Source organism: Perognathus longimembris, chromosome 3 (assembly GCF_023159225.1).
Source record: "Perognathus longimembris pacificus isolate PPM17 chromosome 3, ASM2315922v1, whole genome shotgun sequence".
NCBI classification, from domain to species: Eukaryota; Metazoa; Chordata; class Mammalia; order Rodentia; family Heteromyidae; genus Perognathus; species Perognathus longimembris.
The window spans coordinates 81,439,281-81,582,829 of NC_063163.1; the positions used below are offsets into that span (position 1 = coordinate 81,439,281).

The window sequence follows — 143,549 nt, forward strand, 5'->3', positions numbered from 1 at the left end:
CAGTCGGGGCTAGACTGGAGCGCGGCTCCACGAGCTGCGACGGTGACGCTCGCAGGGACTCCGTCAGAGCGCGTGCGCGGGCCCGCGCGTGCGCGACGAGGGCGCGGCCGGCCGGGACTGCGGCTGCGCAGAGGCGGCGCCAGGCGCTGCGCCTGCGCAGTAGTGGGGCGGGGAGGGAAGAAGGGAGGCGGTGGCCCCGGCGGCGGCTGTGAGGAGGAGGAGGAGGGGGTGCGGAGGGAGGTGTTTCTGTCAGTTCCGGCTGTTTGTTCGGGAAGTGGATCCGCCGCTGCCCGAGCAGCCCGGAGGGAGCTGCGGATCGCGAGGCCAGCACCGACCCCGCCCGCCCGCCTGCCCGGCCGCCCGGCCGTCCGCGCATACCGCCCCCGCCCGCCATGGCCCGGGACTACGACCACCTCTTCAAGCTGCTCATCATCGGCGACAGCGGTGAGGGCCGCGGCGGCCGGAGGCGGCGCGGGCCCTGCCGGGCGCGGCCCGCGGGGGCCTCGGGGCGAGTGGGGAGGTGTCTGCTGCGCGGGGCAGGAGGCGGGAGGGCGGGCGGTCGGGTGCGCCTGGGGGCTCCGGGCGTTGCCCACGGGAGGTTTAGGCGCCGGGCGGTGGAACCCAGGGGCCGGGTGTGCGGGGTCCACTCCCCGTGCTTGCTCTTGCCTCACGTGTGACCTTGGTCAAGTCTCACGATCTCCAGAGTTGGAGAGAGACCCGGGTTCGAGTCCCGGGACCACCAGCTTGTTCAACTCAGTGACCTTGGGCAAGTTGCTTCACCTTTCCGAACCTCAGTTCCCAAATCTGGGAAATGGGGACCTTCCTCGTTGGGTAGTTGTGAGTATTTGCTGAGATAACGTGGGCAAAGTGCTTAGAGCATGACCCGGGGTAAAGTAAGCTCGGAGTAAGTGCTACTGTTGGTGTCAGAGTCCTTTGTAAGACCCACTCCAGTGTAAAAGTGTGTGTGTATGGGGGGGGGGGGGGACATCCCCCTTTCTGCCCTCCTGCCCTCGCCGGGTTGCTGTGAGGTGTAAATGAAGTAAGGCAGGCAAAAAACGCTTCCGCAGATTTCGTGTTGGATTATTATTAAATCTCTGCATGGTTCAGTTTGCACATCTGTAAAATGGAATGATGGTAGATCTGCCTCCTTCCAGGGCTGCTGTGAGTATTCATTGAGATAGTGCACACGTAGTGTTGGGAACACTGCCTGGCACACCCAGGCAGTGCGCAGTGGCAGCTCTTAGTCTCCTTATATCAGAGAGGTATTGCGGGCCACTCAGCCCAGTGAGTTTGGCTGAGAACTCCTGGTTCAGATCTCCTGTTCATAGAACAGTGCCTGGCACCCAGTAAGTGTTGAACACATAATTGTGGAATAAATGAATGAAGTGTTAGTATGTAGTTGTTGAATGAATGAATGAATGAACGAATAGCCAGTGTCCTTAGAAAAGACAGTCTGGTTTCTGACAAGGGGCAGGGAGGGTTTAGAGGTGTTTGGAATGTGACAGGTGTGCAGGTTTATTGGGTGACCAAGAGGTCAGGAAGGCAGGCCCCAGGAGGTTTATGGGAACATAGCTAAATTGCTGGGATTACACGGTGTCCAGGAAGGAGGCCTGGGAGCAGCTATGTTTATAGACCAGACTTGAGTTGAGTTGTGGGGATGAGGGTCATGTGACTGGAAGCAGAGGCCAGGTTGGTTGTAGGGCTCATGGACAGTTGAGGAAGTAAGGAGATCAAATCCCTTGTGAGACCCAGGATGTAGGAGTGTTGGGTGGCAGTGCCATAGAGGGATCATGGAAGTGCTCTCATCTGGGCAGCTGGTTTGGGATATGGTTGGTGGTTTGGATCTTGTTACCCATAAACCTGGGACAGCAGGCCTGGATACCAGAGCTGAAGAAATGAGAAAAGACAGAGAAAGCAGGGACCTGGAGTTTCAGTGCTCATGGGCTTCTGAACCTCAAGTCCTACCACCCCCCTCTGTTTCCCATTTCTACAGCTCCAGTGTCCTATTGTGCTGGCCCAAGTTGGGAGTAGCAACAAATGCTACCTATTTGTTGGTGTTCCAATGAGATGGAAGAGTAACTATGGTTGGAGAAGAAGTGAGGAAGGTGGAGGGCTGATTGGTTGTGGTTTGAATGAAGGGAAACCAAACAAGCAAGCTGCGGACTCTTTCACTTGGACAAGGCCTTTGGTCTGCCCCAGGGTCCTAAGGCTCTGCCTTTATAGCATTTGCCTTCTGCTCTGGCCTTGGTTAAAGTCAGCCTGCTCTGGCAGAGGTCTGTCTTTATCCCCCTGCAAGACATCTCTGGCCTCTGTGTTGATATAAAAAAAGAAAGGCCTAAACTCAGCAAGAAGATGCAGCTTGCTGGTGTTTCTCCTCCAAGAAACCCTGGGATGGTTTTGGCTACTTCCTTACAGTGCATTTTACATGGTTTATTGATCTGCGCCCCCCTCCCCCAGTCAGGTGTGGGAGAAGACTCATTGGGTCAAGATTTATGTGGTCTGGCTATAAGTTCAGCCTGAGCATGTAGGCCTGGGTTGTGCAGAAGAGTTAAGGTGCGTTGTTGTTTGATTTCTGCTGATATTCAAAGCCCAACACTTAGAAAACTGGGAGATGGTAGCCATGGAAGTTCAAACTAAGCTTTTTGTTAAAGCTGGTACTGGGGCTTGAACTTAGGGCTTGGGTGCTGTCTCAGCTTTTTTGCTTAAGGCTAGCTAGCATTCTTCACTTCCTGCTTTTTAGTGGTTAATTGGAGATAAGAATCTCACCAAGGGGCTGGGGATATAGCCTAGTGGCAAGAGTGCCTGCCTTGGTATACCCGAGGCCCTAGGTTCGATTCCCCAGCACCACATATACAGAAAACGGCCAGAAGCGGCGCTGTGGCTCAAGTGGCAGAGTGCTAGCCTTGAGCGGGAAGAAGCCAGGGACAGTGCTTAGGCCCTGAGTCCAAGGCCCAGGACTGGCCAAAAAAAAAAAAAAAAAAAAGAATCTCACCAAATTTCCAGTTAGGGCTGGATTTGAACCGTGATCCTCAGATCTCAGCCTCCTGGGCAGCTAGGATTACAGGTGTGAGCTACCAGTGCCTTCTCAAACTAAGCTGGACACTTTCCTGCATTTAGTGCGTGTGTGTGTGTGTGTGTCTGTCTGTCTGTCTGTCTGTCTGTGTGATACCACATGATTTCACAGACACTTTCTCATCTGATTCTTACCCATGGCCTATATGGTTGGCCATGCTCAGAGGAGGTAACTGACTTGTCCCAAATCACACAGCTTGTCAGAGGCAAAGTCAGGAGCTTATGCACATCTACGCTTGTACGTGTGAGAGCAGCCGGTGTTGGGCTGGCAAACAGCAGGCCCTCCATGAATGTTAGTTTCTTTATAAATCTAGAGTTATTCTTCCCACTCTGCCACATTGTACATGCTTCTGGAATGTGTTTCCTTGGCTTTTGCATCTCTCTGATATTCTGTCCTTTTTCTTATGCTCTTTAGTCACTGGCTCTTGATGTGTGTGTGTGTGCGTGTGTGTGCGCGCGTGTGTGCCCTCCCCCACCTGTGCTGGGGCTTGAACTCAGAGCCTCAAACTCTCACTTGGCTTTTTTACTCAAGGCTAGTGCTCCTCTACCACTTGAGTAACACTCCAATTCTGGCTTTTTGCTAGTTAATGGAAGATAAAAGTCTCATATTTGTGTGCATAGGCTGGCTTCAAAGCATGATCCTCAGATCTCAGCCTCCCGAGTAGGTGAGCCACTAGCCCCTGGCTTAGCTCTTGATTTGTAACAATATTCATTGGGCCAGTCATCTTTATTCTTCGAAGCTAGAGGCTGGTGTGACCCAGTTAGATTCCTCCACTTTACAGATGAGTAAAGTAAGGCTCCGGGGATGTGACTCGTCAGGTTACACAATGAGAATTGGGGTCACTTTGTTTGGGTCTGCAGCCAGCTGGAACTGATGGAGAGAGGAGTGAGGGGCATGTGGCCCAAGGAAGGGGCTGAGTTAGGGTGAAGATTTTTGTGTCCGGCACGAAGAGGATCCTTGCAGCATGCAGAGGAGTGTGATGGCTGAATGTGGCATCGCCCAGCCTACGAGGAGGCATTGGATGTGCTGGGGCCTTATGCTTTTTGTAGGGTAAATAAGGCTGGAGTAGCATTTTTTCCCCCTCAAGGCTAGTGCTCTACCACTTGAACCACAGCTCCACTTCTGGCTTTTTTGTGGTTAATTGGAGATAAGAGTCTCGCAGATTTTTCCTGTCCAGGCTGGTTTCGAACTGTGATCCTTAGATCTCAGCCTGCTGAGTAGCTAGGATTATGAGTAGGCATGAACCACCAGTGCCCCGCTTGAAGTAGCAGTGTTTTGTGTGAATGTGGCCATAGGAAGCTTTGGCTGTGGCAGAAGTGGGTGCCTTCTGCTGCCAGTGCTGTAGTTAAGTGGTTGCTGTAAGTGGCATGTGCAGTGGACGTCACAGTGTTGGTGGTTGGTGTTAGGGTTAGTACCATGTGCTGACTCACGGCCATTGTGCAGCCCAGTGGTTTTCATCTATGCTGACACAAGCATAGGGATAGTGGAGGGGACCCGGCTGTGGCACTGTGTGTCATAGTAGATTTGGATAAAATATCATTTAACTCTGCTGCTTCCCAAAAGTTTGAAAGCTACTGCTTTATGCATAGCTGTCAGGTTTGGATGGATGAAGATGGTTTCGTTGGTGCCTCCTGGGTGCCGGGCCAGCTCATGACACTGTGAGTGACAGGGTAAAGAGGTGAGGTTTGTGTCCTAGAGAGGCTCACAGCCTAGTGGCCCAGACAGGAGTTTTTAGCTGAGTAAGCTGGACCCGGGCACCAGGAGGAAGCAAAGCTGTGGGTGTTGGCATCGGGCAGAGTGCGGTGGAGACACAGCCCAGAACTTGGGCTTTCCTTGAGCTTAGCAGGAAGCCTTATGGTGAAGCGAGGAGGAAGTGGTGGTAGGCAAAAGTACAGGTGCCCTGGGCACGGCATCTCTCCGCTCAAGAGGGCCCTGTGCCTGGCCTGGCCTAGGGAAGGCGCAGGACCAGGGTATACTCAGGATGTCATCCTCTGGGCATCTGAGAAGAGATCCTGAGAGGACTGCCTGTAGAGGGTGTGGGGTTAGGTGAAGGACAGGCAGCTGGACTTGGTCTGCAGTGGTGGTTTGCTACTTGGGTACTTGGGGGCTGGGGTGGAGGTGATGTTTTTGAGAATCTGACTAAAGCCCTGGACTTCTCCCACAGTAGGGCACATGTGCCCCAAATCTGCATGTAGTCACATGGCATTTATTAGATCCTAGGTGATGATGTCATGTAGATGTTTGGTGTTTACAACTGGAGTGAGATGTAGCAGCCTTGTGGGGTCCCTTTATCAACTTCCAAGGTATATTACGACTCCGCAAGCCAGGTGCCAGTGGCTCATGCCTGTAATTCTAGCTACGCAGGAGGCTGAGATCTTAGGATCAAAGTTCGAAGCCAGCCCAGGTGGACAAATCTGCCAGGCTCCATCTCCAGTTAACAAAAAGCCAGAAGTGGAGATATGGCTCAAGTAGTAGAGCTGTGATTGAAAAAGCCGAGAAAAGGCTGGGCTCACACCTGTCATCCTAGCTAATCAGGAGGGAGGGAGGGAGGGAGGGAGAGAGAGAGAGAGGAGAGAGGAGAGAGGAGAGAGGAGAGAGAGCACTGAGCATGAGGCTGAGGCCTTGCGTTCAAGCCCAGTACTGGCACAAAAGGAAAACAGGGACTCCCCCAGCAGTGGGTATTGGGGATTCCTGTGTTTGGGTCTTCCTCCTTCATGCAGAGACTTAGGTGAGTTGCTCAGCCACTCTGAGCTGCTGCTTCATCCTCTGAGGAGATGGAGGAGGATTTCCGGAGCACCCAAGTGCCCACCACAGGCAGAACTCAATACATGTGTACATGTTAATCATTTCCTTCTGAGGCCAGTTGGCCTGGCTGGACTTGGGGGTGGGGCAGGAGGGCAGGGAAGCTGCAGTGTGTTGAGGTTCCCTCCCCCCCCCCCCCATTGTGCAGTAAACAGCCGGGAGCTGCTGTGGTAAGTGCAGTCATCTGAACAAAGTGGGCTGGTGGCCTGATAGGTGTCCTGGAGACTCTGCCACCCACCCCCCTGCCCACCCGCCCAGTCGGCGCTGACTCAGCTGGGAGGGGTGGGAATGACACAAGGGACAGTCGGTTCTAGTTGTGTGGCGCATCAGTGTCCTTACCTGCAGAAGGGCACTGATGAAATAAGGGTTTGTTCCAGCTCCCCAGTTCTTTGTTGAAGCTCCTTGCAGGCTAAAGCCCCATACCTGGAGTATGGGGCTGGGGATCCATGTTGTCGATGTCCTAAAGGGCATCAGTTGGTCTCACTTGGTTGACCTACCTCTTGTATGTCTCTGTTGTCTGCTATCTCCCTCCAGGCTGCCAGGGTAGCCCTTGGCACTGGGCTTGAGCACAAGTCTCTGTCACCTCCCCCAGGGGAGTTGTGAGCAGCTTGTCTTACACGAGCACAGAGGAAAAGGTCAGGGATTGACTGGAAGAGATGTTCTTGGTTGCTGGCTGCTTGGTGAGCACCTGCCACACCATGCTGCCTTTTTCTTGTGCCTGTACTGGGCTTAAACTCAGGGTTGGGCGCTGTCCCTTAGCTTCTTTCTCAAGGCTAGCACTCTACCACTTGAGCCACACCTCCACTCTGTTGTTGTTATTTAGAGGCAAGAGTCTCCTGGGCTTTCCTTCCTGCGCTAGATTCAAGCCATAATCCTCAGATCTCAGCTTCCTGAGTAGCTGGAATTACAGGCGTGAGCCACCGGTGCCCAGCTTTGAGCTTTTTAAGACTTGGCACTTAGAAGTTGCCTGGAAGGAGGCGCTCACTCCCTGCTCATCCCTGTGCTTTCTCTCTTGCAGGTGTGGGCAAGAGCAGCTTACTGTTACGATTCGCAGACAACACTTTCTCAGGTAAGTCTTCCCTGGCTGCTGAAGAGGCAATTCCATCTTGAAATCCCCTCCCCAGCTCCAAACACACAGTTTGTGCCTAGTTCATGGAACTTTCTCATTTTGGATGGCCAAGGAAGGTGGGAATTGTAGGTCAGAAGTTCTGTATTCTGCCCTAATCTACCTTGTTCAAAAAAGCCTGACTGTTCTCCTTTCCTGACCAGGATTTATCTCCTTGCACTTTCATTTACAAGAAGTCTTAAAATATTACCAGGTGGCACTTGCTTGGTTGAGATTTCCAACAGGAAGATATCATGGATATAAAGAATCACGCTTGTCCTTGTGCCTGTCCTCTGCTGCTCTAGGAAACCTCTGCTCGGCATGGAGTGTATCTTTCCTTTTTTTTTCCAAGTTGTAGGGCTTGAACTCAGGACCTGGTGCTGTCCCTGAGCTCTTGCACTTAAGGGCCACAGTGGGCCACAGTTTTCTGGTGGTCAATTAGAGATGATTTGCATGGACTTCCCTGCCAGGCTGGCTTTGAACTGCGATCCTCAGATCTCAGCCTCCCGAGTAGCTAGGATTACAGGTGTAAGGCACCAGTGCCTGCCACCTTTCCACTGTTTTTTTGTTTTGTTTTGTTTTTACTCCACCTGCTCTTCAGAAACTTGCCTCCTCTCTGTCAAGCCTCGTGCTTTCACCCTGCCGGCCATAGGCCTCCCTGGTGCCGCCATGGCCGTGCAGTGGCCGGGCACGCGTGTGAGACTCCGTCACAGGGCTCTTGCTAGTGTGTGGCCCCCATGGTGCCGCATTACTTGGCATGCTTACACTTGTGTACAGGGCTCCCCAGAAGTGAGGTTACTGGGCCACTGGGTCTGAGGCATTTCTACTTTTCCCTTGAGAAGATACTTGAGGTAATTTGAAGGGGTTGAAAGTGCTCCTTGTCAGCTCTTATCAGTGCTTCCCTTTTGCTAAACGGATAGGCAGACTGTGCCGTCCTGTCTGTATTTCCGTGTCCCGATCATCCCGGGACTTCAGGCCAGGTGGGCCTCTCTGCTTGAGGACTGAAGTGTGACTCCCACTGACATTGGTTGAGGGGGCCAGTGACACTTAGGAAGTGAATTTGTGGCTGATGTGTCCCCGCCATCTTGGGAGAAAAGTAGGTTTTGCCCTCTTCTGCCTCCAGCAATGTTTGTAGCCCCAGTGTCATTGGAAAGAGTTGGCTTTCTGTGACCTTGAGGGAATGACTCAGCCTCCCCAAGTCATTGCAAAAATGTCGCTGTCCCTCTGATGTGGGTTGGAGGAGCACCTGAGAGCACAGGTCCCAGTGCCTGGGACTCAACAGATCCCCACTGTGCGGTGAGGCTGCTACCTTTTGTGTGTTGGGCACCCCTGTGTAGGCCAGGCCACATCTCTGTCCTGTCAGCTACCCGCTGGAGGGAATGCCTTGCAGGCTCCGTGAGTGTCTTAGCTCACCGTGGGTTCTCACTGGGAGCATGCCCACGCTGCGGATCTGTGGCTCTGGCAGCCATGCTCTTCTTTGTCGGAATCTCTGGCCCTGTCTCACCTGAGCAGGTCTTTTCTACTTCTATACTCTCCACACTGGGCCCTGCAATTCTGGGGCAGAGTAGGGGGGAGGGGGTCCCTGTGTTTTAAAGAGTGTTGAACAGCATCCCTGGGTTAGGTTGACCTCTTAGATGTCAATGGCACCATGGTAACCAAAACTCTCCCCATACTGTGCCAGGCATCTGGAAACATGATCTTCTATTCTTTTCCCAGCTTTCCTTCTTAGTGAGTGCACGTGCTGGTCCTGGGCTTGAACTCATGGCCTGGCACTGGCACTGAACACTGAGCTTTTGTGCTCAAGGCTAATAATACCCTACCACTGAAGCCACAGCTCCACTTCCTGCTTTTTGTTGGCTAATTGGAGCTAAGAATCTCACAGGCTTTCCTGCCCAGATTGTGAGTTTCAACCGCAATCCTCATATCTCTGCTTCCTGAGTAGCTAGGATTACATGCCTAAGCCACGGGAGCTTGGCTTACTCCTTTTTTTCCTGGCTCTCTCGCATGTTTATTCATTCAACCATGGGAAACCATTGTTTACTGAGGACCTAGCCATGTGAGGCACTGGGTTTTCTAGCCCCTACACTGAACCAGGTGCTGGCTTGGTTTCTGGATGTGTTCTGGCTGAGTTTTGGCCTCATTGCTTGCTTCCGTGTGTGGCATCTCTGTCCCTCTTGAGAGCAACTTTGGTAGTCTTACCTATCCTTTCAAGCTGAGTCCATATGTGACCCTCTGTTCCTGACTGCCTTGATCTCTACCTCACCCTGAACTTTGATCTTTCCTACACAGTTGCCATACTTCCTATGATCGTGTGTGTGTGTGTGTGTGTGTGTGTGTGTGTGTGTGTGTGTGTGTACCTATCTATATGTCTGTCTTCTGCATAGTGTTATGTGGCAAGCTGTGAATGGAGCGAGACTGCTCAGAGTAGGTGAGCCTTTGTCAGCCAGGCTGTCAACTGGTTGTTCTCAAATCCACCTTCCACTGTGATGCCCCAAGCCTCATTTAAAAATGTAGCTCACAGGGCGGGGATATGGCCTAGTGGCAAGAGTGCTTGTCTTGTATACATGAGGCCCTAGGTTCAATTCCCCAGCACCACATATACAGAAAATGGCCAGAAGTGGCGCTGTGGCTCAAGTGGTAGGGTGCTAGCCTTGAGCAAGAAGCCAGGGACAGTGCTCAGGCCCTGAGTCCAAGCCCCAGGACTGGCCAAAAAAAAATGTAGCTCACAGGCTGGTAATGTGGCTTAGTGGTAGAATGCTCACCTAGCATGCATGAAGCCTTGGGTTCGATTCCTCAGCACCGTGTACACAGAAAAAGCCAGAAGTGGTGCTGTGGCTCAAGAAGTAGAGTGCTAGCCTTGAGCAAAGAGAAGCCAGAGGCAGTGCTCAGGCCCTGAGTCCCAAGCCCTCAGGACTGGACAAAAACCAAACCAAACCAAAACAACAACAAAAAACCAAAACTAAAAATGCAGCTCAGGGCATGAAATGTGGCTTAGTGGTGGAGTGCTTGCCTGGCATGCATGAAGCCCTGGGTTCGATTTCTCAATACCACATAAACAGAAAAAGGCAGAAGTGGCACTGTGGGTCAAGTGGTAGAGTGCTAGCCTTGAGTAAAAAGAAGCCAGGGACAATTCTCAGGCCCTGAGTCCAAGACCCAGGACTGGCAAAACAAAAATTTTTTAAATGCAGCTCATTGCGAGGGAAGGGGTGACATTGTCCAAAAAGAATTGTACTCTACCTCACTTGTATAACTATAACCCCTCTGTACATCATCTTTATAATAATAATAAAAATTAGGAAAAACAGAACAAAACCCACAGCTCATGTCTTTTTTTTTTTTTTTTTTTTTTGGCCAGTCCTGGGCCTTGGACTCAGGGCCTGAGCACTGTCCCTGGCTTCTTCCCGCTCAAGGCTAGCACTCTGCCACTTGAGCCACAGCGCCACTTCTGGCGGTTTTCTGTATATGTGGTGCTGGGGAATCGAACCTAGGGCCTCGTGTATCCGAGGCAGGCACTCTTGCCACTAGGCTATATCCCCAGCCCCAATGTCTTTTTTTTTTTTTTTGCCAGTCCTGGGGCTTGAACTCAGGGCCTGAGCACTGTCCTTAGCGTCTTCTTGCTCAAGACTAGCACTCTACCACTTGAGCCACAGCACCACTTCTGGTCTTTTCTATATATGTGGTGCTGAGGAATCAAACTCAGGGCTTCATGTATACGAGGTGAGCACTTTACTACTAGGCCATATTCTCAGCCCCACACAGCTCATGTCTTGATGGAAACTCACTGCCTCCCCATCCACACACGAGGCAGTCTAAGTTGTCAAAATGGTACTGAGAGGTCGGCCCTGGCTTTGCAGCCTGTCCTGCTGACTCCGCCTTGCAGAACGCGCACTCACCATCTCCTCTGCCCCAATGCTGTTTTAGGTTACGCCCTGTTAGTATGTTAGGAAGATAGTTTTCTGGGTCATTTAGCTTTTTAGACAAGATTTTATTATTAAAGTGTTGTACAGAGGGGTTAGCATTTCATAAGTCAGGTAATGAGTACATGTCTTCCTTTGTGTGTGTGCATATGTTTGTGCACATGCATGTGTGCCAGTTCTGAGGCTTGAACTCAGGGCCTGGGCACTGTCCTTGAGCTTTATTTGCTCAAGATTAGTGCTCTTGCACTTGAGCCACAGTCCTACTTGCAGCTTTTTGGGTGCTTATTGGAGAAAGCTTCTCACAGACTTTCCTGCCTGGGCTGGCTTTGAACTGTGATCCTCTGATCTCAGCCTCCTGAGTAGCGAGGATGACAGGTGTGAGCGCTGATGCCTAGCATGAGAGCATTTCTTTTTGGACAGTGTCACCCTTCCTTCCCTTTCTCCCAGATTTCCCCCGTCCTGTCCTTGCCCACAAGTTGCATAGTTCATTGTCCACATCATATTTACTGTGTTAGGAAGTCAGTTTTCTGATTTAAATTTTTGGTTTTGTTTGCAAAGAATGAAAAAGAAAATCCTGTAGTGGATTGTCGAGTCACCGCTGCCCTGTCCCCTCCAGTCTAGAGGAGCCTGGCCCTTTCCCCGGTCACATCCACTGCATTTCCTTTGTAGCATTTCCACTGTGAAGCGTCAGCTTTCTGAGTTCATAGCCTTGTATCCTGCCTCACTTCCATGGTGGACTTCATCAGGGCTCTTTGCACGGGAATCTCCTGGGGCCTTGGCTGTGGGGCATGGAGTGTGGGGGGGTGGGTCGTAGGTTCCCGAGGTCTGCCTTGTGCGGTTTTGGGGTGTGGAGGCCGGGGCTCCCCACTGGCCCTGGCTGACGGGCCACCTGTGTGCAGGCAGCTACATCACCACAATTGGAGTGGACTTCAAGATTCGGACTGTGGAGATTAACGGGGAGAAAGTGAAGCTGCAGATCTGGGACACGGCAGGGCAGGAGCGCTTCCGTACCATCACCTCCACGTGAGTCCTCCCCCCCCCCCCCCCACCGGAGCCCCTTCCCCTTCTTGAAGGTGCTGGGAGAGGTGGTGTCATGTTGGACTAGTGTGGGGTAGGCAGGCGGGGGCTGGGCAGCTCTGGGCCCCTCCCCTGGCACAGCTCTCCCCTGGCTGGCAGTAGCAGCGCTGTTACCCCAGTGGTTGTGAAGAGCTCTGCCCAAGTGCCCACTGGCCAGGCAGTTTCTCCTGGCAGGGCTCTGGGGACCCACCCTGACTCTTCAGAGATGAATCTTTGGGGACATGTGGCTATGGGAGACTCCTTCTACCCCCGTGCCCCCATACTCTTGACTGGGTGCTCTGTTCCCTGCATGTGGCCTCCTCTGCTGCCTTCGCTCCTGGGAGGCCCTTGGCCTCCTTGGGGCTCTTGGTTCTTGAGCTGTGAGTGGAGCAGATTCCAGAAAACAGCAGGGTTCCGAGGCCGGCCACTTGAAATGGAAATGTCTGCTTAGCTCTGGGTTCTTGGGCAAGTCGCCTAGATGTGCAGAGGGTTAGGTATCCCAGAGGGTTTGTTCAAATGCCGAGGCCAGAGTCCCGGTCCTGCTTTGTGCTTTTCCTGGGTCTTCTTGACTTCTCCCACCGTTTTACAGATGAGCAAGCCTCTGAGCAGCGGTCTGCCCTCAGTAATGGACACTGAGGTGCCTGTCCTGAGCCTTCAGGATCCCCAGGGTAGGGGTGGGGAGTTAGGGGGCACAGGGCTGGGCAGAGAGGAGGCACAGGCACCGTGTGGACTATACTGGCCAAGAGAGGCCGCCAGCGTCGGCCCTGCAATGGGCACATGAGCATCTTAGCCGGGGCTCCCAGATGGCGCTTTGTGATGACAGCACTGGTGTGCTGTCCGAGGGAGGGCTTCAGCCCCTATGTGTCCGGGAAGGTGTCAGTGCGGACCACAGGAGTCTGGGTCAGGCTTCTTGGTGTAGGATGACATCAAGAGCCTCAGGTGTGGCTCAAGCGGTAGAGACCTTGCTGAGTTCAAACCTCAGCACCACCACTCCCACTGAAACTAAAACCAAACCAATGGAGCAGCTTGGAACTTATGGACCCAAGCAAGAGCCCTTCATGAGGGCTTGGGTTTGGCAGGTCTTCACCCTGATTCATGCCTTCACTGTGGGCCAGGTGTGTCACTAGACACACTTTATCCCAGCAAGGCGGCTTGTGAACAGCCCGCGAGTCACATGAGCGACTCGCTTGATTCCTTAGTCAGGTTTGGAACTGAGGTCGATCTGATGCCAAAGCCTAGGCCTTTCCCTGGCTCTGGCTCTGAGGGTTAAAACCAGTTTGGGGGTTCAGGGCAGCATAGATGACAGGCCGGTGTCAGGCAGTGGTGTAGGGCATCGAAGCCTCTGTAGCTGCCTCTGCTGCTCCCCACTATTAAATCAGCGTCTTCTGGGGCTGGGTGAGATGAGAGGAGGCTGAACTGGCTGGTCCTTCTGTTAGGGAGATTTGGAGTGACTCAGCACCCCAAGGGCATGTGTTGGAGAAGGGTGGTCTCCATGCTGGAGCCTGTAGACTCACTGTGGTCCTGACTGTCTGAGGGGGCCTGCTGAGCCCACACACTTGTCACCCTATGGCAGTAGTCTTGGGGCTGGGCCAGTGAGGGTACAGGATGTGGCCTTGTGTAATCCTGAGCACTGACACAGAGCAAAACTACATCCTGCTGGCCTTCACAGGACTCACTCCCTCTCCTGGAGCAGCTGAAGTTTGCTTGTCTGAGGACGTGGCTGTGGGGAGGTGGTGGGGAAAAAAGAGGAAGTGCTAAGGGTGGGAGGCTTGGCACTGGGCTGGGGACTCAAACCTGAACCCAAGGACTTCTAGCCAGTCTCTCTCCTTAGCCTCACCATGTCCTCCGTCCTCCCTAGCAAACGGCCTCAGCGGCTTCTGTTGGACTGATTTGCTACAAAGATGAAGGAAGTAGTGGGTGTGAGGGGCTTGGCTCAGGTGCCTGGCTAGCCAGAGCTCTAAGCCTACCTGCTCCCCAGCCCCAGGCTTTGCTCAGATGAAGGCCTGTCCCTTGCCCAGTGCAGGCAGAGGTGCTGAGTGGCAGGGTGCTGTGCCCAGAGCCACACTGGGGCATTTCTTGGGTGCAGGGGCATTCTGCTAGCAGGGGATCGGGGCCGGCCCCAGAGGTGTCCCATCAAGCTGCTGTGTGTGATGAGCTGGTGCTTAGGGCAGCAGCTGCCTCAGGGCTGGGGCAGACTCTACAGGGCTGCAGCCCTGGGAGCAGGCTGCCGCCCTCTGGGGCTGCCCCACCACCTCTATCTGGGACCCCAGATTGCCCTGGCAGGAGTTTGAATAATGATAAAGAGCATTCTGCCAATTGCTTGTGTTATCTTCTTTACTCCTCACAACCACCCCAAGAGGTGAGTAGGAGCAGCCCTATTTTATAGTTGAGGAAATTGAAGCATGGTGAGGCAAAAGCAGTCACTTTAAAGTCCCAGCATTTAAGAGATGGAGCCAGGGTTGGCTTTTGTCCTCAGGCATCTTTTAATGTGAAGAGGTGGCCAGAGAGCTAGCAGGCAGGCAGATGAGAACCAAGCCTCCCCGCCCAGCCCCACCTACTCGGAGCTGGGGTTTGGGAGACGTAGTTCCCCAGTCCCGGCAATAGTGGAGCAACAGGTGGGGAGGAAGCAGCCTGTCCACAGGTTGTGTCCCCTGTGGGGTTGTCAGAAGCTGGTAGACACAGGGCCTGTGCTCGGGCCGCATGGTGAGGGGGACAGCACCAGGGCTTCTGTAGTTGTGCAGCCTCAGAGAAGTGAGGCCCTGCCTTCCTTTCCTTGGCTTCTTGGAACTAAGGCCCTCTACCTGTTCCTTGAGCCCCCCACAATGAGTAGGGGTACAGTCTGACATTCTGGGTACCAAGTGTCTGGAGAGGAACCACATTTTTCTTCCAGAACTTGTAGCATCTTTCTGCAAAGTTTGGATGGCCAGGCACTCGGCCTTCATGTTCTTGTAGTCCCTGCCCCCCCACCTCGCTCGCCCCCCCCCTCGCTCACCCCCCACACCAGGAACACAGAGGTGTAGGCAAGGAGGGGCCAGCTGCCCCGGGGGGCGGGACATCTTGCCAGGACTCCACTAATGATGAGCTTCTTGGAATGGCATTTTACTAAACCTCATTTGAGGAGAGAAAGTTCTGAATGTTGAACAAGGATTGTGACAGCCTGATGGCAAACACAAAATCTGCCTGAATTCTAAAGATAAAATGAGAACTTCACGGAAGCAAGCCTCTAGCTGGTAGTAGACCCTGAATCCCCTGGGGCGACTGTCACCTCTGGGCCAGCACCCCTTCTCTCTGGTGCCCTGGGGATAGGCATGAGGAACCAGAGCTGGGGAGCTGCCTGCCTGTCCTGGTAGCTAAAGTGGGGTGCTGGGCCTGGCTACTAGGGAAGCAGCTGCCCTTGTCTGGGCTGAAGCCTTGGCACACTCTTGGCCCTACAGGTATTATCGGGGGACCCACGGGGTCATTGTGGTTTATGACGTCACCAGCGCCGAGTCGTTTGTCAATGTCAAGCGGTGGCTTCATGAAATCAACCAGAACTGTGATGACGTGTGCCGAATATTAGGTGAGACTGGACTCTGGGGCTGGGGCGGGGGGAGGGGGGAGCCCTTGGTGCTCTGCACAGCTGACTGTGCTCTGCCTTGCAGTGGGCAATAAGAACGACGACCCAGAGAGGAAGGTGGTGGAGACGGAAGATGCCTACAAATTTGCTGGGCAGATGGGGATCCAGCTGTTTGAAACCAGCGCCAAGGAGAACGTCAACGTGGAAGAGGTGAGGCCCAGCTGAGACCCAGGTAGAGGGAGGGGAGGCTGCCTGGGGCTCTCGCACCCAGGCCTCCTTTGCCCACTCGCGTGGATCGGGGCAGCTGGGGACCAACCTTTGATGCCTGCTGTGCGCCACACGTCGTGCCAGGCCCATCTCTCATCTATCTGTGTTTCCTTCTGATAGTGAGCCTGCGGCTCCAGGCTTCAGTAACTTTAGCAATGTCACACTTGTAAGAAGTGGGATCACACTCTCCCTGGCTCACTGGCTGGCCCTCCTCTGCGCCACAATCAGCACTTCCTTCTCTGGCTTTTCCTGGTCCTGGTTGCTTTCCTCTGGCCTCCATAGCTCAGTTGACACCTGCTGTGAGCAGCTAGGGTGCCCAGCTTAGTGTGCTGGTCTAGCTGCCTCCTCACGCATGAAAACAGTGGTGATTCATGGGGAGGAAGGCCAGAGCTTTGCCACAAACCCCCTTACCGGCCTTGCCAGCCTTGCCGGCTCCAAGTGGAGTTGAGAGGCTCCAGAGATGCGGGGACTGAAATCCTGGACTTGCCCGCTCCGGGCTTCATTCACTCTTGTGTAGGAGCCTGGCCTAGTTTGTACTCATAGGAATTGGCTCCACCACCTTCTGCTTTCCTCTCCCACCACCACGGCTGCTGTTCCTCGCCTTTCTGGAGGAGTGGAGGTGAGGAAAGTGGCTTGGTGCGTGCAGCTTACTGAGTTCTGGTACTGGAAGGACATCAAGTAATTGAGGAGCAGTGCCAGGCAGGATGTGTAGGCTCATGAGCAGAGAGGTGGCATGGGGTGAGTGGACTGTGGGTTCCCTCTGGCTGTGACTAGAGCAAGGCACCTTTACCTGTCCTGTCAGAAGATTCTTTCTAGTAAAAAAAAAAAAAAAAAAAAGACTGGAAAATCCCTGGAAAAAGCTCATTTCTTTATTGCTATTGTTCTCGACCTTTAAAAGTAACTATCTCCTCCTAGAAAGGGTTTTGAGGGCTGATGTGGTAGTGCATGCCTATAATTCCAGGAAGGCTAAGGCAGGAGAATTCTGGGTTCAAGGCCATCGTGGACCACATAGTGAGACCCTGTCCCAGATAAACAAAAAGCAAAGGTGTCAAGGACCCAAGCACAGTTCACTAAGGAACTGGAAGCCGGGCTCCCTGGGGAGGCAGGGGCTTCCACACTGAGCCGGCCCTGCCGTGTCCTCTCCAGATGTTCAACTGCATCACAGAGCTGGTTCTCCGAGCCAAGAAAGACAACCTGGCCAAACAGCAGCAGCAGCAACAGAACGACGTGGTGAAGCTCACGAAGAACAGTAAACGAAAGAAACGCTGCTGCTAATGCCCCAGCCCACTGCAGAGACTGTGCTGCGGTCACTCCCCCGGCCCGAGGCCCAGAAGGCTCCTCGGGGACAGTCTCAGTTTCCTGCCGTTATTTAAAGAATTCTCCATGTTTTTTGTATCGGGAGGCGCCATCGGCACTTCCTCTCCTTCCCCCCTCGAGTGCCAAGAAGGTGTTGGAGGAGCCTGCCCTTCCCACCGGTGCCCTCCTGCCTGCTGGGGCACCTGGACTTGGCGAGGACGCTGCCAGCTGAACGGACTGATTAACCAGTTTGTACATAGTGTATATTGCTTTAACCAGCCGCACACCCTCGTTCTGCTCTGGCTTTGCCTCCTTAACGCCAACCTGCTGAACAGACCCTCCCATGTCCTCCCAGCCAGCAGCCGCCAGCAGCTTCCCAAGGAGACGGCCTCACCTTCTAGCTGTGTCTTTGGCTGACCTGGGCCCTTGGAGTGGGCTCCATGTTTCTCATTCTCTCCTACGGGCTGTCCCCGGCACGCAGGGTCTGATCCTCTCCCGAGCCCATGTGGCCCACCTTCCTCCCCCCCCACCTGCTCTGGCAGCTGGGACACCTGGCCTTGAGGCGTGGCCTGACCTCCGCTGGCCCCAGGGCTGTTGGTCCCGAGAGGAGGTCAGTACTGAGCTTTGGCCTACTCATTTCTTGTCCTGCCTTCTAGAACCTCTGCTGCATACCCAGGGAGCTGTGGCTTCCAACTAAGCCCACCATGTTTTGGTTCCAGCAGAAAGGTAGGGGTGTGACTGTGCAGAGACGGGGCTTGTAGGGTGAGCAGGGCAGTTTAGGAGCATTATTTTAACTGATAAAAGTGAAGCCAAATCAAATGAATCAAGCTCCTCACAATTTTCTTCCCAAGGTTTGGTTGGCCCCGCAGCAAAAGGTGTCGTCCCACTGTAGTCTAGTGTTTTAGAGCAGTGAATGGCTTCCTGTCATTTGGGGGCTAGGCTCTTACCATTTCTTGGGAAAAGAGAAGGGGCCCTACACCCTTGACCATGAGGGGTCAGGGCTCCGAGTCTGTGCTGTAGCACCTCTAGGTGGGAGTGGGTGCCAGGGCCTGTCAAATGATAGGGTGGCAGCATTGGATCACTGACAGAACTGCTTTAGTACGAAGGTGGTAGGATTTCTTAGCACGTGGGAAGAAATGGCAGTCGGTGGGGGCAGCCCATTTTGATGGAGGCCAGTTCCCTGGAGGAAAAGCCACGGTCCTCTGCATTCGATTACTGCTCCCTCCCCCGGACACTTCATTCCCTTCTCCCCTAAAAGGATCACGTACCTGGGAAGAATTGATCTCAACACCGTGATGTGTTTGACTAGATTTCCTGTCCTAGGCGATTTCCAGGCACAGCCCTGACTGGACAATCACAGATCTCACTGCAGAATTTCCATGTTAACACTGTGGATGGGTTTTTAATCAATAAAAACTGGGGGTTTCTTCTCACCTGTCTCTCCACTTGTCCAAAGTGTCCAAATCTGGGGTTCTGCGTGCCAAGGCTTTCACTCACCTTGGAGCTGCGGGCGTGGATGGGCGCTGCGCCGGAGGGCTGAGCGGCACAGCCTTGTCTAGGGAGCTGGGAGCAGCATCACAGTCCCTGTCCTTGGCACTGTCCTGGTGGATGAGGTGCCTGGGGGGATACGTGGGGCTCAGGGCTCCCTTGGTGAGGTGTCATACTTGCCCTAGTACTAAGCCAGGCTGGAGCACCGGCAGCCCAGGCCAGAATCCTTGAGAGCTCTGGCACGTGGACACCCAGGCTCAGGTGCTGGGTGATTCTGGCGATGACTGCCCGTCCCCGAGTGCTGCTCGCATGAATCAGGGTTCGCGAGTGATGGGGGGACTCAGGGCTAGATGGACTTGATGTGAAATTCCTGTCAAACTTTTAAATGGTTTACTAGGATTATTTCTGTATTGAAAGTTTCTAATTATGCTTTTTTAAAAAATACTAAAAATAAAGATTCAAGCTGCCAAACTTCCTTCCAGGATCTGTTTGCTCTCCCTCCTGCCCGTGTTCCGGGTGGGTCTGGCTTCTTCCCACCCTTGGGTCCAGCTCCTGCTTGTTTGCAGTGTGTGTCTGGCACAGGTGCCTGTCAAGGCCCTGGACAATTCCAGAAGTTCATTTCCCCAGGGCAGCTATCCCAGGGCGTCTCTTTCCTCAGGATCGGATAGGATCGGATTGGTGCCCTGGCTGGGAGCAGGGGTGGGAAGATGCTGGCAAGTGCCATGTTTGTCACATGCTGGAAGGACGCAGTGGAAGCCTCTGCTTAGAGTGGTTCTTTCTGGCTGGAAGTTTCTGCCAAGTTCAGGGCCAGGCCGAGCCTGAACGAGATGGAGAGGCACCTGGCCTCTCAGGTGCTGTGGCTGCAGCCAGTAGTGGTTCTGACTCAAAGCGCATTTCTACCAAACCCTCCCACTTGCCCAGGGACTGAGGCAGGAAGCTCTGTAGAAATTAATTTTATTCTTATTCAGACTATTTTCAAAAGAAGCAGTGGTGCGCTGTTTTTCTAAAAATATGCCTTTATAGATTTATATATGTATATTATAAAATCCATACATGTATTTACATGGTTGCTACATACAAAATTACAGCACTGTGTGTGTATGTACATATCTATAGGTACATTCTTTCCGCTCATCCCTGCTGTGCTTTTTGGGTGAGGGCAGGAGGCTGAAGCAGTGTACGTGGCTGCAGGCTGCCAGGGCCACGCAGCCTCTGAGTTGGGACCTCAGCAGAGATGGGGGGTGGCTGCAGGCCTGGTGGGCAGTATCTAAAGGCTCCCAGCAGCCTCACCCCATCTACCCTCGGGTACCTACACTGCCTCAATGTGAGGGTGGCTGCGCAGGCCCCTGTGAGGCCATCCTGTGGCCTGGGCTGGCTTGGCTGGGTCAAGAAGTTGCAGTGGAGGCAGGAGAGGCTGTGGGAGGAAGACGAGCCCCTCTCGGCCCCGGCCCCACAGAGGGGAAAGGCTGGGATGGCGAGAGCCCACAGGAGACCAGCAAGAACACGCTGCCTGACCCAGGCCTCGACAAGGTTAGGACTACTGGAAGAGGCTGAGGAAAGGCCTGGAAGCAGGGCCCTCCCTCTGCTCCTGGGGTGAGCCCCCAGGCCTTCACTCCACAGCCACAGGCTGGGCCTCCTGCCATGGAGGGGCTCCAGCAGAGGTACATGCATGTAGGCAAGGGGTGCCTCCCCTTACTCGCTGGTCCAGGGCTGGGCAGAAATGGAGGCCCAGGCCTTCTGAGGCATGCAGAGGAGAGCCTCCACTTCTGTTCCCGTCTTCTAAGACAGGCAGCAGCAGAGCCCGTGAAGGGGCTGCTTTAGGAGGTGGCCCGAGCCCTGCTTGGCGATGGGCTCTGGGGGAATCCCAGGCCTAGGCCTGATCGGGAGGTGGGGACAGAGTCCCTACCTGTCCTCTCTGTCTTGAGAGCAGCCTCCAGAGGCGAGGCTACAGCAGGCCGTGCCTCAGCCTCTGTGTGCACTGACAAAAGGGAGCAGGCTGTGGAGGCCGACTGGGCCCCTGGGGTGGGGGAGTAGTGCTCACACCGCCTTGGAGCTGCCCACCTCCTGTCCTTGGCATCCCATCTCTTCCCAGGTTAAATTTTCCTGAAGAATGAGAAGAGCCGTTTGCCTTCTGTGGTGCTGGGCTCGAGTCCCCGGCCGGGCCCGTGGTGGCTGGAGAAGGCAGCAGCAGGCCGGCTCCGCTCCTTCAGGTGCGTGTCCATCAGCTGCCGGTCAATGACCCTGTGCATGTCATCCTGCAGAGGGAGAGTGGGTGGGGGTGAGAGGCAGCTCGGGCCTGGCCTGCAGAGGGACAGGGAGGTGACAGATGGCAGAAGGACACGATGAGGAGGAGCGATGAGAGGTGCGAACAGCTATACCCAGGGCTGCCGGAGCCGGAGGAAGTGGTGAGGGTGCATGGTGCTGGGGCACACAGGAGGTGTTGGTGCTGTCTCCTCAGGGCTTGAGCTGGCTTCTCTGCTAGTGCCATCCCTCCTGATCTGGATGTGCTGTCCCTATGGGCAGCAGGCCCAGAGCTGACCTCGGCTTGCCAGCTCTCCAGCCCCGCAACTGGCCTAAGGGCCCTCCTGCTCTGTCTTCCCCTCTCCATCTTGCACCTGCCGGTGAGTATGCTAACCGCAGCCAGCTGGGCTCCTGCACCCACAGAGGCCGTGGGCATCGTCGTCTTCAGAGACTCTGCCTCATACCAGCTAGGCCCACTTTGGTCAGCTTCCCTAGGGTAAGGACCTTTCCCTGTGCCAATGTGCCTGTGGCCTAGAAAACATGTCCTTTGCCCTTTCTTACACAGCAGCAGCTTGTGCACAGAGGGGCCTCTGGCTCCTTCCATCTTAGCTGCTAGCCGCTGGCTCTGCGGAGGACTCACCTCACAGGGAGCTCTGCCACTAACCAAGTCTGCACATCAGTGGCCCTGCATAACAATCACCAAGCATTAAGGGCAAGTCCACCCGCTTGGTCAGAGCCGTGAATCCAGGACCAGGCTCTGAGCTATGCTGGTAAAATGACTGAGCTCTGGAGCAGCCCTAGCCTGGGACAGGAGAAGCCTGGTTTGGGGTGGGCCTTGGTTAAACACCATGGCCTTTGTGGCTCTGAGCAGCCTGTCCATCACTGCTCCTGACTCCCCAAGTCTCAGTGCAGGTCTCACCAGATGCTGGTGAATACGCACATCACCTTCCCTTGCTCTGACCCGGCGGCCTGCCTTCCTCAGCCTCCACCACACTTCCTCCCTGGCTCCTCTCCTCTCTTCCCTCCAGTCTGCTTTCTCAACTTGCCCCTCAGATCTGATGCTGCACTAGGTCTTGGTCAACAGCCTCTATTTCTGAGGTTCCCACGCACCACCCTGCACGGAGGATGGGCATGCTCTGTAGGAGCTACACTGTTAAAGACAGCGGGCAGAGGAACACCACAGGGTCCCTCAGAAAAAGCTGGTGTTTAGCACAGCTAATGCACCCTCCACCTTACTAAAAAAACCAAATTTACACACACATCATCACATGCTTGCCACTCTTCCAATGGGCAAAACAATGTGTTTATGAGAAGGTAGCACCAAGAAACCAAGTTAGCCAGAGATGGTTCAACCTGACAGAGCTGGGCACGTGCTGCCAGAGATGCACTAGACACGATGGCGACAGGAGGGAGCTCAGAGCTGGATGGCATGTCACTACGCAGATGATGCCGGGCTCCCGGCACACAACACGGTGGGCCACGAGGGGAGGCAGGACAACGATGGCAGTGAGGAGAGGGAGGGTGGGATGTAGGTTTAGTCTCACCTCAAAGGCAGGAGGGGTGTACGACTAAAGCTGTTGGTACGGGAGCTGAGAAAGGCCACTAGATCAGAAACCAAAGGAGCCAGATAGTGAAAAGCCCCGAGGAAGCAAACTGCAGCCAGGAGAGAAGAGAGAGCAGCGCAGTGAGCCCGGGCCTGGCCAGCTGGCTGCTTTGCAGGAGCCAGGGAACAGCCCTGGTGAGGCCAGGGCTCAGCCCCCAGCCCATCAGCCCTGGAGAATTGGCCACCACTCCTCTGCCCTCCTATGTGGGGCTCACCTCAGAGCCCCATGTGGCTTTCCATCAGTTAAGGCTTCTTGGGGAGACACAGTAATGGCTACCCACATCTCAACACTAGACTCCCTCAAGCTCCTCAATGAAGCTGTGCAGAATCCCGAAAATGGGGGTCCTAGTGACGGCCATGCTGGGCCTGCGCAACACAGCGCTCCCTGGAGAAAGGAAGCTGCTGGCCTTTGAGACAGGGAAGGGCAGCGGCTGCGGGGCTGCTGACAGCATCCAGCTGAGGTTGTTCTTTCATCACATGGGGCTTCCCAGCCCCACCACTGCTGATCTGTTTCTTTCCAGTTTTAAGCCATGCCAAGAGGAGCAGCTGAAGGAGGGCCTTGTTCAAGTCTGGGGGGTCACTGCAGCCCCAGCCAGCAAGGCGGGTAGAGAATGGGCCAACCTCCCCACCTCATGCTGCTGATGTCAGGGGCGACCCCTGCCCCGCATCCCAGTGCTCTTGCTTACCTGCCAAGCCTCAAGCTGCTGCGAGAGGTTCAGTTTCTGCTGAATAGCATCCAGCAGCTGGCTGTTGAGAGACATCATGTCCATCTTGCACTTGGCCAGTTCCAGCTCCACAGCATTCTTCCTGAAAAGGGAAGGCCGGGGTGAGTGGACGCCCTAAGCTGGGGCACCTGGAACTCTAGAAGGGGACCTGCAGTCCTCAGGCTCCGGCTGCAAATGCACAACAACCAACTGTAACGATGCTGTGCGACAAGCTTCCACAGGGTTCTCTCAACCTTCAGAACCAACCCATAGGTAAAGCGATTTTTGTCACCTCCCTCTCCACAGATGAAGGAACAGGTTGGCAGTGATTAGAAGAGGAGGGCACGTAAATGAGGAATGGAGCCAGGTACCTGTGGCTCAAGCCTATGATCCTAGCCTCTCAGGAGGCTGAGATCTTGAGGATCGTGGTTCAAAAACCAACTAGGGCAGGAAAGTCTGAGTGACTTCATCTCCAGTTAATCATCCAAAAGTAGGGCTGGAGGTGTAGCTCAAGTGGTAGAACACCAGCCACAGGTTCAAGCCCTAGTACCAGCAAGGAAAACAGCAACAACAACAACAACAAGAAAGATTTGAGCCCAGATGGGATGAAAGGCTTCACATGGCACAGAGGAACTCGCCTCTTGCAGGACACAGTCCTTGTCCTCATGGAAAGGGAAGGACAGGACCCACTGACTCGTAAAGGAGTCATCTATAAGATGGAGACGTGTGCAAAGAAAGCCACACAGGGTGATCATCATGTGAGGTTAGCCAGGAAGGAAACCCGCCACATGGTTCAAGCAGAAAGGAGTTTATTGAGGGGAGAGTAAACTGCTGGCCTGCATGCACAAGATGAAGGTTTGGGGAGACAGATGGGAAGGAAGAAGAGAAAAGGACTGAAAAAGAGCAAGAGAGAAAAGAAAAGAACACAGGGATCGTGTTGAGCTGGATTATATAGGAAAAGGTGCGAGATCTAGCCAGGTGGATTGGATGTGACCTCAGAGAAGCAGGAGGTAACTGCCTCCAGGTGTGCCAGTTACCTAGGTAACTCAGGTACTGGGTGCAGACTTAAACAGGTGAGGGGCATCTGCATGGGGCCCTCCCTGGGGTGGGACCTTACACATCACAGCTTAACTAATGCTAGTACTCAATAATTGAGGAACTGGTGGAATAGTGGGGAACACAATAGAATATGGGCATCAGTAAAGAAACCTGACATGGGTGTTTGCTGCTGCTCAGTGTAGAAGCAAGCCAGAAAACAAGGTGGAGACTTGTAAAAGACTACGTTGAAGGGCACACACAGAAATCTAGCGGGTCAGGCTAAAACTCTCCTCACATACTTTTTGTGTTTTCACGCTTTTGTATGATATATATTTATATATATATTTGATATGTATTTGTATGATATATATTTATATTTCACTTTTCCTGACAGTCCCTAAGCTACTAAAAACAAAAGAAAATTGGTGGGGGAGGAGGGGAAAGCAGGAGGAACGAACTGGGCCGCCCCTGCAGAGAAGCCGCTGGTTGCCCAGACGCCCCAAAGTGTATCGTTTAGTCCTTGCCACGCCCCCACCCCCTCCCCCTCGCACTGGAAACAGAAAAGGGCCCCCATACACATGCCAGCGACCACCCAAAGGTGACCAGGGGATCCACCTGCAGAGGCCACCCGCTTTGATCTGGGACCGCCGCCTGCACGAACAGAAGAGCAGTGGGTCCTCTTTACAAAATGCTCAGCCGCCGCCCTCCCCCGGCGGTGCCAGCACTTCCTCTCCAGCCCGGCCGGGTTCACAGAGCCATTAGTCACCTACCCCACACCCACCACAGGGACCCAGATACACCCGCCCAGAGGCTCTCAACTGCGGTGCCGCGCTAGCTCCGCCCACTGCGGCTGTGGGCCTTTGGGATAGGACCGGGCCTGCCCAATGAGCATGGGGCTCAGACACTGCAGACTATCTCTGTCACGCTAGACGCCATTGGCTGGTGTGGACCGGAGGAAACCCTCGGTGGGCGCTGGTTGCCATGGACGCCAGCCGGGCCACTCAGAAAACAAACCCCAGGACGCTACTCAGCCTTGGCCGACAGGTGGCGCTACACACAGCCTGGCTCTCCCAGGCCTGCGGGTCTGCTCGCGGGCCTCCACACCAGCAACCTGAGCACCCCTCAGTGGTCATTCGACAAACACCCCAGGCCCCGAAGGCACAGTAATCGCCATTAATTTAATAACTACATTTATAAAAGGTGGCACTTCCAAGGGCGAGGGCTAGAATTCCTTATTTCAATGTAGCCACTAGTACCTGATTCTGTTTTTCTAAGGCAGATTGCTAGTCCCAGATTTACCATTTTGTGTGTGCCTGCTTTTGTGTGTGCCAGTTCTGGGGCTTGAACTTGGGGCCTGGGCACTGTCCCTGGCTTCTTTTGCTCAAGGCTAGCACTCTACCACTTGAGCCACAGAGCCACTTCTGAATTTTTCTGTGTATGTGGTGCTGAGGAATCGAACCTAGATGCTAGGCAAGCTCTCTACCACTAAGCCATGTGCCTGCTTTCTTAAACTAGAGTTTGAACTCGTGCCTCATGCTATCCCACTCAGTTCCTCCCACCCCCACCCCCTTGGCTTTTTTAATAACAGTTGGTGCTCTCTAACTTGGGCCATAGCTCCAGCCCAGATTTTGCTAGTTATTTTGGAAATGTACTCTTTTGGACTTTTCTGCTTGGGTTGGCTTTGAATTTCAATCCTTTCCATCTCAGCCTCCTGAGTAGCTAGAATTGTAGACATGAACTCCTGACTCCAGACTTTTGTTTTAGTGAGGACCTTTCATCTTTAAGGTGATTTAGAAAAATTGTCATTTAGCTTTCCTGAAAGTCATCTACTTACACCTCCCCACCCACCCCCGCCTCTTTCTTACATTGTGGGGCCTGAGATCAGGACCTGGGCCCTGTCCCTGAGCCTCTTTGTGCTCAAGGCTAGTGCTCTACCACTTTGAGTCACAAGGTCACTTCCCCACTTCCTGTTTTCTGGTAGTTAATTGAAGGTAAGAGTCTCAGGGATTTTCCTGACTGAGCTGGCTTTAAACTTTGATCCTCAGATCTCAGCCTCCTGAGTAGCTAGGATTACAGGTGTGAGCCACTGGTGCCCAGTTAAGACAATGTACTTCTTTGTATTTTTTTCTGTTAAAACCCAAAGCAGTACTTTACAAAAGGAGTTGATCTATTGGAAACATAGGGGAAAAACTAAACTGCTAAACAGGATGCAATAAAATCTAGAATGCAGAAAAACTGTAAGACAAATGACTTTCTTTAATAAATGAAATACGAAAGGGAATGGGGGGAATGTTAGACTTTCAGGACATATCAAATGAATTAAATATGTAGGTTTTGGAGCTAGAATATAATCTGGTCAAATGACATTTCTGGGACAACTGAGAAAATCTGAACACACTGGATACTAGATGTTACTAGGAAACTATTTCTAGAGTGATTATTGTGGTTGTTTATTTTAGAGAAGAGGGGCTCTCTATAGGTGCATACTAAGATGTATGTTTAAGGCGAGGCACTCAGATGAAAGAATTTGGACTACATATCAATTAGTGCTGAAGCTGACAGATGGAATTGAAAATGTCGATGAAAACTAACTGAACAGTGGGGATGGGAGGGAAAAACTGGGAGACAGCAAGGGAAGGGGTAGTAACATTGTCCAAATGAAATGTTATTCTTTTTGTTATTGTTTGTGGGGCTTGAACTCGGGGCCTAGGGACTGTCCCTGAAACTCTTTGTGCTCTACCACTTCAGACACGGTGCCACTTTTGGTTTTTGAGTGGTTAACTGGAGATAAGAGTCTCATGGGGACTTTTCTGCCTGGGCTGGCCTTGAACCAAGATCCTCAGATCTCAGTCTCCTAAGTAGCTAGGATTACAGGGGTGAGCCACTGGCACCCAGCTGAAATGTCCTCTTTTCCTAACTGTAAACCCTTTGTACATCACCTTTATAATAACTATTTTAAAAATGGAACTAAAAAGATCTCTCTCTCTCTCTCTCACACACACACACACACACACACACACACACACACACACACACACACACACACACACGCTAAGGTTTTTGTTTTTGCCAGTCCTGGGACTTACTAAACTCAGGGCCTGAGTAGTGTCCCTGGCTTCTTTTTGCTTAAACTCAGGGCTTGAGCACTGTCCCTGGCTTCTTTTTGTTCAAGGCTAGCACTCTACCACTTGACCACAGTGCCACTTCTGGCTTTTTTTCTATATATGTGGTGCTGAGGAATTGAACCTAGGGCTTCACATATACCAGGCAAGCACTCTACCACTAGGCTATATTCCCAGCCCTGAAAGCTAAGATTTATAAGTGAAAAAAAAAAAAAAGCAAGACATGTATAGTGTCATCCCACTGTTGTTTAAAAAAAAATCCCACACAACTAATACATTACAAACCCACCTGCAGACACACAGAAAAAGAACTGCCAGAATACACACCCACCTTTCCACAGCAGCATCTACCCAGGAATGGGGGTGAGAGTGGAGAGCCCTGCCTTTGTATTCTTCTGTAAAATTCAGGTTTAAAAATTGGGCCTCTACTTCCATTTAAACAATAAAATGAACCGAGTGGTCTGGACTCACTTTGCAATGGCCTCATCCCGGTCCCTGATGGCCTTCTGAAGCTGCTCCCGTGGCTCCTTGTCCTCGGATGTCACTCTGAGCCGGTCCCGCTCCTCCTTTAGTGCAGTCATCTCCACACTCAGCAGAGTCACCTAACAGACCACAGAAGCAGCAATGGCACACCACTGTTGATGGCTTGGGTGGTTTACCCTCTTCCTCTTCTGAGGAAGGACACTTTGGAACAGCCTCCAGCGAGTGGCTCAGCCCTGGCCCAGCAGCAGGGGGAAATGGGGGGGGGGTTTTCGCAGATCCCTGCCTGTACTCTGTACCACCAGTCAGTTACCAGGTTTTCCCAGGGAGATATTGAAAGACCATGAGCTCATTCATCAGTGTTCAGGAGCCCATTTTACAGAGCAGGGTCTCAAGCCCTGTTCCAGCCATCTGTTATTAACAGGGGTCTGGCTACCATCTCCAGAGCACTTGGCACAACCCGACTCACCCATTCAGCTATCCAGGTCAAAGCCACCTAGCATCTGGACACCTAGTTGAAGTTACTACCTCTTACAATGAACCTGTCACCTTGCCTGTGGTCCATGTCTCTGAGAATGCCATCCTGAGAACCATCATTTGGCAGTGAGGGTCCTCAACGATCACAGCTTACCCCACTCCTCACTGCACATACACTGTGAACCCGGGGGTGGAGGGGGTGGGAGAACAGGGCTGCCTCCCTCTGTGCATACCTGACTGTGCATGGCGCTTAACCTCCTACACAGTTGACAACTGCCACTTTTGGGGAAGTCATCCCAAACCTTTTCCTATCTTGGGGGAGCTCCTGGTGGTATGAGTCTCAGTGGGAGGCATGGCATGACTGCCCCAAAGGAGCAGGTACTGATTTCTTTTCCTTTACAGCTGTGGCAGGGATATGTGAGCTGGACTTGCCAGTCACTCCCCATTCCTGGGCCAGCAGTTCTTGAGAACAGCAGAGCCACAGGCAAGTGGGGCAACTCCAGGCAGCAGGCCAGGCTCCACTGTCCCTTTCTTGTGGCTTCTCCTTCCTGTGTGGGAGCAGAGTTGTCCCACCTTTCTTTCACTTGGTTCTGTAACCAATCAGACTTAATGCTTTCTGCTTAAGTTATGCCAAGAAAATTTGTTGTTTGCAACTAGAAACCCTGCCAGCTAGAGCTTTTGGCAAACATCTGTTAAGGAAGGGGGGAGCCCCTTTGCTAAGTTGATAAGACTAGACATGAACTTAGATGCCTGATCTCACCCTCTTGTTAAATATTACACTGATATTTTTCCAAGGGAGGGCCCATCCATGCAGGCCTGCCTCCTCCCACAGGGGATCCATGTCACCTTTCTGCATACTTACTGGCTTCTCAAGTTTCAGGTTTAATCATCTTCAGGTAAGATTGAAACAGAGCGAAGGCCCCACGATGAAGCTGACAGAGCTATCAGACTGACAAAGCAGAGCTGCCAGCCAGAGGGGCAGCCACTGGAAGGACTCAGAGGACACCCCATGGCAAGGAGCAGAGGGACAGTTTACTACTAGGAGTCAGATAAGGACCTTCAAACCTGGTGCTCTGCTTGAGAGCAGAGAGCTGCAGCCTTCCAGGTGAGGAAGGCTCAGGAGAGGGGCCACACCTGGGAAGCACAGTTTGGGATATCTGAGGCAGTTGCTTGCACATACGGTGTGTCTTGAGAGACAAGGAGAGGTAGTAAAGAGACCCAGCCTCGTCCCAGGCACCAGCAGGTTCTACTGCTTGGTTGGTAGAAGTCAAGACTCAGAAAGCACCTGGCAGAAACAGACAGCCCTCATATCAAATGAGCCCGCCAGGGCCCTAGGCCAGCTGACTAAGGAACAGACAGGCAATAAACAGGGACAGACATGCCAGGCAGAAAAAGCCAATGTTTAATATGCTCCAGATAAAACTCTTGAGAACTTTCTGCTTGTGATCTGGAGAATGTGGACAAGTTAGAGACCAGCAGTCACCTGCCTCAGGAGAAGAGACAAAGGTCTTAAAAGAGACAACCTAAAAGCTGATTTTGCTGGTCCCATAAATTAACTAAAACAGGATGAAAGCTATATACTCAATGCCCCTACTTTGCATCTAGCTCACTGATCTGAGCCATTCCCTTCTGGGGTCACTTTACAATCACCTTGGGCTCCAAGAAGAACAAGATCTGCCGATAGGCTCTTGACAAAAGGCAGACTGCCTCTCATCAAGGCAATGTCATCTTCTTACCATCTTGAAGAGCCAAAAGATAAACAGGACACCTGTCAGGCCTCTGCAGAAAAGACTGAGCTAATGAATGGTCAACTAGGCTAGACCTGACTTGTTGATATGGGTTTAATAATGCATACCTTTCTCACCTTTCTGCCCCCAATTGTCCCTATTTAACCGGAAGCCAATATCTGTACCTGTGAAAATGGTTGAAAATGTCCCAAAGTGCCGTCTTCCCATGGCTGCCATGCAATAAACCTGCTTTCTCTGTCCTTTACTGTTTCTCTCTATTTGGCATATGGGGCAAGTGGCCAGACTTACTATGGGATTCCTAGACTTTGGGCCTGGGGTCTAAAAACTCAGTTTCAGTCTTACTCTCTGAACTGCAACAGAGGAAAAACAACTGTCCCTTGACTAAGTTGAAGTGAGATTGAAAACCCAGTGCAATTGTGTATTCCACTACCTTCTCTCCATCAAGGAGGGGCTTGAGGGCTGGCTACACATAGGATGTAGCTCACTCACTCCAAATCCACTTTTCCCAAGTAAGGTGGGTGTCCTCACACAAAAGCAGCATCAAAGAAAGCACCCCAAAGTCATGCATCTAGAGCTTTATTTGCTCTTTCAGTCAGCGATTACTTGGCTGCTTGTCCAGTCCTGGGCCTTGGACTCAGGGCCTGAGCACTGTCCCTGGCTTTTTTAAGCCACAGGGTTACTTCCAGCTTTTTCTGTTTCTGTGGTGCTGAGCACTGAAACCCAGGGCTTTGTGCATGCTAGGCAAGCACTCTACCACAAAGCCACATTCCCAGCCCCCCTAGTAACTTCTTTAAATTATGAAACAGGCACAAGTCTTTCATCTGTTTGGGCTGTTAGAACAAAAATACCCCCCCACATGGCACCAGAAGATATTAAAAGTTGAGGTCAAGCTGGGTGCCAGCGGTTCATGCCTGTAATCCTAGCTATTCAGAAGGCTGAGATTTGAGGATCAGGGTTCAAAGCTAGCCAGGGCAGGAAAGCCCGTGAGACTCTTATCTCCAATTAACCACTCAAAAACCAGGAGTGGTGCTGTGGCTCAAATGGTAGAGCACTAGCCTTGAGAACAAAGAGGCTAAGTTCAAGCCCCCCAAACAACAAGAAAAATAAAAGTTGAGGTCAGAGGACTCTTTGACTGCCCAACCTGTTTCCCAGAGTTTAGCAAGGAGAAAGCTGCAGCTTTGTGTAGCATCTCTCCGTCCGTGTTTTCCAGTTCTTCACAAGAAGAGCAGTGTCAGCTGTAGCTTCCTCATATCTTCCAAGAAGATAATATCAGGAAGACTACTAGATTATCCCAAAAAGTACTGACAGAAGCAAACACCATGCTAATGACCTGCAGGAAGGGATCCGGAGAGGGGTGGTAGGTAGGACAGGGTTTAAACAATGCTGGCTGGGGCTTCCCCAGATGCCACCCCGAGGACAGAATCTACACACAAACATGGCCAGCAGGGAGAGAGTGAGCCTCCACCTACTTCCAAGGACAGATTTTAGAGGCTCCTTCTTGGGTGGGGCTGTTCCTAAGCCCTTTAACATTTTTCAGATCAGAATTCAGATGTTCCACCACTGCCAAGGAGATAGAATCATGATCAAACAGGAAAGGAACAGTGAGGGAAGCAGCAATTTCACTAAAGCTGAAAAACAGGCCCACAGAAGTGATGGTGCTAACAGAGGAGTGGCCTACAAAGATGTACTGCTCTTAGCTCGCCAACTTCCCTGCCCAGAAGCTGCTGGGCAGAAACCTCAGAGTGGCTTGGGAGCTGTGGCTCTCAGCTGTCAGCATCCACTAGTCAGCCCAATTTGGCTCTGCAGACATGGCTCTGCAGGAATGGAGGATCAGCTATTCTCACTCCTGCCAATCTCACTTTGAGCAGAACAAGGGCTGTTTTCTTCTCTTGGAGACACTTAACTCACCGCAACTTCAGGTCACAGTCCCCTAAGGATCCAGTGGAGACAGCTGCATCTCATAGAGATGGGAGTGAACAGGGGGATACATACACACTCCCAGCACTGGACTGAAGATGGGGGTGCTCACCTGACTGTGGAGTCGCTGCAGCTCTTCTAGGCTTTGCCTCAGTTTACCCCTCTCTCCCTCCATGAGCTCTCTCAGGGCTCTTGAGTCCTCACTTGTTTGCCTTATCTGTTCTTCTAAGGAGTCATCATCAATTCTCCGAGAGCTCTGACAGCAAGAGGAGCGAGCCAACCAGACAGAGAAGGGTGGGAAATGGAGAGGAGATGGGGGAGTAAGTGGAGGGGTGTCAGGAAAAGAACAGCAGGGGAGATGAAGGGAGGGAAGGGAATGAAGGAGGGGGGGGGAGACAAAGGGGGTAACAAAGAAGGGGAGAGAGATTAAGGAGAGAGAATCTCAAGCTCAATTTCACCCTGCAAACTACAGCAAGATGTTCATTTTTGTTTGGGGCTGCAGAGGGAGAAAGCTGTGTAGGTGAATGCCACACCACGCTGATAGTCCCTTCTCCCACCAGGAATACAGCCCACAAAACAACACTTCCTTGTCAGATGCACACAAGGATCCTTCGCCTTACTTTACCCATAACAGGCAGAAAGACATAGCCATTCTGTAGGGGGATAAAACCTGAGGAGAAATAATTTCCCAGAGCTGGGCATGTGAGTGGAGAATAAGCCAGAAGAAATGTTTCAGAACTGTAAGGAGGGATGACAGTCTGTTCAGGACATCAGAGGAGCCACACCTGGAATTCTATGAGGCCCTAGTTCATCAGCTTCCTGTGCTCATCTTTTGGTGCTCACTCCACTACAAGGACCGAACAGAATAGCAACTTGCCTTTTTTTTTTTTAACCTAATACAAATTTCTCTTCCCACAGTTTCTAAGCAAAGCCTTTAAACTTTTTTTTTTTGGCCATTCCTGGGGCTTGGACTCAGGGCTTGAGCACTGTCCCTGGCTTCTTTTTGCTCAAGGCTAGCACTCTGCCACTTGAGCCACAGCGCCACTTCTGGCCATTTTCTGTATATGTGGTGCTGGGGAATCGAACCCAGGGCCTCATGTATACGAGGCAGGCACTCTTGCCACTAGGCCATATCCCCAGCCCCAGTTCAAAGTTTACTTCACTTTCTCCACTAGATTCCAACTGCCCAACCCTGCAGGCAGTGACCTTCTCTCCCACCGGCCCTTACCGTGGGCTCCATGCCATCCACAATGCTCTGTATCAGTCTCTTGAGCTCACTAAGAGCAGTGCGCAGGCTGCCGGCTGGTACATCCTTGGCGGAAGAGGTTTCTGAAGATTCGTCCATGGAGGAGTCTGTGGACACGGCTGAGTCGGCACTATCATTTCCGCGAAGGTGTGAGCAGAGATAGCGAACCTGGCAGTAGGCTTCCCAGAGCTGCAGTCTCAGCTGTGTCACAAGCAGCAATCGTCATTACGTACCTCAGAAAGGACTTGTCTATCTCTCATCTAGAAGTTAAACCCAAATACAGGTGCCAGAGACCTTGGTTCTGGGAGAGAGGGCTTTTGTTTTTAAAATTCATCTGCACCAAGAAACAGTACTTTTTCAAGCCTTGTTCATCTTCCCTAACTCCCGATTCTCACATGTCCTTCCCCACTAGCCCCTCCTGTTCGCTAAGCCAAGCCTTTCTTTAATATATTATTTAGATATGCTGGAGTCAGGAAATGGCTGGGGGAATGAGAAGTATAGAAAGAAGCTAAGGGGCTAGTTCATGAAGGCTCTAGTGCTCTGCCAATGCCTGAGGACTGAGGCAGGTTACTGGTCAACAAGTATCTCCTCAGTGCCACGTGGGCAAGACCCAGCAGGACACAGTCCTCTGCCAGCTCTGCTCAAGGCTTCCGTGGACAAGGCAGGTGGGTGACAAGAGGGTCAGGTCTGCTTCATAGGACTCTAGCCAGAGTGTGAAGGAGCTTCTGAAGGGCCAACAGCCCTTGCCAAGCAGTAGTGGAGCCCTGAAGAAGAGTGGATGGCCCAAGAGCCCTGGGACTATCTGCCCTGCTCGGCTGGCCAAGGACATCAGTACCTGCTCTCTTTCCTGCTCCAGCTCCTCGGCCTCCATGCTCTGCTCAATCTCTGATAGCAGGGATGTGCTGGTGGCAGAAGAGTTTTGCAGGCTCCTTTCCTCAGTGAGCTCTTCCACCTTCAGCTGCAGCTGCCGGTAGGACAGTCGTACCTCCTGGAGCTCCAGCTGGCTTTGGTGCAGCTGTGGGAAGAGCAAAGGCTAGGAGGCTTGCCCAAACCAGACAACAACAGTGCTGGAAGACCAGCTGTTAGACCAGCTGCCACCTCATGGGGAAAGAGGCAGGAGGGGAGATGTGGTTAGCAAGGCCCAGAGCAGGAAGATGCTCACTGTTTCTTTAACAAATAAGCTTCAAGAAAAACAATATAGGGAGGGCACAGAGTCAGCGGGAAACGAGTGAAAATGTGCAGCCATGGGGCCCGCCAGCTACACTGGACATTGATGAAAATGAACCAAACAACTCATGAGAGAAGGGAAGGAGAGAATGAGAGGGAATGAGGGAAGAAATGACACTAAGCAAAAGGAAAGTAATGTACTTACAACCTGATGTATGTAAAGGTAATCTCGCTGTATATCACCTCTAAAACAATGAAGTAATCTTTTAAAAAGGGGGGAGAAGCATTCAGAGACTTATAGAGGCACAGAAGAAAACTCAAGAAACAAACGCCAGGGGGGAGAATGGGGGAGAATGATGAAAGGGGTGACAATGATCAAGAAGCACTGTACTCATAACCTGACATGGAATTGTAACCTTTTTGTACAAATACATAATCATGATGATGATGATGATGATGATGATGATGATGATGATGATGATGATCCTACAACTGGGTAACTATTGCAAAACAAAAAAGGAAGAAAAACAATACAAAGGAGAAAGCTAAGAAATTAAGAAAAGACTCAAGAGTTTTATCAAATAACTGCAATGTGCAGGCCTGTAAACTTTTCAAGTTTATGCCATTTATACAAAAATTAAAATACTGAGCTGAGTTCAAGGACACATTACATTTTGTAATATAACAGTAACATGGTTATATACTTTGAACAGATCTTTCTCCCACCCTGGGCGTTTGGGACCAAATCCAGGGCCTTGCGCATGCAAGCCAAAAGCTCTACCACGGAGCTATATCTTCTTAAAGTTCTTTTTATTTTAGAAGTGTGTGTGTGTATGTGTGTGTGTGGTATGCACATACACACTAGCCCTAGAGCTTGAACTCAGGGCCTGCACACTGTCCTTGAGGTTTTTTGTTCAAGGTTAGCATTTTACCACCCAGCCACAGCTCCATTTCTGAGTTTTTGGTAGTTAACTGAAAATAAGAGTCTCAGGGACTTTCCTGCCCAGGTTGGCTTAGAACTACAATCCTCAGATCTCAGCCTCCTGAATAGAAAGGATTACAAATGTGAGCTACTGTGCCCAGCTCTTTCTTGATTTTTAAAAGCTCTCAGAGGTCATTTTTTCATGGCAGGATTGCAGGAATCAACAAGGTTGCAGGAATCTCCTGAGTTCCTCAGGAGAGAACTCAGGCTCAGAGAAGGGAGGGAGACAGTGTAGAGAAGAAACAGCAACATAAGGATCAGGCTTGGCAATTCCCCCCTCACTACCTCTACTTCACCATTCTGTTTTCTCTGTGGCCCCTTCTCTGAAGTCCACAACATGGCACCACTTTCTGGCAAGGCCACCACTGTGGAACATAAAGACCACTACCCACCACTGCTAAATGCTGCCCACTTCTCAGTGCCTTCCATCAATGACTTGCTTCAAATATAGCAGGGTCACCAGGAGCCTGCCAGTCACTGGGCATATAGCCACATGACACCTGGAGTTCCTACTCTTTGTTTTTGTGGATCACTCCCACCCACCTTAAAATATTTTTTCCCTTGAGACATATGATAATGGAGGAGCATCCTGAGATTTATCCTTTTATAAAATGGCATTTCTGGGGTCACTTCTGTTCCATGAATGAGAAGGAACACTGCATCTTTTTCCCCAGATTGTTTGGCCAGGCCAAGTCAGCTCGTGGTTCCTGCAGAGATGCAGAGATGGCAAGCTGGCAGCAATTCAGAACCCAGCTCTTGTGAAAGAAGCAAGCTGGTTGCAGATCCCTTTGCCAATTCTAGAATTTAGGTACTGTGAGCCTTCACTCACCCTTTACTGCCAGGAAACAATTGGCTAATGGCACCAGAGGCCTGGATGAGCTCTAACTAGGGAGGGATTGTAGCTGGCTACTCAGAGAATGCAAAAAGAACTGGCCAGCCAGCTCTGCATGGTTCCTTGGATTGGCAACACCTGCTGGTTCAGTGGGAACTCCTCCAGCCCATTCTGAGGAAACTCAGAGCCAAAAGAAAATCAGGGCTACCAGGGGTAAAAGCGGCATTCCTGGGAAGCATTTGGCCTGGTTACAAGCAACATATTAAACTGGCAAAATGCTTTACAATTATTTTCTAGACACTCCCGCATACATCTCAGCAGGAGAAGTTCCACAAAGACAAGTATGAGTTCTTATGCATGGGGCAAAATTAGTTCAATTACTCATGCACATTCAAAGGTGCTTAATTAATTATAACAGCAAGAGAACAAAAGGCCAGGAGGGGCCCCTCTGTGATTAGTGGTGGATTCATCACCTGGGCAGAAATGTGGAGAAACTAAACCAAACCAGGGAAGAGTAGGATAACACTCTAAAATAGAAACAGAAAATAGCATTCCTTAAAATAGAAAGTAGCATTCTCTGTGTACCAAAGACAACACTGAGTTTACTTAGTCTAGGCATGAGCAGGGATCCCACCAAATGCTCTGGGTTTATATGAAGTTTAAGCTCACAACACTTAGGTGAACAGGAATGGGAGTGTTCTCCTTACCTGACATCTGAGGGGCTGGGATGGTGTGATCTGCCTACTGGTACATGATCATCACCGAAGTCCAGACCCCAGGACATTTGCTTCTACAGTTACCTCACAGATAGTAGAGGCTGCGCTTTGATAATGAAACCTTCCCAGCCCACTGGGCCCAAGGACCTCTACACACTTGTAGAATGCCTGGCTAAGTATGAAACAGGGCAGCTCAGTGGTCCTTGGAAGGGACAATTTCTTTTACTGAATAAAGACTGTAGCACAATGTTTGATATAAAAAGTGGGTGTTCAATAAGTTGTAATTTCTAATCTCTGTTCTGAGGCCTGCAAACCAAACCAACCAACTTGGATTAGATCAGTGGTTTAAAAAATTCTGTCTTTGTGGAACTGGGAATGAGGCCTAGTGGTAGAGTGCTTGCCTTGTGTACCTGAAGGCCTGGATTCGATTCCTCAGCACCATATATATAGAAAAACCCAGTAGTGGCACTGTGGTTCAAGTGGCAGAGCGCTAGCCTTGAGCAAAAAGGAGCCAGGGACCGTGCTCAGATCCTGAGTTCAAGCCCCAGGGAAAAAAAATCTGTCTTTGCCAGCAGGACCCCAGTCGCACAGTGAAATCAACCAGTGGGCTTCCTGGAGGTAGCAACCTTTCCTTGCCGCCTCAGCTTTCTTCTCCCTGTCTGAAGGTTTCAAATCACAGAATTAAACACATTCCAAGGCCACTGTCTCGACAGCTTACAACTGTGATGTAGAACTGTACAATAACCACCTGAGTCAGCTTTGGTTTTTACTTACAAGCATGGACTGTACTGTCAAGGGGTGGAACTTTGTGGAGGACACTGGTAACCAATGGCAGCTTCCATGAGTAGAACAGAAGGTGCAGACAGAAACTGTTAGGCTGTTTAGGAGAGGCGAGAGAACCCAGCCATAAACTAGGCAAACAGAGTGGGAATTGCCTGGCTTGCAGGAGCCCTCTCATCCATGTAGGCCACTTGGAAGACTGAAAGTGCAGGGCCTGACCTGGGATTCTCACTACCACAGAACACAAGATCCATGGCACTGGTTGGTACATGGTGGTCCACACTTATCCTGACTCTTTCCTCCCAACTGCAGGTCCTCAGTTATGAATATGAAATAACTTTTCATTTGGGAATTCATCCTAGGCCAAAAGTTTCTTTTGGCAGGGGTCATTTGTTTTCCCTTTCCTTTCCATGTTCTATCAGTAACTAAGCTCCAGGAGTGTGCCTGATAGGGAACCAAATGTTGGTCAAACTGACTTGCAAGGGCAAGAGCAACAGGTAAATCAGGCAGGGGACTAGTCTCAATCCTACCCAGGACTCAGTACACGACCTGGGATAAGAAATTTGTCTTCTCTAAGACCTAGATTTATGAGCATTTCTGTCTCCTGTGGAGAAGCCTACAGTGTTCAGTATTATTACTGTCAACTTTGAAAAATGAATAAACTCCTTTTCCAGTACCATTTTCCTTCCTCCCTTTGTTCTTCTCCCCCTCTTCAGTGCTGGGGATGGAACGCAGGGGCTGTGCAAGCTAGGTGAGGCACTATCACCCAACTACACTCAAGCCCATATTCTATTCAACATTTACTGAGCCCCCACCACATGCAAAGTTAACAGCTGAAGGTAACCAAAAACAAGGCAGGAGAAAAGCTGTTAAATGTCCTCCAATGAGGAGCTCTCAGCAATGTTAGCTCCAAGCAGCCTCCCTACAAGCCCAGTGAGGCAAGCCTGGGCTTAGGGCAGGGACACCCCTGGCCAAACACTCTGTCCCAGATGACACTGTCCCGATCCAGTACATGCCTTGCTACACCTATAAGGAAGCAGTGCCTACCTAGTCCCTAGGCTCAGGCCAGCCCCTTGGTAGTAGACACTGTGCCCTCCTTTGGGGGAGACTAGGAGTGATTATGTTTTGGGCTTATTTCTTAACTGAGACCTAGGACTGGGGTGAGGGGAGCAGTTCCCAAATAAGAACAAATATAACTCAAAAAGCAATTTCCTTGGGGAGGAAAATACACGACTGATCAGGCTCACAAAGGGGTCGGCCTGTGCCTTTCCTGGCAATGAGCAGAAGGAGGATGTATTTTGCAGGGTTCAATGGGCAGCTTCTTGGTTTCTGCTCTGCACCAGCCAGCCACATCCCTCAAGCAGACAAGCAACAACAGAGAGCACCATGAACTGAGCAGAGAGAGCTACAGGCACTGTCTGAAATCTAGCATGTTTCAAATAAACCAGGCCAGAATGACACATGGTGTTCCAGCTAGGTTAGCAGCCTAGAGAGAACTGTGTGAAACTACCCCAGGGACCAGTAGCTCAGAACACACAGAAGGAATGGACTGTGGAGGAGCCAGGCATTTTCCTGGCTCTGGACATGTTGGTGGGTACCCAGGGGAAATGACAACAGCGACGTGGTGAGATCTTGACACAACCCTCTTCCCACCCACCCTGGGGTGGTGCTAGCCTCCTGTCCTACCATTCTGGCTAAGTGCTGCTATGGTCTGGCCCTAGTCCTGCAGGACAGCATCTCTGCCCCGTACCTGCAAGTCTTTGTCATGGCCCTGCCTCTCCAGGATCAGCACCCGGTCCTGCAGCTCCTCCACGGTGCCTTGCAGCAGGTCATTCTCCTCTAAGGTGGCACTGAGACGATGTTCCAGCTCCCGTTTCCGATCTGACAGCATCTTGATCTGAAAGGGTGGAGAGCCACAGGGGTGGTGTGGGGTCACACCCACGAATACATCAGAAGAGGGACCAGCCCCAAACAAGAAGGCATGTGTCTGAGTGTTGGGTTGTGAGACTCAGGGGCCCCCACCTCAGAGATAAGAGTTGTGCAATCCTGGGCTGAGGAGAAAGGCCCTCCCCACTAGATAGCTCTCTGGCAACAGGTGGGAGTTAGTGGTGGGGAAGCTGGAATGTGGGCTGCCAGGCAGAGGAAGGAATGGTTAGTGCTCTGGAAATTCCAGAGATAAGACAGACCCACCTTGCCTGCCCTCAGTTTTACCCTCGCTCCACCACTGGCAGGAGCAGAACCTGACCTGTACTCCTCTTCCTTCAAGTCACAAGCACCAGAAGTTACCCAAGGAATCCCTGGGGCTTCTATGTTTTCATACTCAGGTTCTCCTCTGTCCTCTCCCCACAGCTAGACCCTCTGGTGCTAGAGGGCACAGCTCAGATCTGGGGACTCAGCTAATAGAGACAAACAGGGTATAGAAGCCAATGTACTGTATCAGCCTGTGCTCTGAGAAGGAGCAGGACAGGAACCACGTGAATAACTAACTGGCTGTGCTCAAAAGGACTATACCCAAGCAAGTAGTCTATAAGTAGAAGCAAATGCTCTTTCACTGGTGAGGGCGGCCTGTTCACACCGAGCACCTAGCCAGTTTCACGATGCATGCCATCTCCTATGGGAAGGTCTGACTACTCAACTCAGTGCCAGGAAGGCAGTCGAGTAAAGAGATGCCCAATCTTCTCTGGCCTGCAGGTTTGCAAGGAACAAGCTAAGCCAGAACTCCCCATGGCCAAGGAGAGTGCCACCCTGTGAGCACCTCCATCAGTGGCTCCAGAAAGTCTTCCTAAGTGTTCCCAAGGGCGAACTTTTGGGGTCTTGCAGGTCCCTGGGGCACTTGCCATTTATTCGCTCCATATGGCATTGATTTTTTTACCCAGCTATGTGCTTGCAAATACTCTTATTGATCAAGATGTTCCCCCAGCTCTGATCTAGACTGGAGAAAAAAGCCTTCATACTCTTCCAGAGCTATATTCTGGAGACCAATGTCAGAACTTTTGCATGAAGACTTTGAAGTGGGTGTCTCATTGTAGATACTGAGATCCATCTTTCCCTCTGCCTCTTGTGCTCTCACGCTCTGTCTCTCCCCCCTCCCCACCCAAGTCTGCTCACAGGGCATAAAGGTGCCCTGGACACTAACCAATCAGATACAATGTCATCCTGGGGAAAAGAGGTATGTGGCCTCTGTCCAGAGAGATCAGGTGTCTCTCCAAATAAAGAAGTACTGTCTCTCAAGTGTGCACCTGGGCGAGAGACCAAAAGGAGCAGGCCCCTTTTGTGAATGGTCCCACTATTGCCCACACTAAAGCAGAGTCACCTACATGAAGGGAATTCTCACTCTGGTTCATTTTCATTTAAATAGCCTCTACCCTTTAAATCCTCCTTCCTAGGGATCACCTTGTTTCCTGAGTTTCACTCAGTGAAGTAATGAGGAACATGATTCTGATGCACAACCGACCCCTAAAAATACCTGAGTCCTGAGTTACATGAAGTAAGTTATTTGAAAAGAACAAGTTTACAGCTTAGCCTCTGAAAGTAGCAGTGTTTCTGGATCTCACATTAGGCTGTCAATTCCCTCACCCCACCTTCCACACCTGAAACCTTGTTGTGAAACCTGGCAATAAACATTCCTAAGATCAAACTTGGTAAGGATCGGAGAGGAAGTGGAAGATGGCAAAGAGGAAGAGGAAGACAGGCAATTCCAGTCAGAGCCTGGCAGGGGCAGTTGAATGGCAATTCATGCACACAAATGTCACAGACGGGCATGCTAAACCCCATGGGAACAAACTACTTACTTCAAGAACCTGCTGCTCAATACCAGTAGGAATTCCAAGGGAAAGGAGGAAGGAAGAAAATGGGAGGCAGAAGAGAAGAGAAGACATTGACAGACTTTAGGAAAAACATCCTCAGGTCATTTACAAAGCAGGGGAGCAGCCGTGGGGTTCTCTGGTCTGACCATAATGGTGATTCCTTAGCCATAGTGAGAAGCAGATCCTTTGAGAACAAAGTCTGGCCTGGCCAAAGGGGACAAGGAGCCCTTGGGAGTGGATTTGGTGGAAGCCTCCCAGGGAAGTAAGTCCCTGTTTGAGCCTGGCAATATAACCTTTGCCTTCTCCTCACCTTCCACAATTAAGTGCTCAGAGTATCACCATCGTCACTTGATTGATACTTTCTTCTCCCCCGGCTGTCACATGCTTCCAATAACATGTCTGTATACCATACTGAGTGCTTTCCATGTATTAACCCATCCCCAAACTCCCATTGCTCTCATTTGACAGATGAGAATAAAAGCGGTCCCTGTGAAAGTGAACTCGGCTTAAAGAAGTACCAAGAAAAGGGAAGATGCCCTTCCCAGCTCTTATGTGGATCGGAAAGTATCTTCTCTGCAGGGGCTAACAGTTAGTAAATGTAGGTCATTCATAATTTCCACACCCTGTGCTGTCATTCTGAGCATCTTTATTTTTCCAGATAACAGGCTACCCAGGAGCAAAGATCAAGTGTTCCTCATTTAGTTTCTCTTCAGAGGTTTTAATCTCTTTTATAGGGAGCAGGGATTTGTGTCCCAGCTCAGAGGACTCCTTCTCCAAAGACCCAGTGTTCACAGTCCAAGAACAGCCCTTCCACTCCTAAGCACAGCCGCACAGCATCCTCACCTCAGCCTGAAGGCTCTCAAGCCGGATGATGTGCTGGTTCGTAGACGAGTTTTTCTCCCGGAAGTCTTCTCTGAGGGCGTGGACCTGCATGGAAAGCTGTCTCTCGACTTCAGAGGCCTGCAACAAAGGAGACCTTTGGAGTTGATCCAGGGGCTGTGCAAATGGAAGTCAGTTAGATTTTTGTCTTTCATTTCTCAAGCATTCCTTTGCATTTCTAGCCTGTAAGAGTTCAAGGTAAGATGTAATTTCCCATATCCCTATCTTTATGTTAAAGACTCTCTAGGTCTGGGGCCACTTTACTGACAGGATTAGGAGGTAGTAAGCTGTCCACATGTTACCAATATTACTCAGAACATAGCAGAAGTGCAGCAATATCTACTAAACAGGGATGAACACATGATAAGATGGATCTACCTCCTGCCTTAAGGGTTCCTTTATTTCTCCTATTCAGACGAATCATCTGTCAGTATTTCTCACTTCTGCTCAGCATGGATACTATTTGAAATTCCTTCTTACAGCTGTTAAGATTTTCACCATTTGTTCCTCAAGGACACTTGTGCAAAATGTAGTTCTCTACAAGTACTGACTGAGGTGCTTCTTTCTTCCCTACCTGTTTATTCTCTGAAAGAAGGCCTACCTGGTAACCTGACGGCCAGCCTCATCCTGAGGGCCAAACAACTTGTTTTCCATTCCCCCCTCCCCCAAATAAGGTAGCTGGCCCCTCTTGCCTAAAATCATGTCATCATATTTACTGAAGGCCAATGTGGTATCTCAGACCTGTAATCCAAACTACTTAAGGCAGAGACAGAAGGACGGCAGTTCAAAATTAGTCTGGGAAAATAGTTGGTAAGATCCTTTCTTAACCACCAAGTTGGGTTCGGTATACAGGCTTGTGATCCAGATATGTGGGAGGCCACAGACAAGAGGAGTGGCTACCTAGCAAGTACAAGGCTCTGAGTTCAAATCCTGGTACTAAGGTTTCGTGTTTTTTTTTAATTCAGTGCTTGCCATGTGCCAAGAACTGTGCTAGAATATTCCCAGTATTTCAACTGTCACCACCAATTCAGGGACATGGAGGAGCTACCCAAGATCTCAGTAAGTAACCAGGTACTGTGGCTCACTCCTGTAATCCTAGCTACTCAGAAGGCTGAGATCTGAGGATTGCAGTTCAAAGCCAGCCCAGGCAGGAAAGTCTATGAGACTCCAATTATCCACCAATTATCTTATTTCCATTTAACCACCAGAAAGCCAGAAGTGTAGCTGTGGCTCCAAGTGGTAGAGCTCTAGCCTTGAGCAGAAGTGCTCAGAGACAGTACCTAGGCCAAGTTCAAGCCCATGACAAACTTCTTCCCCCAACCTCCTCCCCCCAAAAAAAATCTCAGTAACAACAGCATCAGTAAACTGTGGGCCTCTTAGATTGTGACTGCAATCCATCCTGCTTATATTTCTAAATAGCTTTTCCCATTTTCACTACTCACTACTAAAACCATGCTTTACAAGAATTCTTTCTTCCTTTTAAATATTATGCAATTTCATATAAGCCTTCAAACTTCTTTTTTTTTTTCCTTTTGCCAGTAAGTGTGAAGCCAAGGCCTTGCATTTTCTAGGCAAACACTCTGCCAGTGGATCATGCCCACTTAAGCAGCCCAGTTGGTCAAAGAAAACACTTGGGACACAAGCCTCCTCCTCTCACAGTGATCTTCCCAGAAACAGAGGCTTGGCTCTTCTTACCAGAAGTTTGACTCCAGTGTGAGCTCTTAACTGCTAAGCTAACTCTCTTCCTTTCAACAGGTGACTGCTCATATGCACCCAGGGAAACACGGCTTTCAAAAGCTTTGTACCTACATTTCCCATCTGACTCTCCAACAACCCTAAGAGGCAGCAATCACGGCCTCATTTTGTAGGTAAGAAGGTAGTGCCATCCTGCTCTTCAGTTACCACAACACAGCTACCTCCCAGGAAGGGAAGGAAGGGATGGACAATAAGTTACAAACCTACCATCCACAAGGAGTTAATGCATCTTACCAAGTCAACCATCTTCTACTTCAGAGATGGAATCTGGCTCAGTTTTTTTTTTTTTTTTTTTTTTTTTTTTTTTTTTTTTTTTGGCCAGTCCTGGGCCTTGGACTCGGCCTGAGCACTGTCCCTGGCTTCTTCCCGCTCAAGGCTAGCACTCCGCCACTTGAGCCACAGCGCCGCTTCTGGCCGTTTTTCTGTATATGTGGTGCTGGGGAATCGAACCTAGGGCCTCGTGTATCCGAGGCAGGCACTCGTGCCACTAGGCTATATCCCCAGCCCCGAATCTGGCTCAGTTTTGACCAGCAGAATGACTCTTAGCTATTTCTGCACATAAGTAATAATCTTTTAAGTGTATATATAACTCTAATATTCTAAGTGATTTCTGACCAAAGTTTCAGGAAATGTGAAGCCAGCCTTAGCTTCATAGTGAATTTTGAGCATCTTTGAAGTTCCCAAGTAAGAGTGAGCCAGGGGACATCAGTCTCTCTAAGTGGTCCACTCGAATACAAGATGAAGGATGGTGCCATGGTAAGAAAAAAGTGAAGTGGAAAATGATCTGAGTTAGGAATTCCTGTACTGCCCAAACATCTTTGGGTCTCTCCAAAATTATAAATAAATTTATTCCTCCTTCACCTGTTAGTACAAAAAGAGCAGTCCTGAGGGGCTCAATTTTTGATTGCTAAGGATACTTCAGGGTTGAGCTCAAAAACTGAAATTTAGGAAAACAAAGGAGAAAAAATACTACACTCTAGGAATTTAGGGTACATGAATTTGTAGGAAATGATAAAAGACTCCAAAATCAAATGTCTTTTTAAAAATAAAACAAATGAAAGAACAACAAAAAAACTGGCACATTATTTTAACATATTTTCATGTCAATATGTAGCTTAAGTTTTTTTCCCATTCATGTGGTATTTGGTTATACAATTATAACTTAGTCCCTACTGATGTTTACCAGCAAAACGATCTAATTCTGAGCCACACTTCCAGTCCTTTTTGCATTGTTTAAGATAGGGTCTTGGGGCTGGGAATATGGCCTAGTGGTAGAGTGCTTACCTCGTATACATGAAGACCTGGGTTCAATTCCTAAGCACCACATATACAGAAAAAGACAAATGGCGCTGTGGCTCAAGTGATAGAGTGCTAACCTTGAGTCCCCCCCCCCCAAAAAAAAAGATAGGGTCTTACTTTTTGCTAGGTCCACACCTAGACTAGTGCTCTTCCTATTTTACTCTTCCTGCTATAGCTGAGTTGACAGGTATACGCTACCATGATCAGTTTCTTCCATTGATGGGGGTGGGGAGGTTCCACAAACTTTTTTGCCCAGGCAAGCCTAGAACCCAATCCTATCTATCTCAGCTTCCTATGTAGCTAAGATTATGTGTGAGCCAACGTACCTGATGTGTATACGTGTGTGTGTGTTTGTGTGTGTGTGTGTGTGTGTGTGTGTGTGTGTGTGTTTTATCAGTCCTGGGGCTTGAACTCAGATCTCAGGTGCTGTTCCTGAACTTCTTTTGTTCAAGGCTAGTAGTGTTCATCCACTTGAGCTACACCAACACTTCTGGCTTTTTGGTTGTTTATTGGAGATTAAGAGTCTTACAGACTTTCCTTCTCAGGCTGGCTTTGAACTGCAATCCTCAGATCTCACCCTCCTGAGCAGCTAGGATTACAGGTGTGAGCCACCGCATCTAGATGAAAGTTTTAAATTACCTTCAAAAACTTATATCTCGGGGCTGGGAATATAGCCTAGTAGTAAAGTGCTCGCCTTGTATACATGAAGCCCTAGGTTCAGTTCCTCAGCACCACATATATAGAAAAAGCCGGAAGTGGCACTGTGGCTCAAGTGGTAGAGTGCTAGCTTTGAGCAAAAGAAGCCAGGGACAGTGCCCAGGCCCTGAGTTCAAGCTCCAGGACTGGCAAAAAAAGAAAAGAAAAGATTCCTTGGGTTACTGCTAATGTATCCTCAAGTTGATGAAACAACAGTGTATTCCTTCTCACTAATGCCCAATTCAGTCAGAAAAGTAACTATGACAGGTATTTCCTTTCCCCACTGAGTGCAGATGTTCCATAATTATTTTTTCTTATTGACATGATTAGCAACATATTACATGTTTCTCTAACCTGGAATGATAGGATTAAACTGGCCAAAGCAGACTGTTAACTATACATTTTCTTGCTAAATGGAGGAAAGGATGAATTAATACTATCTGACTGAGCATCCATCTACTTGTAATTTGTCAAAAGGAAAAAGATGAGCCAGTTAACTTAGAAATTATAGGAAAGGTTTATTAATTTTGAATATTATCTAATACTGCATGGTATTATTTTTGTGCTATGCCATAGTAACTGAGTTTTACTTCAGGAGAGAAATTCTGTCTTCTGCAAATTCAAGGTGGATGGAAGAGAAGGCCATTATGCAAAGTGAAATAAATCAGGCACAGAAAGATAATTAAATTACCACATGCTCTCAGTTACACATGGAAACTACAACAGTTGGTCTCAAAAAAGTAGGAAGTGAATAGTGATGGGTAAAAGAGATGGAGAATATGATTAATGAACACAGGAGTGCAGTAAGAGTTCCTTCCTTCCTCCCTCCCTCCCTCCTTTCCTTTTTCTCTTGCCAGTCCTGGGGCTTGACTCAGGGCCTGAGCACTGTCCCGGAGCTTCTTTTGCTCAAGGCTAGCACTCTACCACATGAGCCACCATGCCAATTCTGACCTTTTCTTTTTATGTGGTGCTGAGGATTCCAGGGCTTCATGCATGCTAGGCAAACACTCTACCGTTAAGCCACATTCTCAGCTCTCTCTCTCTCTCTCTCTCTCTCTCTCTCTCTCTCTCTCTCTCTCTCTCTCTCTCCTTTCTTTTCTTTGGTACTGAGGGTTGAACTCAAAGCCTCACGCAAAGCTGTAAGCATTCTACCATTTGAACCATAGCTCCAGCCTGGTATTTCTACTTCATTTCTGAGATCAAGTCTCCTGAATTTCACCTGGGCTGGCCTTGAACTTATCATCTTCATGCCTCAGGTAGTTGGAGTACAGGCATACACCATTACACCCAGGTATGGAGAATAACTTTTTTTTTTTTTTTTTTTTGCCAGTCCTGGGGCTTGGATTCAGGGCCTGAGCACTGTCCCTGGCTTCTTTTTGCTCAAGGATAGCACTCTACTTCTTGAGCCACAGCACCACTTCTGGCCTTTTCTGTTTATGTGATGCTGAGGAATGGAACCCAGGGCTTCATGCATGCAAGGCAAGCACTCTACCGCTAAGCCATATTCCCAGTCCTTGGGAGAATAACTTTTAACGTTCTATATCACAGTGAGATAATTACTGACAACAGTTACTTCATTTTAGCAAAGCTAATGGAGAACACTTTGAATGTTCTTAGTATAAAGAAATGATGTGCTTTTTTGTGTGCACTAATCCTGGGGCTTGAACACAGGGCCTGAGTGCTGTCTCTGAGCATTTTTGCTCAAGGCTAATAATGCTCTACCCCTTTAGCCGCAGCTCCACTTCCAACTTTTTGGATAGTTAGTAGATATAAGAGGCTCACAGACTTTCCTGCCTAGGCTGCCTTTGAATCATGATCCTCAGATTTCAACCTCCTATGTAACTAGGATTACAGGCATGACCCACCAGTGCCTAGCATGATGATTTAAGATGACAGATACTACACAATGAATATATGCATTAACTAACACACTGTACCCATATGTAATTATATTAACATAACAATACATAAATACTTTTGTAATGTTTATTTATTACATATTTACTATCTTTTGATGCAAAATATTTCTGTCTAGGCATAGTGTCTCATGACCTGGGATGACCTGCAATTCTAGTTATTCAGGAGGCAGCATTCAGTAGGCTTGTCATTTGAAGCTAGCTTGGGAAAAAAGTTAGCAAGATCTTCAACCAAGTCGGTGTGGTGATATGCAACCTTAATATCAGCTAAGTGGGAGGCTGTAGGCTGGAGGATCACACTCTGAAGCCAGCCCAGGGCAAAAAATGTTAAGACCTTACCAGAAAAGTAACCCAAGCAAAATGGCCTTAGGGGTGTAGCTTAAGTGATAATGCCTGCTTCCCAAGTAAAAAGTCCTCAGTTTGAACTCCTACTGACGTAGGAAATGTGCTTGTTTGTGTGTTTGTATGTGTGTATTCTGTAGGAGAAGCTGTGCTATCTTAACAGTAAAGAAAAGTAAATCTACTTTTTTTTTGCCAGTCCTGGGGCTTGGACTCAGGACCTGAGCACTGTCCCTGGCTTCTTTTTGCTCAAGGCTAGCACTCTACCACTTGAGCCACAGTGCTACTTCTGGCCTTTTCTATATATGTGGTGCTGAGGAATTGAAAAGAAAAAAAAAGGACAAAAGGTAATCTACTACTTTCCTTTCTGAAAGAAGACTGATTCAATGTCAGATCCCTTTTGCTAGTTAACAAAAATACTTCAGAAGTCAGGGCTGGGAATAAGGCCTAGTGGCAAGAATGCTTGCCTCCTATACATGAAGCCCTGGGTTCAATTCCCCAGGACTGGGGCTTGAACTCAGAGCCTGGGTGCCGTTCCTGACCTTTTGCTCTAGGCCAGCACTCTACTACTTGAGCCACAATTCCCCTTTTGGCTTTTTTTGTTTTTGTTTTTATTGGTGCTAAGAGTCTCACAGACTTTCTTGCCCAGGCTGGCTTTGAACCGTGATCCTCAATCTCAGCCTCCTGAGTAGCTAGGATTACAGGCTTTAGCCACCGTGCCCAGCTACACTTAGTTGTTGTTGTTGTTTAAATAACCAAAGCCCACAATCCTCTACGTTAAGTTGGTGGCCTGGTTCTTTGCATTAATCCCCACATGCATGGAATGCTTATTTACTACACTTTCATGTAAGGATAACAAATGAATTAAGACATCCTTCTTGTGGGAAAACTGTCTCCTGAACTTGAGCTCTAAAAAGATAATCTTTCTTCTCTATTATATTCTGTGTGACCCTAGGAAAACTGCCTCTTTGTAACTTACTTTCTTCACTTGTAAAACAAGGATAAAGTAATACCTGTATCTCATAGGTTTGTACAAAAGAGGTCCACATGTGGAGAGCACTCAGAATACTGACTGGCACAAGCAGGTGTGTCAGGTGCTGTTCTTGCTAGTACTGTCTTCACCATTATAGTAAGCCACAAACAAGCCTAATTAAATGCAATAAATGAAGGGTAGATGTTAAAAAGAACAACAACAAAGAAAGAGCTTAAGAAAACATGGCTGGGTGATAGTTGTTCTTGCCTGTAATCCTACTCAAGAAGCTGAGTTCTGAGGATCATGGTTCAAAGCTGGCCCCAGGAAGGGAAAAAGAGACTCGTCTTCAACTGACCACAAAAAAGCTGGATGTAGAGCTGTGGATGTAGAGTGCCAGCTCAGAGACAGCACCTGGGTCCTGAGTTCAAGCCCCAGGACTGGCACAAAAATAAAATAAAATAAAATGTGGCATAGAGAATGATAGAGGATGGCAAGAATGATAGCTGTAATTAAAGCAGGGATCAGGGAATTCACATTTCTTTTATCCATTATTAGTGGTACAGCCATTACAGAGGGACCCTGAAATGGCTAAGAGGCAAGGAGAATATTCCTCTTGGGGTACTGTATAGTCCCCAAGAACGTGTCCACCTCAGAGCAGCCTTTCCTGTCCCTTCTGAATGGAAAATACTATGTTCTAAGAGCTTCCTGGAATGTGAACTGTTTATGTTTCCAAAAGGAGATTGCAGAGAGACACTTGGGAAAGAAATGGAGAACCTTCTCAAACTAAACAGGAAGGCAGGGGGAAGGTTAGTTACATGGTGATTACATCTACCAAGCCAACTGTCGTGGAGGACAGTGACGCCGACAGTCTGGGCTACACACGCAGCGGTCCTCATTAAAGACCAGTGATGTCACAGAGAAACATTCATTGTGTGTTAGTATTTTTAATGCTTTATTTTGGTAACAGGATTTAGAAAAAAAACATAACTAGACCTAAAAAGACAACTGGGAAGTTAAAATATTCATGTTTGGAGCTGAGGTAGATTAAGGAAAAATTGTTCTCTAAATTGGCAGTTATTTTTTTTCTTTTTTAAAATTTAATTTTTAATTGTTATTATAAAGGTGATGTATAAAGGGGTTACAGTTACATAATTCAGCTAAAGAATATATGTCTTTTTGGACAATGTCACACCTTTTATTTCTCTCTCCCAGTTTTTCCCTCAATTACTTTATTTTCTAACTATTAAAAATACAAGACTTGCTGGGTACCAGTAGCTCATGTCTATAATCCTAGCTACTCAGGAGGCTGAGATCTGAAGATTATGGTTCAAAGCCAGCCCAGGCAGGAATGTCCATGAGGCTCTCATCTCTCATTAATCACCAAAAAGCTTTAAGGAGGCTGTGGCTCAAGTGGCTGAGCAGCAGCTTTGAACAAAAAAGCTAAGAGACAGTGCCTAGAACCTACATTCAAGCTTCACTACCTGAACAAAATCCCCCCAAACTATTAAATTATGACTTTTTCTCCAAAGTATCACTTCTCATTATTGTATTCACAGTATGGCCCCATGTGAAATGTTTTCACCAACATCATTTTCACCCAGTAAATTCTGTGTGTGTGTGTGTGTGTGTGTGCGCACGCGCGCGCACGCATGTGCATGTATGTGTAGGCACTGGGGACTGCATCAGGACCTCATATTCTAACTTGTTGGGTTTTTCTTTTCTTTTCTTTCTTTTTTTTGCTGGTCCTAGTGAACCTCTTTGTGCTCCCACTTGAGCCACAGTGCCACTTCCAGCTTTTTCTGAGTAGTTTATTAGAGATAAGAGTCTCATGGAGGGGCTGGCAATATGGCTTAGTGGCAAGAGTGCTTGCCTCCTATACATCAAGCCCTGGGTTTGATTCCCCAGCACCACATATATAGAAAATGGCCAGAAGTGGCGCTGTGGCTCAAGTGGAAGAGTGCTAGTAGCCTTGAGCAAAAAGAAGCCAGGGACAGTGCTCAGGCCCTGAGTCCAAGGCCCAGGACTGGCAAAAAAAAAAAAAAAAAAAAAAAGTCTCATGGATTTTCCTGCCCATGGTAGCTGCAAACCATGATCCTCAGATCTCAGCATCCTGAGTAGCTAGGCATGAGCCATCAGCACCCAGTTTGGCTTTTTTTGTATGTGTGTGTCAGTTGTGGGGCTTGAACCCAGGGCCTGGGTCCACTCTCTGAGCTTTTTGGCTCAAGGTTCTAGCACTTGGAGCCACAGTTCCACTTCTGGTTTTCTGTTGGCTAAATGACAGTAAGAGTCTCATGGACTTTCCTGCCCTGGATGGCTTCAAACCAAGATCCTCTATCTCAGCTTCCTGAGAGAGCAGGATTACAAGTGTGAGCTAGCAGCACCTAGCTTGGCTTTTTTTGTATGTGTGTATCAGTTGTGGGGTTTGAACTTAGGGTGTGGGTGCTGTCCCTGAGCTTTCTGGCTCAAGGCTGTTGCTTTAGTGCTTTGAGCCACAGCACCACTTCTTGTCTTCTGTTGGCTAATTGGTGATTAGCCTCATGGGCTTTCCTGTCTGGAATGGCATCAAACCATGACACTCAGATCTCAGCTTCCCTTAAGCAAAAGAACCTCAGAGACAGAGCCCAGGCCCAGAGTTCAGAAAAAAAAAAAAAGAAAAAAAAAAGGTCCTGGGCTGGGAATATGGCCTAGTGGTAGAGTGCTCGCCTCATATACATGAAGCTCTGGGTTCGATTCCTCAGCACCACATATACAGATAAAAGCCAGGAGTGGCACTGTGACTCAAGTGGTAGAGTGGTAGCCTTGAGCAAAAAGAAGCCAGGGACAGTGCTCAGGCCCTGAGTCTATGCCCCAGGACTGGCAACAAAAACAAAACAAATAAACAAATAAATGTTTTCTAACAGTACATTCATACCAAGACTTCATAGCAATCACAACATACAGATAGCTCATGTTAGAGCTTGAAGTTCAGACATTTGTTTGGGGCTCGGAATATGGCCTAGTGGCAAGAGCGCTTGCCTCCTACACTTGAAGCTCTCGGTTTGATTCCCCAGCACCACGTATATGGAAAACGGCCAGCAGGGGCGCTGTGGCTCAGGTGGCAGTGTGCTAGCCTTGAGCGGGAAGAAGCCAGGGAGAGTGCTCAGGCCCTGAGTCCAAGGCCCAGGACTGGCCAAAAAACAAAATAAATAAATAAAATAAAAAATAAAAATATGGTCCTGCTATGTAGCTCAGGCTGTGTTCAAACTCTAAGTCTTCCAGCCTCAGCTTCCCAAGTGCTGGGATTACAGCTGTGTACCCCCATGCCTCACATTTATTTTATTTAATTAATTATTTTTTATGATTGTGAGGTTTTAACTCAGGGCCTTGGCACTGCCCTTGAGCTCTTTTGCTCAATGCTAGTACTCTACCACTCTGAGCCACAGGTCTACTTCTGGTTTTTGAGTGGTTAATTGGAGATATGAGTCTCATAGGGATTTTTTTCTGCCTGGTCTGGCTTCGAACCACTATCCTCAGACCTCAGCCTCCTGAGTAGCTAGGATTACAATCATGAGCCACAGGCACCCAGCCACTGGCATTCATTTTATCTTAACTATGCTAAACCAAAAACAAGCTAGGTAGACACATAAACTAGATCACGTAACTAATAAATGAATTTCTGAGCTAAAGCTCATAATGCTACTAGTTGACCACAACCCATGGGAAAAGACGGCCCTCATGTCACTTCTTGTTAAGCTCAGTAGCTAAAACAGACATCAGATTGGCACTTCTTCCTGAATGCTTTGATATCCAGCCCAAAGTGTCACTTTGCATGACAGTCCTTCAGTATTCTCCATTCTGCAACATTTTCTCTCTAAATTTTCACTTGATAAATTCTTGACATTAAGAGCCCAGTGAGACCCAGGTTCCTGTATCCATCTGCCACCTCAACACATCTTCTTGGCAAGCTGATGTGCCTTCATTAACAGCCTGTCCAGAACCACAGCTTCTGACTCTGGAGCCTCCATACACACATATTCCTCAAGCCTTCCATTCTCAGAGCCATTCATTTTGTTTTGAAGACTTGGCTCCAAACAGAAACCATCCTTGATTCCCTTTTCTCCCATCACATCCCATATCTAAGCGAGCTACAAATCTTCTGGATTCGACCTTTGAAATTTACCTCAGAGGGCTGCTATGAGAATGAAATGAACTGGTATTTACAAAGCTGCTAGAACAGTGCCTGGCATATAAGTGATCTCTGTGTATTTAATGAATAAAATAAATACAGAGCATCCTACACCCTGCCCCCACTCACCTACCCTAGTTCTCAGCTAGTACTGTTGCCCACTATTGACTGCATAACTACCTGACTGCTCTCCTGGCTTCTATCCTCCCCCTGATAGGTAACCGCTACACTGCAAACCATCTTCAAAAAATCCAAGTCATATCACACCACTAGAAGCTTTCCATCTCAGAATAAAATATAAGAGTTCTTGGCTTGGCTTGTAACATGTTAAAAGATCCTCCTCCTACCTCAGTCCTGTCTCGGGGTGTGTGTATGTGTGTTTTAACATGTTAAAAGATCCTCCTCCTACCTCAGTCCTGTCTCGGTGTGTGTGTGTGTGTGTGTGTGTGTGTGTGTGTGTGTGTGTGTTACTAGTATTAGGGTGCCGTACTAGTACTCAGTGCTGTCCCTTAGCTTTTTTGCTCAAGGCTGGCACTCTTAATACTTAAGCTACTGCTCCAGTCCTAGTTTTTTGGTGGTTAATTGGAGATAAAAGTCTCCTAGTCCTTCTTGCCCTGCCTGGTTTTGAACCATAACTCTCAGATCTCAGCCTCAAGTAGCAAGGATTACAGGTGTGAGCCACAGATGTCTGACTTCTTGTCTCTGATCTCTTTCATGGAACATGTTCTCTCTGTTCCACTTATGCCAGTCACCTTCTCCCTGGAGCTCTCCTTGGAGCTCTCCTCTCACAAAGCCTGCTTCTGCCCTTCGCTTAGGACTCTTCTCCCATGTCATCTTAGAGCCTACAGTAGGCCAGGCTCTTAGGCTTCCCAGACTCCATGACTGTAAGCCAAACCAACTTCTCTTCTTTATACATCATCAGTACTATGGAACAGCAAATGGACAAAACAGAAAACGGACAGATGCCTTATCCTTTACTGGTTTCAATTTCTACTCCCTTCCACTCTTAGATTTTTCTCCATGCCTCTGCATTCTTGATATAAAGTTCTTTGCTAATTAAGTTAATGTCCATCTCTTTGCCCTTGATGTAAGTTCCAAGTGGTATGAGCCTTTATTTGCTGCAAAAAGTCTTTTTTTTCAAATTTTTATTATCAAACTGATGTACAGAGAGGTTACAGTTTCATACGTTAGGCATTGGATACATTTCTTGTACTGTTTGTTACCTTGTCCCTCATACCCCCCTCCCTCCTGCAAAAAGTCTTGTACTCACAACTGTGCCAGGGCCACAGTAGAAAAATGTGTTGAACACAGATATGCATGAACTCATACAAAGGGGAGCAAAACAGATCCATACCACAGAATGTTTTCAGTTTTCTGTAGGACATTTTTATTTTCAAATATTAAGATTTTTAGATCTTTTTTAGATCTTCTCTATAATTTGAGTAACATGCACCAAAAGATCATTTTTTAACCATTTCCCCTCTGACTATTTGTCAATAGCTACAAAACTACAAAAATTAGGTATGAACCCATTTTCTATCCACTTTGTACAAGACTCAAACAGAATTTAAGCATAGTGATATATATTCGTACAGGGAAAAAAAATCCATGTCAAAGGTTGTTATTGTTTAAAAAATATTTCCTACTAAGTATTTAAACATGGAAAAGCAGAGTTTGGATTTTGGATTCAGAGCTAAAAAGCTGGGTAATCTCTTAATGGGACGTTCTATCAGCAAAATTGGGCATCTGTGGGGTGAATACTTCTCACTTCAGACGGATTATGCATCATCTGATGGTTGCCATGGAAACACTAGGAATGCTAGCGAGGATTAGCCCCATAGGGTTTCACCACTGGTGCAGAATTATTTTCTGCAAAGTCACTGGGAAGGCAATACACACAGAATGTGGGGATAAAGAGCTGGTGAGGCTGCCTGAAAAATCGGGGAGAGTGGGGGTATAGCCCAGACCTCTCCAAATCATATTCTAGACATTCTGTATCTTTATGTTACTGATAGCTTAGCCACTTAGGTTGGAGTGTCTTTCCTTTAAATCCTACCATTTCCCATAAGATCTTGGTTAATAAATTCTAGCTCTCAACACATAAAAATGGTCTTCATGTAATTTAAACATCCAACGATGGCGTTTTTGCATGAATCTCTAGATGCATGCTGAATGATCAGTTACTGAAGTACCCTAGCTGTCATACAGAATTTCACTAAGTTTATGCAATAATAATTGTTAGATAAGTATTATTAATCCACTATTTAGATGAAGAAACTGAACTTCGAAGAGACTACCAATTTGGTAAAGTTAGTTCCCCAAGTAAGACTGCCAGCATTAACGTGTAGGCTCTTCAAAGGAAAGGTATGCTTGACTTATCCTGTGACCTTCATAAAGCTCACAGTAGTTGGTAAAACATGATTTAAAGAAAAAAATCTACTATACCGAATATGAGCAGGTAGGAAAGGGAGACTGCTGCTTTCTTTCTGAACTCAAACATACTAACAGACTTCTGACAATGTTTATGTACTATTTAAAAATTAAAATATGTATTATATTAATCTCTAACATATTGATGTTTGGTCATAATCATCTGCAATCATACGTTACAAGACATGCTACCATGTAACAAAATAAATCATTTACTTCAAAAAAATCACTAAGGACAAATTCAAAATGCTTACTCACTACGTTCTCCAGTGGAGTGATGGAAGATGTAGTTACAGCTAGCCCCTGCTGATACTCAGCACTGTGGGTATATGTCTTGATAGAAAACAAGTTAAACACTGACAGGGATCTTTTACCATTGGAATGTGTTCCTAATTGATGCTGGCTTACAGGATGGACATGAACAGAGCATATAAGCAAACTGGCCTTAGTTCCCTTAAGCCTTCAAACCCCCGGCCCAGATCACCCTCCGGGGCTTTATATTCTGAACTGGTATATTTTCTTGTCTTAAGGATAGTGAAGGAGCTAGAGTAGCTTGCTCCTTCTGAAAAGGACATAGCAAACTGGCTTTGTGGAAATGAAACTAGTAAACCAGGAAACTCAGCTGTTTTCTGAGAAAAATGGAAGGTCAAAGGATGGATCCATTAAAACAAATTCAGTTAAAAAGTAGAAATGCCTTAGGTAAACCAGGCTACAAAAAATGTCTTCATGATTTTAAACAAAGTTGTTTCTAAGTGAACATCAACTTTTCAGGTGGAATTAAAGAGATTCAAAGCGTATCTCATTTTCTCAGCTGTTAAATACTAAATGAAAACCTATTTTGGACTCTATCAAAGCAGAAGCAAATTGGTTAATGTCTGCAAAGGCTTTCAGGTATAAAGTGCTGTCTCACTGCTAAGCACTGTTCTACTTAATCCTATCTCAGCTTCTTTTCTGTCAGTCACCTTCCATGTCTATCAGAGATGCCATAATGGGGAATATTAATGAACTGCAATCTTACAAGCCTGAATGACCTCTGGAGCCTCGGGAGCAGCCAAGTTTTTTGTTTCTTTTTTTTTAAAGATAGAAATGAAAATGTGGAGCCTCCAGTCCCGGGCTCATTAAATGGCAGAATAATGTAGACAAATTATTCTGGATGGATTCATGGATGAATATGGTAGAAAGAAAATCCTAAGTGAAAGACAAGACACAAAAATAATTTGCACAGAATTAGTTCACAGGCAGCAGGCACCTCAAAACTCCTAGGTGAGAAAGAAGGTTCTCTATAAATAAAAATGTTCATTAATAAGAAGGACAAATACAACAATGGCAACAAGTAATATCACCTAACATAGAATTATTGAACCTATACCATAGGCAATACAATGGTATGCCAAGTGAGTGAACAAATTAGGAACCACACTGGCTAAAGATAACACAGAAGCCCATATACTGAAACATTCAACTGCTAGATCTTAAGTTCTGAAAAGCGAGTCCTCAAGTAAAGCCTATTAAATCACTTGCTTTATTATACACCTGATCACAGTGAACTTTGGTACATAATACTTCTGAGCAGAGATTCACTGACAGGCTTTTCTAGCCAATCAACAATCACTACATAAACCTAAAGGAATGGGCATTAGGCCCATACATTTCTACATGGAATTTCCAGAAAAATAAGGCCAATGCTTCCAATATATTACTTGCTGATTCTCTAGTTGGTTTCCACTAGTGAACACAGTATAGCTGGTTTATACTGCAGGAGAAAAGAGTTAAAATAAAAGCCATCTTACTAATGGAGTAAATTCAAAGTTGCCCTGATATCACCTCTATAGTTACACCTGGTCCATTAATTTTACTGCTAGGAATCCCAGGAAATAATTGGAGAAGCAGTCAAAGATTTATGTACCTAGTAATTCCCTGGGTATACATCCTTCAGAAATGTGTACTGAAGTGTTTATGAATCTATACCTATATATCTATATAGCAGCATTATTTGTTAATAACTAAAACCTATAAACTGTCAACAAAATAGATAAATTGCTAACATTCATACACTGGAATATAATGCACCAAAGAAAATGAATTGACTTTGCTACATGCACCAACCTGGATGAATTGTGCAAACAAAATGTTAAGCAAAAGACAAGACACAAAATACTTGGCACTATGTGATTTCATTCCTATATAAGTCAGAAGAGGGAAAAATAGCATTATTTATGGATACATACTTAGCAGGTAAGGCCCACTATTAAGTAAGGAAGGGAGTAGCTATGGTCAGCTCAGAACAGGGGTTCCTCTGGGGAAAGGAGACTAGCCTCATGGAGGGGCTTCTTTTTTTGGTGATGGGGCTTAAACTCAGGACCTGGGCACTGTCCTTGAGAGCTTTTACTCAAGGTTAGTGAGCCATAACTCCATTTAGTTTTCTGGTGTTAAGAGATGAGTCTTACAGAGTTTCCTGCCTTGGCTGACTTTGAACTGTGATTCTCAGATAGCTTCCTGAGTAAGGATTACAGGTGTGAGCCACCCGCACATAGACATGGAGGGGCTTTTTCAAGAATGATGACTGCTCAGCTGATCACTCCTGACTTGAGTGGTTACATAGGTTTTTACTTTTATTGTGAGATTTTGCTAATATGTATGTTTCTGTTTTATGTGCCTTCTTAGTGTTACACAGTTATAATAAGGCTTTATGAGAAATATTTCAGCACAAGAGAATTGCCCTGAACTTTATTTACAATAAGTAGTTTAGTCTGTGTTTCAGAGAGTAGGGTTTCAGGAGCAGCTGCCTTTGATGTAAATCCCAGCCTGGCTGCTACTCCCAGTGTGTGGTGACCTTTGGAAACTCTTTTAGCATCTCTGGGGTTACTTGAAGAAATAGGAGATGGCTGCATACCACAGAGAGCTAACAAGGGGGCAAAAGGGGAGAACACATCTAGTGGTGTGTGATACCACAGGAAGTATGCAATATTTTCTCACTATGGACCAACAGAAATACTTCCCATCAAACACATCTTATTTGTGCATAAAACACGTATGCAAAGAGCTACTGAGAAGATAAAAAAGTAAATCACACCTGCTAGTGCAGATGGAAAGACCATCATTCAAAGAAATATTAAATGAACCTGAGTTGCTGGCCTTGCAGCTGTGCTGTGGTGAATCCTCTAGGAGCCCAGGGCCTTAGTTCTACTTTGGCAAGGAAAGGAATTCCACAAACAACTGGAAGGAAGACCTAGAAGCCCAGCCAATCCCTTGACTGCAGTGTTGACTGCAGTGTAGCTGTGCTGACTACAGACCCTTTGCAAAGATAATTGATGTTTGCTGACCACTCTAACCGTTGACAGAAATGAACGTATGAAGCCAAATGCCAGTAAGGGAGCTTTTTGGATGATCTTATTATACACCAAACAGGATCATGAAATCACATGTCCCACCCTCTTCAGGCATCAACTGCCCAGGACTAGGTGCCCTGGCTCAATGCTCAGACTCAGTGCCAGATAGCAGGTCTTAGACTGCTTTGTGTTCAGTTGATTTTAGCATCACAGTTCAAGTTGATAATTCAGTGATGCCTTCTTGAGTACTAACTAGTAACTTTGATTGCATTTTGCATGATCCTAAATGTTTTTATTAATAAACAATAGTTTCTACCAATGGCAGATCTCACCTATTACATTTAAATCCTAATTTCATTCCCCCCTCCCTTTTTTTTTCTTGTGCCAGTCCTGGAGTGTGAAATTCAGGGCCTGGGAGCTATCCTTGAGCTTTTATGCTCAAGGTTAGTGCTCTGCCATTTCAGCCACAGCTCCATTTCTGGCTCTTTTTTTTTGGGGGGGGGGGTTACTTGGAGATAAAGAGTCTCATGGACTTTCCTGCCTAGGCTGGCTCCAAACTCACATCCTCAGAACTCAGCAATTACAGACATAAGTCACCAGAACCAGGCCCTAATTTTTATTCTTGTAGTTTCTTACTTGTCTATAACACTAAAGTCAGAGCTCTAAAGTCAGAGCAGTGAATTATGTGGACTAAAACCATGTAGTGAAGCTGTACATAAAAATTTTGTGGGATGTTAATTTTTAGAAGAATCATTGAAAAGCCAATAACTTAAAATCCGATAGAGGCTAATCCAAAGGAGAAAAATTAAAGCAAAGAACAGAGACGCCAATGTTATCGCCATAGTCTATGAGTTATCTCAGTATCAATAACAGAACTAGTCACATGCCCCCTGATGTAACGCATCAGAGTGCACATATTCTAGGGCAATATATGTGACCCAAATTCATCAAACTTAAGTTTTCTTGTTAACAGAAAGAACCAGGGAATAGAAGAATGAACTAAATGTCACTATAAAAAAGCAACCAGGCAAATTCAAAGGCTGGAACTCTGCAAAAAAAAACAAAACTGGCCCACTCTCTTCAACATGTTATTGGAATAAAAGAAGAGAAAGACAGTACTAGAATAACACTGAGAGCCTCAGATATCCTGAATGGTCCTGGATTGGAGCCTGAGGTGTAAACCAAAAATAAAGGGAATCTTTTGAGGTCAATCTAAGAGAAATCTGAACATGACTTGAAATTACAATGAAAGGTTACCAAAGCAGAAAGTTAGATATAGTCGATATTAAAAGCAGATTATTAAGTTGCACATATAACATTATGTAAAATTTATGTTTTAAACAAACTATAGACATACTTACATGTGCCTGTAGATCCCTAAACAATTATACTACGCTGATTCAGGGATAATTTCTAGATGGTGGAAATATAATGTTAATTTAAAAAAATTATTTGACATGTCTCTATTGCCTCTTTTTCTGAGTGCATTTATACTGTGGAAAGGTAAGGTATGCCAGGGGTGGTAGCACACACCTGTAATCCCAGCATTCAGGAGGCTGAGGCAGGAAAAGAGTTGAGTTCGAGGTCATCCTGGGTTACACAGTGAATCCCTGGCTCCAAAAAGATGTTAAATAAGATAGTTAAATGAAACAACATATCCCAAGGCAACGCATAGGAAGCTTTCTTGAGGGTGATGATTATTAGATAACCCTAGAAAGTGGGCAGAGTTTGGACAGGCAGAAATGGCTCACTGTTTAACCTAGTCATACAGTCTAAAAGTGACAGGGATGTGATGACAGAGTGACATTTTGGGAGGGAATGAGATACTTGGGTCCCAAACTCCTAGCCAGACACTGCTTATTTCTGTCATTTTCATGACCCTGAACTAACTAATTCATTACTATTGAGAATAGGAGCACCACATCCATTACTATTGAGAATAGGAACACCAACATATTCTGGCTCCCTTTTCCTAAAAGATTTCTTCTTCCTGGCTACTCCAAATGGAATGTTTTGCCTTTGAGAATGGAATGTTCTAACACAGGTATGTGCGGGATCCTGTGTACATGTAATGGTGTGAAGGGAGGATATAGTGGAAGAAATTTTGAGGCTGTCAAGACAGCAGACACAGAATCAAATTAGACAGAATCCCCCTACTTTCATACATGTATAGGTCCCAGTCTTCTTGCTCTCACATTCAGTAGACATTTGATAAGCATTTAATTTGTAACCAGCACATAAAAAGTGAAACTAGCTAGCTCTAGATAATGAAATACATTCTTAAGTATTTAGGAGTGAAGTGTAAGGATTTCTCCAACTTTGAGATATACTGAAGTGTAAGATGAGTTCATGGGTGAATATAGATGGATGTGTGATTGAGAAACAAAATGCCATGTTAGTTGTAAAATAGAGGAGATGGTAATTGTGTTTACCAAATAATTATTTTGAACTTAAAAAAAAAAAACACAACAAAACAGGGTCTTACTATGTGGCCCAGGCTGCCCTTGATCTCCTGATCCTCCTGCCTTAGCCTCCTTGCTGGCTGGGATTTACAGGCACACAACACCGCAAACAGCTTGTTAGAACATTTTTAGAATAAAATGTTGGAGAAAAATATGTTTTATATGATGCCTTGCCCAAACTCAATCCTCATGTAAACTCTGTGGAATTTGTAAGGACTAAAACCATCAAAGGTTAATCAAAGAAGGTTCTAAACCTATACCAGGAAGCCTATATCACCTATATCACGTTCTACAAAAGAAGTCTGAAATATGTTCACATACAAAGACTTTGATCCTCTGAGACAAGTCTACAGACATATGGGGTTTTTTGTTACATTCAGACTGTGTTCAGTGATCCCTTGTCTGGGAAGTAGCAGGGATAAAAACAAAATAAAACAAAACAAAGATGAGGAGAAATGCAACTAGAAATACTTACCAGAGAGAAGCCAGTAAATGTACACTTCTGTAAAAGAAGCCCTGGGTATAATTCCCATCCAAAGACCAAAGACCCATCCAAAGACCCAGCACCATCTTTATTACATACCAGTCATGCCACGTAATATAGGCAGGCCATTTTATTTGAGGTCCCCCTTTGGTAAAATGAGAATATTTACCTTTCTATCTCACAGGGCTCTAATCATAGAAATTCAAATTTTGTGAAGCTCTGTTAGCTCAGAGGGACATAGTTTGTTCCATTTTCTAAAACCCACCCATCTCTTCAGAAAAGAATAATAAATTGCCATTCTTGGTCCTTTTCTTGGGTTTATGAATTAACTTAGTACGGATTTAAACTTTACTGTAAATCATGGGGCTATCTTAGTGATAATCTATATCTTTCCTACTCATTTCAAACTCCAGTCCTCTTAGCCAAGAGTATGATCTGTTCCTAGAGTTGTTTAAGAAATGCATTAGTGCTGGGTGCTGGTAGCTCATGCCTATAACTCTAACTACTTGGGAGGCTAAGATTTGAGGATGGTAGTTTGAAGCCAGCTGGGGCAGGAAAGTCTGTGAGACTTTTATCTCCAATTAAGGACCAAAACAGCCAGAAGTAGAGCTGTGGCTCAAATGGTAGAGTGCTAGCCTTGAGCAAGAATGATCAGAGACAGTGCCAATTCAAGCACCAGCACTGGCATCAAAAAAGAAAAAAAAGGCATACAATTATCAATATAGTATTGTTTACTTAAAATTGCTACAAAGGTAGATTTTTAATTCTCCACTTTTCTGTTTCTGTCATAGTTAACTAAGTATGGAAATGGATGTGTTAATTTGATTGTAGCTATCACTTTTATTACATATATCAACTCAATTTTCATTGCCAATTTTATCTCAGTATGGATGAAAACAGAAATATTAACTCAGGTTAGTAGGAATTATCAACAAAACAAATTCTGGGTCTATAAGTTAGGTTACAAAAGCTTTAGTATACTAATATATACTGCAAATCAAAACTCTAAGAGAAGAAAATATTAAATGCTTCCTGGATTCACTCAACCATGGAACCATTCTTATTCTGGCATAATTTCTTAGAGTTGATGCTCTTGGAGGCATACTTTGGAGAAAGCTGCTGTAAATACTTTTGAAAATCCCAAATAGATCCAAATTTCAACTCAGGGTCCATGGATGGCAACCAAGTTAAACACAAAAGAGAACACTTGGTTATAATAATCACAGTCACAGGCTGTGTTTCTGTAGAATAAGAGCAAAGGATCTTTGTCCCATCTACTGAAGGAAAAAAATGGTGCTAACCTTTAGGCATAATTATAGCTATTACAGTTGGAGCACACAGCAGAATGTTGCCCTGGGACTCGCAGAACATTCTGGATGTGCCTTTGGTGATCTTAACACATGTACCCTTGAATGACTTGGAGCAGGATCCATTTTGGCTATCAAACCACAGCATAAGAGCCTGGTTCTCAAGGCCCCAGACCCTTATTAGCTCAGGGAACTGCATCTGCTTTAGCAAGCCTTGTTAGTAGGGAGTCTTCATGGACCTATTGGATCTGGATGATCTTAACTATCCTTCTTATCAGCCTGCTTTTTCCTAAATCAGGGGCTATCCTCCAACTTGACATTCTGTTTATATGTAACTATGGTATCTGTAGACACTGCCTATTTAAATCGTTAGGTTCCTGGACAGTCCTGACCCAATGCTGTCCATTTCACAAAATATTTTTTTATTTTCTTCTTTTTTGCCAGTCCTGGGGCTTGAACTCAGGGCCTGAGCACTGTTCTTGAATTCCTTTTGCTCATGCCTCCTGAGTAGCTAGGATTATAGGCATGGGCCACCAGCGCCCAGCTAAAACCATTATTATTATTTTTTAAATTTTATTGACAAGGTGTTGTGCAAAGGGGGTACAGTTACATAATAAGGCAGTGAATACATTTCTTGTGATATCTTATACCCTCATTTTTCTTTCCCTTCCCTAGATCAGGTAGGCATATATACAATATCTAGTGTACGAAAATCATATACAGTAAGCACGTAGGGTACGCTACAGTAAAACCATTATTTCTAATAAAGCCTGTAGTCCCAAATAGTTAGTTGCTCAACTAAGTAGACAGGACCCATCCAGATATTCAGACATTCTGAGAAATACAAAGCCACTTAAGAGTTAGCCTTGGAAATAACCAATTTCCTGGATGAACTCTGAGTTCTTATATAGCACAAGGCATGGGAAGGCAGATTGAGATTAATATCCATCACTACCTCAATTAAAATTTTGCCTTGGGCTGGGAATATGGTCTAGTGGCAAGAGTGCTTGTCTCATATACATGAAGCGCTGGGTTCAACTCCCCAGTACCAAGTATACAGAAAATGGCCAAAAGTGGCTGTGGCTCAAGTGGCAGAGTGCTAGCCTTGAGCAAAAAGAAGCAAGGGACAGTGCTCAGGCTCTGAGTCCAAGCCCCAGGACTGGCCAAAAAAAGAAAGCAAAAAAAAACTTTGCCTTAAAAACACCCATTTAGGAACATGACAATCTACACTTCAGTGCCTTTGCACCTGAAACTTCTTGCCATTTGTCTATCTTGCACCATTACAGAAAATTAAAAGCAAACTAGTCTGTTAATTAGGAACTATGATTTTAAGGATATTAGCCTCTCTCAGATGAAAATAGCTAAACGAGTCTGATGGGAACCAAAGATAACTTTGGGTGCTGACTATTCAATATCCAAGAGAAAATCCTGAGGCTTAAATTGTTCTGCATGAAAACTCATAATTTTAACAGCAACTTGGGAGTCCAAATTGGGACTTTTAAAGATCTAAAGAAATCTGAGGGGGGAAAACCATTCATGATTAAATTAAACACAGAAACAAGATGAGTCTGTGCAGCTGATCAACTTTGGACAAAAACAGAGTGTCTCCTGGTCTCAGTTCTTTACCTTTAAAACTAGGATAAACAAGGAATGATAGCAACACACCTCACAGCAAGTATTCAAATCCCAGCAGCTTCTATACCTTATTTTTAAAACAGGTCTATTGATACCTAGTTCATATACTAAAGACTGAACATACTGAAAGCACATATGGAAAGCAGGTAAATAACAATCAATGAACTGCAGCTGGGCATCTGGGGGGCAGGAAGGCTTCAGGGCACAGAGTTATATAGTAGCTCTAGTCTACAGTCTAAAGGAATGGAAAATAGGTAGGCTTCATTGCATATACTCACAGCTGTTATCTCTGCCCCCAGCGTATGCCAGTGATAGTGGAAACAGGAGTTTGTGTCTCCTACAATATCCTTCAAGAACACTGCAGTAAGAAACTTTAAATCATGGTGTTAAAGTATATGAAGGCTGCACTGGGAGCTAAGAGACAGTAGTTGAAAAAAATGGCCAAAGTTTTTTCTTCACGTTCCTTGTGCTTGAGGGTTCATAAAACTTCTTAGACCTCTGGCTTTTTACTTTCCTACTTACTTACCAGTCTAAACACTGAATTAGGTTCCCTTTTCTCTTCTGGGACTCCCAGTTACTCATATTATACCAAGAGAAGTTGCTCTATAGCTCACCATTTCTTCCTTCTGTGCTTCACTACAAATAACTTCTATTGGTATGCATTCAAACTAGTATGCATTCACTAACCTCTTTTTAGTTAATATCTCCACCACTCCTTAACTTCCCTATGAATTACCGGTCTCAACTCCCTTGCTCACAAGCCTTGGTTGATCAGGCTCTGCTGAATACTCAGACCTCTGGGGTTCTCTTTTGCTCCCTTTCTGGTATTCTGCTCTATGCACTCTAGCTGCTTTGGTCTCCCTGGATCTTCAGCTCCATGTCAACCAGATCATCCAGGCTCTGCTTCAGTTCCTGATCCTTGAGTCATAGTCCAGAAAGCCAAGGCAGTGGGGGTAACTTTGGGCCTCACCTTGTTTTTCTTTTCTTGATTGGACATATTTATTCTTTTGTTCTTTTAACTTTTTAAAAAATTTATTTATTAATTAAACAATTAATTTTTGACAAGGTATTGTGCAAAAAGGGTACAGTTACATAGTAGGGCAATGTGTACATTTCTTGTGATATCTTACACCCTGTTTTTCTTTCCCTTCCCTAGGTCAGGTAGACATATATACAATACACAATGTACCAAGAACATATACAGTAGCCACGTGGTCTATGCCCAAGAAAATTCGACTAGGGCTTTAAATGTAATGTCAGCATTAGACAATATGTCGACAGTAGTCCTATATGAACGTACATACATAGCTTTTGAGCTATTGTATTCCACTGAGAGGTCAATTTTTGACCTTTATATGTTGAGTAGTTGTTTGGTTTTAGTTACATAATGTTGGGTCGCTGCCCCAATCCTGTGGAAAATACCATTTGACAAGCAGTTTTTGGTTTCACAGACCTGGTCTCTACTGTCTCTCCGTCACCCCATCTTAACAGTCATATATCAGGGAGATCATGCCCCTTTGTTTTCTGTGTTCTAGGCTTGTCTCACTCAACATTATTTGTTCAAGTTCTGACTATTTCCCTGCGAATAACAATATTTCACCATTCCTAACTGCTATATAGTATTCCATTGTGTATAGGTACCATATTTTTTGGATCCATTCATTTGTGGAGGGGCATCTGGGTTGTTTCCATATTTTGGCTATTGTGAATTGTGCAGCGATAAACATGGAAGTGCAAATGTCTTTTTGATATCTTGGGGCCTGCTGTTCCGGATAGATGCCTAGGAGTGGTATGGCTGGGTCATAGGGTAGGTCTATATTGAGCTTTTTGAGAAACCTCCATCCCGATCTCCAAAGTGGTTTGCACTCCCACCAACAATGGAGAAGGGTTCCTCTTTCCCCGCACCCTCTCCAGCATTTGTTGTTGCCTGAGTTCAGAGTATAGGCCATTCTAACTGGAGTGAGGTCCTCACCTTGTTTTTGATCTCAAGACCACTGTCCTGTACTACCTGATGCCAGTGTCTTAAAAACACTTTCATTTTGTTTGTATGGTACTCCTTGATGAGAAGGGTGTACCTGGCCTGTTACTCCAGCTTAGCCAGAAGATGGCCCAACCTATCTTTTCTTTTTTGTTTTAAGTCTAAACCAATTCCCATCCCCTATCTCTTTGTTTCTATGAAATTGAATAGATCCAGCTTTCTTTATTTATAGGATGTCCATTGTCCTATTGTGTCAAAAGATCTACTCCTCTAGCCAAGGAGTTGGCACATTTTTCAGGAATGGGCTGAAGACTGTATGTAGCTCAGCCATACAAAGTTCAACCAAGACCACAAAAACAAACAAAAACAACAACAAAAAAACCTCTTTGAGTCAGGTGCTGGTGGCTCATACCTATAATCTTAAACTACTCAGGAGACTGAAATGTGAGGGCAGAGGTTTGGAGCCAGCCTGGGCAGACAAATCCAAGAGACCCCTGTCTCTGATTAGCAAAAAAAAAAAAAAAAAAAAAAGCTGAGCAAGAACTCAAAACTCTGGGGCTGGAAATGTGGCCTAGTTAGTGGTAAGAGTACTTGCCTGGCATGCATGAAGCCCTGGGTTTGATTCCTCAGCACCACATATATAGAAAAGGCCAGAAGTGGCGCTGTGGCTCAAGAGGTAGAGTGCTAGCCTTGAGCAAAAAGAAGCCAGGGACAGTGCGCTCAAACCCTAAGTCCCAAGCCCCAGGACTGGCCCCCCCCCAAAAAGAAAAGAACTCAAAACTATGAGTTCAAGCCCCAGTATGGGTAGATAATGCACACACACACAAAAGAGCAACTTTCTGGGAGCATGCAGAAAGTAGACAGTTTTTGTGGGCCACGTACTACCTCTACTATATATTCTTATATTTTGGCTTACTGTATATTTTTTTCTAAAAAATAGATTCTTTAAAAATGTATGGGGCTGGGGATATGGCCTAGTGGCAAGGGTGCTTGCCTCGTATACATGAGGCCCTGGGTTCGATTCCCCAGCACCACATATACAGAAAATGGCCAGAAGTGGCGCTGTGGCTCAAGTGGCAGAGTGCTAGCCTTGAGCAAAAAGAAGCCAGGGACAGTGCTCAGGCCCTGAGTCCAAGCCCCAGGACTGGCCAAAAAATAAATAAATAAATAAAATAAAATAAAATAAAATAAAATAAAAAATAAATAAAAATAAAAATGTACAAAACTGGGGCTGGGAATATGGCCTAGTGGCAAGAGTGCTTGCCTTGTATACATGAAGCCCGGGGTTCGATTCCTCAGCACCACATATATAGAAAAGGCCAGGAGTGGTGCTGTGGCTCAAGTGGCAGAGTGCTAGCCTTGAGCAAAAAGAAACCAGGAAGAGTGCTCAGGCCCTGAGTTCAAGCCACAGGACTGGCAAAAAAAAAAGAAAAAAAATTGTACAAAACCATTCATAGTTCAAGATCATACAAAGACAGGCCTTGGGTTGGTATTTTTTTCATATGATGAAATGTGTAATTTCAAACTCTGTAAGCCTATACCTATCATTCACCTATTATTCAACACACCCAAAGTAAACCCAGATTTACTTAGTGTTGAAACCTTCATTCATTTCACTCTGCCTCCTAGAAAGTGATAGATTATGCAGGGCACTGGTAGCTCACATCTGTTGCAGTGCAAAACCAGCCAAGGCAAGAAAGTCTGTGAGACTCATCTCCAATAAACTACTCAGAAAAAGCTGGCAGTGGTGTTGTGGCTCAAGTGGTAGAGCACACCCAGGCCCAGAATTCAAGGCCCAGAAAAAAAGAAAGAAAAAAGGAAAAGAAGGAAGGGAGGGAGGAAGGAAGGAAGGAAGGAAGGAAGAAAGGAAGGAAGGAAGGAAGGAAGGAAGGAAGGAAGGAAGGAAATAGAGGGGGAAGAAAGGAGGGAGAAATGGACTATGTTCTCACTTCAGCAAGATTTAAGGTTTTTGCTGAGATAAAAAAGAGACTTACCTAAAGATGTCTTCCTGTGATTTGATGTCATCTAACAAGGACCCTAACCACATCCACGATTCTAATAACTTCAGCTACTGATAGTAAATTAGGCAGGAACAACTGTCCCCAATCTTGGCTCTACATTAAAATAGTAGCCCTAATCCTTGGCTCTACATTATAATCCTTGGCTTTAAAAATCCTACTGACCAGGCTATGAATGTGGCTTAGGGGTAGAATGTTTGCCTAGCATGCATGAAGTCCTGGGTTCGATTCCTCAGTACCACATAAACAGAAAAGGCCAGAAGTAGTGCTGTGACTCAAGTGGTAGAGTGCTAGTCTTGAGCAAAAGAAGCTCAGAGACAGTGGCCAGGCCCTCAGTTCAAGCCACATGACTAGCAAAAACAAAACAAAAAATCCTAGCGACCAAGTCCACCACAGAGCAGATCTCTAGGGGTGGGACCCAGGTATCACTATTTAGCCCAACAGCTGCTCAGGTGATTCTCTAATGAACAGTCAAGGATGGGAATTAGAGCTGCAGAATACAGGAGTAAGATCCACTAAGTGATTTTGAGAATGTGAAAAAAAGATGAAACCAAAAAATTAGGTAAAAACTATCTACATGGACTCCATTTTATGGGAAGTTTTGAGAAGAGAGATTACTATTAGTCTAGTCTGATTCAGGTGAGTTACAATTCTCACCTGTATGATTCCACAGCACACATGCATCCTATTAAATTGCACTGATTTCTACTAATAATAGAGCTCACTGAATAACTACTATAGGCCAAAGTTTGCCATGTTTTCATTTAGTCTCCCAACAACTTTATGAGGTAGGTCTCTAATTTTACAGACAATACATAAAAAGATGTAACATAGCTTAAATGTATTTCTAAAGAAGCCATCTGGACTAGTGGTAGTCCAATTTATAAGTGGTAGAGCCCAAGGGGATATCATGTTGTTATGAATATAAACATAGTACTGTAATCCCAGCACTTGGAAGGCTGAAGCAGGAAAATCTCAAGTTCAAAGTTAGCCTGAGCTACATAGTGAGATCCTATCTCAAACAGAAAAGCACTAATTGCATCATGTTGATAATGTTGTGATTACAGACTACAAATCCGTATAATCTATCCTCTTATACTTTTAATCAATCTACTGGTGCAAACATGACATCTATTACCATGCAAGAGCCTACAAGTATATATACATTAAGAGTAATGTGTGTATGTATGTTTATCTTGTAGAGAAATTTAGTCCTCATATGTTGTTGATTGGAGTGTAAAACGGTAACTAGTTTTTTTGGAAATCAGTTTGGCAGTGTCTTAGAAAGTTACAGAGACATAGTATGCATCAATTCTAGTCTTAGGCATCTACCTACAAAAGTTGAACACATACATCCACACAAAGACTTGTACATGACTGTTCACAACAGCATTACTCCAAGAGTAAAAAACTGGGAACAACCCAACTTTCCATCAACTGTTAGTGGATAAGCAAAATTGAATCTATTTTTACAATGGCATGCCATTCAGCAATAAAAAGAACCATTTTGTGTTACAACACGGGTGAACTTCATTATGCTAAGTGAGGAGTCAGACAAAAAACTTCATATTGTTTGACTTTACTTCTATGGCTACTTTAAAAGCGCAATCAGCACAGTTAAGAGTCATACCAGTGCTTTCCTGGGACAGAGGGTGAGACAGGAGTGACGACTGATTACGGAAGGACACAAAGGAATTTTGGAGTGATAGAAATGTTCTAAACTAATGATGGTTGCACAACTCTATATACTTGCTAAAAATAACTGAGTTATGTACTTGTTGGTTAAGTTTCATGAATTATAGTAAGTTATAGTTCAAGAATGTTGTTAAGCCATTGAATTAGGTTTAAAAAAAAAAAGGGAGGATCCTTAATGTTAAGACCCAGAACCTATGATCCACACAGTGTTGAAGGAACTCAGCAAGAGTGAGTATATACTAAAAGAAGTGAAATATAATTCTCTGAGTGGGTAAACCAATTACTAATACTTGAACCATAGAACTAAATAACACATCTTGGACTGAGTCTAGTTCTAACAGACTTAGCTCAGCCCTGTGTTTGGGCGTGAAGTGCCCTGACAGCAAGTCCTCAACAAAGTCCGGTACGTGATTAAGCACAGTGGATGGCAGAATGTGGAGAAAAAAAAAAGGTATGAAAGCATTCTTGGTGGTCACTGGAAGGGAAACTCAAAACTGGAGGGACATTGATGAGAGAACTACGCAACTTGTGGGTGGATATGGGAGGAAGGGGATGTGAGATAATGAAGGAACAGATGACTCTATGAGAAAGGAAACATACTTATTACCTGACATGTGTAAAGGTAACCCCACTGTATGTCACCTCTAAAACATCAATAAAGTAAATTTAAAAAAAAACTGTTGGGAAATAAACTACAGAGGCTTCATGAAGTTGCAACTGAGTATGACCTAGGGAAATCCCAACAGGTGGCAATGGGAGGAGACATTGTGAGGTGGGGAAACACCCGCAGTCTCAGGAAATAAGACAAATTTGGTTGAAGCACAGGCACAAATAGTGTATAGTGGCAAGCAGGGCTGGAAATAAATTCAAGATCCAGGGCTTCCAGTTACAAAAAAGGAGAGTATATTGAGTTTCCAATGGGGAAGGTATCCAACAGTAGGGAAAAAGAAGGGCAGAGCTTAAAGGCAGGGAGACATCTTGAGGATAGTGCATAAGGACAAAAGACTTCAATGAGGGATGTGGTGGGGAAGGAGAAGAAAGACTACAGTTCTCTGAACCTGGTGCGAGGGAAGTTCACCTTGAGTCACTCATTGTGGAAACCTGTAAGTGCAGAGCCCTGAGGTCTGCCGAAGAGAATTAGATGCCATTCTCTGACTTTCAGAGGCTGAAAGTGGCCTGAGAAAGAGCTATTCCTCTTATTACAAAGACCACAGATTCTACCCTAGGTGTGAACTATTCAGCTTCCAAACTTCCCCAGACCTTGGAGCCAGGCAGGGGCCTGTTCAGATTGTATTTGTTTGCTGCTCACCTTTACCTCCCGTTTATAGGAAGTCACCAATCCTAAGACTGTTCCCCCCCACTCTGGTGTAGGTAACTTCTAAGAGGCTGCTTGCTACCTTGCATCCTGCACATACTCCCGTTTGATGATGAATAAAGGCCCTGTTCACCAGACCTTGGACATCTGTGGCTGGCATCTATGGCTGGCATCAGGTGCAGGCCCCCTGGTACCCCCAGACCGGTTTTGTGGTCCAGTCTCCATCACTGCTTTGCTTCTGGCCTCGCGAGACAAGGCACTCACGGTGGTTTGCAACAACCCATCCTCATCCTCTACAGGGATTCTGGTTTGTTACTTTCCCTGACTGGAGGATTTGCCTGTGTCTTCCACTCACACACAGATGAAGTCTGTAACCAGCACCTTTAGCAGACAATGTTTAAGAAGACATTTTCGGGCTGGGGATATAGCCTAGTGGCAAGAGTGCCTGCCTCGGATACACGAGGCCCTAGGTTCGATTCCCCAGCACCACATATACAGAAAACGGCCAGAAGCGGCGCTGTGGCTCAAGTGGCAGAGTGCTAGCCTTGAGCGGGAAGAAGCCAGGGACAGTGCTCAGGCCCTGAGTCCAAGGCCCAGGACTGGCTAAAAAAAAAAAAAAAAAAAAAAAAAAAAAAAAAAAAAAAAAAAAAAAAAGAAGACATTTTCACTCAGAGTGTATGCAGTGTGTGTTTCAAACAAAAACAATTCAACTTGGTAAATAAAATTCATTTCACTTTAAGGAAATGCCTTTGCATGGAAAGAAGAGTTTGAGTCCTATGCTGTGTACAACTTCAATGTGATTTTTGAGGAACAAAGCAAATATTGAAGTAGATGGCAAGGCTTTGAGTTGATTTGAAGTAATAAGTGTTATGTGTTCAAAGAGCCCCTGTTAAATACTGCAGTTCCTCTTCAATAATATATGTCTGTCTGCTGGCCTTTAAGTAAACAGTCTGTGTGAAACAAAACTGTCATTTCTTAAACAGAATTATTTCTAATGCAAAGATGGTTAGCCCTTGTCTGTTTTTTGTTGGTTTTTTTTTTAACAAAGTATTTCTCTACACACTTGCATTAACCACAGCTTCAGTGGTTCTGACCTTACATGAGTCATATCCTCCAGGCCTTATTTATTTCTTCAACTGAAATCAAAGAGTCAAACTAGATGGCCTAACTGCATCCTTCAACAACTGTAATACCAAGGGGTTCTCATCATCCCAAATTATTATGCTAGATATCAAAGGTCAAATGAGGAAATACTTCCAGTCTTCAAAGAAAATCCATAAGCCTTTTCTGGATACCTTCCATGTGTGGTACTAAGTACTAGTAGGAATGAAAAGTAAAAAGTTAAAGACAGTCTCTGCCTTCAGATTTTCTAAAATCTAGCAGGAAAACCCTCATAATGATGTAGGATATTAAGTGACAATAAAATTTAGACCATATTCTTTATTATTTAGGTAAATGAAGAGTTTCACAAGATGCATTCCCAAATGTCACTACCTCTGGAGGCAAAGTCAAGGGTAATATTTCATGTTCAGCCTCAGCAATAGGAGCTGAAAAGGCTTGTCTGTGTAGACCACAAGCTGGACAGAGCAGAACAGGTTTCATTTTCATATTTTACCACCTGTTAAGTTTTATTTCTTGTAAAATGAAATACGATTCCTAAGTGATGGATTATGTAGAGGACTCAGCTAATACTGCATGTCTTGGATCAGTTAGAACACATGGAGTTGATAACCACTGCATTAATATAAAGGGAGAGACATGTGCTATCTCTGACATTAGTTACATTAGTTACTCTGAGCCTGGAAACAACAGTGTCATAGGAGGAGGAATAACTGGTATCCATAGCAACATCACCAGATAGGGACAATGTAATAAGCAGTAACCTAGCAACTTCTGACAAGAAGTGTATAGAGGGAATCCTTCCAGTTCTGTAAATGACAAGCATGTAGCCCTGAATGCAACTAATCATATGGCAATGCAAAAAATCTTGACTTATGGCTAAGAAATGTCAACCTTACACAACCCTCATACTATGCTGCAGAAATTTTAAACAGGAAAAGCATGTGAACGCCTCCTCACTCTCAATACTGTCTGTGGAACATAGAGAAAGTACCTTATGTGTCATATATAGAATGGAAAGTACATTTCAGCAGGCCACCAATCATCTCAGCTTCAATATACAGAGGCAGTGAATTTGGATAAGAGAAGCCACCCATGTGTCAGAGGAGGAATGGACTCCACACATGGAAGGTAGCATTACAAAGCTTCTAGACTCACACTATATGACATCCTGCGAGAATTTCCCCAGAGATGTGGATGTTCAGAAGTAGAAGGAACCATCTAGCTCAATCCTTTTGGGTCACAAACATAGAAACTAAGACCCATGGTGAGGGTTTTTCAAAGCCTGGAAGCTTGTGAAAGAGCATGGGCAAGAACACAGGTCTTCTATTTTCCAGACTAATTGTTTCCACCAAATTATGCTATTTTCCCCGATGTTTAAACAGGTTCACTTTATGGAAATGAAAAGTAATCTTCTATTATGTATCATTATTAAGGCTTACCTTCAAGTTTATCTCTCATAATAGTATTACCTTAACTAACACAAAGGGGTCTACCTACCCCAAAACAACTCTCTCTCTCTCTCTCTCCCTCTCCCTCTCCCTCTCCCTCTCTCTCCCTCTCTCTCTTGGACACTGTCCCTAAGCTCTTCAGCTCAAGGTTAGTGCTCTACCACTTGAGCCATTGCATCACTTCTGGGTTTTGGGTGCTTAATTGGAGATAAGAGTCTTGCGGTCTTTCCTGCCCGAGCTGGCTTTGAACCTCGATCCTCAGATTTCAGCCTCCTGAGTAGTTAGGATTATAGACGTGAGCCATGAGTGCCCGGCAAGATCTCTTGTTTTTTTGTTTTAGGATTCTGGATTGACTTCAAAGGAATTTAGTTCGCTTTAGTTATCAGAAATATTGCCAGAGAAAAATTCCCTATTTGGGATAGAACAGTGAATCTGTTTTTTGTTTTGTTTTGTTTTTTAAGTGTTCCTGTTGTAGCTACATCTATCTGCCTTGTAACTCCATCTACTTAGAACTGGAAGGACATTAGCAATCACCTACTCTAACACCTTCAGAAAACTCAAACAGCCAGAAGAGGGATGTCCAGGATCCCTTTACTGACATTATGATGGCTAAGAAGGCGCTGTGATGGCTGGTCATTCCTCACCCTACTCCCCAATGCCTTTTCCTGGGTACAATCTACATTTCCCAACCTCTCTTGTAACTGTGCCTGAGAGTTATGATCAGCAAATGAAAGTGTAAGGTCCACCCCTGGACGGCCTGTCTAGTCTCCACCCAGTACCTGGGGCATCTGCAGGGAGCCCTCCTGGGGTGGACCTTATATAGAGCAAGTGATGTGGACCGTTTTTAAGCATGGTTTACAAAAATCTTCCAGGCTTTCCCCTTCTTGAAAGGTACCAATTGAAGATAGAAGAGTTGAAACATGGCAGGAGATGGCTGGATCACTGACTCATTGCTTGAACTAAGACTGGCTCCCAATCAGGCCATATTAGTTTCAACTCTTCTGTTAAGTAACTAAGATTTGGGGACTTATCTGTTAGAGCAACATTAATATAAACAGCAAATACCATAACTAGGGTCATTCCTCTACACATAATGAATACAAGTCCCTCCTTTTTTCTTCATTAGTATTTGTAATTCCAAAGAGATGGCTTGTTTTACCTGTTGGGCCAGTATTAGAAGTAGGGAAAAACAGACTGCAGACTTATGCAAATCATTTAACTTTCTTGGGGTTCAGATTTCTTGCTTAGTAATAAGACTACTGTTCTGAAAATCATTTTTCCTTAATATGCAACTGAAAAATTACTTTTCCCCCATAATAAAATATTAATCAGAACTACATCTAAAGCATAAAAATGCTCAGATTGGGCTGGGAATATGGCATAGTGGTAAGAGTGCTTGCCTCGTATACATGAAGCCCTCAGTTTGATTCCCCAGCACCACATATATAGAAAACGGCCAGAAGTGGCACTATGGCTCAAGTGGCAGAGTCCTAGCCTTGAGCAAAAAGAAGCCAGGGACAGTGCTCGGACCCTGAGTCCAAGCTCCAGGACTGGCAAAAAAAAAAAAAAAATGCTCAGATTGAAAAGGAAATGGAGAGGAGAGTAAGAACCTACTAGTTTCAAATACCCTTCATGGCTTTACTGCAACCATTCCTGGGCCATCATTGGAGACCTGAGAACCACTGATCTAAGCCAACAGTTTTCCAAGGTTTTGTTTGTTTGTTGTTTTTTAATTCAGCTTGGACGTTTCCATAGGAACCTTGATGAGACTCCTCAATAAACAGAATAAACTGGGTAGGCGATATAGCTCAAAGGAAGAACATCTAATATATGCAAGGCTCTAAGTTTGCTCCCAACACCATGAAAACAAAACAATAAAAAACAGCATAAAGGGGCTGGGGATATGGCCTAGTGGCAAGAGTGCTTACCTCTTATACATGAGGCCCTGGGTTCAATTCCCCAGCACCACATATACAGAAAATGGCCAGAAGTGGCGCTGTGGCTCAAGTGGCAGAGTGCTAGCCTTGAGCAAAAAGAAGCCAGGGACAGTTCTCAGGCCCTGAGTCCAGGCCCCAGGACTGGCCAAAAAAATAAAAATAAAAATAAAACAAAACAGCATAGAGAAGCTTTAAAGTTAAAATATGAATATATAAATTTATAAACTCAATAAAAACAATGAGGCCTTTTCAAAACAGACAAACAAGCACGGTAGCTCATGCCTGTAGCACCACATAATTGGGAAGCAGAGGTAGGAGGACTGTAGTCTAAGGCTGTCCCAAGCAAAAGCAAGAGACCCTATCTGAACACAAACACTAAAAAAGCAAAAAGAACAGGATGACTCAAGCTATAGAGCGCTTGCCTAGCAAACTTAAAGTCCTGAATTCAATCCCTAGTATCATATTAGAGAGAGAGAGAGAAAGAGAGCAAGAGAGGCAGAGACAGAGAAAGAAAAAGAAGTTGGAGGATAAGAATGACAGTGGCAGTCTTAGTGCCACTATTGTTTTGTTTTGTTTTGCCAGTCCTGGGGCTTGAACTCAGGGACTGGGCCTTTTTGTGCTCAAGGTTAGTACTCTACCACTTGAGCAGCACCACTTCCAGCCTTTTCTGTGTAGTTTATTGGAGACAAGAGTCTCAGACTTTTCTGCCTGGGCTGGCTTTGAACTGTGATCCTCAGATCTCAGCCTCCTGAGTAGCTAGGATTACAGGCGTGAGCCACCAGCACCAGCTGAGTGCCACTGATTTTTACACAGCCAGCCTTATTACTACAAAATACTCTTTATTTAACAGAGATGGTTAAGAGAGGCTGTAGACCAGTTTCCATAAAGGCAAGTTCAGCTAGCAGCACAAGTCCAAGGTCCAGACAGCCTCTCATGTATCAAATGGACATATGATATCAATCTCAAGAGGGCACATGATGTCTGATTTGGTAATGGTTCTTCAAAGTGTTATAGATTTTTAAAACAAAACCAAATGTGCAGAACATTTTACAATCCATTGGTCCAGACAGACTAGATGTTCTCTTTTAGTGCTAAAATTTATGAGATAGAACTGGGTTACTGTCCCAGATGCTAATGAAGAGAAATGGAGATGATGTGATGAGTGTCAAACATCACCCGCTGTTCTGCTGATTTATGTTTATTCACTGAGCAAAGATACTTTTCAGAGAAAGAACTGCAGCAAACAGAGGCAGGTACAGGATGGTGATAGGTAACAAAATAGTGCCTGGTTTGCTTCCAGTACAAAAATTGGGGGCTGCACATCACACCAGCAGCAAGGGCAACACATGCAACTCTATTTTCATCTCTCCAATACTCTTTACAAGAGAACCAAGGGAGTCTAGATTTCAATATCAAAAGGGTGAAATGCCAGTTTATTAAGTCAAATCTAGCAGAATTACAACATCTCCATCCCTACAAGAAACCATCTGAATCTATGCAACTTCCCAAAGTTTAAGAAGGCTCTCTCTGTCTCTGTCTCAGTGCTGGTCATGACGCTTGAACTCTGGGCACTATACCTAAGCGTTTTTTGCCCAAGGATAGCACTCTACTACTACTTGAGCTACGTGAGGTCCACTTTGGCCTTTTTTTTTTTTTTGGTGGTGGTGGTGGTGGTAGTGGTGGTGATGGTTAGTTGAAGATAAGAGTCTCACAGATTTTCCTGCCTGGTCTGGTTTCAAACTGTGCTCCTCAGATCTCAGCCTCCTGAGTAGTTAGGATTACAGATGTGAGCCACAGGCACCTGGCAGGAGTCTCCTCTTTTGCAAGCGAAAATCAGATTTTAATACAGCTGTAGACAGCACAACTAACCCAAAAACTCAGATCAGGCATGGTGCTCCTTGGATAAATAATTAACGGGCTCACATAATCACCACAAGACTTTATCAATAAAAACACCCACAAGTTGAAAGAATAAGCAAATGCTCCCCTATTGTGTTTAACCTACTAATTAGCAATAGTACCAGTCTGGAAATGCTGGATTGTCTTCACAGAGGAGCTTCTATATGCAAATGTCCCTGTTGTGTTTTATCTGAAGTGATTCTTTCAATTCCCTCAATACACAGAAATGGCTAATGGATTCATTTGACCCAGTGACTCAAATCTAAGTCTAAGGGATATTCAAAACAGTACCACCCAACAAATATCACCTAAAAAAAGATAAATATACACATGAAGACACATTTTCTTTCCGACTCACGACTCATCCTTGAAAATATGCAAAAACCAATCTCGGTAAGTCTGTATATAACTCATGCAAGGCCTTGGGAAAAAAAAATCCCTAAACTTCTGATTCTCAGGTTCCTTACATTCTAAATGAGGCTCACTCCTTCTATCACAGGTGGTTATAAGAGCAGAGGAAGCCACAGAATGTGAGCACCTTTGGGCAATTTATTTGGTTAGGGGTGTGTGTGTGTGATGTCAGGGATAGAACCTGAAGTCTTACCATACTAGTCAAATGCTCTACCACTGAGAGAGCCCCAGCCCTAATAAGCTTGTTTTCCTAACCTCTTTTGAGGATAGGCTAACTGAAAGCTGTCTGAAAATTGCCATGTTTGTTTTTTCAAACAACATATCACCTCAAAATGTACTGAAGGGCTGGGGATATGGCCTAGTGGCAAGAGTGCTTGCCTGGTATACATGAGGCCCTGGGTTCAATTCCCCAGCACCACATATACAGAAAACGGCCAGAGTGGCGCTGTGGCTCAAGTGGCAGAGTGCTAGCCTTGAGCAAAAAGAAAGCCAGGGACAGTGCTCGGGCCCTGAGTCCAAGCCCCAGGACTGGCCAAAGAAAACCCCAAAAAACAAACAAACAAAAGTACTGAAGTCTATTCACTCCTTTCTCCCCTCCCCCTTGCCGTGTGTGTGTGTGTGTGTGTGTGTGTGTGTGTGTGTGTGTGTGTGTGTGTGTGTGTGTACTGGAGCGTGAACTAAGGGCCATGCTTGCTAAACAGGTGCTCTCAGCATCACCTGAGCCATGCTTCCAGCCCCCTTTTTGTATTGGGCCAGCTTGGGCTATGATCCTCCTACTTGTGCTTACCCATGTCATTGTGGATGACAGACCAATACTACTACACTAGGACACTGAGCTTTTCTTGTAGCTGGGTCAACAGGTACACACAACCATGCCGAGGCATTGGTTGAGATGGGAGTCTTGATTCCTCCTTTTTGTCTGGGCTTTGAGCCATGATCTTCAAATCTTGCCTTCTAAGTAGCTAGGATTATCACAACCATTTTACCTGGCTTCACTGACAGTACTTTTGATGAACAACCTCTGTCATTTACTGTAAAATGTCCCTGAAACAAGGAAGGCTATTTGTCATCCAACAGAGGCAGAGTGGCCTTAATACTTATGGTTACCATGGTGAAGCCTTTAACCTTGGGCCTAAAGAGACCAGGGAGAAACTGCCCTCAAAGAATGCACTAAATGAGCTACTTAATCTTCAAAGGAAAAACCAGTCATTTCAGGGAAGATTAGCTTCAGTTAGGGCACAAAGAGTATTCTTTGCGTGGGGTAAGAAGGCAGACTGGAAACAAAGCACCTGCTTATATCAACTTCCTCCTACTCATTTCACCTTACAGACAGAAACTCTGAAATGGCTCTTCTAGGAGTTGAGCTGTGTGGGGTGGGGTGTGGGGGTGAGGAAGGTGGTGGGAACAATAGAGTTGTTGGTAGGGTGGAAAAGATGTATTCAGGTCTGAATATAGCTCCAGTCACTCTGAGTAAACTCCTAAGTGACTAGCTGAAGAGATCGTTTCAGGTCCTAAAAATATACAGATGCTGTGGAAGTTAATTCAGTTTTTCACCTCACTACAACAAAACTCTCATTATTCAACTTACATGAAATTTACATGGGCAGCACAAAAAAAAATCTTAAAACAATTATTTGATTTTCTAACCCAGCCTTCCCTTCTCTTAAATTAATGATGGTCACTATACATTCTAGCAGCTTAAAACAAAAATCCTAAGAGTCTTTTTTTTTCTTGTTTTGTTTTGTTTTTTGGCCAGTCCTGGGGCTTGGACTCAGGGCCTGAGCACTGTCCCTGGCTTCTTCTTGCTCAAGGCTAGCACTCTGCCACTTGAGCCACAGCGCCACTTCTGGCCATTTTCTGTATATGTGGTGCTGGGGAATCGAACCCAGGGCCTCATGTATATGAGGCAAGCACTCTTGCCACTAGGCCATATCCCCAGCCCTCTCTTTTTTTCTTTCTTTCTTTCTTATAATTTGTGGAAAGATTAGCAGCGTAGGCTGACTTGGAGTTTTCCATCCTTTAGCCTCAGCCTCTCAAGTACTGGAACTATAGATGTGTACCACATGCGTGACGATAGAGTCATTTTTAAATTTTCTTTCCTCTTCCCACTTTCCACTTCTGTATATTCCATCAGCAAGCCTTACTGGCTCCCTGTCAAAACCTAGCCTAGCTAAGCCTTCTTCTCACCTCCATGATAAAGGTATTATCTGCTACCCACTTAAAGAGCTGTTTCTCTGAGGATCCCCATGCTTCTACCCTTAGTCCCTGTGGTCCAATTTCCCAAAGTACCTAAAGTAATCCTTGAACAATGACCAATCAGATCATGAGGGTCTGCTTCTCAAAAGGTATCACTGTCTTCTCAGCACCCCAAATTAAACTCTGCCCCATAACATGGCTGGAAAGGCCTACAAAGTCTGACCAACCACCTTTCCATTCATCCCTAGGCTTTTACAAACTGTTCTCTTTGCATGGAACACTTTTGCTATTTACCCTGCTCATACTGCACTTCCCCAAAGGTTCCTTCCTAACAACCCTATCAAAAATTGAGTTGTTCTACAAGTACCACTTTTCCCTCTTCCTTGGCTTTATTTTATTCCTAGCAATAATTTCTACCTGACTCCTGCAATATTTTAGGACAGAGAATTTAGCTTGTTCTTTGCAGGGTCCAAGGCACTCAGTGTCACAGTGCCTTCATACATAGCAGGTACACATTACAAATATTTGTTGAATATATGACTGAATTTTTTGTATGTGTGCTGGTACTGGGGCCTGAACTCAGGGCCTTCTGCTCTCACTGTCACAGTTGGGGCTCTACCATTTGAGCCTTGCCTCCAGTCTAGCATTTTGGTAGTTAATTAGAGATTAAGAGTCTTGTGGACTTTTCTGCCCCAGTTAACTTTGGCTGAAATCCTTCAAGCCTCAGCCTTCCGAGTAGCTAGAACTATAGGCATGAGCCACCAGCACCTGGCTTTTCTTTCCTTTTTTTTTTTTTTGGTGGTGGTGTTGGTTATTTTGAGACAAGGTCCTGCTATATAACTCATGCTGGCTTTGAACTCATGTAATCCTTCCTGTCTTAGCCTCCCAATAGTTTCACAGACACATGTAACCAGTCTCAGCCTTTTTGTTTGTATTATGAAATAAATGTAACGTGTAAGAACATATATGTAAAACATGCATTTATTACTTAATAGAGCATTATAAAGCAAACACTCATGTAACTGCCAACAATGTCAAGAAATAGAACAGTATTGGTTTTCCAATATCCTCCTCTCCAAAGGGCAAATGAGATTTTTCTGAATCTCCTACCACAAACACACTCCCCAGGTAGCCATTTTCCTGAATTTTGTGATGATAATCACCTTGATTTTCTTTATAATTATATTAGTTATGCATGCAGTTCTAATAACCATAGGAGAGTATAGACTTATTAAAACATTCTTGTAGGAAAATATGGTAGTAACCACTAAAAATTCAATGCACATACCCTTCGACCTAGCCATCTGTTTCCAAGAATCTGTCCTAGAGAACTGCAAATGTAACAGTGCAAAAAAGTTGGAAGAATGTTTCTAATACCAAATCACTGTAACCAATACATATACTTCTAAGTAACAAATGTTACACTAACTATGGTACTTCCATATATACTATATGGAATAGTACATTAAAAAATAAAAAAAGTCCAACATCTAGCAAAAGAAAATTATTTTGTTCAAATAAGAAGCTCAGAAACAGTGCTCAGGCCCTGAGTTCAAGTCCCAGGACTGACAAAAAAAATGCATGCAGGCTGGAAATGTGGCTGTGGTAGAGCACTTGCCGAATATGTACAAGACCCTGGGTTTGAACCCTAGAGCTGAAAAAAGAAAAAAATATGCATGTGTGTGTGTACATGCATATCATATATGGAAAAGGTGTTGCCAAAATTGTCATGTTATTCTTTTATTCTTTTTTTTTTTTGGCCAGTCCTGGGCCTTGGACTCAGGGCCTGAGCACTGTCCCTGGCTTCTTCCCGCTCAAGGCTAGCACTCTGCCACTTGAGCCACAGCGCCGCTTCTGGCCGTTTTCTGTATATGTGGTGCTGGGGAATCGAACCTAGGGCCTCGTGTATCCGAGGCAGGCACTCTTGCCACTAGGCTATATCCCCAGCCCTATTCTTTTATTCTTTCTGGTTGTACTAGGGCCTCAGATTTGGCTAGGATGGCACTCTACCACTTAAGCCATGCTTCCAGCCCTTTCTGGGGCTGGTTATTCTCAAAGTAGGATTTCACTTTATGACTGAGCTGAGATTCTTTTTTGTTTTTTTGTTTTTAGTGACGCTATGCATCAAGTTTAGACTTGTAAATGTAAGATAAGTGCTCTACCAGCTCTTATATATATTTTTTAATGTAGAAACTGGCAACAAGAGTATCCTTGACTAACAGGCATAAAGCTATGAGTTCCAAGCCTAATACTGGGGGGGGGGGGGGGGGAGCAAACAGCACAAAACAAAACAAAAACACAAATATATTCAATTTGATCCCTAGCACTGAAGAGAAATTAATAAAAATTAAAATCTACAAAACCTAAGAACTCAGGATAGAGGCAAAGTTAAGAATTTCTGAATGTCTACGAAGGGCAATTTAAGGAAAGCTTAGACACTTAAGAAGTCACCCTGTCCCAGCCAAATCCTCTACGTGCCAAGCTCCCACAGGCACAGACTTCAAAGTGTCTGGCTTTACCTGAGCTACAATAGATCTTTCTTTATTCTAATCTCTCCATCTCCAATCTCAGACGATTCCTCCTCGCATCTCTTGGTCTAAGTCCTTCTAATTTAAAATGCAGGCTTTGATTTCTCCTTGCCTTGGACCTTTACCTAACTTCCTGCAGATGGCTTTTGCTGACAGCATTTTACCACTTCCTTGGCTCACTTCTCTGGTGATAATTTTTCTTGGTTTCACTCAACCTGTAGAATAGCAATTTCTAAAAAAAATATTGCACCAAATACAGCTTCTCAATTTGGGACAATTAAAAGAGAAACACCCAAAGAGTGTGAGTAATTGGGCAGGGACTCACAGGGCTGAAGGACTAACAGGCAAGGCCCTGGGAAAATAAGAGCAAAAAACAGTAACCTTGTCAGGTGCCAGTGTTATCAGGCCTGTAATCCTAGCTACTCAAGAGGCTGAGATCTGAGGATTGTGGTTCAAAGACAGCCCAGGCAGGAAAGTCTGTGAGACTTTTATCTCCAATTAACCACCAGTAAACTGGAGGTAGTGCTGTGCTGTGGCTCCAAGTGGTAGAGCACTAGCCAAAAAAAAAAAAAAGCAAACTAAAAAAACAAAAACCAATTATAAGGTTAAAATCTCAAGAACTTACTCTGGGAAGAAGCCATCAGGAATGCACAGGGAGCAATTATACATCCTCAACAAGGCTTTGTTCAGAAGCAGCCACTATGTGGGCTGGGAATATGGCCTAGTGGCAAGAGTGCTTGCCTTGCATACATGAAGCCCTAGGTTTGATTCCTCAGCACCACATATATAGAAAAGGCCAGAAGTGGTGCTGTGGCTCAAGTGGCAGAGTGCTAGCCTTGAGCAAAAAGAAGCCAGGGACAGTGTTCAGCCCGAGTCCAAGCCCCAGGACTGGCAAAAGAAAGAAAAAAAGAAGAAGAAGCAGTCACTACTCAAGTTTTTCAAGGGAGAAACTCTGGCTGCATCTTCCAATTTACAGACCACTGTGGTTTCCAAGTACAGAAAAGATGACATACAGTCCACAGTGTACGCTTTTAAGTAGGAGGGAAAGCCACAATGATACAAAAAATAATGGCCAAAACTAAAAAATGGCCAACCATCCCATGAAACAAGAGAATCTTTTTGGTGAAAGATAAAAATGCTAATTTTCCCAGTGAGCTAAGTGAAACAACTATAAGCACAGTTACTCTATAACTGACCAACTACTGACCATGAAACCCAGGGCTATACAACACAAAGATACTTGAGGTTTTAAATCAATGCACAAAGGCTCTATCCATTCTCATCTGTGGTTAGTTACTCTTCTCAATTCATGGCTCTTTGGGCTTTTAATGAAAAGTGGTTCTTGACATGGGTTGGACAGTGCAGCCCACACCTCCATTTATAGAAGTTGAATCCTACTACTTCAGAATGTGATCTAGCTGGAGATGGTGTCTTCACAAAGGTAAGCAAATTAAAATGAGATCTTTAGGGTGGGTCCTAAGCCAGTATGACTGATGGTCTCAAATAAAAAGAAAATTTGGAAACCAAGACAAGAGAAAAGGACAATGCAAAAAGACATGGGGAGGGCTGTGAATATGGCCTAGTGGGTAGAGCACTTGCCTCGGATATATGAAGCCCTGGGTTCAATTCCTCAGCACCACATATATAGAAAAGACTACAAGTGGCGCTGTGGCTCAAGTGGCAGAGTACTAGCCTTGTGCAAAAAGAAGCCAGGGACAGTGCTCAGGCCCTGAGTCCAAGCCCCATAACTGGCAAAAAAAAAAAAAAAAAAAAGACATGGGGAAAACAGCTATCTACAAGTCCATGAGATAGACCTAGAACACATCTACCTCTCCCTCACAACCCTCAAAAGGAATTATTCCTAACAATACCTGGGTTTTGGACTTCCAAAAATGGTATACATTCAGTTCTGCAGGTAACTAACACCCTGCCCTTAGTAAAGAAAATAGGTCCAGATACAACTAGTTGTTGGGATATATGAGAGATGAAAAGGAAAGACATGACTGATATATATTATATTATATATTATAAAACTACAGGAAAAAGTGTAAGAAAACATCCTAATCGAACTCTAAAGCTATGCATTTTGGTAGAGGAAAAAAATCTCAAAAGTCCCTAAGCAATTTCAAATCTCATTCTCCAGAAGAAATCAATAGGTTTTTCCACTCTTTGGTCAGCAGGTACTAAATCTGCCCCCAATGTTCACAAGACTGTGGGAACAGTGTTTTATTTATTTATTATTTTGTTTGTTTTTTGCCAGTTCTAGGGCTTGAACTCAGGGCCTGAGCACTGTCCCTGGCTTCTTTTTACTCAAGGCTAGCACTCTGCCACTTGAGCCACAGCACCCCTTCCAGCTTTTTCTATATATGTGGTGCTGAGGAATCGAACCCAGGGCTTCAGGTATACGAGGCAAGCACTTTACCACTAGGCCACATTCCCAGACCCGTGTTTTAATAAAATAAAAAAACCATGAAAATGCTCTCTTTTACCTCTTATTGAAGTTTCTAACACTACTGAGATTCATTTTGAAAATAATATTTTACTCCAATGGCTTCTCAAGACTGAAAACGCTAAATAGCAAGCCTGCTATTATGTATATCATTATTATTAGGAACAAGCTGTTTGCACATCCTTCAAATCACTGCTTTGGCTTTTAGCTACACAAGCAAGGCTCCATGAACAGTGTTATACAGGTGAATAATCACAATGAATAATCACTTCAGGACTCAGTGATCAAAAACCAAATTTTGGGGGGAAAAAACTCTGGAGCTTTGTACCAGAAGGATTTTCCACAAATCTTCTATTTCAACATCTGAAATACACATCTTAAAAAAACAAGTGGGGGGCTGGGAATATGGCCTAGTGGCAAGAGTGCTTGCCTCCTACACATGAAGCTCTCTGTTCAATTCCCCAGCACCACATATATGGAAAACGGCCAGAAGGGGCACTGTGGCTCAGGTGGCAGAGTGCTAGCCTTGAGCGGGAAGAAGCCAGGGATGGTGCTCAGGCCCTGAGTCCAAGGCCCAGGACTGGCCAAAAAAAGAAAAAAGAAAAAAAGAAGTGGGAACCATGAATCTCTTTTCTAGATATCAAGTCTCACTGTACTTCTTCTGCTTTTGGAATAAGTTTCTATAGGTCCTAGTAAACTGTCAATGCCAATGTAATGTTAACTTTCTGATTTAGAAAATAAATTACACTTTCCCCAAATAGGTCAGCCTGAGTTTCAAGCAGTGATACAGAATTTTAGGAACTGGAAGATAACTTATTTTGTCCAAATGAGGAAATGCCCAATAACTTGTGGGAAAGATAGCCCCAGTGTCTATGTAGCAATGTTTAATAGATACTAAGAATGATGGAATAAATTGGATTTAGGTCAACTTTACACAAATATTTTGGAATATCAATTTAAGTACAAAACAAAAACATTGCATACACTGACACATTAAGATGAGCCACCACACTGGGTGGTGGTACCAGTAACCCAGTACTTGAGACACTGAGGCAGGAAGATCATGAATTTGAGACCAGTCTGGGCTACACAGCAAGATCCTATCTCAGCAACAACAACAATAACAACAAGGAAAACCTTACAGATCAGTTATGGATTAAAATGCAAACCACACAAATTTCTAGAATATTTTGCATTACACTTAAGATTCTTCTGCTATTTAGGGAAACAAGGTTGACCAGATAAGAATCTCAGCTATAAAACAGAACACAGTAATTATATTGATGGCTAAGGTTTGAGCCTTGCATGCATTATATCATTTAGTCCTTGTAACACTCACTACCTATAATAATAATAAAGACAGCTGTTTCCATAAGCAAGAGGAGACAACAAAAGGAAAAATAACTTTTCTGTTTTCCTAGCTAAGAGTTGGTGTTTGGTCTCAGGGGTGTCTGGCTTCAAAGTCTGTGTGTGACCTTAATTGCTGACTTAGAAGTCCTGAAATGGAGGCACAGACAATCTAATCAGTCTTGTATTGAAAGATACTTAATCAAGTCATGTATCTTCCTGTCTCTGAAGTTTTCCCAGATGTAAAATAAGAGCAATATTAATCCTTTCATAATGAGTATCCAGAAGCTCATGGGATATATTTGCTTATAATATCCTACTTTAGTGCTAAAAAGAACCATCAACACACAAATGTGTACATGAATGTTCACAGCAGCCTTATTTTACATTAGCCAAAAACTGAAAACTACCTAAATGTCCATCTGCTGGAGAATGTACTGACCCAATGTGTTATATACATATAATGGAATCTTCTTCCACCATAACATGGGATGGCATGCTGATACATGCTACAACATGGATAAACTTTCTTACCATGAAGCCAAGTTAAGCACAAAATGCCACATATGGTATGATCTCATTTACATGAAATATCTAAATTGGGAAAATCCATAGAGACAGAAGGTAGTGAGTGAATTAAGCCACAGGAGTCCAAGATTATGAGGAATGAAGAATGACTGCTACTGGATATAGGGTTTCTCTAGTAGGAGGTGATAGAGGCTCAGCACTGTAAGCACTTAGAATGACTGAGTTGTATGTGTTTAAAGGTAAATTTTAGCTCCGAGTTGGTGGCGCAGGCCTATAATCTGAGCTACTGTATCAGATCTCAGGAGGCTGAGATATGAAGAGTGTGATTCAAAGCCAGCCTAGGCAGGAAAGTCCATGAGACTCTTATCTCCAATTAACCACCAGAAAACGGGAAGTAGGAAGTAGACCTGTGGTTCAATGAGGTAGGGTGCTAGCTTTGAGCAAAAAGAGTTCAGGGGACAATAACAAATGCTGGAGGGGATGTGGCCAAAAGGGAACCCTACTACATTGTTGGTGGGAATGTAAACTTATTCAGCCACTCTGGAAAGTGGTATGGAGATTCCTCATAAGGCTAAACATAGAGCTCTCCTATGACCCAGTGGCCCCACTCTCGGGCATCTACCCAAAACATTACAAACAAGAACACACTAATAAATGGGCAAAGGAGCTAAAGAGAGACTTCACTGGAGAAGAAATAAAAATGGCAAAGAAACATATGAGGAAATGTTCAACATCCCTGGCAGTAAAGGAAATGCAAATAAAAACAACCCTGAGATACCACCTCACTCCAGTTAGAATGGCCTATACTCTGAACACAGGCAACAACAAATGCTGAAGGGGATGCAGGGAAAGAGGAACCTTTCTCCATTATTGGTGGGAGTGTAAACTAGTACAACCACTTTGGAGAACAGTATGGGGGTTCCTCAAAAGGCACACACATACCCTATGACCCAGCCATACCACTCCTAGGTATCTATGCTGAACAACAGGTCTCAGGATACCATAAAGACATCTGCATATCCATGTTTATCGCTGTACAATTCACAATAGCCAAAATATGGGAAACAACCCAGATGCCCCACTACAGATGAATGGATCCAAAAAATGTGGTACCTATACACAATGGAATACTACATAGCGATTAGAAATCACAAAATATTGGTATTTGCAGGGAAATGGTCAGAGCTTGAACAAATAATGTTGAGCGAGACAAGCCTAGAACACAAAGAACAAAGGGGGCATGGTCTCCTTGATATATGACTGTTAGGGGGAGGAGGGAACAGTAGAGACAAGGTCTGCAAACTAACAAACCTCTTTTCAAATGGTATTTCCACATGTTTGGGTCAGCGACTTTACATTATATATTTAAAACCAAACAACTACTAAACAAACATAGAAAGGTCTAGGATAGCCCTATCAGGGAATCACAATAGCTCAATGGGTATGTACACATGATTATATAAGACGAGGATAAGTAAAAACAACTCGAAGAGAAGGACACAGGAGGATTCTATTGTTGTCGTTGTGCTTAATGGTCTAGGTGAATTTCCTTTGGCGTACCCTACGTGGTTACTGCATATGATTTTGGTATACTGGACTAAGGTATACTGGTATACCTGAACTAGGGAAGGGAAAGAAAAATAAGGGTGTAACAGATATCACAAGAAATGTACTCACTACCTTATTATGTACAGCCCCTTTGCACAACACCTTGTCAATAAAATGTAATTAATAATAAAAAAAGAACACACTAAAGCCACTAGCACAACAATGTTCACTGCAGCACAATTTGTCATTGCTAAAATATGGAACCAACCCAGATGTCCCTCAGTAGATAAATGGATCAGGAAAATGTGGTACATATACACAATGGAATTTTATGCCTCTATCAGAAAGAATGACATTGCCCCATTCGTAAGGAAATGGAAGCACTTGGAAAAAATTATACTAAGTGAAGTGAGCCAGAACCAAAGAAACATGGACTCTATGGTTTCCCTCATAGGGAATAATTAGTACAAGTTTAGGCTAGTCACAATGCAAAAAAAAAAAAAAAGTTTAGGCTAGTCACAGCAGAGGATCAACAAGAGACCAACAGCTATGCCCTTATGAACACATAAGATGATGTTAAGTGAAATGAACTCCATGTTATGGAAACGAGTGTTGTATCACTGTTGTAATTACTTTCAACATGCCATGTGAAACCGTAGATTTATCTTGTTGATGATCCTCTTGTATCCCCTGCCTGTGGTTGTCTCCATGCTATCATTGTATTTCATCTGAGTACCCTGGATACTGTATCATGGTATTAGAACTAGGGAAGGGAAAGGGAATATCAAAATCAAGCAACAAAGGATAAAAAGACAAACAACTCCAAAAGCAATACTTACAAAACTATTTGGTGCAAACCAACTGAACAACTCATGGGAGGAGAGGAAAAGGGGAGGAGGAGGGGGGAAATGAGGGAGGAGGTAACAAATTGTACAAGAAATGTACCCACTGCCTTAGGTATGAAACTGTACATCACTTTGACAATAAACAGGTAATTATTCAGGAAAAAAAAAGAGTTCAGGCAGCCCTCAGGTCGAGTTCAAGCCCTGAGTAAAAAAAAAAGGTAAATGTTACCCAGATACCAGGGGCTCACATGCATAATCCTAGCTACTCAGGAGGCTGAGATCTGGAATATCTCTGGCTCAAAAACAGCCCAAGCATACTGTTTATGTTCTTGATACATTGTATATTGTATATATGTCTACCTGACCTAGAGAAGAGATAGAAAAACAGGAAGTAAGATATCACAAGAAATGTACACACTGCCCTATTATGTAACTGTACCCCTTTTGCACAATACCTTGTCAAAAAATTTGTGTTCAATTAATAAACAAATAAATTTTAAAAAAATTTTTAAAAAAACAGCCCAAGCAGATAACTTTACTAGATTCAATCTCAAAATAACTAGCAAAAATCAGGGAGGGAGGCATAAACCAGGTGGCATAGTGTCAGCCAAGCAAATAAATAATGCAAGTGAGTTCAAATCCTAGCAACAAAAAAGTAAATCTGGATAAAGGTTTTTTGGTTGTTGTTTTTTTTTTTAATGCCAGTCCTGGGGAACTCAGGACATTGTCCCTGAGCTTTATCTTTTTTTCTGCACAAGGCTAGTGCTCTACCAGTTGAATCACAGCTCTATTTCTGGCTTTTTGGTATTAACTGGAGATAAGTCCCTCCTGCCCAGGCTGGCATTGAACCACAATCCTCTCAGCCTCCTGAATAGCTAGGATTACAGGAGTGGGCCACCAGCTGTTGTTGTTTCTTTTTTTTTTGGCCAGTCCTGGGCCTTGGACTCAGGGCCTGAGCACTGTCCCTGGCTTCTTCCTGCTCAAGGCTAGCACTCTGCCACTTGAGCCACAGCGCCGCTTCTGGCCGTTTTCTGTATATGTGGTGCTGGGGAATCGAACCTAGGGCCTCGTGTATCCGAGGCAGGCACTCTTGCCACTAGGCTATATCCCCAGCCCTGTTGTTGTTTCTAAAGAACCACTTTGCAAGCCATGGCAGCCAAAGGAAATAAATGTAAATGTACTTTGGACAAAAATATTATACTAATACTATACTCTGATTTAGATATTATACTTTATATGCTTATACACATTGCAAAAACAAACAACAACAACAAAAGCCCAACATGGCCTTATACTACCTCTGCTGGCTGCTATCTTGTCCTAGGAGAATCTTAATTCACTTCAAAGCACTCCTCTACCCAGTTAATAAAATGATAATAAAATGCAATCTAAACTTACTGCTGATGGAAACCCCAGGGACATGTCCTGCTTAAGAAGAGAAAGGGGGGAAAAGCCACAAAACCACTAAAGGCCTATATTCAAGTCCAGAGAGGATAACAAGAATCTAGATCTAGTGGAAATGTTATCTTCCTACATTCTTTTGGGAGCAGCTTATCCGGAATTTCTATAGTGAAATCAGGTAATGGGACAAGTATAAAGACATTGCTTTAATAAAATAACACCAAAATAAATGCTTACCCTATATGCTGCTCACTGTAAACAATTAGTCCATGTTTACTTCTACAGCACTTGTATGTGGTCCAAATTTTTACCTCCATTTCAAAGATAAGGAAACTGAGGTATGAGAAAGGTCACCTAGTTAATGAGAATCAGTTCTAAGCTCCGTGGTTACGCATGAGCATTTGTTTCCTCCTTTCAACCATCTTCATCACCTATCTTTCACTAGATCAGAAACTACCAGGGTAGAATCTGAGTTTGTGACATGAACTTGGTCCCCAAGAAATCTTTTTTTTTTCCACCAGAGCCTTGCACTTGCCAGGCAAGTGCCTTCCACCGAGCTAAATCCACACCCTGCCTTCCCTGCCAGGAATCTTAATATCCCTTCAATTATTCTGACTTACTGCATTAGTTCTGTAAGTCTTCATAAGAAAACACTTGCTATGAGTTGCGCTAAATAAATGTTTCTGAACAAATAAATCAATCTGGCCAGACCTTCTGGTTAATCTAATGAGAATAATGAAGAGACTCAAAACCCCATATCATACAATGAATGAAAAAACTTCTTATAGTGTCATCCATTAAACCCAGGGAAGATTGAGAAAGTTATCACACGCTGCTCTAGCTAAGCACAAAACACTAACCCCAGGATGAGGCAGAAATCACAGAGAGTAGTACTTAGAAATGCGGTGTGGGTTTTTTTATCTCCGCTAACTGAAGAGTTAGTTTTATTATCAACATCCAGGACTGAAGTACAGTAATACAACTGTCTTTTTTTTTTTTTTTAGGCAGGGCTTACTATATAAGGTAGGTTGTTTTCAAATTCATAATCCTCCTCTACTTTTTTTTATTTGTGTACTTCACCACTCCTGGCATAAATCTAGGTCTTAATTTTCAAAAGTAGGTAGATTTATAAACCATGACATCAGTAACACTCCTGAATTTTTTTTATTTTAAAAAGGTATGTTCTATATTTGAATTAAATTTCTACCCATTCAGCCCTCAAACTCTATCTTGGCAATGACTTTAGTCTTGACTTTGACTAGTTAATTTATACTTTCATGACACTATAAGTCACAAGTAAAGAATTTTCACTTGATGTAGAAACTTGAAAAATTTCACTGGCAAATACAGCATCAATGAAAATCATCAGCTGTACAAAAGCTCTCTAAGCTTTTTTTTTTTTTTTTTTTTTTTGGCCAGTCCTGGGCCTTGGACTCAGGGCCTGAGCACTGTCCCTGGCTTCTTCCCGCTCAAGGCTAGCACTCTGCCACTTGAGCCACAGCGCCGCTTCTGGCCGTTTTCTGTATATGTGGTGCTGGGGAATCGAACCTAGGGCCTCATGTATCCGAGGCAGGCACTCTTGCCACCAGGCTATATCCCCAGCCCTCTCTAAGCTTTTTTATTTAAAGACAGTATCTAAAAAAAATAAAGACAACACCTTTTAATATTTGAACCAAGTTAACATAATTTTACCAGTAATAACAGAATTTTTCTAGGCTTAGGAATTTTTCCAGGCTTTTAAAGCTAAAAGATACATTAGAAGTCATTAAGTACAGCTCCTTCATTTTAGAAATGAGAAGAATCCCAAGTTACAAGTGTGTCAAAGATTCCTTAGAGCTAGTTCACCTTAGGCATGGCTCTTGATATCTAGAATTTCTTGCACATAGATTAGGATTTGATCTCTAAATCAAAGGAAGCAAAAATCAGATTGGCTTTTACCATATACTCTTGTCATCACATAGAAGCTCAAATTCAACATTTAATATTTTACATCACCAATTCTTGTGACTCACCCGGCTAAGTTGATCCAATAACCTTTGGTTCTGTTCTGACAGTTCCTGGACAGCCCGTGTTTTTTCTCGATCTGCTTCCCGCAGATGGACTTGCTGTCTCTCCAACTCCCCCTGTAGCTGCTTCACATCACTCTCCAGCTCTGACACTCGCCCTTCCCACTCTCCTTCTCTGTTCTCAAATCGTCTTCTCAGTTCGTGTTTCTCTTGTTCTAAGTGCTGGGTAAAACGTGAAGAAAGGTTGAGAAACTGTTAAAATATTCCATAGCCTTTCCTGTTTTTCTCTATTCACACTCTTCTAACTTTCCCTGTTCCCAGACAGGGAGCAAAATAAAACAACCTGACACATAGGAAAAGTTGTCCAATTCACAGCTACAAAAAATATTCTTCCAACAACATGTTTTTCTCTTAAAGAATGAAGAAAATGTAATATATATATATTCTTCCAGAGCAACAAAAGGAGTTGGTTTCGCAAAGAAAATACCATTCCTGTTGGAAACACTTAAGGTTATGTTTATTTTCTCTGGGTAGGAGGTTCTAGACTTGGGAATTCACTTGAAATTTAGCAAGTCATGAATGTGACTGGTGAACTATACAGCTAAACACCTGTGAGTTCTAGAATCAAGATACACATTACTGGGCTGGGGATATGGCCTAGTGGCAAGAGTGCCTGCCTCATATACATGAGGCCCTGGGTTCGATTCCCCAGCACCACATATACAGAAAATGGCCAGAAGTGGCACTGTGGCTCAAGTGGCAGAGTGCTAGCCTTGAGCAAAAAGAAGCCAGGGACAGTGCTCAGGCCCAGAGTCCAAGCCCCAGGACTGGCCAAAAAAAAAAAAGACACACATTACTTTTTAAAGGTGGTTCCTTTTGGAACCATCTACTATGCATGGTGTATAATAAAACTTATAGGATCTTCAGAGATGGAAAGACCTGAAATGAACAATCTCCCCTGGAGATCCTTAAACCATCTCTTCTTACAAGTGAGGCAACAGCAGTTAAGAGACTTAGTTCAATGTCAAAGTAGCCAAGCTGGGATTTGTGGCTTAAGTTTAGTGCTCTAAATCACAGCTTAATAAATGTTTGTCATGAGACATAGCATTGTATTTCAAAATTATAAAGACAAGTTCAGGTGCAAGCCCACTTTTAACCACTGCCTATTTCTGGCCCATTCATCCATTCTTGAGTGCTTACCAGGGCCTAGGCACTTTTCTGGGGACATAGTGATGAACAAAATAGACATGGCTATTGTTTTCATGGGATTCCAGTCAGGTGGGAAGTAATGTTACAAGTTATAAAGTATGGGTGACAAATGCAATTAGTACAAATGGTGTGAAGTAGCAGCTCAATAAAAATGGATTCCTTTAGATTGAAGAAAGACTGGCCCTCTGCTTTTTTAAACATGGATGTCATTTTTCAGAGGAAAATTTGTTCTATCTAAAAATGAAAGGGTGGGGCTGGGAATCTGCCTTAGTGATAGAGTGCTTGCCTTGCATGCATGAAACCCTGGGTTCAATTCCTCAGTACCACATAAACAGAAAAATCCAGAAGTGGTGCTGTGGCTCAAGTGGTAGAGCACTAGCCTTGAACAAAAAGACACTCAGGCTGGGGCAGGGGATATGGCCTAGTGGCAAGAGTGCCTGCCTCATATACATGAGGCCCTGGGTTCGATTCCCCAGCACCACATATACAGAAAATGGCCAGAAGTGGCGCTGTGGCTCAAGTGGCAGAGTGCTAGCCTTGAGCAAAAAGAAGCCAGGGACAGTGCTCAGGCCCTGAGTCCAAGTCCCAAGACTGGCCAAAAAAAAAAAAAAAAAAAAAGACACTCAGGGATAGTGCCCAGCTCCTGAGTTCAAGCCCCAGAACTGGCCAAAAAAAAAAAAAAAAAAAAAAAAAAAAAAACTACTACCTGGATTCTAGTTCCTAAAACTGTGATTTGTTAGGACTGGAATAAGAGCTAGGTATTTATGTGTGTATATTTATATAAGAATGTCTATTTGGCTTTGCAGGAAATTCTGGGTGCACTGAAATTATTTCAACAACCTAAAATGAGCACATGAATTATCATCTTATCTTAGGAAGGTACACTGTTAATTGAAGTTCTCACCTTTCAAGTTTTTTAGAATGCTTCTTTTGGGAAAGCTCAAGGCCAGCTTTTCATCATCCAAGAAAATCATATATAATATTTTATATATAAGGTGTGTCTAAAAAATGTGATTCCCCCCCATTTTATACTGCCATCTTACTTCCTTTACTTTGAGTCAATGAGTTTCTCGGTCAGAGTTATCTACAGTAGATGCAAATTTACCACATTTGATAACAGTCCAAAAAAATATGCCAAGGCCAGGTATGAAGGTGTATGCCTGTATTCTCAGCTATGCATGAGGATCTTGGTCTAAGACCCTAGGCAAATGAAACAAAACCACGGTATGCACCTTCCTAGCAGGTGTGGGGCCATGAGTTCAAATCTGATACCACCAAAAGAAAAAAAAAGCTGAAAGTACTCGAGTTATAATCCATCCGCTCTATTTTCTGGAAAAGTCAAATAACTTTTTTTAAACAAAGAAAAACACCTCTTGTTTCTATTTCCTGGAGTTCAGATGCACATAGATGTCGCACCTTTGCATTCCTCTCCTAAGAGTATCCTCCTGTGGTCTCACTGTGTAAAGTCACATAACTTTTATGTATATATTACACTACCTTGGTCTGGATCATGTGGGAAAAGGAATAACAAGAGGGACTTCTCACCAGCATGAAAATATTTTGCTCAATGTTTCCCTGGTATTGCTGAACTTCCAAAAATGAGACTGGGAAATTTCATAAAGATAGAATCCAGAAACAAATGCTAATTACAATCCTAAAACTGTTATACTTAGTTTTATTGAATTTTTCCAAAATGAAAGACTGAGCAGAAGGCAACAACAAGAACTCAGCAATCACAGCATTACTGAGAGGCCAGATAAATTAGGCTTGTGTTCTAAAAAGAACAGAAAGACTTAAAAACACTCAGCAAACAGCTGCCAGTGAACAGCCCAACCAAACAGCTAAAACAATTCAATCCACATGGGGGAAGAGCTGAGAACAGGTGGTACTGATTGGTGGCCTAATGTGCCCTTTTTTTTTTTTTCTTGGCAGTTATGGGGCTTGAATTCAGGGCTGTGTGCTTGTGGCTAGAGTTCTGCCAGTTGGGTCTTGCCTTCAATCCTGCTTTTTTTGCTGGTTATTTTGGAGATAAAATCTCTCTAGGAGTTTTCTACCTTGAACACAGTTTTCTTGATCTCAGTTTGCTGAGTAGCTAGGATTACAGCTGTGAACCCTGGCTACCTAGTGGCCGTATTTCTTTAACAAACTCTGTATTGCAGGATTCCCTACTCTTTGACAGAATCAAGACTTAGTCATTAATGAACAGATGTAAATTGATTTTTGTACATTTTAGCCTCTGATCCACTGTAAGAAAGGTTTATCCTAGAATTACATTTTCACTTAAGTGTTATATTAAGATGAAACTCTAGATAGAATGTCTAGAAGTGTAGAGGTCAGGTTCTATCTACATTCTTATTTTCCATGGTTCTTTGGTATTTTTAGTAAGTATATAAATGGTCAAGATTATCAAAATAAGGCAAATATAAGAAACTATCATAATAACTAGGTGGTACTTAAGGACACATAAAAACAAAATTTGCATGTATAAAAAATAAAACAGGGGCTGGGAATGTTGCTCAGCAGTGGAGTGCTAGCCTAGCATGAACGAAGCCCTGTGTTCGATTCCTCAGCACCATGTAAACAGGAAAGGCCAGAAGTGGCTTGTGGTTGGAGAGGTAGAATGCTAGCCTTGAGCAAAAAGAAGCCAGGGACAGTGCTCAAGCACTGAGTCCCAAGTTCCAGGACTGGCCAAAAAATAAATAAATAAAACAATTAAACTAGTTAAAATTGTTATAAGAAGAGGGGGAGGAAGAAAGGAGAGTAATGGGGGAGGTAATTGGGATATACTATATGTATGTGTGGCAATCTCACTATAAAACCCCCTCTTGCAAACTAACATAAGGGAATAAAAACACCCAAAGGTAATGTGAGAAAAAGGAATTAGGTAAGGGCTAAGGAGATCTGAATGCATTAAGCTAGTGATGTATCTGTATTGGTTCATTAATTATGATAAATGTACTACACTAATAGGTCAAGAAGAAAAAATTGAAAATGAGGTATATAGAACCACATGAAAATCTGATTTAGTGAATAATATAGTCTAGACAAGACAAGGTTGAAAAAATTGCCAAATCATTCAAAAAATTTTAATTTTCATTTTAATCATGAGATGTTTACCTACAAACTTTCAACCATTAGAGAGAGACCTTACATACTAAGCCTTTAATGAAAAAGTAGTACAGGATTGAGTACTTTATGTTTGGAATGACAAAAGAAAATCTTAGGCTTAGCCCACAGAATTGAACAAATACTCAATATGAATGAACTCATAAGCAGGTTGGAGAGATCTTGAAAATGGCTTACTGGACTTGAAGTAAGAAAAGTGTTGGATTTTAAAATAGAAAGGAACAACTGAGACTAAAATAAAACCACTGTAATAACAGTATAGCCATTATTTGTTGAGGCTATTTATGTCCTTCTTCCTTTTCTTTTTATTTCTTTTTTTTTTTTAAAGACAATAACTCCATTATATTGCCAGGCTGACCTCAAATTCAACATCCTCCTGCCTCAGCCTCCTGAGTGGCTAGGATTATAAAGCCACTATGCCCAGGTGTTACTCCTACCAACTTGTGAGAAAATGTTTGACTCCAATGTCTGACAATTTCTGGAAAATAATAAATCCTCCTTAGAGGGTTGTTTATTCCCAAATATTTAATTGAAAATACTGCAGCTGTGTTAAACTTTTGAAAGCATTTTGTGTAAACAGACATTCTAAAAATTAGATTGGTCAAAAAATATAGTGAAGGGAAAACTCACTTGTAAGTATTAAATACTTCTAGTGTAAATCAGGTTTTTTACTCTCACATCAACATTAAAAATTCAGAATTAAAAATTCAGAAGTTCAGTACTTATACTGCACGCTGCATTTGATGCCTAGCACTACAGGAGGGAAAACAAAACAAAACAACAACAAAAAACCCAAGGGGGAAAACTCATCAAAAACAAAGCAACTAATGGCAATATCTTATAAACTATTTTTAAATGTACATTAAAAAATATTAAGAGCTGGGTTCAATGGTCCGTGCATCTAGTCCCTAAAGAGACTGAGACAAGATATCACTTGACTCCAGGAGTTCAAGGTCAACATTGGCAACACAGCAGGACTACATCTCTTTAAAAACAAACAAACAAACAAACACACACACACACACACATACTTAGGCAAAATCTTACAGTACTCAAATACATCTAGAAGAACTAGCATAAATTGTTAAAGTTTAAATTTAGTTTTTCAAACTGTGTTATATGTAACATCTAATTTGCCATTTTTAAGTGTACAAATCAGAAGAATTACATATATTAACAATATTGTCTGCCATTCTCCGGAATTTAAAAATAAATCTTTATTATGCTGATCAGCAAAGGAATGAAGATCTTCAGTAGAAGTTTAAGAGGCTTAAGCTATTATATTATTTATTGACCATCAAGTCAGTTACAAAATACCAAAAGTAATTTATGCTTTTACAATAAAATGTTTTTTTGTTGCAGTGGAATTTTAAAATCTTTTTCCTTTGTTGAAGAAACTATACAGGCTGCACATGGAGATCAGGATGTGTGTAACTTCACACTCAGGGTTACTATGAAATCTATCACTAATCAAACTGATACAATGTTCCTTTCAAGTTTGTTGTCTCTTCAATCAAGTCTCTCACTGAAGGAATTTCAAATCACAAGTACAAATCTCTACTATAGTACTTCTTTATAGGCCCTGTAATTGAATCTCTTTAGGGGGAAAAAAAGACACCCTTTTATTTCTGGACCTCTATTTCAAGTGGAAATTAAACAATTCAATTCATTAGGTTACTTTTTGGCAATCTGCACACAAGTTTCACAGACAACTTCTCAGAGACATATCTCAGGAATTCATCCATTGGCCGACCTAGTTAATAGGCCAAATGAACTATAGAGCACTAGTTGGTTTCCTTCCCCCACCCCTCCATTACACTTTTGACATGTTGCTAGCTTACAGACATAGTTCATCTAATTGCAGAAACGTTTCTGAATCCACATTCTGAATGCTCAACCCTACTGGGGTTAATTTAAGATCTTATTTAGGGCCATATTCTTTACTTGTAACTAAATATAAGACCTGGTCACAGCCAAACTGAGTAAAAATAATAGATGAAGAAAAGCTTGTTTCCACTGCCACAAATCAACCACTCTCCTTTTTCTTTCTCCTTTTTTTTTTGCTTGCATTTTTTTAAGAAATGCATTCAAGGCCCTTGTCTAGTTAAAAGCAAGAAAGACAGACATAGCTCTGGTAGAAATATTAGTGATTATTTTAAAAGGTCTATTTATAACAATTGTTGAAAGTAATAAGGTTTCATATCCAACTGTGTGAACCTGAGGGCCAGAACCCAGAAAAAAAAGTAATACTTAAATACACATAACTACGGAGGCCCAAATTAAATCCACTACTAGTGGTCACATGTTGAGCCCTGCCTCGCCTGATTTCTGCAATGGAACCACATTCCCTAATCCCTAAGTATTTGCAGGCTATATAAAGCTCCTTTTTAGGGGCACTTGTTCCCACAACTCTGAGCTGCCCACGAGTTAAGACAAGGGCATCTAGAGGCCTTAAAGCCCCAAACAGCAAAGCTTGGAAGGCTAACACCCTGATTAGAGATTAACTACTTCCCTGAAAACCTGGAGCATATTTTAAATGCTTCCCGACTTTCCCATTTCTGTGTGTGCAGACACTGCCTGGGTGCTGTATAAATTAGTCATACTGTAAGCTCTATTTTAGATGCTGTGTACAGTACATATATAGAACGGCCCGCAGCAATGTGAGCTGTGCATGGACCCATAGCTATAAGCAGGGTGGGAAAGTCAGGTGGGTTCAATGATTGCCCTGATCTGATGGATTACAAACTCTCCATCCTACTCCCGTTTTCCGGATGATTTTCTTCGCGGTAGGGCGAGCACGGAAATGGGGGAGGGTGTAGGGCTTCCCAAACTGCCCGGTGAAAGAGGTTACTTGGGCTGCCTCGGCTGCCCACCAACCCTGGGAAGGGGGAGGTCCTCACCTCCAGCTTGTCGGTCAGCTCCTTGTGCATCTGCTCGTACTGCCGGCTCATGTCCTGATTCCTCTCGAGCAGTGCCTTGCCCAGCCGGGCCGCCAACACCAGATCCTTCTCCTTCTGCCTGATCACCGACAGCAACTCGGGGTCCTGGGTAGGCAGTGGTTGCGGTCCGGCTGCCTCGGCCAGAAGCCCCGGCTCGGCCTGAGGATGTTCCCCGAGATCAGACGGCCGTTCCCCGGCCGCCAGCAGCGCCAGCTCCTCCTCTAACGCCAGTTCCAGCTCCCCCGGGCAGGAGACGAGGGCGGCGGTGGTAGTGATGACGGGATTCCGGACTGCGTCCCCGGCCGCGGGCGGCAGCTCCATGCAGCAGGCGCTGTCCGGCTCGGCGGGTGCTGAAGCGCGGCCGGCCAAGCCCAAGCAGAAGGTGGACATGGCCCGCACGCGCGGAGCCCGCAGCGGTGCGGCCCGGCCGGCGCGCGCCAGGCTGCAGGGGGGGAGGGGCCCCGCCGCGCCGCCCCGCCGCCCCGCGCCTCGCCCGGCGCCGCAGCACGCGCCCCCCGGGTCCCCGCGAGCTCTGGGCGCGGCGCGCGCCGGCCCGCCCCGCCCTCCTCCCCCTCGCGCCGGCGGCTCGCGCCCCCGCCCCCGGGGCTCAGCTGCTCGCGCGCGAAGGGGAGGAGGAGGAAGAGGAGGAAAAGAAGGGAGGGGGCGAAAGGGAAGGCCGAAGGAAGGGAAGACGAGGGGGCGCGAAGCGAGAGCGGAGGTTGCAAGGAGGGAAGGTCGCTGCCGCCGCCGCCGCCGCCGCCGCCGGGTGCTCAACCGCCCTGTTGCTGCTGCTTCTGTCGCTGCTGCCGCCGCCGAGCCGACAGCGCTTTACGGAGCGGGCTGCGCTCCGCGGTCGCGGCGATGCTCGCAGTGGCTGTCGCTGCTGCTGCTGCTGCCGGCGGCCGCGCTCTGCAGCCGCGCTCCATGTCGTTCCACTCGGCGGCAGCCCCGGCAGCAGCGGCGACGGCGGCGGCTGCTGCTGCTGCAGGGGCCGAAGCGGCGGCTCCTCATCGCGCGCCGCACAGCAGCCCAGGCGCTCCTTCCAGCCTTTCCCTGATCCTCTCACAGACACATAACACACACACCACACACACACCGGACCGGCCGCACCCCGCCCCGGGCTTCCGGCCGCACCCCTTGCCGGCGCTTGACGCGCGCGGGCACCTGTTCGCGGCGCCCGCGCGGGATTCGCCGGCGTGCTGGTCTCCTTAGCGGCGCACAGGTGGCGCCCGCCGCCTTTAACCCCTACGTTGCTTCACGCCGCGGGGATAGACGGCTGCGCGCGCCGCCCGCGGAGATACCCGGCGCATCCCAATAGGTCACGCTCCTCCCACCGCGTTTGCCACGCCCCGTTCGCCTCCAGTCCCTTCGCTGAGTGGCTCCCCCTCCTCGCTCCAGCGTGGCCCCGCCCTCATCACGCCTCACCTCCGGGCGTGGCCCCGCCCCTAGTCCGCACTCAACACCTCGGAGCACGGCCCCGCCCCTAGCCTCGTTCTCACCTCCGGGCGTGGCCCCGCCCCCAGCCTCATTCTCACTTCGGTACCGGGGCGCGGGCGAGTCCCTTCCGGCTGTCACTTCGCGGTGTCTCAGTTCATTTGTGGGCCGAGGGAACTGAAGACATTCCGGTGAGACAGGTAGCGGCGTCCTGAGAGATTCGCAGTCGTGAATTTAGGTCTGGTTTCCCACCGTCCCCCTTCCCCCCCACGAGAGCTAAACAGTCAGGAGAGGGAGCCCTGGAGAGCAGTGGGAGGAGAGATGGCTACGGAACCCGGCATCTTAATGATGATGACTCAGGGATATGAAGGACGAGATGCTCCCGTCGGCAGCCGGAGAGAAAGGGTTTAATGTGCAGAAATAACAGGCCGGGGGAGAAAGTGCTCATGGCTGGGAACACAAAGCGAAGAATCCTACTGACAATGACTACTACGGCTTAGGTGACACTTGTAGTGCGTAAGGCTTTCACGATGACCTTATAAAGTGAATACTCTTCCCATTTTGCACACCTGAGATTCAGGTCCAGTCACCAGGATTCACAATAAATCATTATTCTTTGCTTTCTTCACATATGACCGGTCTTAAAAGAAGCGAGGTGGTCATTTATGGCCTACATGGATGCACCGGGAAAGTTTCCTGCACAATGATTTTTATGAAGGGGATTGAGCTTGGGGCTCAGGGCTGTAATCTTAACTACACCTGAGGCTGATATCCGGAGGATCTAAGTTCAGAGCCAGCCCTGGAAGCAAAGTCTGTGAGACTCTTTATCTCCGATTAACCACCAAAAAGCTAGAAATGGACTCAACTGGTTAGAGCACTAGGCTTTAGTGTTAAAGCTAAGGAGCAGTGCCCAGGTCCTGAGTTCTAACTCCAGTGCCATCACACCCACATCCACAAAGAGAACCAGAGTCTGCTTAAAAAGTGGCTTGCAGTCAGTTCTTACTTTGATCTCATTTCTGATGCTTTGTTTTGTGGGGTTTTTCTCTCTTTTTTTTTTTTTCCAGATTCTCACCAGGAGCTAGAATTGTTTTCTTTAACTCCTGGATGCTAACCCATTTTTGAGTTAGGTCATGATTCTTTTCATCTCCAGTGAGATGGAAATCTCAAGGCATCAAGGAGGCTAAAGTGTTTCTCCTGGCTTTTATTTATAACCCAAGTATTCACTATGTCTAAGCAATACTCAGATATTGCAATCTACTCTCAGACCAGAGGGCAAGAATCCAAAAAGTCCTGAACCTCAGAGCTGTCTTTGGAGCTGAGGAGTTCCCATGTCAACCTTAGAGCTACGTTTGCAATTGCTCACGGTATCATGCAAACAATGAATTGTTATGACTCTTGATCAGAAATTGTGAGCCCTGCTGAGATCAAGTTGAAATTCCTTTTTATCTTGTTTGAATCACAAAGGACCAATCTTTCTTTACTCTATATGGAGATTCACATAAAGAGAACAAGAAGGATTCATAAGCTAAAGTGACTTCAACAACAGTATTAGGTTTTTCTTGATGCAGACAGTACCCTGTCCCCCCCAAAAAAAAGACTGCCTTGATGACTTTGGAGGCAGTGGCCCTGATTGCTAAAACTTAGTTGTTAACTATAACAATGAACTGTTTGGGTGCTGGATGTAGCTCTTGAATTTTTAACCTAACAATGTTCTGTTGCCTGGTCTAATTAGAAAATGATTGTTTATTTCTATATGTTTGTCCATAAACACTATATTCTGCAAAAAATGGCTAAAGGAAACAAGCCCAGTCTTAGAATCACTTCACATTCTAAAAAAATTATTCAAGTCAGGCACTGGTGGTCCATGCTTATAATCTTGGCTACTCAGGAGGCTGAGATTTGAGGATTGTTGTTCAAACTCAGCTCTAGGCAGGAAAGTCTGTGAGACTCTTATCTGAAACAAACTACAAAAAAAAAAAAAAGCCAGAACTAGAGCTATGGCTCAAGTGGTAGAGTGCTAGCCTTGAGCACAAAAGCTCAGAGACAGTGCTCAGGCCCTGAGTTCAAGCCCCCCTACTGGCACACAAAAAAGTTATTAAGGTCACTGAAAACTTTTAGTTCATAGGTGTAAGTATTGATATTTACCATATCAAAAAATAAACTGTAGAGCAATCTGAATTATTTAATCTATTTAAAATACTTATGATAAACTGATGCTGTTATCAAGCTATATTTTATAAAGAATGATATATTCACACTTTTATGAGTATGCCATTTTTCATTTTTTCCATCTTTGTAAAGCAGACTATATGCTTATATCTGCTTCTTCACTTAATGTAGTATTTTATTCTTTTTGAAATATGTAAATAACCTAGGGAAGGGAAAGAAAAACAGGATGTGGGCTGGGGATATGGCCTAGTGGCAAGAGTGCTTGCCTCCTATACATGAAGCCCCGGGTTCAATTCCCCAGCACCACATATACAGAAAATGACCAGAAGTAGCGCTGTGGCTCAAGTGGCAGAGTGCTAGCCTTGAGCAAAAAGAAGCCAGGGACAGTGCTCAGGCCCTGAGTCCAAGCCCCAGGACTGGCCAAAAAAAAAAAAGAAAGAAAAGAAAAACAGGATGTAAGTAATGTATACACTGCCCTATTATGTAACTGTACCCTTTTTGCACAACACCTTGTCAAAAAAAAACTTTTCTTTAATTAGTAAATAAATTACAAAAAAAGAAATATGTAAATAAAATCTGGTCTTAAAATCTATTCAGGCCACTATAGATATTTTTCTTTTTTTTTTTGGCCAGTACTGGGGCTTGAACTCAGGGCCTGGGCACTGTCCCTAAGCTTCTTTTGCTCAAGGCTAGCACTCTACTACTTGAGCCACAGTGCCACTTCCGGCTTTTTCTGTGTATATGGTACTGAGGAATTGAACCCAGGTCTTCATGCATGCTAGGCAAGCACTCTACCCCTAAGCCACATTCCCAGCCCCCTCTTCTTTTTTTAATAGGGATGCATTGAATGTGTAGATTGCATTGAGTAATTATTTGAATATAAGTTTTTAAAGTATTGCCTCATAATCCTTTGGATTTCATGGATGTTTGTTGTGATGTTTCCTTTGTCATGTCCATTTTTGTTGATATGAGTTGCTCTTGACCCTTTTTTCATCAACTTAGCTAGGGATATGTCAAATTTATTAATATTTTCAAAGGACCAACTTTTGTTTTGTTTTGTTTTTTGCCAGTCCTGGGGCTTGAGCTTAGGGCACTGCCCCTGAGCTTCTTTTGCTCAAGGCTAGCACTCTGCCACTTGAGCCACAGCACCACTTCTGGCTTTTTCTGTTTATGTGGTACTGAGGAATCAAACCCAGGGCCTCATGTATATGAGGCAGGCACTCTTGCCACTAGGCCATATCCCCAGCCCCAGAATACACAATTTTTAAAAATATTCTAGATAATTGAAACACTTATGCTACATGCCAGAGTACAATGGCTGTCTTGAGGTAAGGCACTTGTACCACTATTGGAGTTGGAAACTAAACCATCCACATTTTTCAAAGAACATCATTTTTGCTTGAACGAATACATGGCAAACTGGCATTTAAATTTGTGTCTTTGTCAAACATTTTCTCAAGAATTAGTAAAGACATCACTTCAAGGAAAACAATTGAAAATGTCTGTTACCAACTATAAATATAGTAGGGGTTTAGTGAAAATAAGAATTTTAGAAAACTCATATCCACCTTAGTGAGATTAATTGCTTCTCCATACTTAGAAACGTTTATGATGGGATGAACAGTGACACTAGTAAATGTCGTTCTTTTAATATTGTTTAAGAGGCATGTGACAAGATTCGGAAGATCTGAATAACTCAGTGAATTGGTATTTTCCAAATGCATGCCAATGCAGAATTAATCATATATAGGTAGATTGATCATATATAGTGTAGATTGATTGGTGTACTTCCTTGAGATGATTTTAGATTCCACATTACAACTAACCTTCAGAAAGTTTCATTTTTCAAGTATTGGTTTAATATCAAAGAAAAATATCTATCGGGTTGGGAAGGTGGCTTAGTGGTAGAGTGCTTGCCTAGCCAAAAATAAAAAATAAAAAATTGTGTATTCTAAGGGTCTCAATTTTTCAAAAGTACTCCTTTATAAGATGTTCTTAAGTGATACCAGCTCTGCCACCCTTTCTTTTTGCTTCCCTTCCTACCTTCTTTCTTTCCTTTCCCTTCCTTCCCTCTCTTTCCCTCCCCTCCTCCACTCTCCCCTTTTCCCTCCTTCTCTCCTTTCTTTCTTCCTTCTTTTCTTCCTCCCTTCCTTTCTTCTTTCCTTTCTTTCTTTTCTTTCTCTCTTCCTTCCCTTTTCTCTCTCTCCTTCTCCCCCCTCTTTCTCTTTCACTCTATTAGCTTATACAAGTGAAGAACATACTACCCATACACCTTGGCGCCTGTTATAGTTTGGATCTTGCTATACTGTGTCCTCAAAAGATGCATATATTGTCCATGTATTAGATAATTAATGCCACTATAAAATTAAGTTTAAAAATAATAAAAAAATTAAGTTTATAAAATAATATATAAAATTAATTATAAAATTATGTTTATTATTTTTAAAAATGAGAATTGCTATCATTACAGTTTATATGACAATATCTTTGAGTAGCTCCTCCTCACCCCAAAAGAAGATGCTTATTCTTAGCTACCATGCCTTGCTTCACATTTTGAATCCTATCATCAATTTCTAGTACTAATTATTGAAATCAGGTCCTCATGTTTGTTAGGCAAGAACACTACTACTTGAGAGCTTCTATTTTTTGTTATTGATATTGGTGCTTGAACTCAGGGTCTCATGCTCTCACTTGTCTTTTTTCACTTAATGCTGGCGCTCTACCACTTGAGCCACACTTCCACATCCAGCTTTTTGCTGGTTAACTGGAGATAAGAGTCCCTGAAGTTTTCTACCCAAGCTGGCTTTGAACTGTGGTCCTCATATTTCAGCCTCCTAAGTAGCTAGGATTATAGGCATGAGCCATCAGCACCCAGCTCCTTTTTTTTTTTTTTTTTTTTTTTGTCAATTGTGGGACTTGAACTAACTCTGGGCCGGCGCACTGTCCCTGAGCTCTTCAGCTCAGTTAGTGCTCTACCACTTGAGACACAGTGCCACTTCCAGTTTTCTGCTGGATAATTGAAGATAAGAGTCTCCTGGACTTTCCTGCCCAGGCTGGCTTTGAACCATGATCCTCAGATCTCAGCCTCCTGAGTAGCTAGGATTGCAGGTGTCAGACACTGGTGCTTGGCTTCCTTTTTTTTTTTTTTCCAGTCCTTGGGTTTGAACTCAGGGCCTGAGCACTGTCCCTGGCTTCTATTGCCCAAGGCTAGCACTCTATCACTTGAATCATAGCACCTTTTTTCTATATATGTGGTGCTGATGAATTAAACCCAGGACTCCATGTATACAAGGCAAACACTCTATCACTAGGCCACATTCCTAGCCCCTTCCTTTTGTTTTTAAGATAGGATTTTGTGAACTTTGTCAGGGCTGGCCTCAGACTCATGATTCTCCTTCCTGAGTAGTATTACAAGAGGGCACCACTATGCCTGACTGACATTTATTTTCTTCTTTATAAATCCTGCTAACCATATTTGCATCGCTGTTCATTTTGGTGCTGGATATTCTGTTGAATTTGAGTATGAGCCATCTTCACACACTGTGCATGGATTTTCACATAAGTACCATTACATCAGTGAAGATCAAAATATGAAAATTTTCTTCTTAGAAATCCTGGTATTTCCAAATGTGACAACACTTCTCCAAACTTTCCAAGTTGTTTATTTTTATTAGCATCTTGATCTGTGAAAACTGGGAAGTTGTAAAAGACAAAACATCTTCCAGAAAATTTTGCTTTAGAAAAATCAAGTGTTAAAGAAATTTGAAGAGTTGGCTGTGAGCCATTCTATGCTTGGCATTTTCATTCAGCAGTGATGTGTGTGTGTGTGTGTGTGTGTGTGTGTGTGTGTTGTATCTGTGTATGTGTGTGTGTTTGTGTATTTTATTTCATGAACTATTTGTGAAAGCCTAGAATTCTCAACCAATTCTAAAATGTTCTCCAGAGCTTCTTACAGATTTCCAGAGATGAGTGGACTCAACAATTTGTAAAATGTAGTGTATGTATCCCCTGGTGGTTCTCAACTTGAGATTTAGAGGGATGTACCAGTATCAGACTTTAGCAGACACACTGCTCAGCCTGGGCTGGAAGAATTCTCCTCTGCTACCCAAAAGGTGAGTTGAAGCCTCATGTGTCCATATCCAAGGCACATTTAACTCCTAACTGTCCCTTCTTCATCTTCTATTCCTTCCTACCTTTATCCTTGTCCAACTTTTCTCTTCCAGGGAAGAGCCCTGCTGTAGTTTAGATGAGTGTCCCCCAAAGACCTCTGGCAGTCTCTAGCCCAGGGCATTGTTGGGATGTGGTGACACTTTGAAGAGGTAGGTTCCAACCACTCCCCTTCATGATGAAGAGTATAGACTCAGGAACCAGACTTGCTAGACTGAAGGCTCAGCTCTGCCATTTATGACTTGGTTGATCTTGGATATATCACTTTTATTTATGAAATGAAAATCGTAAGAGTACTTACCAAATGAGGTTGTTCTTAAGATTAAAAGATTTTATATAGAGTCTGGGTGCTAATGCCTCATGCTTATAATCCTAGTTACACAGGAGGCTGAGATATGAGGGTCTAAGTTCAAAGCCAGCCTGGGCAGCAAAGTCCATGAGACTCTCAAAGTAATCACCCAAAAGCTGGAAGTGGAGTTGTGGTAGAGTGCTAGCCTTGAGTGAAAAAACTAAGGAGAACATTTAAGCCCTGAGTTCAAGCCCTACTCCCAGCACACACACACACACACACACACACACACACACACACACACTCCCCCTGGGGACATCACATAATGTCTGGAGACATGATTTGGTTGTCATAACTGTAAAGGAGCAGATACTATTGACATTAATGAGGCAGAGACCAGGGATTCTGTTAAAATCCTACAATGTGCAGGATAGCCTCCCACATAAGATTGGCCCCAAATTCATTAGTAGTGAGGCTGAGAAACCCTGATTTTAAAACAATAGGCCTCTACAACTCCATTATAGTATGGTTTCTTCATTTGTTCATTTTTTTGTTGTTTTTTTCCTATGCAAGACATAAATGGGTGGTTCCAATTTAGATCCTAAATGTGCCCATTGGCCCATGTGTTGAAGGCCTGGTCCTCAGGGAGATGTGATTGGGAGGTGGTAGCTCCCTTTAAGAGGGAAGACCTTGTGAGAGACATTTAGGTGGTTGGAGGCAGGTGCTTGGAAGGAATTGTGGGACCATAGCCCTCTCCTCTCTCCTTCTGTTTCCAGGTCATTAGAAACTATTTGAGCCATACACTTCATTCTGCCACCATGTGCTGTCTTGCCACAGGCCCAAAGCAAAAGGAACTGCTTGAACATGGACTTGGACTCTAAAACTATGAGCCAAAATAAATATTTTCTCTTTTACTTATTTATTTGTTTATTTTTTGGTGCCAGTCCTTGGGCTTGAACTCAGAGCCTGGGTGCTGAGCCTGAGCTTCTTTTTGCTCAAGGCTAGTGCTCTACCACTTGAGCCATAGCTCTACTTCCAGCATTTTTTGGGGGGGGTAGATTAGTAGAGATAAGAGTCTCACAGAGGCTGGGGATATGACCTAGTGGCAAGAGTGTTTGCCTGGTATACATGAGGCCCTGGGTTCAATTCCCCAGCACCACATATATAGAAAATGCCGGAAGTGGCGCTGTGGCTCAAGTGGCAGAGTGCTAGCCTTGAGCAAAAGGAAGCCAGGGACAGTGCTCAGGCCCTGAGTCCAAGGCCCTGGACTGACCCCCCCCCCCAAAAAAAAAAAAAGAGTCTCACAGACTTGTCTGCCTGGGCTGGCTTTGAACCATGGTCCCCAGATCTCAGCCTCCTCAGTAGCTAGGATTACAAGCATGAGCCACCAACACTGGCACCTTTTCTCATTAAGTTAACTTTTCTCAGGCATTCTGTTACAGTGATGGAAAGCTGACTAATAGAGGGCTCTGTTCAAGAGAGCTTAGGGGGTACTTTCAGCTACTTTTAAGAGCTTCCTTTTGAAAAAAAGATGTCAAACAGATCTTAATAGAGCCATGTCATTTGGAGAAACAAAAATTCTCTGGTGGAGTATAGTAGTACATGTTTATAGTCCACCTACTTTGAAGGATGAGCCAGGAAAATTCCCCCGAGTCAGGGACTTTAAGGCCATCTTGGCAACATAGTAGGAAAAAAACAACCAACCAACCAACCAAAAGAAACAAATCTCCTTTGGACTGAATTGTTCCCCATATTGATCACATTGCTTCCCATTCTCCCCCTTCGTTTTCTAATGATTTGGCTGTCTCCATAGTCCAGAAATTCATCAGAAAATGTCTGCTTTATACTTAAGGCGGCTATTTTTATTTGTTCCAGGGCCCACCTCTAGAAAGATTTGTGGCTTAATTTTCTATGTGTTCACATTTTCCTGCTTCTTTTCAGAAATCTTGGCCCTAAATGCATAGCTGATGCGTTTTACTACATGTATCATTCATCTGCAGCTATTTTAAAACATTTCCTAGTTTTATTTCATTTCAAGAATTTGCCAAACATTTGTTATATCTTGCTCTTTCTGCATCACATTCTGGCTTAATCTCTTGGCAGGCATGTTATTTGTATCTATTGATATTGCTCATATGAGCACTGCTTTTAAGTGAATTTTCTCCCAATTTTTCTTTTTCAATTTGAGTAAACTGATTGTAGAATAACATAGCATCTAGTTGTCAGAATAATTAAAAACCTTTTGCTATTAAATAATGAAATGTCTTTAATCTGTTTTCTATATTTGGGGTTGTAATTGTTACTACTCCTTCCCTTGTTGTTAATAAAAAGACTCCATGAGTTTTTTTTATGTCTTCCTGTGATGAGAAAAAAAATCAATGTCAAGATTTTAATTTCATGTCCCAGAGAATGTGTTTGTGTCTGTGGTGTATGTATAGATGTATGAATGCATATTTTAATGTTATGGGAAGATAGTTTGCATAAGGTACCAACAAATAATGGTAATTTAATTTATATTTGACAGTAACTGAGAGATATAAGCTTTTCTAGGTGACTAAAGACTTCTTAATTGGCTGGGAGCTGGTGGCTCATGCCTGTAATCCTATCTACTTAGGAGGCTGAGATCTGAGGATCACAGTCAAAGCCAGCTCAGGTAGGAAAGTCCACAAGACTCTTATTTCTAATTAGCCACCAGAAAAATGGAAGTGGAGCTGTGACACAAAGTGGTAGAATGCTAGCCTTGAGCAAAAGAGCTCAGGGATGACACCTAGGCCCTGAGTTCAAGCTCCATGACTGACAAAAAACTAAAAACCACATTTTTTTTGAAAATTATTTTTGTAATGTTCCTAAGTACCAGGAAAATCTAGTGGATTATGTAGATGTAAGAGCAGCTGGCCATTTTTTTTTTTTTTTGGATGAAGCATCAGAGGTTGTTATGGGTTTGGAGCTGGCTAATTATTGAGACTATTAGGGTTTGGAGGGGGAGGAAAATTTTAAGGACCATGGGTCCTAATCTTAGGGTGAGCTCCACTGCGTGTGTGTGTGTGTGTGTGTGTGTGTGTGTGTGTGTGTGTGTGTGTGATGAAACTGAGCATCCATTCGTCTTACCCTAGCTCATCCATTCCTCTCATCATAGGTTTGAAGAAATTAGAACAAGCCCTAGTTTCAAGTCAAGGCTCCCCAAGTTATTACTTGAATGACCCTGGTAAAATTAGCTCTGTGGTTACTAGGTATGTATAAGTAAATAATTTTTGTTTACTCATGGATCATTACAGTCTTACAGATTGTCTACCATGCAGTAGGAACTTGGAGCTATGGAGATGGCTGGCTTAGTGTGGTGACTTGCTATACCTGTTACTTCTTGTTTGTCATGGCAATGTTGAAGTTTCAACTCCAGGAAGTGATCTGTCACTTGAGACACTCTGCCCACCCTTTTTGGATTAATTTTTGTGTATGTATGTTTTTAAATTGTTATGATTGAAGTGTTGTACAGAGGAGTTACCATTTCATAATGTTTTCATTATTTTTGACATAGAATGTTGTTGTTTGCCTGGATAAACCTGGACTGTGATCCTCCTATTGTGTGTTCCAGCATTACTGGGTAACAGGTGTGTCACATCACCACACTCAGCCAAACATCTCCATAGCTGGAATGGGAGGCATGACACTGTACCCAGCCATTGGTTGAGATGGAGTCTTGCAAAGTGGGTGGGGGGGTGGCTAGCCTGGAACTTTGTTTTATTTTGTTAGTCCTGGAGCTTAAACTCAGGGTCTGAGCACTGTCCCTGGCTTCTTTTTGCTTAAGGCTAGCACTCTACCACTTGAGCCACAGTGCCACTTCCTGCTTTTTCTATATATGTAGTGCTGAGGACTCGAACCCAGGGCTTCATGTATACAAGGCGAGCACTTTACCACTAGGCCATATTCCCAGCCCCAGCTAGCCTGGAACCTCAATCCCTGGATCTCCATTTCCCATGTGGCTAGGATTACAGTCTTGACTCATTGCACCTGGCTTGATACATAATAAATGGTGCTGTGTGTAAAGCAACACACTGCCAGCACATAGTCCTGTGCTCATCCAACAAGATGTGAAAAGAAAACAAAATCAAAACAGAAACAACAGCAGCCAAACAACTTTGTCTCATGGTAAAATGTTCTATATGGTCTGTGTTAAGCTCTTCATTTACCTAGGACATTTAGTATCTAGAAATGATTGTGTTTTGCTACATGTATCTTCCATCTGAAGAAGCTATTTAAAAACATTTCCTAGTGGGCTGGGGATATAGCCTAGTGGCAAGAGTGCCTGCCTCGGATACACGAGGCCCTAGGTTCGATTCCCCAGCACCACATATACAGAAAACGGCCAGAAGTGGCGCTGTGGCTCAAGTGGCGGAGTGCTAGCCTTGAGCGGGAAGAAGCCAGGGACAGTGCTCAGGCCCTGAGTCCAAGGCCCAGGACTGGCCCCCCCCCCAAAAAAAAAAAATTTCCTAGTCTTACTTCATTTCAAGAATTTGCCAAACACGTTATATCTTTCTCTTTCTTGTTATGTAGAAGAAGCAAAGATATATATGATCCCTGCCTCAAATAGTTTATAATTTAATAAAGGTTAGACAACAGGAAAATAAATAACTATAATTATAAGCAGTACTGGAATCATATTAAACAACACATTAAATACCATATAAATTATGCAATGCATATTTTAGAATTCAGTAATAGGAGATTCTGCTAGATACAATGGCATGAAACTAAAATCCCATGTGTCTTTCTTTCTCTCTTTTTTCTTTCTCTCTTTTTTTTTTTGGTGTGTGTGTATGTGTATTAATCCTGGGTGCTCTCTCTGAGCTTTTTTTTTGCTCATGGCTAGTGCTCTACCACATGAGCTATCGCTCCACTTCAAGTTTTTGGTGGTTTATTGGAGATAAGGGTCTTAAGGACTTTCCTGCCCCTAGTTGGCTTCAAACCAAGATCCTCAGATCTCAGCTTCCTGAGTAGCTAGGATTAAAGGAATGAGCCAGCAGCACCTCTATTTTTATTTTTGGTTTTGGTTTTTAATCACTGTTGGGGATTCATCTTGGCCTTAAGGGGGGAAGGGCGATGAGAGTGCTCCCAGATCCCACCCTTCCCCCAGCCCTGGGGCAGTGTGGAAGTGAGCCACACCTATCTCCTTCTGGGTCCGGAACCAGAAGGGATAGCTTTGAGACCATCCCCCACCTTGTGCCAGCGGAGCAAACGTGCTCCCTTTTCTCGGGCTTTGCCCAGAGGGCGGTACTATGAGAAGTGATGTTAGCCCATGAGGGAGGTCCTTGGGAGCTGCTCTTGGATGGACAAGCTCGCCAGCCTATCGCCAGCTCATGCTCAATCCTCGTCATCCTCAATATATTACTGTAAGCCCCTCCCGATTAAACCAGATTGCTCTCCAAAGCGTCTCCGAGATCCCTCTGCGCCTGGCTTCCTTGGTGGGTAAGGAGGGAGGAAAAGGGGATCTCATTCAGCCACGTGCACTTTAGGCTTGCCTGTGTCCTTTCACTCCACCTTGGCTGCCCACGGGTCGGGCACCCAGGGGAGAGGGTGAAAAGGGGAGCACTGATAAGGGAGTAAGCTGAGCACCCCCGCACCAGGGGAAGTAAATCTAGCCCGGAAAATCACCACCATGCAGTGCCAGTGGTAAACCATATCAGGGATGACATAGTTCCACCTCTCCACTTGCCTCTCCATTTTGGCTGTGCTTGTGTGAGAGAATGTGGTTTATTTGAACATTCACCAATCTTTTTATGGCTTACTTGTCTCATAGCTCATTCCATTGGATAGAGAAAGCTACACATGGCTTTCCTGGCTATGGGCTAGTATGAATACAGGTGACACAACCCTTTCTCCCTATCTTCTTAGACTCCCCTTTGCAGCAAAATTACACTGGGCTCCTCTCTCCAACATTCACTCCATCTACCCACTCCCCAATCAACTAAAGAAATGAATTAGGGAAGGAAGCTATCTTCCCTCATGGGGTCAGGAAAATAATTGCCCAGAAGAAAGCATGTTTTATTCTACATTTGCATTTACAAAACTCAAGTATTTGCAAAGGCTTATATTTAAGAAGGCATAAAAAAACCCAATTAATGGGATGGGATTTAGCTCAGTGGCAAAGTGTTAGCCTACCAAGGGCAACATCCTGGGTTCGATCCCCAGTACAAAAAAAGAAAAGACAAAAAAAGAAATCACCCAGTTTAAAGAAGAAATGGCAGAGCCTCAAACACATGGTTATATAACTTGATTTAATTGAAGAGAAACCAAGAAATACATCAAAGATATAAATTTGCATTTCCCTAGGGTCTTGAGTGATTCAGCTTTTTTTTTTTTTTAAGTAAGTGGGTCAGGAAACTGCTAATCCTGTAATGATTTCTGTTCAACTGTAATCAGCTGGTAGATTTATTTTTTCACAGATTAAAAAAAAATTCCCACAAACCCACCACACACACAGTATGTTAAAAATCAGCAAAGTTAGTGTCAACCCCACATTACATTGCTTACTTAGCTGTCATGAAGACTGTGTTTATTTTCTTAATTGAAAGCCTTCTCTTTCATTGGCAGGAAGGGACAATATTGTTTGTGGATTTATTTTGAAGTTCTGTATTCTGTGTTGCATAATTCTGTGATTTAGCCAATCCAGTGCCACTTTATATTAGGGAGTCTCAAATGGAATGACAACAGAACAAACCTGTTATAGCACAATGTGAGGATAAACATAGAAGCTGATAGATGGGATTTGTGGAAACAGCTCAGGTTTTAAAGGCACAAGCTATGAGTTAGCATCAAAAGGCTATTTTTTTTCCCAGTGTGGTAAAGTGCATATAATATTAAACTTGCCATCTGACATTGTGTGTGTGCGTGCACGAGAGAGAGAGAGACAGAGACAGAGAGACAGAAAGAATACCCGTCCTGAAGCAGGAACTCAGGGTCTAGGCACTGTCCCTAAGCTTTTTCTTCTGAAAGCTAGTACTCAACCACTTGAGCCACAGCTCCACTTCTGGCTTTTTTTGGGTGGTTAATTGGAGATAAGAGTCTCACAGACTTTCCTGCCCACCTGGCTTTGAATTGTAATCCTCAGATCTCAGCCTTGTGAGTGGCTAGGATGACAGCTGTAAGCTGTAAGCTATCATCTCTTGGTCATCTTACATATTTTAAATGCCCAATCCAGTGACATTAAGTATGTTCACATTGATGTGCAGCCATCATTACCACCATTCATCCACACAACTCTTCGTCTCACCAGACTGAAACCCTATTGCAATGGAAAAAATTTTTTCCTCAAGCCAAAAAAAATAACAAATATAACATAGAACACAGAACACATCTTCTTCTGCAGCAAAGCCAGGCTTGGCTCGCAAGGAGCCAAACTAGTCACCTTCTACTTTGCTGTTTTCTAATTATGTGTTAGTATGCATGGGTTCACCTTAACTCATTATACATTAGTTATTATGTGGTGGTATGACACACAAACTAGCTTATGACTTAGAGAATTCCAGCATGCGGTTATGCAATTGCTAAGAAGAACTTAAAAAGCAAGTGCAAGAGAATGGAACCCTTGAACCTATCAGAAGTACTAGCACACCCTATTTCACAGAATGTAGTGACCAGCTGCTCACCAATTGCACTGAAGGATTTGATTAATTAACCAAGGACACTTTCTAAAAATGCTAGTTGCCGGCCTCTGGAGGCATTTGCTGACTTTACCTACTCTCATTTGCTCTGACATGAAAGGCTAAAATGTGAATTAAAAATTAAAGACTTTGGGTGTGGTTGTGCATTGACTACCCTAATATGAATGAATGATACACAAAGGAGCTTACCCTTTATAATTAGCCACATAAACCAAACATAATTTGTGTTGATCCAAGCTCATGTACTGAGTGGTCATGAAACTATTATAGCAATCATCTCTAAAAAAGTTCTTGCACTTACTTTTTTTTTTTTTTTTTGGCCAGTCCTGGGCCTTGGACTCAGGGCCTGAGCACTGTCCCTGGCTTCCTTTTGCTCAAGGCTAGCACTCTGCCACTTGAGCCACAGCACCACTTCTGGCCATTTTCTGTATATGTGGTGCTGGGGAATCGAACCCAGGGCCTCATGTATATGAGGCAAGCTCTCTTGCCACTAGGCCATATCCCCAGCCCCTGCACTTACTTTTTTTGTCTGTCCTGGGGCTTGAACTCAGGGCTTGGGCACTGTCCCTGAGCCTCTTTGTTCTCCAGGCTAGCTCTCTACCACTTGAGCCACAGTGCCACTTCCAGCTTTTTTTTTTTTTTTTGAGTAGTTTATTGGAAATAAGAGTCTCACAGGAACGTTTCTGCTCAGGCTGGCTTCGAACCACAATCCTCAGATCTCATCTTCCTGAGTAGCTAGGATTGTAAGTGTGAGCCACTAGCACCTGACTCTCGCACTTACTTTTAACACTTAGGTTGCTATGATATCTAGGGTTCTTTGGAATGTCTAAAAACAGAACGGGGTGGTTTGTTTCGGTGATGGGAAGTTTCTAAAGTGAAAGAACTAAGGCTAGAGTTTTCTTTCAGAGACAGCTGGGAATTCCGTGGTTAAAAATTACTTTCTTTATTCACCCACATGGAATTTGATTTGAGGACCAAGATCGACTCGTTAGCACTCAAGCTGGGTTGTAAATGTTCATTAGATTCTTGGGTAGTACATAGTCCAGATTTGATCTGATCACAAACTGTGACCAAAGAAATACACTTTTGATCATTTCCTAGAACCAAGGAAATTTTACTCTGTTGTATCCTACATGGAAAAAAAAAGAGTAAAGAATCATTGTTCACACTGGTCTGGGCCACATATCTCACTAACCTTCCATTTGCTATTCTCTCTGGGACTCTGTTCTTGGTTTGAGGAAATATAGAAACTCAAAGAGAATGGGCAGAACATTAAATGAGGAAAATGTTGGAATTGAGTGTTAATTTAGGAGCTCAAGGAGAAAGGGCAGCAAATTAAATGAGGAAATTGTTTGAGTGGAGTGGTAATTTAAGACCAGTTGTCTCAATAAGCTAGCTAGCTCTAAAATTTACACCAGATGCCCATGGCTTACTTATGTCTATAAGCCTCGGAAAGCTGATATTGGGAGAATTGCATCTGGACATCCATGAAAGGTCCCTTCTCAACCAACATCTGGACACAGTGGCACCCACCTGTCATCCTAGATATGATGGCAAATGTAAAATAAGTTTTATAGGTTTTAAAATAGGATTTATAGTGTAGGTATGTGTAGGTATGGCCTGGGCATGAAGCAAGACTCTGGCTCCAAAATAACAAATGCAAAAAACAAAAAAAGAACTGAAGATAGGTCTCAGTAGTAGAGTGCCTGCCTGCCTAGCAAGCCTGAGTTTCTAAGTTCGAACTATCAAACTGCCCTGCAAAAGGAAAGAATCAGAAATCATTATTCCTCAACTTGTTTTCTTTTCTTTCTTACAGTGTTTTCTTTGCTTACTCATGAATCTCCTTTTGAAAACTGGAGATATTTTTATCTTTGCTAAAGGGAACAGGGCATTTTTCTGTGTCTAGACCAGTGTTTAAAGGACTGATGTTTATGAAGACAGCGAAAGATGTGCTGGGTTTTTCTTCATTTGGCATTTTGGTTTTTGCCAATTTCCTTTTCTTGTTGAAATGAACATCAGGCAAATTGTTGAAGGCATGAAATTTTGATAAGAAGCTGAGAATTTATGCAACAAATCACAACTGCTGTCACAAAAAGTGGCTGTCCTGAGAAGATAAAGTTAGCAACTCTGGTATTCTGTAGCTCAAAGGAACCACAGCAATGCACTGTACGTTCATCAGTCTTTTCAGTGTCCATCTCTAAGAGTGTCCACCACAGTCATTTAGTATCACTTTGAGGAGTGATTTAAAAATATTCAAATGCCGGATGCCAGTGGCTCACGCCTGTAATCCTTGCTACTCAGGAGTCTGAGATCTTAGGACTGTGGTTCAAAACCAGCCTGGGCAGGAAAGTCTGTGAGACTCTTATCTCCAATTAACCACCAGAAAACCAGAAATGGCACTGTGGCTCAAATGGTAGAGTGCTTGAGCTGAAGAGCTCAGGGACAGTGCCCAGACCCAGAGTTCAAGCCTCACAAATGACTCCCCCCCCCAAAAAAAAAAAATTCAAATGGCCATCTTCCCAAAAGAAATCTACAAGTCTAATTGCAATATCCATCAAAATGTCCATGACATTCTTCACAGGAATAAAACAATCCTAAAATTCATATTTCATACTACAGAGCCATAATAACTAAAACAGCATGGTACTGGAACAAAAACAGAGATACCCAGATCAGTAGAGTAGAATGAAAGACCCAGAAATAAACCCACATAAGCTACAGCCATCTGATTTGCAGCAAAGGTCCTAACTAGATAGCCACATGTAGAAGATTCAGACTAGATTCTTGTCTTGCAATAATGGATCAAAGATCTGAAACTTTGAAATGACCGGATTACAAACATAGGGAAAGCACTTGGAGATAAAAGCAGAGGCAACAGCTTTCTGACTAGGCTCCAATAGCTCAGGAAATAATAGGACGAATTAACAAATGAGACTGCATTAAGTTCAAAAGTTTTTGCACAGCAAAGGAAATAAATAATTGTCAGCATGAGATTATCCACAGAATAGGAGAAAGTCTTTGCCAGTTGTTCATATGATAGAGGACTCATATAAAGAATATATAAAGAGGGGCTGGGGATATAGCCTAGTGGCAAGAGTGCCTGCCTCAGATACACGAGGCCCTAGGTTCGATTCCCCAGCACCACATATACAGAAAACGGCCAGAAGCGGCGCTGTGGCTCAAGTGGCAGAGTGCTAGCCTTGAGCGGGAAGAAGCCAGGGACAGTGCTTAGGCCCTGAGTCCAAGGCCCAGGACTGGCCAAAAAAAAAAAAAAAAGAATATATAAAGAACTAAAAAACAAAAAAAAACACCAAAAGAAAAACAATCCAATCAATAAGTGGTCGAATGAACTAAACAGGCACTACTCATGAAAGTTGAAAGGGTGAACTATTGCCGGGCACTGGTGGCTCATGCCTATAATCCTAGCCACTCAGGAGACTGAGATTTGAAGATCACTATTTGAAGCCAGCCCAGGCAGGAAAAGTTGGTGAGACTCTTATTGCCAATAAACTACAAAAAGGATTGAAGTGGAACTGTGGTTAAAGTGATAGAGCACTATTCTTGAGCAAAAAAACTCACAGATAGCATCCAGGCCCTAAATTCAAGACCCAGGATGGCGCGTGCACACACGCATGCGCACAAACATACACAGATGACTATAGGGAAAATGAAGAAGACTTGAGGGAGGTAGAAAGGGTAATAAGTCAGGGCTGTTAGCATTTCCCTAGCCTCAGGTCCTCAGCTCCTCCCACTAGCCCCCAGATCCACCCATACCTAATGATCCACTCCTACTCACTACCTAACTACTTCCCCTTTGCCCACAGCGCGAGAAGCTGCCACCTGGATAAGGTGCAGACGCCATGCAGCTCCCTCTCCCTTGGGAACTATGGTCCCACTAATAAACCTCCTTATGAACCTTCTTCTCCTGTCTGTGATTATCTCCACATGGTCCTCTGGGATGGCCGGGACCTATGCTTTCAAAGGCAAATACGATCAAAATATATTATTTTGCACAATAAACTTTCACTACAAAAGTCACTATTTTACACAGTTAATATATGCTAATCAAGAAAAAATAATCCTTGTAAGCTAAGGGTGTGGCTCAGTGGTAGTGTGTGCTTTGCGTGCATGAGGTCTTAGGTTTGGTCCTCAGCCCTGCAAAAAGAAGAGGAAAAAGTGTGATTTACTTGTTTCAGAGCCTCCTTTCACAGCTTCTTGTGGCAGAATTCTGCTTATTTTAGGAAACACGCTTGTGATCTTGCCATTAAGTATTCGGTCAGCATCAATTCTCTACTCCAGCACAGCTCTCTGGGGGTGGATTTTAAAGCTGAGAATTCCCTTAGGAAAATGCATTCAGAGTTTTAAGCTGACTTTGATCACTTTTCCTATTGTGGTTGGCTACCTGGGGGAAATTGGGGCTCCAAAGAATGAATGCCAACTTTAACTTTGGGATGGAGTCATGCTAATTTGGTTTAGCCTTAACAAAACAAAATAAGAACAACAGAAGAAGAATTAAAACCCAAAGTCTTTGTTCACCCTGATTTCTAAATCCTAGACAAAAAGATGGAGCTGATTTTAAATATTCACAAAGAATGTACTTTCCTACCCTAAGTATTGCCTACCCTAGGGTATTGCCTACCCTAAGTCTATGAACCCAGTCCCACAGACCAGTGTAAGATTCCTGGCAAAATTTTCTTCAGCTGCTCTTGTGTTCCCCTAGTTGCACAAAATACTCACCCTCATTTGATTCAGCAAGATGTAAAGAGCTGACCCACTGCCTGCCTCCTAGCCTTGTGTTCTTTCATTATAAAGACTTTCTCTATATCCTGTTTACAATTAACTAACCTTGAGGGTCCAGGGAAGGAAAGGTGAGGCAGGTTCAAGCAGGGTGTGGAAAATTTCCTTTACAGATTATTTTTTCTCTTTGGTGGAAAAAACCAGAAACTATCAATGGTACATTGGCTAAAAATTAATTGTGAACCTGGTTTAATATCTACCAACCTGATCAAACCAAGGTGTTCTGAATGAACCTATTTGCTCTCTAAAGAGACAGTACATTGACTGGGAATGTGGCTTAGTGGTAGAGTGCTTGCCTAGCATGCACGAAGCCCTGGGTTCAATTCCTCAGTACCATATCAACAGAAAAAGCCAGAAGTGGTGCTGTGGCTCAAGTGGTAGAATACTAGCCTTGACCAAAAGAAGCTCAGGCATAGTGCCTAGGTACTGAGTTCAAGTCCCAGTACCGGGAGAGAGAGAGAGAAGAGAGAGAGAGAGAGAGAGAGAGAGAGAGAGAGAGAGAGAGAGAGAGAGTACAGCCAGGTGCCAGTGGCTCATGGCAATAATCCTAGCTACTCAGAAGGGTGAGATTTGAGGATCACAGTTCAAAGTCAGTTCAGGCAGGAAAGTCTGTGAGACTCTTATTTCCAATTGACCACCAAAAAATTGCTAGAAATGGAGCTGTGACTCAAGTGGTAGAGTACTAACCTTGAGTGAAAAACCAGGACCAACACAAAAAAGGGAGAAGGAAAGGGAAAAGGTAGGGAAGAAAGAGAAGAGAGAGAAAGGCTTTCTGGAGTATCTATAATTTTAGATGCTCAGCAAGCTGAGGATCTGAGAATTGTGATTCGAAGCCATCCAAGACAGGAAAGTCTGTGACACTATTATCTCCAATTAACCACCAAAATACTAGAAATGAAGATGTGGCTCAATGGTTTAAGTGGTAGAGTGCCAACCTTGAAGGAAAAAAACAAAGGGACTGTACCCAGGCTCTGAGTTCAAGCCCCACTACTGGTGTGAGAGCTCTTCTGTTTAAGGTGAGTGTTCTACCACTTTGAGCCACAGTGGCCCTTCCAGTTTTCTGGTGGTTAATTGGAGATAAGAGTCTCACAGACTTTCTTGACCAGGCTGGCTTTGAACTGTGATCCTCAGATCTTGGCCTACTAAGTAGCTAGGATTACAGGTGTAAGCCACCAGTGCCTAGCTCCTACTTTCACTTTGTACTTCTCTCTGTAGTAGTATTTAAGCCAGTGAGACACAACTCCATTTTGGAAAAGACTTGTAGGTCTGGTCATATACATATGAAGAATGGAAAGCAGAGTGCTATGATTGAGCTAAATTTTGCTCCCATAAAGCCTTGGTCTCCGGTGTGGTGATGTTGAAAGGAAGTGCAGCCTTTCAATCATTCTGACAAGTGGTTGCTGATTAGGTCCTTGAGGTGGATTAGGGCTTTTCTAGTGAGAGTGCATTCTTGTGTTCACCGGACTTCCTGGGAGTTGTTCTAAAAGAGCAAGGCTAACCCCTTCCTGGTCTCTTTATTCTTGCCTTGTTGTGTGACCCCTTCTGTACTCTCCAGTTTCCCCAGACAACTTGCTCTTATCATTTGGACCTTGCAGCCACTAGCACTCTGAGCTAAATGAATCTCTTTAGAAATCACTCAGTTTAGGCATTTTGGAAGCCCTGAGCTCCAGGATTCAACTGGTCCTCTTGCCTTAACTCTCTGAGTAGCTGGGACTACAGACATGCATTACTGCAACCAGCTACATGTACCTGTATTCATCTCTCTCTCTCTCTCTCTCTCTCTCTCTCTCTCTCTCTCTCTCTCTCTCTCTCTCTCTCTCTCTCTCCCTCACTCCCGCTGTCTCTTTTTTGAGTTCAGTGACTGGGTGCTGGCCCTGAGCTCTTTTTCTCAAGGCCACCACTCTACCACTTTGAGTCACAGCACCACTTCCATCTTTCTGGTGGCTAATTGGAGATAAGAGTCTCATGGCCTTTCTTCCTGAGCTGGCTTTGAACTGTGATCCTCAGATCTCAGCCTTGGGAGTCACTAGGATTACAGGTGTAGGCCACCAGTGCCCAGATGTATTCCTTTTTCTAGACTAATCCAGTGGAGTGTCTGTTTCCTTGACTTTTTCAATTTCTAGAAGCTGTCCACATTTCTTGGCCAGTGGCCCCCTTCCTCATCTGCAAAACCAGCAACAAAACATCACTCCAACCCTGTGTCTTTTATCTTTCTTTGACCATTGCCAGAAAGGTTCTCTGACTTTAAGGGCTTGTGTGATCAGACTGGATCCGCTCAGATGATCCAGAATCTTCCCCTTTTCTCAAAGACCTTAATCTTCATCATGTATGAAAGAGTCCTTTTACAACATAGTCATAGGTTGCATGGATTAGGACTTCTGTGTGTGTGTGTGTGTGTGTGTGTGTGTGTGTGTGTGTGTGTGTATGGTGTAGGTCAGTCCAGGGTCTTGAACTCAGCCTTGCACTCTTGCTTGGCTTTCTTTTTCACTCAAGAGTGGTGCTCAACCACTTGAGGCAGTTTCACTTCTGGCTTGGGGTGGAAATTGCCTGAAGTCTTCCTTTCCTAGAAGCCTCAGTCTGAGGCTGGAGGCATGGCTCAAAGTGATAGAGCATTGCCTAAAGAGAAGAAGGCCCTAAATTCAAACCCTAATTTCACTCCCCTACATCCCCTCCCTCACTCCCCCAGACATGGACTCTAAGCTACAATCTGGAGTTCTCACACCCACTCATCTATCCATCTACCCATCCATTCATCCCTCCTCCCATTCCACCCTCTATTCATCAAGGGACCCCTGAATGAGGTGTTGTCGAGAACATAGCAATGGAAAGACAGATAATGATCCTCACTAGTCTCCAGTGGAGCGCATTGCTTAGCAGGGAAGATAGAAAAGATGCATTGAAATGAGAGGTGTGGGAGGAAAGAGGAGATTTTGTTAGATGACTTTTTGGTGCCAAGAAACAGATGGTCTTCTATATTACTATCAGGACACTAATGGAAATAAGGAAGGTAGGGATGTCAAAAGCCTTGTGAGACTGCAGGTCAAGATGTCCAACTCAGCCTTCCATGGCATGTCAAAACTGGGTCCTGCTGGGTTTCCAAATGACTGTGTTGCTGGCAGGAACCCCAAGGCTCTTCAGATTCAATGCCAGATCTGTTATTTCATGAAGAAGCTATGATGACAGCCTGTCCCCCCAAAATCACGGAGGGCTGAACCAAGTTAGAAATTTCTTTCCATTTTGTGTTCTAGTCCTTAGATAAAGCATTGGCTCTAGGGAAAGTCATCAAGTTCCTGAAGCTGGGTGGGGACCCAAGATTCTTTCTGCCTTGTTGCTCTGTCATTTTTTTTGGGGGGGGGGAGTAGGGAGGGACAGACACTGTCTTCATCTGTAGACTACAAGCCATCTGTGAAACAGCCTTTGAGCCCATGGGGACAGGAAAGAGACTTACTCCACTTGGGCTGGCTTCACTCCTACCCTTTTTCTGTTGGTGAGTCCCTGGTCACATGACTACATCCAGAGCAAAGCAGGGAAGTGTGATTTCTAGTTGGACTGCCACTCTTGGGGCAGCACTATTGCTGAAAAGAAGAATAATAGAGACTTGGCTCTGGGTGCCAGATGTAGTAAACAAGAATATAAGACATTTAACTAGGCGCTAGTGGCTCAGGCCCGTAATCCCAGCTACTCAGGAGGCTGAGATCTGAGGTTCGCAGTTCAAAGCCAGCCTGGGCAGGAAAGTCTGTGAGACTCATCTCCAATGAATCACCAGAAAACCAGAAGTAGTACTATGACTTAAGTGGTAGAGTGCTAGCCTTGAGCTGAAGAGCTCAGGGCCAGTGCCCAGGCCCTGAATTCAAGCCCCATGACCAACAACAACAAAAAAGATTATAAGACATTTAAGTTAACTTTGAATTTTCGATAAACAAGGAATGATTCTTTGGTATAATGCCATCAAATTTGTTCATAAACATTTTTTAAAAATTTTGTTTTTAAATTTTTTTTGCCAGTCCTGGGACTGAACTCAGGGCCTGGGCATTGTCCCTGAGCTTCTTTTGCTCAAGGCTAGGGCTCTACCACTTGAACCACACCTTCACTTCCAGCTTTTTCTCTTTATGTGGTACTGAGGAATCGAACCCAGGGCTTCATGCATGCTAGGCAAGCACTCTACCACTATACCATGTTCCCAGCCTTAATTTTTATATTTATTTATTTATTTATTCTTGCCAGTCCTGGGCCTTGGACTCAGGCCCTTAGCACTGTCCCTGGCTTCTTTTTGCTCAAGGCTAGCACTCTGCCACTTGAGCCACAGTGCCACTTCTGGCCATTTTCTATATATGTGGTGCTGGGGAATCAAACCCAGGGCTTCATGTATATGAGGCGAGCACTCTTGCTACTAAGCCATATTCCCAGCCTATTTTATTTTTTTGCCTGACTTTAATTTTTTTTTTTTTGCCAGTCCTGGGCTTGAATTCAGGGCCTGAGCACTGTCCCTGGCTTCTTTTTGCTCAAGGTTAGCACTCTACCACTGGAGCCACAGCACACACTTTTGGCTTTTTCTATATATGTGGTGCTGAGTAATCAAACCCAGGGCTTCATGTATATGAGGGGAGCACTCAGCCCCTTAATTTTTACTTTTGTCAGTACTGGAGTTTGAGCATGTTGTGCTCCTCCTCCTCCTCCTCCTCCTCTTCTTATGCCTCCTCCTCCTCCTCCTCCTCCTCCTCCTCCTCTTCTTATGCCTCCTCCTCCTCCTCCTCCTCCTCCTCCTCCTCCTCCTCCTCCTCCTCCTCCTCCTCCTCCTCCTCCTCGTTCTTTTTGTGTGGGTTCTGGGGCTTTAACTTAGGGCCTGAGCACTGTCCCTGAGCTTTCTTGCTCAAGGCTGGCGCTCTACCACTTAAACCATAGCTCTACTTCTGGCTTTTTGGTGGTTAACTGGAGGTAAGAAAGAGTCTTATGGACTTAGCTGTCTGGGATGGCTTTAAACTCAGATCTCAGCCTCCTGAGTAGCTGGGGTTATAGGCATGAGTCAAGGATACTTTCATAAGGGTGTGAACCATTGAAGCTGTGGACTGTGGTTTCCAAAGGCTGATCATGGTTTCCAGTGGCCCTGACCTCTGACGAGTTGCAAGGCAGCCATAGAGGCAGGAGCCTCTAGAGAGCAGGCACTGAGCCAGCCCCATTCAGTCCTCATTCTTGGTTCCTGCCCCCCCCCCTTTTCTCCTGCTTATAGTTTATGCAATCTATCTGTTTTATATATAGTCTTAAACAAGAATATAGTCTTAGATAAGAATATGTAACTGCTTTCCTGGAAGACAAGAAGCCACAAAAAATAATAATAGGGTCTGGAATGTATTTATTTTTGATCATTTTCCCCCCAGTCTGCAATCTTCTTGGAACAGAGCCTTCCTCACCTGGGCCTAGCATTGTGTCTTGCACAAAGCATTTGATTATTGCTTTATTTGACTACTGGCACATACCACAAAGACACATGGAACTGCTTATAAATTATTGTGACCAGAGGCACACATAGAGATACTCAGTCCTCTCCAGGGACTCCTCTAGTACCTGCCACATAATAGCTGCTCAGTAAATACACATTGAATGATTTGAGACTTACAAGATGTACCTATGATAAAGCTTCTCAGAGATGACCATTTAGAAATCCACCCACATACAGGAACTGGGTTTCATAAGGTCATAGTTGCCCTTGAAATTCCTATTGTGTGGGTGTACTTAATCTCATGAGCACAAGCTGGGAGGTAGGGGCTAAAGATAGTTCTGGAGATAGTGTTTTGTAAAAATGTTTACCCAGCAGGCTATGTGCCACTTAGAACACCCAAAGCAATTCAAATGCAGTCTGTTTATGAGCTTAATCTTTGCTCCTGTGTGTCCCGGAAAACCGCTCTTAATAACACCCCCATTGAGCAAAGAATTGCTAGCAATGTTGGAAACCACGCTCCCCAGGAGTCTTGCATGTCAGAAATGGAGGAACATTGTAGGAACCAGGAAGGGACTGTTTCCTAAGTGGTGGGTCTCATAAGTGTGGGTGTCTGGGGAACTGTGCTGTAATAAGAGGCAAACATGGTTGTTTTGTTGAACGAAACTACTACCTAGAAACTAATCGTTATTGTCGCCTTTGAAGGACAAATTCTCAGGGTTCAATAGATCAGCATGGCGCCGCCCCCCCTTCCCAGTGAGGCTTCAGGAAGCTTCATGTTTGTGTAGTTCTTAGCAGAGGGAGAGTGACATGGATTCACCTTCCTTCTTTCCTTTCTTCCTTCCTTCCTTCCTTCCTTCCTTCCTTCCTTCCTTCCTTCCTTCCTCCTCCCTCCCTCCCTCCCTCCCTCCCTCCCTTCCTTCCTTCCTTCCTTCCTTCCTTCCTTCCTTCTTTCCTTTCTTCCTTCCTTTCTTTCTTTTCTTTTCTTTCTTTCTTTCCCAATCCTGGGGCTTGGACTCAGGGCCTGAACACTGTCCCTGGCTTCTTTTTGCTCAAGGCTAGCACTCTGCCACTTGAGCCACAGCACCACTTCTGGCTGTTTTCTATATATGTGGTGCTGGGGAACTGAACCCAGGGCTTCGTGTATACGAGACAAGCACTCTTACCACTAGGCCATATCCCCAGCCCCTCTTTCTTTCTTTTTCTTTTTTTTTTTTTTGTCCAGTCTTGGGGCTTGAACTCAGGGTCTGAACACTGTCCTTGGCTTCCTTTTGCTCAAGGCTAGCACTCCACCATTTGAGCCACAGTGCCACTTCCGGTTTTTCTATATATGTGGTGCTGAGGAATTGAACCCAAGGCTTCATGCATGATAGGCAAGCACTCTACTGCTGAGCCACATTTTAGCCTCAGGGGTTCAAATTTCTGACATGCTTTATTTTTTCTTTATTTATGTGGGTCTTGGAACTTGAATTCAGGACCTGGGCATTGTTGCTAAGTTTTTGTGCTCAAAGTTAGTGTCCTACCACTTGAGCCACAGATCCACTTTTGGCTTTTTGGTAGTTAATTGGAAATAAGAGACTCACCGACTTTGCTGTCTGGGCTGGCTTTGAACCATGGTCTTCAGATGTCAGTCTCCTGAGTAGCTAGGATTACAGGTGTGTGTGTCATGCACTTTAAATTGAGATATGGTTTGCATAATTTAAAATCTATCTTTTTTCGGGGGTGGTTGTGGAGCTTGAACTCTGGGCATGGGCACTGTCCCTGAGCTTCTTTTGCTCAAGGCTAGGGCTCTACCACTTGAGTCACAGAACCACTTCCAGCTTTTCTGGTAATGTGGTGCTAAGGAATCAAATCCAGGTCTTCATGCATGCTAGGCAAGCCACATTCCCAGCCAAAAATCTATCTTTTTAAAGTATGTAATCCAGTGGCTTTATTATCTTCACCATGTTACACAACTATCATCATCATCTAACTCCAGAACATTCTATCAGCCCTTCCCAGCATCTGTACTATTAACACCTCATTCTTTCCTCTTCTCTCAGCACTCACTAATCTACTTTTTTTTTTTTTTTTGCCAGTCCTGGGGCTTGGACTCAGGGCCTGAGCACTGTCCCTGGCTTCCTTTTGCTCAAGGCTAGCACTCTGCCACTTGAGCCACAGCGCCACTTCTGGCCATTTTCTGTATATGTGGTGCTGGGGAATCGAACCCAGGGCTTCAAGTATACGAGGCAAGTGCTCTTGCCACTAGGCCATATCCCCAGTCCCTACGTTTTTGGTTTTGTTTATTGTGGGGCTTGAACTCAAGGCCTGGGCACTGTTCTTGAGTCTTTTGCTCAAGGTTAGTGCTCTGCTGTGGCTTTCTGGTAGTTAATTGGAGATAAGATTATCATGGACTTTCCTGTCTGGGCTGGCTTTGAACCACGATCCTCAGATCTCAGCTTCTGAGTAGCTAAGGATTATAGGTATGTGCTACTTGTACCTGGCCACTAATCTACTTTTTGTTGCTATGGATTTGCTTGTTCTGGACAGGTGTGTCTGTGTGTGTGTGTGTGTGTGTGTGTGTGTGTGTGTGTGTGTGTGTGTGCTGGTACTGGAACTTGAACTCAGGACCTTATAGTCTTGCTTGACATTTTGGCTCAAGGCTGGCACTCTACTACTTGAGTCACATTTCCACTTCTAGTTTTTGCTGATTATTTGGTGATAAAAGTTTCATGGACTTTTCTGCCCAGGCTGGTTATGAACCTTGATCCTCAGACTTTAGCTTCCTGAGTAGCTAGGATTACAGGTATCAGCCATCAGTACCCAGCCTGGACATGTTTTAATAAATGGAATTATACTACATGTACTCATTTGTGCCTGGCTTCTTTCATTTAGTATATTTTAAATGTTCACCTCCCAAATAAACCACTTGAACCTAAGTCCTTGTCTCAGGGTTTGTTTTAGGGAAATTGAAATAAAAATATATCAGACTTACTATGACAATGTATACCTAAAGCCAGGTCTGGTAAGTCCCACTTTTGTAAATTTGCTTTTCATGAATTACAGATAATTAGTGTATTTTAAGTCTTGGGTTTCTCAATACAATTTCTATTTAAACTATTGCCCAGGTGTTCTGTTCTGTGGGTACCCCTTTTTCTGTTAAGACTAGCCAACCATAGTAGTTTATGCCTGTAATCCTAGATACTTGAGGGTCAGACATAGGAGAATTGGATTTCTGGCCAAAAGTTAGCAAGACCCTATCTCAAAGAAGAAGCTAAGTGTGGCGATGCAGATATATGATCCTAGCTACTCGTGAGGTGGAGGTAGGAGGATCTGGGTCTGAGAAGGGCCCTGGACAAAAGCACGAGACCCTGTGTAAAAGATAACCAAAGCAAAAAGGACTAGGGGGTGTGGCTCAAGTGGTAGAGCACTAGCGAGTATGAAGCCCAAAATTAAAACCTCAATACCATGTTCCAAAAACAATTCTGCCTAGGATTATATAGTTTTCAGCAATCCCACCAAATATTTGGAGTGATCTTTTAATAAGATACGGGGAGTGGTCAGGGGAGCGTGGTGAATATTTCTTGGGGACAGGAGCAATTCTGATTATTTTGGGCAAATGATCAAATTTTCAGGCTGGAAGCAGTGTTTTGGGCCTGTTTAATCCATTGACTTTCAACTTTTTTCTCTGCTCTGATATACATGGCTGAGCTTCCATATCCAGTGTCCTCCCAGGAGATGTCCCAGCGTGTTGGCTGTACCTCCTCCACTCTTTCTCCTACTCAGGACAGCATATTAAAACACTGGGAGAATTAGCCTTAGTATATCATCGTATTGTTTTTAAAGAAGATGACTCATTTTCAAGTTTCAGTCCTTTAACCATCAGCTTCAGGTCACTGATGAAATAGTTCATGACTGATTGAATCAGAGAATTGCTGTTTTCCTGACGAACCTCTGATTACATTAAGAAAGCCACTCAGGCTCATGGCATCTGTATTTTTTCACCTGGAAATGAGAAGATAAAAACAATCCCTGCTGCCTGGTTAAGTTGTGGTAGCAGATAAACATGACAATAAATTCAGAAGCTTCACTGTCCCATTAGCTATCTGTATACCCCAGAAGGCTGCTAAGCCTGGTCACAGCCACCTCAGGATTAACAAAATAAGGCCCATAGTTAAGTTTTCAGCCATCAGATTTGCTCAAGAATTCTTTTTTTTTTTTTTTTTGCCTGTCCTGGGCCTTGAACTCAGGGCCTGAGCACTGTCCCTGGCTTCTTTTTGCTCAAGGCTAGCACTCTGCCACTTGAGCCACAGTGCCACTTCTGGCCGTTTTCTGTATATGTGGTTCTGAGGAATTGAACCTAGGGCTTCATGTATACGAGGCAAGCACTCTTGCCACTAGGCCATATTCCCAGCCTTGGTCAAGAATTCTTAGGACATTTATGAGGCAAACTTTTTGTCCTCAGAGAATGCTGTGAATTCGTTCCCATCTTTGTCAAGGTGTGTTTGAACAAGGGACAGAAATCCAATGTGTACTGGCTGGAATAAAACAGAGGAACTTACTAGCTCACAGGAGGAATCCATGGGAATGTCCTGATTAGAGTTGGCCATGGAAATGGCTAGACCTCCAGACTTAGAAACATATGGTGTAGAAGTAGTCACCCAACATTTTCATGAGAAAGACCAAAAAAAAAAAAAAAGAGGTGAGAAAATCCAGGATGGCAAAGTGCAAATTGTTAGAGACTTATGTCTGGAAGTGCCTTCTTTGTAGAAGCAAGACAGGGGTATTCCCTACACCCAAGGCAGAAAGAAGGGGTTCATTTAAGTGCTAAACTAGGCAGAGTAGCCCATAGCTAACTGGAATGTATCTGAGCTTTTTAAAAAATGACTAACATGTCTAGCATCAGTGAAGTAATAAGAAACCAAGGCAAAATGCTTGTCTAACCATCCTAATGACTTTGTTCTTTTTGTTAGTTGTGGGGCTTGAACTCAGGGCCTGAGCACTGTCCCTGAGCTCCCTGCTCAAAAATAGCCCTCTACCACTTTGAGCCACAGCGCCACTTCCCAGTTTTTGATGATTAATTGGAGATAAGAGTCTCACGAACTTTCCTGCCCACGCTGGCTTAGAACCAGGATCCCCTGATCTCAGCTTCCTGAGTAGCTAGGATTACAGGCGTGAGCCCCACAACTGACATTAAAAAAAAAAAAAAAAAGCAGAATTCATTGTTCTTGGTTCTGGAGGTAGAGAAGTCCAAGATCAAAATCTCAGCAGACACAGTGTCTGATGAGAGCTTGTTGCTTATGAATGAAGTCTTCTCAGTGCAGAAAGGCAAAGGAGCTCCCTCCAGAATCGTGTGAGTATGTGTGTGTGTGTGTGTGTGTGTGTGTGTGTATGTGTGTGTGTGTGTACGTGTGCGCTACTTGCATACACATGTGCTGATCCTAGGGCTTGAACTCAGGGCCTCTGCTCTGTCCTTGAGCTTTTTTGGCTCCTGACTAGCACTCTATCACTTGAGACATCACTCTGGGCTTTATTTTTGCTGGTTAATAGGAGATTAGCCTCTTGCAGACTTTCCTGCCTGGGCTGGCTACAAACCATGATCATCAGATCTCAGCCTCCTGAGTAGATAGGATTACAGGCATGAGCCACCAGCACCTGGCCCTCCAGCCTCTTTTTATAGAGGCTGTGACCCCATTCATGAGGGGTCTGCCTTCAGGATATATTGCTTCCCAAAGACCCCACCTTCTGATACTATCACTTAAAACACAGACATTAAGACTATATAATCCTTGGACTAACCACTATGTTCTAGAGGACTGAGCTAGCCAGTTAGGTCCATGCCCACTGTTACCCAGGAGCTCTCTCATGCACCCGGCACATCATTGACTCTGTCTATCACCCAGGGGCCCATCCAGTCTTATACGTTGTCAAACCTTTGTTCCTAATGAAGCTATTAAACTTTCAGGGCTATAAATAATAAATCCTTTTCCTATCCTTTCCAATGCAAATATTTTGAATATTTTAATGATTGCTTTCCAAAGCCTACTTTCAGAAAAAATTACTATTCTAAGGCTTGTGCCAATGTAAACTCCCACAAACAGATGGCAGTGGGCATTCTACAAATATTCTACAAATCTTTGCTGGAGATTCTCAGCTGAGGGTAGCTTGCCCTTTTCTTCCTCTAGGAGACAATGACAATGGCAATGTCTGGGACATGGTTCATTTTCAACTGGGATGACATTAACCACTTCCTCTGGTGACATCACTTGACATATAGAACAGCTCCACCACAAAGCATTACCTGGCCCTGAAGGTAATGATGCTGAGGTTGAGAAACTGATCGACATGAACAAGTACAGCTCGTATGTATGTATGTATGTATGTATGTATGTATGTATGTATATCAGTTATGGGGCTTGAACTCAGGGCCTAGGTACTGTCCCTGAACTCTTTTTGCTCAAGGCTAGCGCTCCACCACTTTGATCCACAGCACCACTTCCCATTTTCTGGTGGTCAATTGGAGATAAGCGTCTCACAGACTTTTCCTGCCATGCCTGGCTTTAAACTGCAATCCTCAGATCTCATCAGCCTATTGAGTAGCTAAGATTATAGGCATGAGCCACCAGCATCTTGCTATGGCTCTTACAAAAATAATATAAAACTTGTCTCCCAGGAAAATTAGAAGCAGGCCATATATGCTGGTCATGGGATGTGGAGGTACACTGGACGTAGCAGGTGAAAGTTTTCAAGGTGCCCAGATGAATTACTTAGGAAACTCTCCTCCAGACTCTTGGAGACTGCTGATGGTTACCTTTTGTAAAAGTGTTTGTTGGTTCGTTTTTCCAGTACCGGACTTTGAACTCCAGGCTTCACATTACTTAGATAGGCACCCTACCATCTAAACGACACTCACAGACATTGTTAAACTCTAGTTATATGTAATCCTAGCTACTATGGAGCCTGAGGTCTGTGTGCTGCCATTACATGGCCCAGAGCTTTGAATACAGTAGGTGATGCATAATTGATGGATAATTTTCTCCCCTATGGGACCTGCCTCAATCATGACCACCAGATGGCAGCAAAGAGCAAGTTTATTCTTAGAGGCTCCCTCTGGTCAGCCCACTGGGTTTCAGAGGGGAAAAAATGGTTGATTCGCCTTCCATAGTCTTTCTCTCTTAATTTCTTCCATGGGAATTATATGTGATGATGATGAAGATGGTGGTGGTGGTGATGTGTGTGTGCACATGCACCAGTACTGGGACTTGAACTCAAGGCCTCATGTTCTCACTTGCCTTTTCACTTAGGCTGCACTCTCCTGCCAGCTACAGATCCACTTCTAGCTTGCTTTCTTTCCTTCCTTCCTTCCTCCCCCCCCCCTCTCTTTTGTACTGGTCTTGGGGCTTGAACTCAAGGCCTGGGCCCTGCCCCTTTTTTTTTGCTCAAGGCTAGCACTTTATCACTTGAACCACAGCTCCACTTCTGGCTTTTTTTTTGGTAGTTTAGTGGTGATGAGTCTCACTGATTTTTCTGCCTGGGCTGGCTTCAAATGGGAATCCTCAAATCTCATTCTTCTGAATAGCTAGGATTACAAGCGTTAGCTACCAGTGCCCAGATCAACTTCCAGCTTTTTGCTGGTTAATAGTTTCTTGGATTTTCTTGCCTGGACTGGCTTTGAACTTAGATCCTCAGATCTCAGTGTTATGAGTAGCTAGGAATACAGGCATGAGTCACCAGTGCCCAGCTCAGGAATGATTTTAAAGATGCTTTAAGAGGCAAATTGAAAATGACAACAATTGCTGTGTTCAGAGGCTGAGAGTAATATGATTGGCAATGGAGATTAAACACAGAGGATTTATGAAATACATTTCAGGGGAAAATATGAGTGAAAATTGATGAGGCAATGGGGAAAAATATTTCAGGAGATTACTTGCCCTCTAATGCTCTGTCTCAGACTAGGTTACCCATCATCCCTTCAAACCATCATTTATTCCTGGCTTTGGAATTACAGCTATATTTCCTGTCCTTATGGAGAAAGGAAAGAACTTTGGACAATAACCAATTGTGCATGTGATATTAACTAAGACACGAGGAAACCATAGAGAGCTATGTTACATCCAGGGTGACTTAATTTGGAGGGGGGGGGTTCAGGACAGGTCTCCCCAGGGAAAATGTTGCTTCAAGGGAGACTCAAGGGCAAACAAGAGTTGGCAGTACAGGGAAGTGAATAAGAGTCCTTTAGACTATGGGAAATGGGGCACTTGATGGTTTCCATGTAATTTTAGATCACTTTGATTGAGAACATACAGAATGACTAAAAGCTACCGGGATTCAAGAACACTTAACTGATTTTGAGTTTGTTATAACATCATTTACACACATTCTGAAAAACAAAAACAAAAACCCTCAAGCATGAATGCTTGAGGCAACATTAATTGAGGCCATATGAGGAAAGGTTGCATTGATCATATAGCTCTTCTCATGACTTGACGACCTCAGGCCTGGATCACAAAGGACATTATCCCTATTATCCCTGTCTTCAGGGAGGATGGTTTTGGGGAAACAGTGGTTGCCTGTCAATTTTTTTCCTTCTCTTCTCTCTCTCTCTCTCTCTCTCTCTCTCTCTCTCTCTCTCTCTCTCTCTCTCTCTCTCTCTCTCTTTCTCTCTCTCTCGTCAGTTGTAGGGCTTAAACTCAGGGCCTGATCACTGTCCCTGGCTTCTTCCCGCTCAAGGCTAGCACTCTGCCACTTGAGCCACAGCGCCGCTTCTGGCTGCTTCTGTGGTGCTGGGGAATCGAACCTAGGGCCTCGTGTATCCGAGGCAGGCACTCTTGCTACTAGGCTATATCCCCAGCCCGCCACTTCTGTTTTTTGAGTGGTTAATTGGAGGTAAGAGTCTCATGGACTTTGCCACCCAGGTTGGCTTTGAACTATATTCCTTAGATCTCAGCCTCCTGAATAGCTAGGATGATAGGCACTAGCCACTAGTGCCTGATCACAATTGGATCTGTAAAGTATTTTGATAACTGTACTCAGTACTACCAATCCATTTATACTCTTGTTTCACTTCATGCTACAAGAGAGTATCTCAGCTTTACAGGGTGGCCCAAGACTCCATGCTTAGGAAAACTGAGAAAACTATGAAACTCAAGATTGTCTTGAGCCTGGCCTCACCTCTCAGGTTCTCGGTGGACTTGAGATGCTGCTATGGAGCCTCTGCGGTCCTCTCTTCCATAAAAGACATTGAAAATTATATTCATGTTATGACTGTGTTGGTAGAAAAGGCAAAGAACATTCCAGCTAGAGTTACTGTTATTCTATTTATTTGTTTTCTTTTGCTCTCAAAAACAATTAAAACATTTTTCTGGTCTCTTGGCCTCTGCTGTGCCTGGTGGCAAATTTGGCCTAGAATGAACCTATCTATTCCCATTTCCTCAATCCTTACCCATGTCTGATGACACTCAGGTCTCTACCCCCAGCTATATAATAATAATAATAATAATAATAATAATATGTATATATAACATAATGTATTATACGTTATATTATATATAATAATTATTATTCTAGTGTTCTACCACTACCCCCAAGCCACATCTCCAGCCTTTGGAGTTTATTTTATTTGTTTTTCATCTTTTTTTTTTTAACCCAGGGCTCACTATGTGGGGCACACTGATCCTTCTAATTATTGGAATTATAGGTGTGCATTATTACTCCTGGCTCAGCCTTTGTTTTTTCTTGTTGTTGTTTTTTGATAGGGTCTCACTATGCAGCCCAGGATGGCCTTCAACTCACTAGGTAGCCCAAACGGACGCAGAACCCATAATTCTCTTGCTTTTACCGCCCAAGTTCTGGGATTATAGGTATGTGCCACCAGCATCTATCTTGAGTGCCACTGTGCCCAGCTGAGGTTCCTGAGTAACTTGGAATGACTGGTGTGCACCACCATGCGCAGGTATAGGTTGTCATAAAGTCTTTTAAACTTTTATTCCCAGGCCTTGCACCCTTGATCTCCACCTCCCAAATAGCTAGGATTACAGGCTTAAGCCATTGTGTCCACTCACTAATCTCTTTGTAATCAGTAACTTTATGGAGTTTCCGGAATGGGCTTTGGACGATCTGCAAAACCAAGAGATTTCAATGTCAGTTTTTCTTTTTCTTTTTTTTTTTTTTTTGTACCTCTGTTACAAAATATGATCAGGCTGGTTTCTTTTTTTTTTTTTTAATGACCTTAAACCAGGTATGTGTGTGTGTGTGTGTGTGTGTGTGTGTATGTGTGTCTGAGCCACATCCCCAGCTTCTGCACCCCCCCTCCCCACAGCATGCTAGATTTTTAAACACCTCTCTAGGTGATTCTGTTTTACAGTCTGGATGGAGAGTTATTGATTTAAGGCCTTCTTTTTCTCCTCTTCCTCCTCCTCCTTCTCCTTCTCCTCCTCCTCCTCTTCCTCCTCCTCCTCTTCCTCTTCCCTCCTTCCTCTTTCTTCTCTGTCCTTGAACATTTTTTTTTTTTTTTGGCCAGTCCTGGGCCTTGGACTCAGGGCCTGAGCACTGTCCCTGGCTTCTTCCCGCTCAAGGCTAGCACTCTGCCACTTGAGCCACAGCGCTGCTTCTGGCCATTTTCTGTATATGTGGTGCTGGGGAATCGAACCTAGGGCCTCGTGTATCCGAGGCAGGCACTCTTGCCACTAGGCTATATCCCCAGCCCCCTTGAACATTTTTTGTTCAAGGCTCACATTCTACACTTGAGCCACAGCCCCACTTCAGGCTTTTTCAGTAGTTTATTGGAGGTAAGAATCTCACAGACTTTCTGTCCCCTGGGCTGCTTTTGTACCCTGATCCTCAGATCTCAGCCTCCTGAGTAGCTAGGATGACAGGCATGAGCCACCAGTGCCTGGCAAGGACATTCTTTTTTTTTTTTTTTTTTTTGCCTGAGCACCATCCCTGGCTTCTTCCCGTTCAAGGCTAGCACTCTGCCACCTGAGCCACAGCGCCCCTTCTGGCCGTTTTCCATATATGTGGTGCTGGGGAATTGAACCGAGAGCTTCATGTGTAGGAGGCAAGCGCTCTTGCCACTAGGCCATATTCCCAGCCCTGGCAAGGACATTCTTAACTGGTTAAACAGCCTCCTCCTGCTCAGGTTATGAGAGGAAAACAAGGCACTGAAATTCAAGGGAGCATCTCAAGGCTGGGTATTTTTGTGACTATCTCAGGCAAGGAGAGTCTGAAGTCAGCTTATACTGCATGATATGGAGAGCTGATAATGATCTTGGCAATGGGCATTTAGGGTAAGTATTGTGGATAGCCACCAGTATCTGGCTAGATTGTTGCCTTCAGACCCTTGCACCCTTTCAAAGTTCTCACTATATAAGTGGAACTCAGAGGCCAAGAGAAGAAATGGTTCTTTAAAATGCAAATACAGTGCTATGGAATGGATAAATATATACCTAGCATTTCAAAAACAACAAATATCTACTCTATATTTTTGCATTGTGCTCATAAAGCAGAGCTGTATAAACACCCCTGCCAAGTGCCTATTACACGTTGTTTCAAACTCCTACTTTTGAAATAAATAAAAATACCATTGGGATGGGCTGCTCCGAATGAAATAGACAGCGACCATAGCCTGCACCATCTGTGGGCCTTCATGTCTTCTCTTGGCCCAGTTTGAGAACAAATACATACACATGGAACCACAAAGAGCACTACTGATTTAGAACACATTAAATAAAGCAACATGTAGGATGTCACCGCTGAGCATTCCAAGACAGGATCAGCACACCTCCTCCAAGTGCACGCCTGTATGTTAGGAAGACAGGATGAGCTGCACTGTGCTCTTCTAGGTTGCAGGCAAGGCTGGCTTGATTTTCAGTGAGTGAGGAAACACTGACTCAGTGCTTTGCCTGCAAGGGGCATTTTTGTTCCCTAGTAGATGCTTAGCAATGTCTAGAGACATTGTGCTTCTCATATGCACTTGACTGGGGGCCAAGGATTCTCTTCAGCACCCCATAATATCCAAGACCCAGGGCATCCTCTTATGACAAAGAATTATCTAGCTTTGAAGATGGATATATAGCTCAATGGTAGAGCACATGCTTTGCCTATATATGGCCTTTGGTTTGATTCCCTATTCTATAAAGAAAGGAGAGAGAGAGAGAGAGAGAGAGAGAAGCCAGGCACTGGTGGCTCATACCTGTAATCCTAGCTACTCAGGAGGCTGAGATCTGAGGATCACAGTTTGAAGCCAGCCTGGGCAGGAAAGTTCACGAGGCTCTTTCTTATCTACAATAAATGACTCAGAAAAAGTTGGAAGTACCACTGTAGCTCAAGTGGTAGAGTGCTAGCTTTGAGTACAAAGAGGTTTAGGGACAGTGCCTAGGCCCTGAGTTCAAGCCACAGAACCAGCAAAAAGAAAGAAAGAAAAGAGAAAGAAAGGGGGTAGGGAAGATAAAACGAGAAAGAGGAGAGGGAGAGAAGTGGGGAGAAAGAGTAAAAGGAAAAAGACATTATCTAGAGCTGGCTGCTGGAGGCTCATACCTGTAATCCTAGTTAATCAGCCTGGGCAGGAAAATCCATGAGATTCTGATTCTTTTTTTTTTTTTCCTATGAGACTCTTATCTCCAATAAACTACTCAGAAAAAGCTGGAAGTGGCATGTGGCTTGAGTGGTAGAGTGCTAGCCTTAAGCAAAAAAGCTCAGGGTCAGTACCTGGGTCCTGAGTTCAAGCCATAGGATCAACACACACACACACACACACACACACACACACACACACACACACACACACAATGACTGGGAGATGTAGCTTAGTGCTAGAAATGCTATCTAGCATGTAGAAGGCCCTGAGTTTGAATCCATAGTGCTACATAATTTGCTTAAGTATAGATACAACCAGCAGTGAAAATGGGATAAATTGATTGGCCAATGCCAGACATATGCCAATCTGGTGCGGGGGAAGGGGTATTGGATCAGTTACCTAAGCTCTATGATTGAAAAGATATGTGGGGAAGAGGGTCTCCTGAAATAAATTTGGCATTGTGTTTCAGAAGGTTGGATCAAAGACATTTATTTGCTTTCAACAGCCAGCCTAGCCTCTCAGTTGCAAGCTGATTTTTATGTTGTTGATTCCATGAATAATGAAAACTCAATATTTAAGAATTCAAGTCCACTATGTTGTGGGACAGCCCCTGACTCTGTTTTGGGCAGTACTGGAGACCAGTGTTTGACTGGACTCCTCTTTAGCCCCATACCTCCCTATTTGTGTGGCTCCATTAATATCTAAGCTTTGTCCAGTGATGTCTTTGAACCACTATGGTGATGATGATGGTGATGGTGAAGACCTTTGCTTCTGGTACCTCCCACTGGAATATCCTAGCAACATGCTCAGTGAGATGCACCTTGGACTTTTAGCATAGCCATGCGTTGTCCTTTTTGCTTTAGATTCTCAGAGTCTTGCCCTTTTAGCTAGGGCCCACTGTTGGACTGTGATCCTCCTACCTCTACCTTTGCATGGTTGGGACTATAGGCATGTGCCATCTCACTCAGCAACTTTTTTTATGTCAGTTATGGGGCTTGAACTCAGGGCCTGGGCACTGACCCTGAGATTTTTTGCCCAAGGCTAGTGTTCTACTACTTTGAGCCACAACTCCATTTCTGGTTTTTAGGTGGTTAATTGGAGATAAGGGTCTCAAAGACCATTCTGCCTGGGCTGGCTTTGAACCACAATCTTCAGATCTCAGACTCCTGAGTAGCTAGGATTACAAGTGTGAGCCACCAACCCCTGGTGATTTTTCTTTTTAATAAGTAGAAGGAGTAGAGTCTAGAATAACAATGAAAGTATACTCATGAGTTTTCTTTTTGCCAGTTCTGGGGTTTGGACTCAGAGCACTGTCCCTTGCTTCTTTTTGCTCAAGGCTAGCACTTGAGCCACAGCACCACTTCTGGCCATTTTCTACATATGTGGTGCTGGGGAATCGAACCCAGGGCTTCATGTATATGAGGCAAGCACTCTTGCCACTAGGCCATATTCCCAGCTCCACTCATAAGTTTTCATTATCAAGTATTCTACACCACACATACCTGCACGTGATGTACTTTTAGACAACCTGGCTGTCTAAAATGGTTGTTCCTACCAACAGCACTACAAACCTGTGAATAACGGCATGTTATAGCATCACTGGGGGATGGGAAAACTTCAGCTCCATTGCCAGCTACCAGGTCCACAGTTGATTGCAATATTCACAGTGTGACACATGACTGTTTCTCAAGGGAAGGTAGACAGACAGAGAGAGAGAAAGAGAGCAGTGGGGGGGGGGGCAGGGAGGAGGGAAGGCAGGCAGGCAGGCAGGCTGGCCAGCCAGGAATGTGGCTTAGTGTAAAGTCTACCTGCCTAGCATGCATTAAGTCCTGGGTTCAATTCCTCATTACCACATACACAGAAAAAGCTGGAAGTGGTACTGTGGCTCAAGTGGTAGAGCTCTAGCCTTGAGCAAAAGAAGCTCAAAAAGAAAAAAAAAAAAAAGGGAAAGAAGGAACCAGTGGGAAAATCACCAATAGCATCCTCAGTTGCATGGTAAATGCCTTTCTTACATGAAAGGATTCATGCCACAGCATGCTAAATCTGTCAGTCAGGAGGATGGACAGCAAAGGTCACCTTGACAACCAGGTTAGACAACATGGAGGACAGAATCTAGGGTAACTCCCATGAGCCTGATCTCCTGGCTTTCATGTCCTTGTGTGATACCCTTTCTTTGAGTGTGGATAAAGTCTGGGACTCACTTCTAACCAGGGATATGGCAAAAAGTCACCACTTCTGTGATTTTTATCATGTTCTCTCTCCACAGACAAGGACTTGGGGTAAGGAAATGCAGGTAGCTACTGACAGCCAGTCCTGGGCCTTGAACTTAGGGCCTAGGCGCTGTTCTCTGATTCTGTTTTTGTTCAAGGCTAGCACTCGACCATTTGAGCCACAGTGCTACTTCCAGCTCTTTTGAGTAGTTTACTGGAGATAAGAATCTCTTGGGGACTTTACTGCCCAGGCTGGCTTCAAAACAGGATCTTGTGATCACAGCCTCCTGAGTAGCTAGGATGACAGTCGTGAGCCACTGGTGCCTGGTAGTAGCTGTAGCTTTCAAGCAAGAGGATGCTGCCAGCAGCCATGTGGGCTTCATAGCAGATACTCCCCTGGTCAGATCTTAATATGGAACCCTGGGGTATCAGACAACACCATGCAGAATCACGAATACCCCAGCTAAGCTGTGCCTACATTGGACATGCAGATACTATTTTATGTTACTAAACCCATGGCAATATTGTTATGCAGAATAACCAACTCACATGAACTTTAGTGACAGGCTCTGTTTAATTTACAGCAGGCATCCACCACATCATAGTCTTGTCATTTTATAGGCTCCTATCTTTAATTCAACAAACACTGGAGTAGCTCAGCAGAGAAGACCTCCATAAAATACCATGGAGAGAGAGATGGGAGCTCGTGATCGCTCATTCCTTGAAATGCCTTGGTTACAGAGTGAGAAAACTCGAGATTCTCAGCTCTACTACCTTTCTCTTGGTGCAGAACATGTTTTTTGTTTTTTGTGTTTTTTTTTTTCCATTTCTTTTCTTGGCAAAGACAACTGAGCTGGGAATTGTGCTCTTGTGGATTTCCAAAGGCTGCTTTTTAGACCTTGCTATGGGCAAAGGGGAGAAAACTATTTTGAAAGAGCAACCATCCTCAAACCATACCATCCCTTAACAGAAATTTCAAATGCTAAAAATACCCCACCCACTGCACCCATTGACAGAGAAATGCTTTAACGGTGATGGAAAATTCTTTATGCCCTGAGAAATTGGTCACATTCAGGCTGTTGTCTTGCTTTTATCTGTAGTGAGCACAATGTGTGTTGATCTATCAGACCCATTGTTCTCAGTTTTCAAGTTTCCTCTTAAGTAACAACAAACTGTGGGAATTCACAAAAACCTGCCTAGTCTCCAGAATCTACTATCTGATGCTTACACATTTCCCCCCTCTTAAATCTCTAACATTTGAGTTTGTAGGTGGCCTGTGTTTATATGCCTATAATGTGTGTGTGTGTATGTACACTGGGTCCTGTGGGTTCTCTCCTGATGGCTCTGTGGAATGCCCTGTATGGACAGACCCCAACTTCCTTTTTCTGCTTTTTGTTTTTGTTATAATTGGGCATGAAAAAATATTGCTATTGCAATGCAGATACTTCTTATTTATCAACTGTTGTAGGAAGTAGAGATGACTCCATCTTGATTAGGGAAACATGGTAACAATTGTTAAAATAAAGTCAAATATTAGGTCAACCTGACTGCAAAATTCTGCTTCTGTAAATGGTTTGCTTGTTTGTTGCTTGCTCTACTCCCTGTGTCAACCTCCTGCGTCTGTGCTATGCTTTTGCCTTTATAAACCCCAGCTTGAGGATTGTTGGGGGTCACCGTGTTAGCTCCCGAGTCTGCACTGTGTCCCTGGCCAGTCAGCCCGCTTTTTTTAGGGTCACAATTTCAGCTCCCGAGTCTGTGCTGTGTCCCTGGCTGGTCAATTCGATTTTTGCTTCTCCAATAAATCC

At 44.8% G+C, this 143,549-nt stretch overlaps 2 protein-coding genes and 1 long non-coding RNA gene across 5 annotated transcripts; 2 read left to right on the top strand and 1 right to left on the bottom strand.

Annotated features, from left to right (window-relative positions):
• Positions 1–225: 225 nt before the first annotated feature.
• Positions 226–19,035, top strand: Rab35 (RAB35, member RAS oncogene family). Of its 2 annotated transcripts, XM_048342849.1 has the most exons (6): positions 226–444; positions 6,894–6,944; positions 11,797–11,920; positions 15,388–15,512; positions 15,595–15,719; positions 16,923–19,035. In XM_048342849.1, the coding sequence occupies exons 1-6, from the start codon at positions 393–395 to the stop codon at positions 17,049–17,051; spliced, it is 606 nt and encodes a 201-aa protein (XP_048198806.1). In that variant the 5' UTR covers positions 226–392; the 3' UTR covers positions 17,052–19,035. The 2 variants fall into 2 exon arrangements, with proteins under 2 accessions (XP_048198806.1, XP_048198808.1); XM_048342851.1 differs by lacking the exon at positions 15,595–15,719 and having other exon boundaries at positions 16,923–17,029.
• A 462-nt stretch (positions 19,036–19,497) lies between these two features.
• On the bottom strand, positions 19,498–101,496 carry Bicdl1 (BICD family like cargo adaptor 1). 2 transcript variants are annotated; one of them, XM_048342852.1, is made up of 10 exons: positions 100,995–101,496; positions 93,766–93,981; positions 42,263–42,379; positions 39,364–39,510; positions 33,972–34,151; positions 33,119–33,337; positions 32,003–32,146; positions 27,740–27,870; positions 23,091–23,211; positions 19,498–20,815 (listed from the first exon to the last, which is right to left on the bottom strand). In XM_048342852.1, exons 1-10 carry the CDS (start codon positions 101,421–101,423, stop codon positions 20,654–20,656), a joined length of 1,866 nt encoding a protein of 621 aa, XP_048198809.1. In that variant the 5' UTR covers positions 101,424–101,496; the 3' UTR covers positions 19,498–20,653. The 2 variants fall into 2 exon arrangements, with proteins under 2 accessions (XP_048198809.1, XP_048198810.1); XM_048342853.1 differs by lacking the exon at positions 32,003–32,146 and having other exon boundaries at positions 100,995–101,495.
• A 1,092-nt stretch (positions 101,497–102,588) lies between these two features.
• On the top strand, positions 102,589–109,131 carry LOC125347973. The gene is made up of 3 exons (XR_007210285.1): positions 102,589–102,667; positions 108,582–108,748; positions 108,860–109,131. It is a non-coding gene; the product is annotated as an uncharacterized LOC125347973 (long non-coding RNA).
• Positions 109,132–143,549: the final 34,418 nt, after the last annotated feature.

What these genes read in the sequence shown, in the direction of transcription:
- Rab35 (XM_048342849.1), top strand. Translation starts at nt 393, where the DNA reads ATGGCCCGGGACTACGACCACCTCTTCAAGCTGCTCATCATCGGCGAC. An exon ending in TTCCGTACCATCACCTCCAC is followed by an intron (nt 11,921 to 15,387) that starts GTGAGTCCTCCC and finishes TTGGCCCTACAG; the next exon opens with GTATTATCGGGGGACCCACG. An exon ending in AGAACGTCAACGTGGAAGAG is followed by an intron (nt 15,720 to 16,922) that starts GTGAGGCCCAGC and finishes TGTCCTCTCCAG; the next exon opens with ATGTTCAACTGCATCACAGA.
- Bicdl1 (XM_048342852.1), bottom strand. Translation starts at nt 101,423, where the DNA reads ATGTCCACCTTCTGCTTGGGCTTGGCCGGCCGCGCTTCAGCACCCGCC. An exon ending in TGCAGCGACTCCACAGTCAG is followed by an intron (nt 27,871 to 32,002) that starts GTGAGCACCCCC and finishes GTGGTCTGTTAG; the next exon opens with GTGACTCTGCTGAGTGTGGA. An exon ending in CGGGATGAGGCCATTGCAAA is followed by an intron (nt 23,212 to 27,739) that starts GTGAGTCCAGAC and finishes TTCCCTTTTCAG; the next exon opens with GAAGAATGCTGTGGAGCTGG.